Source organism: Haemaphysalis longicornis, unplaced genomic scaffold, assembly GCF_048455015.1.
Source record: "Haemaphysalis longicornis isolate Haplotype H1 unplaced genomic scaffold, Haemaphysalis longicornis Haplotype H1 scaffold_10, whole genome shotgun sequence".
Lineage (NCBI taxonomy): Eukaryota > Metazoa > Arthropoda > Arachnida > Ixodida > Ixodidae > Haemaphysalis > Haemaphysalis longicornis.
Window position 1 is genome coordinate 142,910,315 of NW_027526204.1, and position 144,179 is coordinate 143,054,493.

At 46.6% G+C, this 144,179-nt stretch overlaps 3 protein-coding genes across 4 annotated transcripts in view; 2 read left to right on the top strand and 1 right to left on the bottom strand.

Annotated features, from left to right (window-relative positions):
* LOC144159545 (acetylcholine receptor subunit beta-type unc-29-like) overlaps window positions 1-5,744 on the top strand; it is a 17,139-nt gene extending 11,395 nt beyond the window's left edge. Inside the window, exons 7-8 of the mRNA XM_077691109.1 lie at window positions 3,383-3,609; window positions 4,655-5,744. Coding sequence (XP_077547235.1) covers window positions 3,383-3,609; window positions 4,655-4,977 — 550 coding nt within the window. The 3' untranslated portion in view covers window positions 4,978-5,744. The remainder of the gene's footprint in view (window positions 1-3,382; window positions 3,610-4,654) is intronic.
* Window positions 5,745-22,894: 17,150 nt separating this feature from the next.
* Window positions 22,895-41,877, top strand: LOC144159546 (uncharacterized). Its single transcript, XM_077691110.1, has 3 exons — window positions 22,895-23,548; window positions 35,272-35,449; window positions 37,854-41,877. Exons 1-3 carry the CDS (start codon window positions 23,363-23,365, stop codon window positions 38,552-38,554), a joined length of 1,065 nt encoding a protein of 354 aa, XP_077547236.1. The 5' UTR covers window positions 22,895-23,362; the 3' UTR covers window positions 38,555-41,877.
* A 134-nt stretch (window positions 41,878-42,011) lies between these two features.
* LOC144159547 (monoglyceride lipase-like) lies at window positions 42,012-81,191 on the bottom strand. 2 transcript variants are annotated; one of them, XM_077691111.1, is made up of 8 exons: window positions 80,895-81,189; window positions 80,633-80,814; window positions 63,225-63,337; window positions 53,154-53,290; window positions 45,442-45,552; window positions 44,524-44,697; window positions 43,925-44,056; window positions 42,012-43,010 (listed from the first exon to the last, which is right to left on the bottom strand). In XM_077691111.1, exons 2-8 carry the CDS (start codon window positions 80,779-80,781, stop codon window positions 42,906-42,908), a joined length of 921 nt encoding a protein of 306 aa, XP_077547237.1. In that variant the 5' UTR covers window positions 80,782-80,814; window positions 80,895-81,189; the 3' UTR covers window positions 42,012-42,905. The 2 variants fall into 2 exon arrangements, with proteins under 2 accessions (XP_077547237.1, XP_077547239.1); XM_077691113.1 differs by lacking the exon at window positions 45,442-45,552 and adding an exon at window positions 45,608-45,718 and having other exon boundaries at window positions 80,633-81,191.
* Between the last annotated feature and the right edge of the window lie 62,988 nt (window positions 81,192-144,179).

Consider the following 144,179-nt stretch of genomic DNA (forward strand, 5'->3'; position numbering starts at 1 on the left):
CAGGGTGTTGAAATAACGAACACCCTTTTTGAAGGATGTTGAGGTGGCGGGTAAGACTTGTTTGGTATTTAATAAAATTCTATAAGTTATGGAACACAAAAACTACGTCGTAATTAATAGCTTTTTGCAAATCCGCGCGTTGATTTGTGTATTCTCATAGTAAAATCTATACTTCCAAAATATGCGCTAACATATCTGTTTTTTGAGACAAGCCCACCAACTCGGTTGGGGGGCTTTCCTCTGCTGGATATAAAAGCCAGAACAGCACATGTATTACTAAGTAAGTATGGTCTCCCTGTACCGCTTGCATCCCGTTGGTTTTCCTGCTCAATTCATTTGTGTTCCAACTGTAACGTGTGCGGATTGACCGTTTGTGTTGAATGCTGCCCGCTCCACCGATTCACATTGCCACTGCGCATGCCGGATGCTCAACCCCCCTTTTTTAGGGTGTTGAGCATCCTCAACACCCTTTAAGGGTGTTGAGCTAAACGCCCTTTTTTTGCTAAAACACCTTTTAAGGGTGTTAGCCATGGGACAAGATTTTTACACCCTTTTCGGCCAAAAAGGGTGTAAAAAAGTTTAGTGTGATAGCATGAAACGGAGCTCTAAGAATGCCACACAGAGGTGTTAAGAATCGAATACGCATACACATTGAGGGACTCGGGTCGTGCTGAAAAGCAAATTTTTGAGGCACGATACCTTGGTTGCTGCACGCTGAGGTATTAAATTAAAAGGTTGTTCTCAAGAGCATAGGCCAAGCTCTCACGTGTTCTCTCCAACGGCGGAGCACCCAGTACGAGGTGCACTCAGGTTTTAATACCAAGGGTATATCAGTGTTGAAAAAATGGCTTTTCTTCAAAAACTGTCGTATTTTTGTTCCCTTTAGCACTGAAATCTTCAATGGCATGCCCTTGATGATAACTCACGAAATGCACCATTAGCATAAAGGGCCGCCTCTTTGCGGTTTGGGAAGCTTCCTCATTCTTTGTGAAAATCGCAGCATTCAGATTGGCAGCCCCAAATAAGTAGGTGGCGTGTGTTTGCTTTCTTTTAGGAATTTGAGGTAAATAAATCGCGGTAACTCGGAGCTGCTTTGCAGCACACTAAACTATTTTACACCCTTTTGGGCCGAAAAGGGTGTAAAAATCTTGTCCCATGGCTAACACCCTTAAAAGGTGTTTTGGCAAAAAAAGGGTGTATGGATGAGAAAAGGGTGATGAGCTCAACACCTTTAGAAAAGGGTGTTGAGGATGCTCAACACCCTAAAAAAGGGTGTGGAGTCTCACACCCTTTTTTTGAGGTGATTGCATGCGTAGAGGCAATGTCAAACGGCGGAGCGCGCAGCATTCAACACAAACAGCCAATACGTACAAGTTACAGTTTGAACACGGGATGCAAGCGGTAGAGGGAGTGCATACTTCCTTAGCAACACATGTGCTGTTCTTGCTTTTATACCCAGCAGAGGAAAGCCCCCAGATGGAGTCGGTGGTCTTGTCGCAAAAAACTGATATTTTGGCGCTAATTTTGGAAGTATGAATTTTACTACGAGAATATACAAATCAACACGTGGATTTGCAAAAACTTTTTAATTACGCGGTAGTTTTTCTGATCCGTAACTTAAAGAATTTTATTAAATATCATACAAATCTTCCCTGCCACCTCAACACCCTTCAAAAAGGGTGTTCATTATTTCAACACCCTTTTTCCCAGAAGGGTGTAGAGTTACAAATTATGGTGTTAAAAACTAAGAAACAGGGCGTAAAGAAAAAAAGGGTGTGAGAAAATACCGCCAACGAAGAAAAAAGGTGGAGAGACCTCCAATTTTGGAGGCATTTTGTACCTGTTCACACGGGTGGACTGAACATTCTCTACAAGCGGGCGGGGGGGGGGGGGGTTGTGCCTCAAGATGTTTACAGCATAATGAAATTGGCATAATTTATTACCAGTGAAGTTCTTTAAGCTTCAGGAGGTAGGTTCGGCAACATTAGCAAAAACATACAAAGAATAAACTGGGGCGCCTGTAAAGGGTGCACCACCGCAGATAGGGTATTATGACAGTGAAGTCGGCTTTCGAGCTTGTTAGAGTGTGAGCACAAGGGGCGTATGCGTATCCGCACCTCTTACTGTACCATTTCAAAGGTACTAAAGGTACTAGTCTTTTTTGGATTCTAAAAGGTAAAAAAATTCGGGCAGCTTGCAATAGTGGTGCAAGACTGGAGAAACAGCAACGCTGGGGGCCGACCTACCTTGTTTCCCTCTTGGATCTCCTGGAAATGGGGAGGGGGGGGGGAGGCGGGCACACTGGAACAGCCTTGTAAAATCTGGTTAAATTTGGCCTCATCCCTGAGTGGTCATCCTGGCTTAGCAAGAACATTGTAAACCTTAGCAAACATAACAAAACCTAGCAACACCGGAAGAAACTAGGTCGACCCCCAGCTCCGCTGTTCTTTTTTTGCAACTGAACACCTATTTCACACCGGTTCAACAACCTGCAGAAAGCCAAGCGTGTTGCAGTTCGTAAACATCCTTTTCGCCACACGACTACAGTCTTCTTAATTTTGAAGGTTCAAATTGGTGTTTCACGTGCCAAAGCTAAACTTGGGGCATGAGGTGCACCCAATAAGGAAACGAGCGATCATTGCATAAGAGCAATTATTTTTTTGTTGCGTTTGGGAATTTCTTGCGAGTAGAGGAGTATATGAGGGGATGTCTTCTTCTTTACAGTGCTATTATGCATCCGAACATGGTCTTATTCAATGAACAGCTGAACACCTTTTCCACACCCTTTCAACACCCTAAGAAAAACCAAGGGTGTTGAAGTTGATCAACACCCTTATTTTCAAACAAAAAGGGCGTAGAGCTAGAAAAAGGGTGTTGAGACTCAAGAAAAAGGGTGTAAAGGCCTCCCAACACCCTTTTTCCACCTATGCTACGCCCTTTTTGGCTAAAAGGGTGTAAAAAAGTTTAGTGTGAGTAAAACGAATTTTTTTAGAACTGTTCATTGAAACTATGGTAATGCTGCTGTGCTCGAGGACACGGGTTCGATTCCCGGCCGTGGCGGCCGCTTTTCTGATGGAGGGGAAAAGCAAGACCGCCCCTGTCGAGGTTTCGGTGCACGTTAAGGATCTCCAGGTGGTCAAAATTAATCCGGAACCCTTGACTACGACGCGCCTCATCACCTGTGTAGTGTCGGTACCTTAAGCCCTACAATCAATCAAATCAATTAACGGTAATACTGTCAGTTGATAATTATTTCATTGCGAACACAAGCTGACGCACAGAAAACTGTCGTAGCGCTTGTCGTAGTGTTACTGCTAGCACCATAGGTTGCTTTGAGCCTGAAGGTCTCTACTGCGTTTTTGTATTACGTGCACCATTACAGGTCGTTCGTGGACGTCTCCTTCCACTTGCGGAGGTTGGGTGGATGCCACCACTACACCGTCACCATCCCGTCAATCGCATCCGTCCTTGTGATGCTAGCACTCTACTGGGTGCCGCCGGAGTCTGACCGAAGACTGACCGTCCTATCGCTGAACATCCTGTGCATCATGCTTATATTGCACAGAACTTCGAAGCTGATGGCATCATCTGTGAAGGCACCCAACATGCGTGAGGCTGATTTAAATTTCTGTTACCCTGCATGAGTGTAGACATCCGTGAAGGATAATGAATGCGTTAGACTTGAAAATTTTCTATACTACTGAATGAGCTGACGCACTCATGTCATTCGGTCAAGCAAAGGCCGGGGCTTTTCTAGAATTGGAAACAATTCAACAGTTAGTGAAGTTTCGGAGTGGTATTTGCTCTGAATTTATTGTTTCCGAAATCTGTTTCCAGGCTTTGCAGGACTTCAGCTTCGGACTTTGAATGAGCTAGAGATGATACTTTACCTCGGTTTTCTGGGTGCTATAAGCAGCCTAAAACGACTTTCATGATTTTTTGTAGGAGATTCACACAGAAAGACTAGTTAAAAACTACTTTTATGGAACATGCTTACATTTGTAAGAAAACCAAACAACAAATTAAGGAATGACGCTCTGTAGAGATCCAGAAAACACGGACGAACCTCAGTGTTTGTAGCTGATCACATATGCCCAAAACGAGGTAGACGGGTAGTTTTTTTAACAGGAATTTAAAAATATTCAATTTCTGCTACAAGCTAAATTTTATCTGTATACAAAAGACAAGCTTTAATGATCGCTTGGCTGCATTTGCCTAACAAATACATGTTCTTTACACTAAGAATAAAATGTTCAAAAAAGGATTAGTGCAAATTATGCGACTGGAAGATAGGCAATTTCTGAACTCTAATTTACGCTTGTCTTAGTTTCCAAAGGATGCGTACCGGGAGTCTTAGGCTAAAATGGTCTAGTTACCTTGATTTTGACTACAACTAATGAAGCACAGTTTTTAAAAAGTTTAACAGCATAACGATAACTTGAGTAAAAAAATTGCTTATCCCGTAATGGTGCTTCGGTCAACTATCACTTTGCCACTATTACATGCAGTCATTACACGCAAAATTACTGGTCATAAGAAACAGATTGAAGCTGGGGAAAATGAAAAAAAGGCTCAGAAGCGCTTTTTTGTTTGCAACATAGGGTTTTATTGAAACAGGTATTTAAAATACGATCTGCTCTTTCCTTTTACCCAGTGCTGTTTCTTGGAGTGGCGGCGATCGTGCAAGTGCTCAACGCGGTGGGAAGCATCACCGTCCTGAATCTGGTTGGTTCTTCTAGCATCCGCGTGAAACTTCCCGACGCTTTACACCGAGTGCTCACCGGAACAGTTGGAACGTTTCTCTGCCTGAGTGACCCCGCACCCGTGTCGACAGCGCCGCATGTCGACAACCCGGATCAACTCTCAAGCTTTGACGATGTGCGCGAAAGGAAAGGCCGCTGGCTACTGTTTGCGCAAGCTCAGGACAGACTGTTCTTTTTTGTATTTGGACTCATGACTTTAGGCTTGTTGCTGTGAAATCCTATGTTTTGTGTTTAAGGAAGGAAGGTTGCATTTATTTCAGGGAAGGGAACAGGACCCCGTAATGTTCATTAACTGGTATTAACTGGCGTTAATACAGTGACACTGACCGCATAGGTTAAAACGTTGTATTAACTGGCGTTACTACAACGTTTTAACCTATGCGGTCAGTGTCACTGTTCGCTGTGATCTACCACGTGTGAAATCACTGTGATTATATGGAGTTACAGTTGGTTTATTCGTTGACGCGCGAAACTTCACCGACTCAGCTACGTTATTCGTCGCTGAAGAACTGCACTGTGACCAAGAAAATGCTAAAATAATGCACCGTAATGCAGTCGGTCAACAGTTTTTGGTGTTTTCCAACTCCGACTGCCTTTCTAATCTACCAGCATACGGCGACAAAAGCACCTTAAGAAAACTCCCCTAAATATCAGCTCATTTCTCGTGGTTGGCGCGAGTAAATGAAGGAAAAGCTGGCTGCGCTTTGCGACAGGAGCTCTGGGTATCTGACTTGCTAAGACCATTTAAAAATTATGTCAATACTCCGGCTATGCTCTGTATTCTCGCCACTCTAACTAGTTTGCACTACGAAGGTTCTGCTCCATTTCCACATGGGCTATGGGGGTAGGGCGGGCGAGGATAACCACTTTTATCCCCGCCTCAGGTGCAGAATCAGTTGCTTGGCAACTAAAAGATAAAGTTAACTTGTTTGCACTGCTGTTACGCATGTATCAATAAAACTAAATAAATATTCCCCATGATTGATTACAGAGTTTTGCTAAGCACGTTGTGTTTTTTTTGTTGCCCGTAAACAAAAATTACCGGCAGAAGTCTACTTACATGATTTCAGTACGATATCATTAGGACAATGAAACTTGCCTGAGCGGGCGTGCGGCTGTAACGGAAGCTGTATAGTCACTGACCAAACTCCTTGAGCGGCTATGGGGAGGGGTTTGCTGTCATCGCAGCTAAGTGGGAATTGGTATATCGGTACTGAGCTTCTAACGGTAGCTTACATCGTCATTGGCCAGTCACCTTGTGTGGGGGCATGACGTGCAGTTCGAAGATGATTTTTGTAACGGCGAAACATATGAAATTTTGCTATAGTGTTTCCATGAAACCAGCACGACAGACACGATTTAGTCGCGAGCGTCCTCGCAGGACAGAACAGTGCAAGTTCATTTATGCCGAGGGGCTCATGCGAGAGAGAGAGAGAGAGAGAGAGAGACAGAGAGAGAGATAGAGAGAGAGAGAGAGAGAGAGAGAGAGAGAGAGAGAGAGAGAGAGAGAGAGAGAGAGAGAGATAGAGAGAGAGAGAGAGAGAGAGAAGGCTCTTTAATGTGAACTGGTGAGGTCAGCCCTGCTAGGGACAAGGCTTGCTACACCAGATTGGGGAGGGGGTGACTACGTTGATGAGTGGTGAATATTAGACATTAGGGTTACAGCAGGATGAAGACAAACAAGAAACGTTAAAAAAAGAGAAAGTAAAAACAAGAGAATGCTGCCAGCAGAGTCCGGACATAACAATACAATTCAAAAGAGAATCTTTAATGTAAACACTGAAACAAAATGAAAAGTAAACGACGCGAAAAAAAAAGAGTAACAACACCAACCCAAGAAAAATAAATAGATGAACGCCACTGACACCAACACAAGCAAAGTAAATAGATGGACGCCACAGTGCGAAAGAGTAGATATTGCGACACACTTGCTCTGTCTGTGGTCTAGAGAAATGTGTCTAGTTCAGTGTCTCGTAGGAACTGGAATAGAACTTTTGTACCTAAGGTATTGTCAGCAGTATTGGCCCAGGGCCCAAGAAAATGACAAAGTTCCAGACTGCTTCCATGGCGTACACGAGAGAGGGAGCTCGCTGCAGTTTTCCCCGCAGCAGCGAATCGAGGGCAGACGCACAGCAAGTGATCTACAGTCTCACGCACAGTGCAAGTCCGGCACAGAGGGGAATTGTCCCAACCTATCTTGAACTTAAAACTCCGAGCAAATGCTACATTCAGGCGTAGTCGGTGCAACACTCCTTCACACCGCTTGTTGATGCCGCGTGTACAGCGGAAGTGGCAGTGCTGGTCAATAGCCTGCAGTGGTAGATACCTGCGGTGAGGGTCCTGCCACTCCGACATTTGTGCAGTACATCTACTTGCGAGGATAAGGGCGTTGCTGTCCTCTCGGGAGAAAGGAAGCTGGGTCGTACTGCTCATAAAATGGCCTGCGCTGGCGGCTGCATCAGATCTAATATTTCCTTGTATGCCCGAGTGACCAGGCAGCTCCTGAAGATAGATGGCATGACCTTCGCGCACTGACATTGTGTGAATTTCGTCAGTTTCACATACAAGCTGACTGTGGTTGCTGCGAAGCTTTCGGAGGGCTTGCAAGGCGCTGCGAGAGTCTAGGAATAGTACCCATTGCTGGGCATGATGTCCGCTGATGTAGTGAAGTGCAGTCCTTACAGCTGCCAGTTCGGTAGCAGTCGAGGATGTTTCGTGGCTAAGTTTTCTTTGGATAGTGCACCGGGCTGCTGGGATCCACACGCCCATGGCGGATGAGCCCGGGCGAACCGAGTCATCCTCATAAACATGTGTGTAGCCTTTGTAGTAGTGGAGATATACTCGTGTGTGAAGAATTTGAGCGCGGCCGCGGGCATGGCGGACTTTTTGCTGATTGCGGGTATTGTTGTGCAAATTTTCCATGGCGCCAGTATCCACGGTGCTACTATCGACTTTTGAGGTCTTTGAAAATTCGCTGGAAGCAGGCGTCTAACATGCTGTGCTGAGATGTCTGCCAAAGGATGCATATGACATTGAGTCAAATGGCGCAAAGACGTTCGAAGAACCTCTTGGCGTTGTAGCACTGTGGCGGAAAAGCACCGAGCTTCGCACAGAGTTCCAACCGTCGATGTGCATTTAGGCAGACCCAGGCAGGTGCGCATAGCTATGACCTTCAGGCTTGTAGGTGATAGCTTATGTAGGGCCGGCAGGCTGTAACGCAAGAGGCCGACAAAAAGGGCTTTATATAGGCAAAAAAGGGAGGATACAGGGCAGCCCTACAAATTTCCACCGAGCATACGCAGAATGCGGACAAAACACAGAAACCGCTCCTTCAGCCGCCGAATATGTGGGGCCAATGACATTGAGCGGTCAAACGTCACTCCGAGAAACTTGTGGGACTTGACATAAGGTATTGGAGTACCTTTTACGGTGAGTGTATAACGAGAAACATCGCGCCACGTGAATGCCACCGCTGTACACTTCTCAGGGGAAAAAATGAGAACACAGCATCTGAGATATTTTCTCATCTTCACAATTGCCTTCTGGAGTGCGGCGCGAATGTTTCGATGGTTCCTGCCTGAAGCCCAGATGCAGATGTCTGCGTAGAGTGAAATGTTAACATCTTTGGGCATGACTGTTGGGAGGCGTATGAGACACATGCTAAAAAGCGTCGGGCTCAAGACGCTGCCCTGAGGAACTCCTTGCGTGACGGGATGTTTGGCCTTTTTGGTATTACTGGTGGTCATGTAGACGTACCGGTTTACATAGCCACTAGAACATGCGTCCTCGAAGCCCTATGCATCTCATCTCTCTTCGGATGGCTTCGTGTGCGACGCTGTCGAATGCTGCTTTGATATCAAAGAAGGCAGTTATTTGATGTTTCCGACTGATTTTCGCCGGGTTATATCTGACACCAAGGAAATAATGTTCTCTACGCTACTACGCCCTCTCCTGAATCCAGACATTTGCAATGGATAAATGTCGGGATTCTCCCGGCCCCAAACAAGCCGTTTCAGCACCATCTTCTCCATTACCTTGCCAATACAACTTAGTAGTGCAATTGGCCGATAAGAGTCTATATCCGTTGCCGGTTTCCCTGGTTTGAGGATCGCCATGATCCGGGCAATCTTCCAGCAGGCCTCAAGACGCCCGATCTGCCAGGATTGGTTGTAGAGGGAGAGCAACTGCTGGAGAGCCTTGGGGCCCAAATGGCGTAAAGCCAAATACGTGATTCCATCAGCGCCCGGAGAGGACGACAAGTTGAGCTCATGCGACATCGATATTGTGGCGTGACCAGAACCCGTCCTGCTCACGCTCGGGCTCGACGTGGCGTCTGTTCGCGGTGTCTGATCCATCTCCCCTCCGACTCAGCAAAAGTGCTTTTGCTTGGGTGTGTTTGACTCTGCTTCGAACATGACCACGCTTGTTTTTGCCGTTGCAGGACTATTAATATGCTCGCTTTTTGACTAGCCAGGCAGTGCGTATTTTTGCCTCCTCCAGAGAACGTTACTCTGACCATTCGAGTTGTCATTTTTTAAGCACACCAATGGGCTGCCACCTGTACCATCACTTTTATACACTCGCCATGCAGTAAACAGTTAAGTTTGGCCTGCTCTTAGTGGTCAGAACTGAGGCAACTCTCTCCTGCAGATAGCTTGCCAGCAAAGCTACCTCCGCGGGACGAGGCCGCTCTTGTGCGCCTTCATTTTTAACAAAGTGTACCCTGAAAGCTGTGTAGTCGGAAATAACCAATATACTTGAATGGGCATGTGCCCCTACGAGAATGCTTCTTTACATTCTGCAGACGTTCTGTTGACTTTCTACCAACTTTATTGCTGTCCTACCTACCCTTACATTATATTGGCAGTTGTCTATAAAAAGTCTATTAGGCGCGAAGCCCCTTAAGGGCTGGGGCTCTTGGCATGTGCTGTCGTCATCGTCGTAATCGTCGTCACATATAATCACGGTACTAAAACACCGGGGCACTCGTTTACGCTTCATGCTAGAGAGCTTCGTGCTTCAAAGACGAGACTTTTACAGCAAAACTGTGTATCCCTACCCACGAACGGTTTCATCTCCGTTGACAAAAACGCCAAGGCGCCAAGTCCACACTTACACACTGCATGCTTCGCCCCTCCCCAGGTTTCACGTTAGTGGAAATGGCCTTGCACTACGTACTAGTGCAAGGCGCACCAATATTTATTTTGGTTGACATTTGTGTATTGAAAGTTTTATATAGAAAGTCTACTTAATTTTTGCTGACATTTCTCTATTGAGAAGCTACTGTAGGATGAACACTGAAAGTGTTTTGAGACGCTTCGCCAAAAGCTCAACTGAACGCAAGCACCTGATGCTTTCGTTCTCGAGTCACATTAAAATTAATTACAAATTCGCTTGTCTAAATACCTGCAGAGGTACACACTACTTGGGGGTAAACTATTTACTTGACTTCAACAAGATTATTTAATTTTGTTCTATTCAAGTTCTAAGCTTTGCAAACAATCAGAGGAGCACGACAAAAGAAGTTTCAAAATTAGTGTTAATTCTTTTCTTTACGCAAGAGGAAAGAAGTATTGTTTTTGTGCTGTGAATTTTTTTCGAGGCATGACTCTTTACACTTGAGCACTCTAAGAAAAAGAGGAAGGAAAAGGGAGGAACTTTCACTGTTCGTACATTGAGCAGCGCACTTTCTCCCTCAGGTTAACCAGTTCTCCTCTCAGCCGCACTGGTTGCTCCTTCACGAATAGCTCCTTTTCACTCTCCGCAGTGACAAGCATGGCTGCTCAGCGGTCGCGAACAAGCGCCAGTCAGCGGAATCAATCCCTCGCAACCACTCGTTACTGTGTTTTTATTTACACAAACTGAGTTGTAGATGCTTGAAAGGAGCGAATTTTGTGCGTAAATATTTCACGACAGGCTGCTGTATGCGCATGTAATAATAGCGATAATCGAAAATAGCCCGCTATTCTAACCTAATCCGGCCGAGCGTTTGATCTTGTGCAGAATGCATTTTGAAGGTTCCACAAAGGTCGTTCTTGCAAGAGCTACGCCACCCCCTATCAAAATAAAAAAAAGAAATAAGGGCGCATAAACACTTGTTCTAACCCTGCACCTCTTCGTAAGGCTTCGAGTAATACAATACTACTGAGAGAGAAAAGGAATCGAAAGAGAAGCCGCCACGACATAATGACGCCCCCTCCCCCAACATACGTGGTCACTGGGCTACGTTTTGCTTTTGCCTTGGTTGCGGATTGTTGACTTCGTGAAAGCACACTTTTCAATGGGAGCCTGTTTCTTTCCTCTAGTACTTCTGTGTTTCACAATGTGGTGCATCACTGCCGATGAAAGCGGGGGTAAGTTGCCGTTTTCAAGGCACATTTATACCTGGGCGTTTTATTCAGCAGCACCGATTGCAAGTTTGTTTAATTAAAAGCACAATCTTAAACTGGTGTAGATGGTGTAGACTTACACAGCATCCCTGTCATGAACATAGGAATGTTTGGCGTGCACAAAAATGTTTGCATGTTCGAAACTCTGTAAGTTGGCATAGCGGTGTGCACTTGATATTACTGCAGCTTGCGCCGATTTCAGTATTCCCTACTAATGACGGGAGTTTGTTGCATTTTGATTCCCGGCCGCGGTGGCCACTTTTCTGATGGAGGCGACAAGCGAAAACGCCCGTGTGTACGAGATTTCGGCGCACGATAAAGATCCCCAGGTGCTCAAAATTAATCCGGAGCCCGCCACTACGGCGCGCCTCATCGCCTACGTTGCGTCGGCACGTTAAGCCCAACAATCAATCGAGTTTGCTGCATTTAAGAAAATCCTGGATCAAAGTCGCGTGCATTGTTGTAGCGCCCACCTGTGCGTTCCCTGCTCGTCATTCAAGTCCTGTGTTTGTTTAAACCCGCAAGTCCTATAGCCCACAGCCGTGTGTGAAAAAGGAATTGGAACTAAGTTGCTAAGCGCTATTTTGTACGTGTGTAGTTCTGATGCCATTTATTGTGCTCTTCGATACTCTATTTCGACCCTTTTACTCACGAGGAATAAATTAGCTGGCAATCGCACTAGTAAGTGCATACATGACGTTCAATGGCGGTTAAAAAAACTGTCGTGACTGACGGTGCACTTACGTCACATCGCGTGTCGTATAGTGCGCATCACCAAATGCACTTCACTTACGTACGTATTGTATGTGCGTCTATTATATACGTATTCTATATAGTGAATTCATTCCCGCTTTGCAAGCGGAATTCCCCACCGCATGCTATGGCCCCGCTACGTGCTTCTATTCTTAGCGAGTGTCTTATTTTGGTCTGCCTGTATGTCTGTCTGTCTGTCTGTCTGCCCGTCTGTTTGTCTGTAACTCGATTCAGCCAACCGGCCAAAGTAAAATTGATATTGCGCAATAGTCTTATATACTCACAGCCAAATGTAAACGTCTAAGCCCGATTTATATGTTCATACTTGTCAACTTCGTTGAACAAGAACAAGACATTACGCAAATATAAGACAGGAGATTAGTACACACGGGACATTTACAGTGTTGTTTTAATAAAAAATTCATGGATGCTTGGTTTTTCGATAACAAATGATATTCTACTTCTACTTCAGAAAACCGCCGCCTCCTGGCGGCATATGAAAAATCACGCTGCAACAGCAACGAAAGGTTCCACTAGATAGGTTCCACGTTGTGCTTGGAACGCACGTGGAGCACGGCCATGCGGTTCTATAAATCTTGTAGTCGGCCGCCTCCATTCACACGCGTATCCGCCGTAATGCAGCGGTGGCATCGATGAACCCGGCCTGTAGCACTGGAACGCGGTAAAATCAAATCGCCTTGCGCAAACCTTTAGTGTGTTTACCTTGGGATGAGCGCGACGGTACGCTGCTTCCATACCGCGTTCCCTAACCTCTTTCTGCAATCTGCCGATAGCAAGAAAATATCCTGATAAGCTTACGCTGTAACAATATATGTAACAACTTGATTCTATTGTAGTTGGTTTAAACGTTCTATTGCTGCAGATTTCTCGTTGAAGATGGACGGAGCTTGAAAACGGACCAACCACGACTGGTGCTTGCGGGCTGCCTTTCTGCATTCGTGTTCTACGGCACGGTATCCGCAACTCAAGATTGGGGTTGCGGATATCGCCACAACCTCATACATCTTTTGGCGATGTATTTTCGAACTTGGCGGTGTTCAGAAAATAAAAGTGACAATTCCACACTCACAGTAGTCAGTTCCAAAAGAACAGGAAACGCTGTTGCGTTAAGAATTGCGTAAAAAACGCGAAATGATGCCCTGCCTCACGCTATACAGGTACATGCCCTTATTTTTGCCTGGGTATGCATTAGAGTCACGTCACCGCAGTACGCACTCGACAAAAAATTGCTATGCCTTTGTGATTGAGGCCGTTGACAGCTTCCCCGAAGCGCTATTTTTGTCCTGCTTCCCATCTCACCATGCACGCGATTTTGCAATCCGTGAGCCCGCACACTGTGAACGGGAACGATGGCTTGAAACGTGGCACTCGAGAAATCGAAAATACGAGCGCTGTACGCCCAAACAAACGGTCCCCTTATTCCTAGGAAACATCCAAAACATTGAGAATGCTTTGCCCTCTGTGCAATCTGAGAAATCCATCCATATATGTGTAAACTGTGGTCTGTGCGGTTCCAGGAATCCATTCAGTTTTTTGTGAACTGTGGCCACCATGGCCGGGTGCGATTCGCGGCCGCTTTTTTGAAGGAGGCGTAAAGCGAAAATGCCCGTGTTTTCGAGATTTCGGGGCACGTTAAGATCTTCAGGTTGTCAAAGCTAATCCGGAGGTCTCCACTGCGGCGCGCCTCATCGCCTGTGTAGCGTCGACGCGGTAAACTCGAGACCGAGGATCACGTGGTGGGGGCGTTGCGCTCCTTTTCAAAGAAGGAATGCGCTTTTCTGTTATGCCAGATGCCACCGATGTTGAAGCATTGTGGTGTAATGTGTATCTCAAAGGGAAAACCGCAAAAGTTGGTGCAGTTTATAGGCCACCCTAGTGTCACTAGATAAGGTTACAGAGTATCGGCACTCTTTTCTTTTATTGTTCCGCGCCGCCGCCATGATCATTGGTCAGTTCGCTTCACGTGATACGTTTCTACACTGAGACAGTTCATGGGCGCTGCCCTTTTGTTGCTTGTGCATTTTCAGTCGGCAAACTGTGGAAGACTTAGCTTGTCCTCCCTGCTCTGCAGCTGCGCGCGACTAACGTTGTTCCGAACACGAATCAAAGATAACGCTTGTAGCAGCATTTCAGCAGCTTAAGTGCGTACGAAGATGCCGTTTTGATGTGTCTTTGGCAGTGTTGTTAATAAACATCCCGGTAGAAGTTAGCGGCCAGGGCGTAGAAGAGGCAATCTCGCAACACTGATAAACACCAAAATGGCCGCCGTTGCTGACTTGCGTGCCTGAGGTGCCTGAGTGCCGCTACTCTTATACCTTAGCTAGTGACACTAGGCCACCCAATGCTCACAGTACGTATCTTGATTGATTGATTGTGGGGTTTAACGCGCCGACGCAACGCAGGCGATGAGGCGCGCCGTAGTGGAGGGCTCCGGATTAAGTTTGACCACCTGGAGATCTTTAACGTGCGCCGAAATCTCGTGCACACGGGCGTTTTTGCTTTTCGCCTCCATCAGAAAAGCGGCCGCCGCGGCCGGGAATCGAACCCGCGACCTCGTGCTCAGCAGCGCAACGCCTTAGACAGTACGTATCTTCAGTCATTTTAAGACTACATCCACTCCAATGTTCAAGGGGGGACGATCGTACTCGCCGGTGACTTTAACTCTCCCGAAATCGATTGGTGTTTTCTTAGCACAGGAAGAAAAACGCAAAGTGTTCTAATAGATATAATGCTTACACTTAACCTTGACCAGCTTGTTCGTGCACTAACACGCGTGCAAGGAGCATTGCTTTCAATACTGGATCTAATCTTTGTAAGTAATAATGTTCCAAAAAAAGAAACAAAAGTAGACATATTCGGTGGGTGATCTGGCCACAAAATGGTTTTATGCACACTGCCTTTGATTAAACAAAATAGGCCACAGGGTCTAGTAAAACAACTACCCGCATTTAATAGAGCTAGCGATGCTGGTATAATGACATACCTTGCGCATGACTATGAGTTTTATGATATGAAAGGCATAGCATTGACGAGGTTTGGTTGAAATTGAAGTCTCATGTTGCGTATTATGAAAAACTTTGTTCCTACTCCGCGCAAGACAACAAAAAATGCAACCCTTGGATTACGCGTGAAATATTCCATATTAAACGTAAACTTACACAGCTTAGATAATCTAATAAACACCTGACTGCTCCAGGCTACCGTACCCAAGTAAACGCTCGGGCTAAATCCCTCAAAAAAAAATTTCGTTCCGCTGAGCAACATTTCTGCCAACATACGCTACAGATGTTCATGATACAATCACCGCATACATTTTGGCAATATAATAATTCAATGAGCACTTCAGAAGTTTCATTGGATGGTCTAAAGGACAAAATTGAGGCAGCGGATTTCAATGCTTATTTTCACTCAGTGTTCACCTCCGATAACGCTGTCATCAGGCCATGCATTTTCAGGTACAATGATGATGTAACGCTACCAAACGCGCCTGTCATATCAGAAGCGGTAGTACTTTCACTCCTTCTGAGCCTAAACGGAAGGAAAAGCTGCGGTCCAGATGGTACTCCAAATGGTTTCCTAAAACCATACGCCGAACCAGTTAGTAGATAGTTGTGTCTTACATATTCCAAACCAATCAAGGATTCTTGCCTTACATCTGACTGGAAAATAGCTAAAATAACTGCAATACACAAATCAGGTGATAAATCGAACCCCGCTAATCATCGCCCTATTTCGATTACCTCTACCTGCAGCAAAGTTCTCGAACACGTTGTGCTTTAGTTTCTAACAAATTTTATTGAATGAAACCACATTCTACACCCAAATCAGCGTGGTTTTAGATCCGGGTTATCTACAGTTACTCAGCTTGTAGAAACGGTGCATAATTTAGCCGTAGGAATAAATGAGCGCTTGCCAACTGACGTAATCCTCATTGATTTCTCTAAGGCGTTTGACCGTGTCACTCACGCTTAATTACTTTTCAAACAATAATTTACTGGGGGATGGGCCGGTTCTCTGTTGGATACGTAATTAACCGATCGCAACCAATTTGTACAGTGCGGCAACCATTATTCGCATTTGGCTTCAGTTGTGTCAGGAGTACACCAAGTTTCTGGGTTAGCACCTTTGTTGTTTTTAATTTTCATCAACGACTTATCTTACCAAGTAGTCGTTCCAATACGTCTCTTTGAAGTCGACTGCTACATTCTCTATAACCAAGTAAAGCACCTTGAAGACCAGTTGAAACTAAATAACTCGTTAATAAAGATAGCCCAGGGGTGCGACGACTGGCAAATGAAGATCAACATCGACCAAACAGTGGCCATGTCCATTACTAAGAAAACTTCGAAATTAAATTTCTCGTACAATTTTCACAATGTGGAAATTCGAAGTGTAAACCACTATAAATACCTAGGCGTTACGATATCTTCTGATCTTGGCTGGACGGAGCATGACCGCTACGTCACAAAGAAAGCATTAACTGAATTATAATTTATCAAAGGGGCACTTTATTTTTCCACCCAAGAAACCAAACTTCTCGCATGCGTCACATTTATACGAATATGCAACTGTTGTCTGGTTCCCTCACACCGCGTCTAGCATTACAACTCTGGCGAGGGTTCAACGCAAAGCAGTGCGCTTTATCTACAACAGATATAGGCGCGCGGACTCGCCAACTGAACTATTACGTCGGGCAGGGCTACCCACCCTTTCAAACCATGCACAGCTTTTTCGACTGAAGTTTCTATATCAGATAATCCACAAATCATTGCGAATAAACCCTGATTCCTTCTTGACCTTTCGCGAAGCTAGACCAAGGCAACCCCATTCTTGGGAATTACAAGAGTATTTATTTAATAACAACACATTTAGCTATTCTTTTTTTTTTTCACGCAGCATACAGGAATGCAATGCATTAGGCCCTCTTACCACTCAACAGCCAACCATTGAAAAATTTTTGGAACTTGCTGAAAAAAGTGTGCTAGGTTCTGTATCTTGATGTTCTGATTATACTTACCTTATGTATAATTGGTGCGCGTCATTACTGCGTGAATTGCCTGAATACATTGAAATATAAGCAATGTCATGCTTGTATGCATTTTGGTGTGTGCATTGTTTGAGTATGCATACTTGCTTTTTTTTACTGTATTATTTTGATTATACCTACTGTGAATGTGCACTGTAGTACTGCAATAATCCTGGTGCTTTGCCTGCGCAAGTTGCACATCTTTTCTGTAACTTTGAATGTATATGCTCACTCCTGTACAAATCCCCCTTTGGGATTGACAGTATTGTGTACATAAATAAATAAATAAATAAATAAATAAATAAATAAATAAATAAATAAATAAATAAATAAATAAATAAATAAATAAATAAATACATAAATAAATAAATTATATCATTCGTTCTAGGAAGCACGCAGGGGCGAGGGAGGATAAGGACGAGTTCTGTCAGGCCCGATAATTTAGCGAAACTCTTTGCCACCATTAGCATATACATGTTAACAAAATGCGCCAAAATCTTGTAGCACAGCACAATAACACTTTCCCCGAGTTGTTCCTCCAAGTGAACCCGACCACCATACATGTGGTTAACATCCCCCCACCCCACTCTACAAAGCCATTTTTGCTGTCATCACCTCAACTCGCCTATCAGGTATTGACTGTTCAACCCCCAACCTCTAATTGTTTAATATAGCAAGCTGGACCGACATCTTACCGTGAGTCTTGTTCAACCGCGATGCCGAAATAAACTACATTGCAGAAGCGCCCACCAACTGAACCCTACAACATTAAACACCAAAAAACAATCTATGTCTAGCTCTAGCGATAAATTTGTTCGTCTAGCCTGACCTACGTATGTCAGGATATTCCTCCCTTACACCTATATGTTGCTCGATGTACCCTCCGTGGTTGCGTTGCGGCTGTCTAAAAGCATGGCAGACTCGTGGCGCCTCGATCAGCTGTACAAGCTCCTTGAGAATCTCGCTGTGCCGCAAGTATGCGCGTTCTTGAGGTTGATTATTTTATTAGAGTCATCAAACTATGCGTTTTCACGAAACGTTCCTCAGACGAATTATATTTTCTAGAGCAGGGATCTTTCGCTCAACATTCCAACGCGTTTGACCTACTTCTTTCCTAATTGAGGATCAATAAGATATTTTTTCTAGGGAACGTAATTGGCTCTCATAAACCGCAGGCTTTCAAAATATAATTAGTACGTCTGTTCACCCTGCGTCCATCTAAAATACGATTTCAGCCATGAATTATTATTGTTTTTGACGCAGGCGCGCCACCTCAGCGCAACCCAGGGGCTCGACAATAACAGTGGCTAGCATTGTGTAAGACAGGAATCGTTGCGAAGCAAAGGCACTTATATGATGTCATAGGCCTCTCTTTTTGATCCGTAATATATGCGAAGGGGGGCAGAAAATAGTCGCTGCTTTTCTGTCAGTCATGCGATTTGTTTTTCTTAGAAAACACTTATAGCCTTCAAAGTAGCTCGTCTAGAATGCTTTGCACCACCGAAGATGCTGTTAGTAACAGTAGGGTAGATATTCTACTGGAATGCTTTCAGCTCGTACGTTATGCTCCTGTGAATGTTACCCACAGTACCAAAATCAATTCATTCTTGAATTCTTGTTTGAGCCGCTGGATCTAAAATGAAGTAACACAAGAAGTATACAACACGAGCGCGCTGTTGTATACTTCATACGTCTTTTTGCGCTTTAAATGATGAATCCTGTCCAACTAGCTTATCTTTCCGTTGTTTTAAAATAAAGTCAAGGGGATCGAGATCCGGTTGGTAGGGGCCTTAAGAAACCACTACACTGCCTTCTACAGCCTAAAATCAACAACGACGGAAATTACTGCGCAACTATAATTCCCACTGTCCCGTGTTTTTGAGGTTGCAGGCCTTTCTGCATTATGCTGGTCCTCCACTCCGTCTCGGGCCTCTAAAATGTCTGCTTTCCTCTGAAGACTTGAACCCTTGGGAGTTAAACCTGTTCATACAGTCTTTGTAACTTTGTCAAAGAAGCAGCGTCGTAAAGTTTTACGCAATATTTCAATTCAACCTTGCTCTAAGTTTCGACGGTATTTTTCATAATGCCACACAAACTTGACTTCAGCAGACGCTCTCAACAATCTGTTTGGCACTGCATACACTTTAAACTACAACTCAGGCAATGACAAAAGTGCCCCAAATTACCCCTTAAGGCGGCACTAAGCACCGCTGTTGGTTCCCGCGAAGTGTTGGCAGAGTGATTACTTATGTGCCATGCTTCGTATGTTGGGAACTCAATCATGATGTCTGAAAGTAAGCCGGTGTACATGCTTACAATTAGTGTGATATATGCCTTAACACTTTCTCATCAGTTTTTTGCCTCTGCGCCAATAATTTCCACATTTTTTTGCAGTTTCTCTGTGCACGCAGCAGAGAAAATGGATTCGTAAGAATGAATGAAACATTGAAAAATATTCCCAACTTTTCCTTCAACGTAAAATCTGGTGAAGCTTAATGTTACCTTCACCTTTTGACTGCTTGCAATTTTGGAGCTCTATTGCCAACGTGATCTAATGAATATTGTCCTTATTTTGGGGGTGTGTGGCTTCCACTATAACTCAAGTACTGAATTACGGTTCACCTTTGCTGCCAGATGTTCTGGGCTTTGCTCCATCACTAAAACCTTCAGAGTTTTTTCTACTCCCCCCAGGGGCGTCATTTTGCAAAAAAAAAAAAAACATAAAAACTAGCGTCGGCGTTGTACAGGAGTAAAGAATGGCGATAAAAGAGGTTGATGAGTAGAAAGGGTCGAATTAGGAGGACGGGGTGAGAAAAGGGAATTCTGTTCGTGAACACAGGAATGATCTTTGTCGCAAAAAAACCGAAATTCCTCCGGACGCGCAGTCACCACCGTAGCAGTCGCAGTGATCGCTCGTAATCTTTTTATTTCTCTTCCACAAAACATGCAGCGACCACGGTCGAAAATGCTAGCGGGCACACAGTGCGTATACCCCACAAGGTCTTATTCGTTACGTCTGGGGTAGGAAGAGGCACGTTATGTTTCATTATGTAACTATTTTTATGTCTTTTTCAAAATAACGGAACAAGCAGAGTCTAAGCTTTGTTAAATTTTGCACGGTGCACATATAACATCCATAAAAAGCTCTTTGAGTTGTATTTCGCACTAACGCATTGTACCTTCTTTTCACTGCAGCCTTTGCCACAGTATTGGATTTTTTATTTTCTATCTGTAATAGGAGGTCCCCCTCCAGCCTCGGGCTCTGGGACCTCCTTCTGTATATTTTGTTATGTAAATATATTTTTTTGGCAAATAAATTTCTTCTTATTCTTCTCTTCTTCTTCTTCGTTCGATATTTCCTATTTCGCTGTTGTTAGACATGGGTTGTTGCGAGTGTGCATCCTCCGATTGGGATGACGTGCTAAAAGGCAATGTATATATCTATATTAGTGTCAACACGTAACCTAACTGCTGTAGTTATGCTGCTGCGGTTTTGTTCTTGTGTTCTTGCCTTCTTTTCACTTGTATTATGCCTTCAATGGGCTACAGACTGGTTACATTCGCTTGTATCCTTTGTGAGGATCGATGGGACGGGAAGCCTATTTCCAGTTTTTGCGGACTCATTGTTTCCTCGCAGCGAGAATCATTTCTTTGTAAATTGGCCGCAACTTTCGCTCGCTTAGAACTTTCACCCTTTTATGACGAGAGAACATCTGATCCCCGGTAAACAATAGCTTGAGCTCATGTGTGGAAGTGGCAGGCCATGTGGACGCAGCGTTCTCTACACTATGCGTTCTCTACACGTAAATCTCGGTCCCGTGAGGCAAAACGAACGCACGTTGTTGTCAATGGAGGGTCAATGAGCGTTGCGTAGTTACATATGGCCCTACCACCTTCCTTCAAATGTGGTCGTTCATTTGCAGGTGTTCCAAGTTCAGGACTGTGGCATCCGTGGTCCACGTGGGCCCAAAGAAATCTTCTAACTACTTACCTCAATCGTTCACTCACATTTCCGGCACCTCTTTGCTATCTCTGCGTTTTTTGGCATTTCTTTGCTGCTCATACATTTGACGGTATTTTACTGTGTGCATGACTTGTCCTATCCACCTTCTCTTGTTTGGCAGGGCTCTCGTGTAGTTATACAACTAATTGCAAGAAAAATTCAGACAAAAAATGGAGACCAGTGGACGACATCAGCACTCGGCGTCTCAATCGCTATTTTCGCGGGATATTTTTCTTGGTAAAATGACAAGAATGACCACATTAACAATCATATAAATTTAATGATTTAGGAATTGACCCTAAGAAGCCTCTGGTCCTCCTTCGTGAACTGTATACGTTGCGCGACGGAACGTCCGCAGCCGTGCTATTTGTTGTCTCACGTGCTCAAATTGTTCGCGAAGTAAATAAGAAGAAAACAGTTGCTTTGAGTTGGGGTCGGAAGGCAGAACGGAAACTGCAAAGACAATGCGTCCATTGCCCCCCTATCTGTAGAGGAAAATACTGCTTTGTTTCGTCGTAGACAAAGTCGAAGATCAGGACAAAAACCCCCGCGAAAAGGCAGTGCATAGTCCTTGCGTACGTGGGATTGAACTTAAAACAGCTGTTATTACAAAGGAAACCCACAGAAGTCACTGAAAATCAAAGAAAAAAAAATCTTTTGTATCACGTGTCGTGTGCGCCGATGGTACGGAAGAGTGCTGCTTTTGTCAGCCGAAAACATGAATTTCCCGCTGAGGACGAACATTTCCTGAATAGCCGTAACCTCAATGGCATCATTGCTCTAAATCCACAAACTGCCGACGAGCCAGTGATGCTTTCTGGAAGCACTTCGGCCACTATTGTTACTGAAAAGTCTGCTGTTATCACAACAGCGCCAAATATTTTCAGGAATAATAAATAAATGTGCGACAGGTGACAGGAGCTATATGCGTTAGAGGTGGAGAACCAAATGTCAGCAGCACTGTATGGTATACAGAGGCCTCCATTGCTGAACCCACCATTACAAGCAGTACGAATCGCAAGATTTCTTAAATTAGGAGTTTTTTTAACATTTCGTTCTACAGGTCGCTTTGTGACAGTTCTGGCAATTAGTAACGGCATCATCTCAAGGTTATAAAGAAATTTGAGGTCATCACTCGGTAATTCCATCTATAGGGTGCATGAAAAGCAGTTGCACAATCCGGTCGCGTACATCATTTTCATAAATTTACTTTCATCCTCGTATATCAGGTAATAACATTGTAAATGACGCATTAATTTTCAGGGCAACCAATGCGTCAGAAAGATGATCGCGGTGGTTCATTTTGATCACTCTGACGTACTTTCGTTAATGCGGCTGACAGGACGAGTGGCGCCGACTAGTTTCGTTTTCAAAACAAAGACTGAACTGGGCGCCTACATCACGTGCATATTTCACTGCGCTAAAGGAATGTTACAACTTTTTAACGCGAACGTGTTTACAGATTTTTATTACCATCTTGCTTGTTATTTTCTGTAACTACCGCCACCCGAATTTTCAGGAGCAGAGCAGTTTCCAATATAACGCGCCTTGTGCGCACAATAGACAATGCTTGCATGTGGTCACAGCAGGCAAGGCCGCGTCGTAGGCCCGTTTTTTATACTTGCAAAACATATTTATACTTTTTCTGGATTAGCTTGCAGTCACAGTGAATCGTAGATCTTTATGCGATCAGAGAAAAAGGAACGGTTCGCGTCTGGGAACAATATGCTGGCTATAGCTTAGTTTTTTCTTTGTGCTTCTTTTCGCCTAGGTTCGTTTAAACACAAAGGACCTACCTTTTTCAAGCTCATGCTCGTGACGTAGTCAGCCACGCAAAATGCTCCGCTTGCGTCGCTTCGCGGACTGCACCGCGAGCACTTGTCCGTTTCGGAATATTCTCTTTTCACGAACAACGCCAGGATGAGCCGGGAATGTGTGCAGATCCTATTGCGTCCGGACAAGCTCCTGAGTGACCTCTAAGCTGGCTGACGGTTTGACAACAGCTGAGCCATGACAAGATGTATTGAAACTGAAGCAGTGCCGAGCTTTTCAAGTAACCATTGTCTTTCAGTGCCCCGGGGCTCTTGGTGATCCGACGAAGAGTGGGGGGAGGCAATACTGCGGTGAACGAAGTTGCTTAACGACGAGGCAGAAGGCTAATCTGGAAGACACCTTTCCTAACTAATTGGAAAACGCGCGCATTTTCAAACGTGCCCCGCAAGAACTAGGCACACAAACCAAGCTCTTCATTTACTGCGGAGTCATCAGGACGCCAGGACTACTGTTGATGGACGGCAGTCTTCAAGCGTCAAAGTGCTAAGCATTCATTTCGGTGGAACTTAAAATATTAGTTATGCGTTAAGAGCTTCTCGTGGACTTCTCTCGCTTTGTGCTTACTCAAAAAAATATGGCGATGGGCGTGGCCACGCTTCTTCGAGTGTCTCTTTTAATGGTTACCTGTGCGGTGTGGGTCATAGCGGAAGCGCCGGCAGAGGAGGACGTCATACCGGAGTGGTTGTTCGCTAATTCCGGCGAAGATGAAGAGGAGGCCACCAATATATTGATATCCACTCCAAAGCCGAAGCCTGGATGGGTGAGTATTGTTTTGCTTTATGTGCGTTGCTGTTACGACACAGGTTTAGGTAGGTGAATGTCACGTTAAAAAAAAAGCCTGCCTACAGTGCTACCTGTCGTACGCATGTCCAGTCTTTGTCAAAATTTTCTAGGTGACGCGAAACGTTTGTGGCCCTTAAAGACTTCAAAGCATAACATTAACATTTAAATGTGACCAAAATGTTTTGAGACCGTAAGAAAAAAGGTGTTTTATCTAGCTTTCGGCACAAAACGTTTCAATCTCGCCAGACAGGTAAACTTCCGTTTTGAAATTTGCGACCTATGCACTTTCGGCATGGCAGAGAAAATTTTGACAAAGATGCACGCCCCACTTGCATGGTGAGTGGGTGGGGCTGAGGGAACACTATATCGTAACAAGCTAGACACTGTCCCGCTCTTCAAGCTCTGTCATTTGACCTATATGCTTACCTTACCTTAGCCCCGATTTTCAAATAGCGGTAATGTCAGTGCAAGCGCCACTTACGCGAGTTACAAAACATTAACAAATTGCTTTATTCGGTGTAAGTTCCCAAAACTTCAGCCATGTTCTTAGGACTTTATGGCCCCTGTTGCTAGTATTGTTTGAGAAAAAACGGTAAAAAATGATGGTGTTTAACGCGCCGAAGTTGCACTTGGTCTAAAGCAGAAGCCCCATATGAGGAGCGGCGTAGTGGAGGGCTCAGCATTAATTTTGACCAATTGGGGATCTTTAATGTGAACCGAAATCTTGACACACGGGTGTTCTGCTTATCTCTTCCGTCTGAAAAGATCTGCCAAGACCCCCCACTCTTGTCTCAATTCCCCTCTTCCTTCCTTCCTCGTTCTTTCTTTTTTATGTGTGTGTGTGTGAGTGTGTGTTAACGCTTGCACTAGGCGTCCGTAATTAACTCTGGTCTCCCCTACCCTTTTCTCCTAACCAGTCAATGCTTAAGAAACGAGCAGGAAACGAGCCCCTCTTAGTCCCTCATTTTCTTGCTTTCCCGTGGTGACTTCAATGCCAGGCAACGCCTTCCTCTTATCCTATAGCCTGGCCTGCCTTGATTACGCCCCCCTCTCCTCTCTGTTCCCCGGCACCACCCAGCCCAGAACGCCCCTTGCGTTCTGGGGCTTCACACACTTCGTGTTGCGTAGAGCGTACGTTTTTCTTGATACATCTTCTTGCCCCGCCCACAACTGAAATGTATTTGAACTGAAATCTGCACTATTTGTATCTTTGAAAAAGACTGGTCCCCGGTCGAAACTTTAGAATAGATGTTATGTTTTTCAGTTTGACTTCTCTATCGTACAGCTAACCTCATAGCCAGGAACCTTTTCTCTTAAATATATATATATATATATATATATATATATAATATATATAAAGATAAGTCGGCAGTCTACAACGCCAAAGGAGGCATAGGGGTGTGGTTAGGCTCTTTTTTTTTAGTACGGTTAATGAAGTCAATATTTTTTTTTAATATACGGAAGAAGGAAAGAAAGAAAAACACGCGCCCAGAGTGGGGACCGAACCCACGCCTTTCGATTAGATCTCGAATGCCTTACCAATTCGGCTATCTGGGCGACTGTGTTCTCCTTCACTTTCTGGGCTATTTATATTTACTAGAAGTGTATCTGACGCTTGAGCGTGGTAGCCAGCGCCACTCAGACTACACGGGGAGCAGGGGACCTTCTTTTCAACCCCCGGGGCGTGACTAGAACGTCTACAGCCTGTCATGAGCGGGTAACTGGCGGGAAGCCCTCTTATGCTACCTAGGCATCAAGGCTGCCAGAATCGAGACCCTCGCTAGGCTTTCGCAGAATAATATAGTAAGGAAATGAGGGGCTCGTTGGGGAAATACAGAAAGATAAGTCGGCATTCTACAACGCCAAAGGAGGCATAGGGGTGTGGTTAGGCTCTTTTTTTTTAGTACGGTTAATGAAGTTAATATTTTTTTTAAAATATACGGAAGAAAGAAAGAATATATATATATATATATATATATATATATATATATATATATATATAACACAGAAATAAGGGTTGGCAGTCGAGAAAACCTCGGAAAGCAAAGGGGAGGATGTGGTAGATCATTGAAACAGATTAAGAATTTGGAAAGAAAGAAAGAAAGTGAAGAAAAAATGCCCGCCAGGTGGGATCCGAACCCACGACCTCCAGAATACCGGTCTGGTGCGATAACCACTACGCTACCGGCGGGGCGATTTTCCCATTCACTTTCTGGGGTATTTATGTTAGGTATGTTTGTTTCCTGTGCTTGGGGGTGGTAGCCAGCGCCATTCGGACTAATCGGGGTGAAGGGGACCTTCTTTTTAACCCCCGGGTCGTGACTCGAGTGTCTACGACATGTCCAGAGTGGTCGACCAGCTTTGAACCCTCTTAAGCTCCCTTTGGCAACAAGACTGCCAGAACAGAGGCCCTCGCTATGCATGTAGCGAATCAGAATAGGAAATGAGGGGCTCGTTGAAAATAACACAGAAATAAGGGTTGGCAGTCGAGAAAACCTCGGAAAGCAAAGGGGAGGATGTGGTAGATCATTGAAACAGATTAAGAATTTGGAAAGAAAGAAAGAAAGTGAAGAAAAAATGCCCGCCAGGTGGGATCCGAACCCACGACCTCCAGAATACCGGTCTGGTGCGATAACCACTACGCTACCGGCGGGGCGATTTTCCCATTCACTTTCTGGGGTATTTATGTTAGGTATGTTTGTTTCCTGTGCTTGGGGGTGGTAGCCAGCGCCATTCGGACTAATCGGGGTGAAGGGGACCTTCTTTTTAACCCCCGGGTCGTGACTCGAGTGTCTACGACATGTCCAGAGTGGTCGACCAGCTTTGAACCCTCTTAAGCTCCTTTTGGCAACAAGACTGCCAGAACAGAGGCCCTCGCTATGCATGTAGCGAATCAGAATAGGAAATGAGGGGCTCGTTGAAAATAACACAGAAATAAGGGTTGGCAGTCGAGAAAACCTCGGAAAGCAAAGGGGAGGATGTGGTAGATCATTGAAACAGATTAAGAATTTGGAAAGAAAGAAAGAAAGTGAAGAAAAAATGCCCGCCAGGTGGGATCCGAACCCACGACCTCCAGAATACCGGTCTGGTGCGATAACCACTACGCTACCGGCGGGGCGATTTTCCCATTCACTTTCTGGGGTATTTATGTTAGGTATGTTTGTTTCCTGTGCTTGGGGGTGGTAGCCAGCGCCATTCGGACTAATCGGGGTGAAGGGGACCTTCTTTTTAACCCCCGGGTCGTGACTCGAGTGTCTACGACATGTCCAGAGTGGTCGACCAGCTTTGAACCCTCTTAAGCTCCCTTTGGCAACAAGGCTGCCAGAACAGAGGCCCTCGCTATGCATGTAGCGAATCAGAATAGGAAATGAGGGGCTCGTTGAAAATAACACAGAAATAAGGGTTGGCAGTCGAGAAAACCTCGGAAAGCAAAGGGGAGGATGTGGTAGATCATTGAAACAGATTAAGAATTTGGAAAGAAAGAAAGAAAGTGAAGAAAAAATGCCCGCCAGGTGGGATCCGAACCCACGACCTCCAGAATACCGGTCTGGTGCGATAACCACTACGCTACCGGCGGGGCGATTTTCCCATTCACTTTCTGGGGTATTTATGTTAGGTATGTTTGTTTCCTGTGCTTGGGGGTGGTAGCCAGCGCCATTCGGACTAATCGGGGTGAAGGGGACCTTCTTTTTAACCCCCGGGTCGTGACTCGAGTGTCTACGACATGTCCAGAGTGGTCGACCAGCTTTGAACCCTCTTAAGCTCCCTTTGGCAACAAGACTGCCAGAACAGAGGCCCTCGCTATGCATGTAGCGAATCAGAATAGGAAATGAGGGGCTCGTTGAAAATAACACAGAAATAAGGGTTGGCAGTCGAGAAAACCTCGGAAAGCAAAGGGGAGGATGTGGTAGATCATTGAAACAGATTAAGAATTTGGAAAGAAAGAAAGAAAGTGAAGAAAAAATGCCCGCCAGGTGGGATCCGAACCCACGACCTCCAGAATACCGGTCTGGTGCGATAACCACTACGCTACCGGCGGGGCGATTTTCCCATTCACTTTCTGGGGTATTTATGTTAGGTATGTTTGTTTCCTGTGCTTGGGGGTGGTAGCCAGCGCCATTCGGACTAATCGGGGTGAAGGGGACCTTCTTTTTAACCCCCGGGTCGTGACTCGAGTGTCTACGACATGTCCAGAGTGGTCGACCAGCTTTGAACCCTCTTAAGCTCCTTTTGGCAACAAGACTGCCAGAACAGAGGCCCTCGCTATGCATGTAGCGAATCAGAATAGGAAATGAGGGGCTCGTTGAAAATAACACAGAAATAAGGGTTGGCAGTCGAGAAAACCTCGGAAAGCAAAGGGGAGGATGTGGTAGATCATTGAAACAGATTAAGAATTTGGAAAGAAAGAAAGAAAGTGAAGAAAAAATGCCCGCCAGGTGGGATCCGAACCCACGACCTCCAGAATACCGGTCTGGTGCGATAACCACTACGCTACCGGCGGGGCGATTTTCCCATTCACTTTCTGGGGTATTTATGTTAGGTATGTTTGTTTCCTGTGCTTGGGGGTGGTAGCCAGCGCCATTCGGACTAATCGGGGTGAAGGGGACCTTCTTTTTAACCCCCGGGTCGTGACTCGAGTGTCTACGACATGTCCAGAGTGGTCGACCAGCTTTGAACCCTCTTAAGCTCCCTTTGGCAACAAGGCTGCCAGAACAGAGGCCCTCGCTATGCATGTAGCGAATCAGAATAGGAAATGAGGGGCTCGTTGAAAATAACACAGAAATAAGGGTTGGCAGTCGAGAAAACCTCGGAAAGCAAAGGGGAGGATGTGGTAGATCATTGAAACAGATTAAGAATTTGGAAAGAAAGAAAGAAAGTGAAGAAAAAATGCCCGCCAGGTGGGATCCGAACCCACGACCTCCAGAATACCGGTCTGGTGCGATAACCACTACGCTACCGGCGGGGCGATTTTCCCATTCACTTTCTGGGGTATTTATGTTAGGTATGTTTGTTTCCTGTGCTTGGGGGTGGTAGCCAGCGCCATTCGGACTAATCGGGGTGAAGGGGACCTTCTTTTTAACCCCCGGGTCGTGACTCGAGTGTCTACGACATGTCCAGAGTGGTCGACCAGCTTTGAACCCTCTTAAGCTCCCTTTGGCAACAAGACTGCCAGAACAGAGGCCCTCGCTATGCATGTAGCGAATCAGAATAGGAAATGAGGGGCTCGTTGAAAATAACACAGAAATAAGGGTTGGCAGTCGAGAAAACCTCGGAAAGCAAAGGGGAGGATGTGGTAGATCATTGAAACAGATTAAGAATTTGGAAAGAAAGAACATACCTAACATAAATACCTAACACCTAAATACAAACATACCTAACATAAATACCCCAGAAAGTGAATGGGAAAATCGCCCCGCCGGTAGCGTAGTGGTTATCGCACCAGACCGGTATTCTGGAGGTCGTGGGTTCGGATCCCACCTGGCGGGCATTTTTTCTTCACTTTCTTTCTTTCTTTCCAAATTCTTAATCTGTTTCAATGATCTACCACATCCTCCCCTTTGCTTTCCGAGGTTTTCTCGACTGCCAACCCTTATTTCTGTGTTATTTTCAACGAGCCCCTCATTTCCTATTCTGATTCGCTACATGCATAGCGAGGGCCTCTGTTCTGGCAGTCTTGTTGCCAAAGGGAGCTTAAGAGGGTTCAAAGCTGGTCGACCACTCTGGACATGTCGTAGACACTCGAGTCACGACCCGGGGGTTAAAAAGAAGGTCCCCTTCACCCCGATTAGTCCGAATGGCGCTGGCTACCACCCCCAAGCACAGGAAACAAACATACCTAACATAAATACCCCAGAAAGTGAATGGGAAAATCGCCCCGCCGGTAGCGTAGTGGTTATCGCACCAGACCGGTATTCTGGAGGTCGTGGGTTCGGATCCCACCTGGCGGGCATTTTTTCTTCACTTTCTTTCTTTCTTTCCAAATTCTTAATCTGTTTCAATGATCTACCACATCCTCCCCTTTGCTTTCCGAGGTTTTCTCGACTGCCAACCCTTATTTCTGTGTTATTTTCAACGAGCCCCTCATTTCCTATTCTGATTCGCTATATATATATATATATATATATATATATATATATATATATATATATATATATATATATAGATATATATATATATATATATATATATATATATGTTGGGCCACAGAGTTACTGTTCACGGGCAGCCGCTTTTCTGATGAAGGCGAAACGCAGTGTCTAGAGTGCCGACCGCCGGCACTCTAGCTGATCGTTGCAGGCATGGCTAGAGTGCCGTCCAACGACATTCGAATGTTTAACACTAGGCTAGCAGCTGCCGAAGAGTCCGTCGTTGTAGTGTTGAAGATCCGTCTTACCTTATTGATCCCAGAGTCGGTCGTTCGAGACCGCCTCTTGCCTGGGTTGTTATTTTTTTCATTATTTAATTGAAGTGTAATTTTTGTGCCTCACGTTATTTTTGGTGTTTGAAATGATTTCTTTGTGTGCGTTAGGTTAGCTTATGTTATGTTTAGGTTAGGTGGCCTAGCTTTACGTTATCTAGAGCGATGTACTGCCGGACGCGCCAATTTCGTCATAAAACGGCGGTGGATGTCGATATAGTGGAGTGCTTATAAAACCGTTGGATGGCACCCTAGACACGGCCAAGGCAAAAAACGAAAACACCCGTCTGCTCCAGATTTCGGCGCACGTTAAAGATTTCCAGGTGCTCCAAATTAATCTGGAGCCCTCCACTACAGCGCGCCTCATTGCCTGTGTAGCGTCGGCGCGTTAAACCTCATAATCAACAGCCGCAAGGGATTGGTGTATATATTGTAGGTTTGTCTGAGCCTGTATGTGTGCGTCCGTTTGCGTTCATGCAAGGGTGTGTGCGTGTGTGTACATACATGCTTGCATATGAGCACACGTGTGCTGCGTGCATGTGCATGCGTGCACGTGTTTTGTGTAAGAGAGAGAGAGAGAGAGAGAGAGAGAGAGAGAGAGAGAGAGAGAGAGAGAGAGAGAGAGAGAGAGAGAGAGAGAGAGAGAGAGAGAGAGAGAGAGAGAGAGCTCGTTAATTTAAAGTGGAAGGGTCAGCCGTGCTAGCGTCAGAGCTGGGGTGAATGTGGGAAGTTGTGGAGACAACCGTGAGACGGAAAAGAAATACAATATCAAGAACGAGACCCAATGAAATGCTAGAAACAAAACTTCAAGGCAAAAGTCTTGACAGAAACGTTTACTGAAAACAAAGAAAACCGTGCATTGAAAGCAGACAGTGGCAAACCAATCAAAAGAAAAAGATATGTACATGACAACGCGAAATGGTATAGATATATCTAGGCATGAGCATGGTTTAATATTTATAGGATATTTTCCCAGTACAGAGTCCCACAGGAAACGCAGCGAAATGGTCGTCCCTAAGGAAGCGTCGTCACTGTTGGCCCACGGTACAAGAAAGTGACACAATTGAAACCTGCCTCCACGTTGTACACGAGACACAGAGCTAGCTGCTGTTGCTCCCGCATCGGCAACTCTGGAGCAGATGCATAATAAGTGTTCGGTAGTCTCGTGAGCAGTAGTCATCGGGTACAGCGGGGAATCCTGCGAGTGTATTCTACACTAGAAATTCGAAATATACACCACGTTGAAACGCAGACGCTGCAGCACTCCTTAAATCCGTTCTTGAGGCCACACGGGAAAGACGTAATTCACAATGAGGCGCAACATTACGTGGAGGTAAATATCTGCGGTGAAGGTCCAGCCACTTCGACACTTTCTCCCTTTATCCAGTTAAAGAGATAAGGATATTAACGTCCGTCTCGAGATTCGTGTATGTGTGTGCGTTGCGCGTGGGTTGTTTGTGGGTTTGTGTGCTGTTGGGGATGTGTTGTGTTGTTGTTGATGGTGTATATTTTGTGTATGTTTTCGTATGCGTTGTGCGTGAGTGCGTGTGCGTGTGCGTTGGTTAGTGTCGTGCTAATGTGCATGCGTGTTTTTTACGTGTGCGTGCGTTTCGCGTATAGCGTGCATGCGCGTGCGCGCGTGTGTGTGTGCGTGCGTGTGTGTGTGTGTGCGTGCGTGCGTGCGTGTGTGCGTGTGTACGTGCGTGTGTCTGTGTGCGTGTGTGTAATGGATGGGCTCTAAGGGATAATGCAGTCTAGTATAGTTCAATCGCGAATAATAAACTAGATAGCCCAAGAGTTATGTATCGCTTATCTGCCACAGAAGACCTCATAGCGAATTAAAGTAATGCATTTCGCTTTTTTAGCATGCATCTCGCGTGTGTTTGACACTGAAGAGCCCGTATTAAAAACCCGTTTCACGTAAGCTCATTTGTAAAATGAAACCAAGAAGGAGTCGTTCCGCGTCTTCGCTTTGGGTGTAAATGCTATTTATTTGTCGTCTCGTTTATATTTTGGCGCTCACGGTATGCGTGAGCGTGTGTCTGCACGTGCGTGGGTTCATGCGCACTTGTGCATGCATGTCTGTGTCGGTTTGAATGCGTACACGTGCGTCCTGTGCACGTGTGTGCATGCGCAACCGTGTGCGTGTTCTGGCGTGTGCATGTGAAGGAATTCGTCCACTGAAGACGACTCCGTTACTGCAAGGTGATGCATTTAGCAGGCGACGAGCGAACCTTCCGATTTGCTGCTGCTGTTGTTTCCTCACATATGGCACTAATGAACGTGGAGGATTTGACAATAAACGAGGTAGCTTGTATAGCTAATACGCCCATCTCATAATGCTAGAAAATGAGTGTATACTTGAAGTGAAGAAACAACCACGCAATTACACAATACAATTGGATAAACATTTTATAATGATGTCACTGGTTCGAAGCATAGACATGAAACAAGATTTTGTATTAGCTTACAAATTAAACTCTTGGTCTCCGAAATGTACGCATGAATGACTGCAATCAGCCCTCTCTGAGAGCTGCCTGGGGTCAGGCAGGTCACAGTTTTTAGACCACAATAGTGTCGTCGTTCCCCAGTTTGTCGATCCAAAACATGCGGGATTCTACGTAAGAATGTAGCAGAAAGAGGCATATTTTGTATTTTTTAACAGTATGCGCCATTACCTACGTTACGGAATAGAAATACCGACACCGCAGTGCTGCCCAGCAATGTAGAATAGAATATGAATGCCTCATGCATCAATTCATCATACCGAGATTTTGTACACTACACTTTTATGGGGATTGTTACAGTGTGTATTCTTGTGCGTTTTGTAGGCACTGTAAAACAGCCTGCTCTGCGTGCATGGTCGTGTGTAACTTAAAAGAATATTCGGCTTGCAAATACACGTAACTCCAGTAGACCAGCAATTTATACATCAACTTGCTCAGACTATTCAAACGTAACTATATACTTGTGGTTTTACTATTTGTATTGTGTACTACCCTGGCCCGGAGTAGGGGTGAGGCTGGAAAACAGTAGGAACGCAGTCTTTCGTCGATTCCTTCAGATTTTCAAACTTCTCTCAGAAGGATCTAAAATACGAACAGCTAAGACTGATATCCCTCACAGATCTAGCATTTCCCCACAGATAGTCCGGGCATTCGTTGGAGCTGTTACCTAAGAGTAACATAAATTATCCAACTACTCCATCAAAAAGGCGATAAAGGCAAGCTCCTTTCTTCATTTAGCGCTTTTCAATTGCAATTATTACGGCGAGAAACATAACTTTACATTACGCAGTCATGTGGCAATACGCGCGTTTTTATTTATTGGGACTTGGGCCCCTCGCCACATCTTTTCCAATACAAACACTTGTTGGTGGCAAATAGACCACATCTTTTTATTTGGCTGCTACGTATATGACCACCTATTGCGCAACCAAAGGCGTATAAGGTCAAACCTAGCCATGTTTTCCGAGCTGTTCCCGAATACCACGCCGAACCGGTGGCGGATCCGCTGCCTCCTAAAATAGCATCATTAAGCTTAAAAAAATTCCCCGCATTTCCCCGAGGGGAAGAATGTGAAAGTGCGAATGCACGAGTTGAATTTGCGCGGTTCGGTAATGTTCGCGAAAGAGAGATCACACACACACACACAACTACAAAGAAAGAAAGATGCATTTATTCACAGACACCTATTTGTGTCGTCGTCGTACTTGATTGCTAGAGCGGATCTCAGCTTTGAAATTTCGTGTCAGTACTCCTTTAAGCGGGTGCATTAGCCCTTCTCACGCCCGATTCTTGGCATATCCCCCACGTGGGTATGTGCCATGTCAGCGGCCAGGCAGCGCGCGCCCATCTCCCCCCGTTGCCAAGGAAGACGAGGAGATTCCTGGCCAATCCTCCACGTGGGTATGTGCCATGTCAGCGGCCAGGCAGCGCGCGCCCATCTCCTCCCGTTGCCAAGGAAGACGAGGAGCGCGCGCACCCGCAGCTGTTGCTATGCGGACGGCGGCGGACGCTTCAGGCTCGCTTAAGAAGTGCATTCGCACTTAAAAGCGCGTCGTCCCCTTTATCCTACTGTATCCATACTACGTGGTATCCGCCCCGGATGCCCCCCACTTCCTTCCAGGGTTCACGTACACTGAATCTGGAGATGAGCTATATTCACGGACATCCCAAACGTTTTGCCTGGTGGAAGTTTGTTGTATCATAGCGGCATGTCCTCTACAGCCGGCAACAAGTGGGTTCTGGTATTTAGAGCACTATGGTGGACGCAGTGACGAACGATAGGTTCAAAAACTAAACCTTCTGTATGTACCGCCCTAGACCAAGAAACACGAACAGGAAATTATGAACTTGAACACACATAGCGCAATTTCTTCCTGTACAAGTGAAATAGTCGCATGACTTCTTTACAAGTTAGAAAGATTGAAAATTTGCCTTTCGAAATATACCATTAGTGAGGTATTATTTTATCTCAACCATCAATATTTTTTTTTTATTTTGCGTGTTCTGGTTCACATTTTCATGTTCTCCTTTCATGTTTCTATGATTGCACACGTGCATGGCAACTTCTGCATTGCCTCAAGTTGGCCAACGGGCAGCACACATGAAATTGTACTTAAGGACGATCGTATTTCTTGGGCCACTTGAACGCATAAATTTTGGTCTGTCCCTCTTTGCAACCGCCCGGCCAAACATAAACAGGCGTTGACCAAGACGTCTATATACCCACAACCACTCTGAAGCATCTAGATCTGGTGGCAGTGTTCATACTTGTCCACATTGTTGAGCAAAAACGAAACATTACGCAGATCTCAGGCAAAAAATCAGTATATAGATAATATGTGGAGTGTTCCATTATTAAAAAATACACGGGTACTCGATTTTTGCCACAGCAGAAGAAAATCTACATCCACTGTAAAAAAAAATCACGCCGTCGCCTGCTGTCACCCGTGACACGATATCTCCTGGGGGCATTCCAAGTTGTTCAACAGCAATGAAAAATTCCAGTAGATGGCGCTGGACAGCATGTGAAGAAGAGCCTCATAGTGGGGCAGTGGAACGAGGTAAATTTGAATTGATTTACGAGCCAGGGGCGCGAGACGACTATCGTCTCGATACGACATTTACAACGAAGTGAGCAGATGCGCGGCGAATTTTTTGCTGCATTTTTGTATGTGATTAGTGAGATTCGAATTAGTGTGCTTTTCTAACTGAATTTTATAAAGAATTCGCAGCCTTTGTGATTCTGGGATCTTTAGAAAGTATTTGTGACTGCAGGTGAAGGGTGGAACCAGCTGCCTGAACACCGACGAGTGCGGCCAAGGCAAGTGCTGCCTGCGACGCTACAAGAGTCCGCGGCGGCGGTGCAGGCGGTTACAACGCGTCGGAGAGCCGTGCACCGAAGAGCAGATGATGGGAGGATACTACTATGGCCACTGCCCCTGCAACAAGAACGGTTTGTTGTGAAAATGCGTCACTTGCTTAGATGTAGCGCTGACACTAGTATCACTAGATAAGGGAGCAGAGTACCGCCCCTGAGGCACACACGTTAGCAGCAGAGTTACTGGATATAGACAGTTGCGAAACTCCCCATAGGCCCCATGTATCTAAAGCCGGTCTTCGGTTGCCCCCCTGCGCCGGGGCAAGCACGGGGCAAGTTGACTAGCCTGTCGTCTGTCGGCAGGACGTTGAAGCAGCACTCAAGTGCTTGCGGCTGCTGCCGTAAGTCACAAAAAGAAAAGCCGCAAAAACACGAGTAAATTTTACGTAATTATTGTGTTTTAATTTAAAAAGCCATCTTTATTTTACAGAAGAATTTTGAATAATAATAATTTAGCGAAGTTCCGTTTTTATCTCCTAGGTGCCGCGCGCGTCGACTTGCCCCTTAGCTTCCACGGAGTGGGGGGGCTAGCGCCGCCCGGATTCTGAAGTGGAGTTTCGCAACTGTCTATATTGAGTAACTCTGGTTAGCAGTAGCGGCCATTTTGGTGTTTATCAATGTTGCGAGATTGCCGCATCTACGGCCTCGCCGCTAATTTCGACCGCATCGTTTGTTAGCAACACCGCTGAAGATGCAGCAAAATGGCATCTTGGCACATACTTCTGCTGCTGAAATGCTGTACCACGCGTTATCTTTGATTCGCGTTCGGAACGACGTCAGTCACGCGCAGCCGCACAGCAGGGGGGACAAGCTAAGTCTATTAGTGTTGACTGGCTGAAACGCATAAACAACAAAATGGCGGCGCCCATGAGTAATCGCAGTGTAACCAAATGTCACGTGATGCCAACGAGCAAATGATCATGGCGGCGGCACAGAAAAATAGGAGAAAAGAGTTCCGATACAATGTAACCTTATCTAGTGACACTAGGTGACACTATACACAGCGCACGACCTCACCGCACAAAAAATCTGGAGCCACGTATATTGCTCACTGCACAGGCGCATCCTCATACACTTTGGCACAATGTTCGCTGACTTATTTATGTATAATTTATGTATAGTGTACGCCTTTTCGAGGCTCACACATTGGTGGACATGGGCATATGCGGCCATGCGTAAAGTAAAAAATTACGCACACATCGCTCACAATACCACGATTATTCGTCGATTGAGGGGAGCACTAGGTTTACCTGCATTATTTAAATGGTGGCACCACTCTTAACTCCGTTAGGTGTATATTGATTCATCATATTTTTGTGTCATAGGTCATCACAACAAGTAAGTGCATATATGACAAGATAGTTCGCTGGAAGAAAAGCGCAAAAACAGTTGGGTATACTACGTACTGGAAAGCATTATTTACTGCTTTGTAGATAAATTTCAGCCGTAATAATGGTCTTATCTCCACATCTGTATGACGAAAACATCAAGAAAACTTTACTCAACATGTGTGAAAGCCAGCTATTCGCGGCTTGCAGGGCTATTATCGTCGCTGACAGGAGACCCTTACTCCCTGTTTTCCTTAGACATCTGTGCATTAATCATACAAAGGTTGAATTCAGCTTTTAATTGTTCCGGAACCAATCTTCGCATTCATCCGAATGCATTTCAAGTGAAATAACACCTGCGACATTTAAATGTGTAGGGTTATCGCCAGCTTATTACACCCGGTTAAGCACAGCCTATTCAACGCTTTTATGACGTCCTTTCGTATCGTAGGAAAGTGTGGTGCAGGCTTTGTCTTTTTGTGATACACTCTTGTCTGCCTCGGCGTTTGAGATGGCTGGTCGTAAAAAGCAGTGTTGTCCATCTGAACCATGCTCCATTGCTACCAGTAACGCGTCGTCTAGCACACGCTTTGTACATGGGGACCTCTACTTTTTTTGGGGTGAAGAACCACGCGCCTCTAGCCAGCACAGGAAGCCTTTAACAGGAAAAAAAGTCAGGATTTTGGGCCTGTGTGCAGCAGCGTGGATATCTTTGGCCTGAGTATCAAAAAATGAAATGGGCTTGCCTGTACTAAAGATAGGATCCACAACCTTCGAAGCGGAACTCAACTCCTTTTCTCCTCAAGTATTTTTTTTCTGACAGTATTAGTTCAAAGAAGGTAATGACCACTGCATTGCACATGCTTCATAAATGTTGAATTTTTTTTGTTTTACCCACCGAAGCTGACTATGAGGCGTGCCACAGTGAAGGGCTAACTACGAACTTAGACCCCCTGGAGGCATTGTGCCTAAGACGTTTTCACACTGTTATCGGCAGATAATCCGATAAAGATATGGACTAGCCCAACAACCATCTTATCTGCTAAAGACAGTAAACATGCCGCACCTGTCGTTATTCGCTGTTTAGAACACATGCTTGAGAATTCCCAATTAAGCTAATTTGCGTCGCAATATTTTTCTATTTTATTCAGGAGTCTGCACGTACACGGCGAAGGGACTGAGATGTGTTCGAAAAAAGAAGGAACAGAAGCCAGAACAACCGCCGCCACAGGTTCCGACACAGTCTCCTTCACTGCCCCCCAGATTGCCGCCAAAGCAAGAAAGCCAGGAGAGCGAGGAAGTGCAAGGAAAACGTCCTGGCCAAGCCAAACCATCTGAAGGAGAAAACGAACTTCCAGAGCTTGCTTTTGAAAATTTGAGAGGTCCCGGTGAAAATAACGCTATTTCTCCCTTCCTTCCCTCACGTACCGGGAATCGCCCTACCAGTCCCTCGACGAAACCAGATGCTAGTTCTCTCCTAGGCCTTGGTCAAGGAGGTAACGAGATAACTCCTGAGGGTGGCACGCCTACCCAAGGCGGTATCGGCGTGCCAGAACAGCTTGCGCATGCACCGAATACGCCTCAGGGCAGTAATCCATTGCCTTCCATAAACAGGGCATCCGTGCCTTCCTCTGCTTCATCCCCTGCTATTCCTGGCAACTTCTTGCAACCTGGCAACCCTCCTCAGTCACACTTGCCGCAAGTTCCAGACCAACAACCCTTACCGACCCCTCCTTCTCCACTACCTACCCAAACTGACAACGGTCTTCCCCCAATTGCAGAAGAAGGACCCCCTCCACCTCCTCTTCCCCCGTCACCCCTTGAAGCAGGTCTTCCTACCGCTTCAAAATAAGGTCCACAGCCTGTCCTTTACCATCCGCCGCCTACTACACCTGGTACCCTCAAATCAGAAACCAGTGGCACAGCAAGGGCCTCAGCCTCCTCTTTACTCTGTACTGCCTACTACAAGTGGCAATAGTCGTTTCCTGCGCTTATATCTTCAAAAGGGACAAGGTTTATGCGTGTTGGTACATTATTTTCACAAAGAATACCCAGCGCAGAAAAGACAAAGGGCAAGACAAAGACGTAGCGCTCGTCCCATTTTCGCCTTGTCCTTCGTCATTTCTGCACTACGTGAAAACCATTTATCATAGAGCCTGCCTTTTCCGGCCTCCCCCTTTTGCCTAACCTCCACTTGGATTTCTGAAGACGAGCAGGCAGAAGCTGAGTGCAGGGGGAGGACAGCCACTTATCCTGCGGCTTCAACAACTCGTTGGCCACTAGGAAGTGTTTTCTGTCAACTCTGTGTGGTAACCGCCATGCTAGAGCTCCTCCTGCCTCGCTCGTTTTAATTGCGCTCTAAGTGTAAATGCCTAGCTGTATAGGCATTTCTCCTAAGCCTATTTCCCAGGCTGCATGCAGCAGGGCCAAAGCTAGACGGAATCCCGAGGCGCCTACACCCGCAGATTGGTGGAACGGATATCGTCTTCCAAAGAGCCAGCACCCATTGTCGCTTTCGTTTGGCCGGGTTCTGTAAATTGCCACGGTGAATTACGCGCGCCCATTGGGTGGATTGTTTGAGAGCCGCATAGGCTCCGAAGTAATGCACGCAGTGTGTGAAATGGTATATAGATGCAGGGCTTGCGCCTTTAGAGGCACTCGTATTTCTTCACGTCTTTCTTCCGCCGCTATGTGACTGCTGGTCATTACCCGTTGAAAACAATGACGACAGTAACGAGTGTAATCGAATTAAGGACGGAAAGTTGGACTAGTTGGTTAGACGATAATGGGTACATTTACTAGTGCAAAAGACGCACCACACGTTTAAGAAAAACACAGGGTGAGCGCTAGCGTTTGTCCTGGGTTTTTTAGTCATGTGGTCCGTCTTTTGCGCTAGTAAAATGTACCCATTAGAGTGTAATCGGCTCATAATTAGTATTGTTGCCTGCTTTGATCGCGCTGTCACAACACTTCAACGAGACTGTTTACCACATGTTAGCACGGATTTGAAGTCTTCAAAAGTAGTTCTTTTTTTTCTCACATACGGAGTTATCCCGTCAGAATTTGCTATTTTAGGAAGTGAAGGTGCGTAAAGGAGCGAAGAGACTCCGCATGGTTTAGCGCAAGCTTTAAAATTTTTGACGCGGATGGTGTTTTTGCGCACTTTTCACACAAATCAAAGAAATTGCTTTTCGCCTGCTTGGACAGTAAAGCAAACCGTATTTATAGTATGTAGTAGTTGGTAGTCATATTTAAACTGACCAACAGTTTATGTGAAAAACATGGTCCGCACTTCGGGCATTTCGTTTTTTGAATTCTGTGTGTAATAACCAAAAAAGAAGTACCAAATTTTGAATACAACTTCATGCTGCTGAAAAATAGGTGGGCCGCTAAGGACAATATTAAACGTCATAATAAATTCGGTAGTAGAAAAAGCGTACTTGAAACTGTCGTTTGAATTTATAGTTAAAAGGCTGCAAATTAAACTTGTCGGGGCTACGAGAAAACACGCATACACATAGGCAGATAAAAACAGAAACGTCATTGTGTAATAAATTATACATTGATTGACTGAATGGCTGATTGATTTTTGATTGATTGATTGACTGGAGTACCATTGTTCGCCATCAACTTGAGTATTGATTCACGTTGAGTGAGCGCTGAGTGGTGAACGCGAGAGAAACCGGGGAACGGGAAGTTAATTTATGTGGGACAGTGCATCGGAAGCCATCTGGGATGCGCTGAAGTGCATTTAGTCTTTATTTAAGCAGTTCAGCTGGGGAAACAATAAAGATAAACCAACTGTAGTCACCCCTGAAAGCGAGCACCATTCCATGACTGGTTGACGAAGTTAATCACCAGCTGGCTTCACCCAGAAATAGTTCTGGATGGTAAACCCGACTTGCACACACATTACACGGCATATGCAGGAAAGATAGCGTCTAATACTCCCCGCAATGCCTTCTTCGGCTATACCGAAAAGGTAACAAACTTCCGCGGTTTCTCATGCAGTGGCTAAAGCGTTGTAGAGCTAGACACACTGTGGAAATGGGCGGCTACCATTCAAGGCACCGCCGACCATTTCCCAATGGAAGGCTGAAAACAAAAAAAAATTAAAGCCGTTCCACTAAATGTGAAAGCTGCCGGAAGTGCAGAGCAGTGATTCTCCATAATACGCTGCAGCGCCGTTATCCACTCACTGCTGCCACTCAATGCATTTCAAATTTCCGCCATTCGCAGTGCTCGCACGACCCCTGCCTGAAACTGCGCAAGAGGGAGTTCTGCACGTTTTTCGCTTGCTTTAATTTGGTATTCTGGAAGTGTTTTGCGTGATTTCGAGTGCGTAATTTTTTCTTGTGCGGCTGGAGCCTTTCTGCGTCATTTCGAACGCGCCATTTCCCTCTTTAGCGGCCGTTTTTTTTCTTACTGTCACAAAAACAAGCCCAACGAGCGTTCCCAACTAAATGAACGCGGGGTGTGTCGGTTATATAAACAGATTTCGCCTGAAATGTACCTACAGTTTTCTTTGCGCTAAGTAACGGGGAGATGTATTACAAGCACCAGCGGTTCGTGAGGTTTGAATGGTTGTGACTATTTAAACCACGAGGTTTTCGAAGCCTCAGTGTGAATCCTGACACCGGTACAGAAGGCCCTACTTGGGTGCGTTATCTCGCTGCGCCGCCTGATTCCGGCAGTCGCATGGACAGTTAGCGAGCTGAGACGACAAGACGAGCCCATTAAGTGCTCTGAACTTAAGACGCCGCCGTGTACAGGTATCTGCGCGTGTTAAACCCGCGTAGTCTAAATTAAGTATAGGTGCTTACAGCTTGTGTGAAGTATGGAGTTGTGAAGAATAGCTTCAGTAGTTTACAACAAAATTATGACTTTTTAAACCTGGCATTTCGAGCTATCTCTGGTTTACGTATGGACTGAACGAAGGTTCGCTTTAATTTTTTTGCAATGTATTAAGTTTACTTTGTTTGAAGGTCAGTGGATTGAAAAGTGAGCTAAAGACACGTAGCTCGTACTATTGAAACACCATATGTTCGCATCTGAAAATTCGAAGCGCAAACAGAATTATCAAAAGTTGCCATAACGATGCAGTATATGGCATGTTTGCAAATTTTACTTAGAAAGGAAAGTAGATGTAATCAGTTGTAAGGGAAAAACATTCCAACTGTTTTTCGAGACCACACTTTCCGCAGACAAGGCCACCTTATAGCCTCACGGTTTCTGTTGAACCACTCACCTCTGAGAACTCCTCATCTCCCTCATACATCTTTCATTGTAAAACAGACAGTCAATAAAAATTGTGGCAAAATTGTCTAGGCCGAGTTTATTTGCATCCGTTCCATACCCGACAACATACATACGTTCTTGCACTGCTGCAAAAATATGGAGCGAAGCACGAGAAAAGCGCAGAGTTTACTGAAGTAATTTCCGGCCCCAATTACTGGTAATGTTCTTGAAAGGAAGTTTCTTGACGCAAGGAAAGCAATCGAGCACCGAAATTCAAGCGGTATTCATGGAATTTTTACAGTTTAAAAATGGGTTTAATACCCCAGTTTTGTTTATCTTGGATGTAGTACAATAGAAAAGTGTTGATGGTTCGTTTTCACTCGGCTCACTCTTTTTATTTCGAGTTTGTTTGTTGTTGTTGAAGTTCAGGGCCGAGCTAGAACAAAAGGGAAGTAGTAAATAATTTGCAGCAGGCTTTGTAGGTACTTATCTTCTTGCGTTGCTGAGTACGGGTTAATACACAGTAAGTTCCTTCAGATACCTTCCCTTTGCAAGAATATGAATTGTATAGATACAAGAAAATCGGACTATATCAATGTGACAAGACGTTGTATTGCTAACAATAAGGGACGGTTGTTGCATAATGCGACTTACGTAACCACAGGCAGTTCCAAGCAAGGCCCAGCTGCAAACGTCACCCCCATATAATGCTGTAATTGTAACTTCGCTCTAACACGAAGACGGGACCGCTTGGGCTTGAAAATAATGCGTATGATTACCACAAATACGTTTAACTCTTGTTAAGGTAACGTTTTGGATTGCTGGCAATGTGTTTTCAGGAAAAATGCTTGCTAAAAGGACGCAACTGCTTCCCTAAGGCTATCTGCCTGTAGCAATACTGACTCTAAGCTGGCCCCTTCTCTTCGTTTAGCAGACGTTATCACAGCTTTCTTGACCCCGCTGCCTCACGACGGGAACCGTGCCGTGTACCAGTCCGCAATGTCTTGAAGAACTTGGCTCCCCACGCCTCTTGGTTCTGTGAGAAGGTTGTGGTACGATTCCTTGTAGACCTGCAGCGCACAGGAAAGATTTTGGCATTGAATGTGATATACTTCAAGCGTTACTTTTGCAATGGTTTATATTAGAAGGGACAGGTAGCACAAAGTTAAAGGGGCGATTGTTCACTGTTTTTTTTTTGTTCATACATGACAGAAGTGGAGCAAGAGAACAAAAGCTAGATATAAAAGCACAGACGTAAATACATCGTTTTACTTCTCTGCCATGAGTATGGCGCGACTGCGAATTTTCAACATATCGCCACCCTGTTTTGGGAGTTTACTGCCGAAATATCGACACATGGCCGTTTTTGTTCACACCATTTATTAGGAACCAAAGACGTGACCTCGTGCTACATAGTTCAGTGTCTTAGCTACTCAGATAGGATGAGCCAGAACTGTCCCTTAAGGACAGGAAAGGAAGTGGGCAGGCTGTTCTAGTGCCATCCATTTTTATGTTTTTTGAGCTGTTTGCTCGAAGGGTATGTAAGTGTTAGATTTCATGTTTATTTTGTGAGGTCGCGTACGAGAATCTTAAGCACACACGATTTGACTAGAACTTTCGACGAATGCAGGTGGGAGCAGTCATGCTGGGGTATTGTGACTGTAGCTTTAAGCATAACATGTATCGAATAAGTGGTACATACGAATAATGCATTTCTACTGCCACGTACTCCATTTTGTATTGACCCTTCCACACCTTCGTATCTGTGATCGCACGGCAATGGCTGTCGAGCAGTCCGCCGCCATGGCGGACCCCTTGGCCAGTGGTGTCAATAAAAGTTTCTCTCTCTCTCTCTCTCTCTTTATCGAGCAGTTCGAAACAGCAGTAGTAGCCGGCTCCTATGTGATATTTGATGGCTGAGAACAGTGTACTACTGCAGTCAAACCACGGATTCTGATGGTTAGAAATTGACATGAGGACGCACCTTCATGCTCTTGTCTTTGCTCGGGGCTTTTTTGAAGAAATCTTCCGAGCCGGCTAGGTCACAAAGCTTGTCAGCGGAACCATGCTGAATGAGGAAGGGCACTTCGACCGCGTCCATTTTAGCCTGGAGGTCCTGCAGGGGTGAAGGGACGAAAAGACCGCGTAATATTTTCGTTTAACCGTGGTCGATCCATCGCTATCCTTCATTATGTTAATGCGGATACAAGGGGCCTTTGGTGGCTAGAAATTTTATTGTGTAACATGATAGCCTTTCCTATACTCCTTCATACTACTTTTGGGTAACCGTAAGTCATAAATTAGTATTTTTTCTTTGTTTTACCCAGGGTGTGCCGAGTTTTAAAAGTGACCACGACAATTGTTCTTACACACTCAGGTAACACCATCGTTCAAAATGAATATCAAAATGAATAAGTTTGCATGCTAGTTCCAGACTTCTGCGAACATGTGCGAAAGGCTTCGGCCACCATCCATTTTACATTTTTTTACATCGCCGAACTATAGCCGAGGAACAGCTCATTCCAGATGGATCATGACCCACAGGCCACACCCTTGATCCCGGGGAAGTTGAAATGCACGAACCTCTAGAGCATTCAGAATGGCTGCGGCCCAACCAATGCGAACGCTTCCGTGGTATCGCAAGGGGTCGTTGGTCATCCAATTCACCGTTTCAGGGTCCTGAGACACCAGGGAGAGGTCCAGGTTCCCGATGGGCAGGTTAGGCACCACACGACCAAGGACGCGTGCCGCGGTCATCTGGGTAGCAGCCGTGGAGTAGTGAGAAAAATTTTACAATAACAATAAGAAATGCTCCTCGACACCGAATATTTCAACACAGCCACATGCCTGCAACAGCGAGTTAATTTTTCACCCATGCATCCGAAGGCCTTGACGTACTAAAAATATCCTGGATGTTTTCCAGCCAGAAAATAAAGGCGCTTCAATTCGGAGGAGCTTCCACCCCGCACTCTGAAAGCAGCACTGACCTACCCGGCTCCGAGTAAGGGGGAAATTGTTTGAAGCAAGTACCCTACCCATTATGCAGGACCACGTACTTGCTGACCATTCGAAATGTACAAGAGGAAACACTGCATGGTACATTCATTTTATCTTCGTTGTGGTATAAAAGGATGGCGAAGAGTATAAAGCGCTGTTTGATAATACGCAGTTCCACTCAACTTTCTTTCAGTGAAAAAGCAGAGACATTTCCTCAGAAGCCATCATGGGGATCATCCGAAATCAGCACTGTCAACTCGCATGCCTTCAGCGCGGACCCAGTTCCACCTCAAGCATGCACCGGCGGTACATTGAAACACGAGCACGTTTTGTAACAGCCGTAGTAGTTCCTCTACCACCTCATTCCAGAGTTCTACTGACGATTTCCACTAATTATCGCCCATAACCATCACCACCACCTTTTTGTCACCGCCACCACCACCACCACCACCAGCACAGCCACCACCACCGGCAGAGCACCTGTACTGGGCATGCCGAACGCACCTTGATCCAGGTACCCTGCTCCTTGTCGACTGCTAACAGCGGTGCCATCAATATCAGGCCAGCGAAATCCTTCGGCCTCTTTTCAGCCGCCATGGCCACTAGCAGGCCTCCCTGTTGGAGAGAGAAGGACGCGCAATGGAAGAGGGGCAGTTCCCGAATGGGTTACCTTGGTCCACGTGTACTGCACTGGCGAGGGCCGCAAGCAGGGGCCGTTGATCACCATGCCGGCAAACTCGTGGGGCCTCTCCTGGACGGCCCTAACGCACATTGTGCCACCCTTGCATTGTTTTCGCACATTGAGCGGCGTCAGTGTGCGGTTAGAGGTGCAGCCGGGAGGTGGCGTTCGTTGTTAGTGGGGCAAGAAGAGGAAATGGGAGTTAGGCAAACTGACAAAAGATGGACGTAGCAAGAAGCATGTTAAAGCGTCCACAGTGTGAACGGTGAAAGAAATTGAAAGATGTAGCTCGTACATACGCGAAAGGTACTGAAGATTATCCTGTGAAAATCGGGAGTTTTCCACACTAAGTAAAACCGCTCTGCCTTATGTCATTTCGCGTTGTTGTATACATATCGCAAACATTTCTTTTTTTTCTCTTTTGCGACCGTAAGCACACCTTTAGTCCAAAAAAGTTACGTTGTCTGAATATTTAGAAGTCCACAGCGACACAAAAAGGGGCGCTTAATACGTCAAGAATCTAAGGGCTGTACTCGCGTTCAGCGCAACGTACAACTGCTTGCACATTTAAAATTACACACCGAGTCACGAAAAGGATGCTGCAGCAGAAGCTCCCCGAAAAGAACACAAGAAACAGACTGTAAGAAAGAAATACCCAAAGGCGTCCTTTTGCGCTCACAAGATAAACGGGCAAAACAAAGATCAAATTTACGAGTGATTGTCTCCAACCTGGCTGCTCGGATGTTTACTTACGTTTTTCATGCCTTCTCTAAAACGCACTGCCACTTCTTGCTTGATAACATTTCGGGTGGCCAAAATGTAAAAAGGCCAACTGTTAGCAAGCTTCGGCATTGCAGAGATGACCAGTATTGTGCATCTTCTCAATACCATAACGTCTTAGCAATGAAGCATGCTAGATAGTAAATCAAATTAATCAGCGCAGATTACTCCAATCTGAGCTCCATTAAGAACACAACTGGTAGTTGAAATATAGGCAAGGCTGCAATGGTCTAAAATGAGTGACATAATAAAGTCAGGTAAAAGCAAACCACATCATCATGATCATTCATAAATTTTTTCGAGCGTTATAAAGTTGCGTCTAAAATATTCACGTAGAAATAGAAAAACGGTAAACCAAAGTTGAGCTGATCTTCATCCAATAGAAACAACCATGCAAGAACGATCTCGACTCTCACAAACGCTCCCACAAAATGCCAAAACGTGAGCAGCGCACAAACCACCTGGAAAGCAGGGGCGAGACAGAAAAAGAGGTGCAGTTGTTCAGCCAGAACAGCATTTCGCGTAATCCGAAAACTGTACATCAAATCACGTTGAGCGCCTTGCCACTGGCTATAGGTCAACAAACGGGGCTGTCGAAATGAAACAAGAAACACCAAGAATAAAAACAAACGAAGCGAATGCGACAGCTTCGATCTGTCACGCAGTTTAATAACGAGTTGAAGAGCCCCAGACTGCCTTGCCGTTCCGGCGAGTAAACACCTCTTGCTGCTTTCGCGTCCTTTGGTGTTGGTACACAGGAAGAGACGCTTTCGTCGTTGCCTGTCCGTTGCAGTGGCTTGACATACCTTCATGGGCCCTGACGCCCGCAGGAAACACTTACGACAGGTTACGAAACACCTCACAAAGCGAATGCCTTAGTGTGCCGTTACGGCTGGACTCGCGTTTGCCCCAACTTGTGTGATAGAGTGAGATGAGAATACGCCTTAAGTGGAGGGAATACGTCACTTATAACCTGGTAGAAACGAACTACCGTAGCTGTGAGGGTAGAGCTCGCGGCCTTTTCATCTGGGTGGCGTTGCGCAATTCATCCAAAGAGGGGAAACGCGGCTGAGCGCTAGCACAGCTGTTTCCCTCTAGGACTGTCGGTGAAGCAGCTGACGTGGACAAAAAACTGTGAGGATGGAATTTTCCTGAGGACGATGAAACAGCGATGGCTGCAGCGACGCGGATGCTTTTGAAAGATACCGTCGTGGGAAGAATTTTTGTCCGTTTTTTATCACAAATCGCTCCCGTACCTGCAAGTTGGCGTATGTGATTTACGGCTGAAGGCCGCCGTCGGCAGAAGAAAATATAAGTTGCTCCACAGGCTAGCGTTGACAGATAAGGACAATTTTCTTTATTATATGCCACCAAAAATATTTGTGTTGTGAACGTGAGATAATGTAAAAAATGGCAAAAGAATAATTCAGGTGGCGTAAACTTGTTAAAATAAAAGGCAGGGACTGAACAGTGATTCAGATCTCCCATTTGTGCCTTTTTTCTCTCCAGTTATTATCCTCTCACCATTCTGTTCACGAGGTGTTCGTAAAAACAATTTTTCTACAGGGCTGCGAATTTTTTACTAGTGGCAAGTTATCTTTTGGAAGCAATGGATCAGTTTTGGCGCTTTCCAGTTTAAAGGTCATATGACCACTAAACGGCCGTTCTCATCACCATCATGATAATAAATCCCCACTGAATAGTTACACATTTGCTTCCGGTTGGTGATGTCTCCCATTCCCATTCTTTGCTTTCGAACAATGTTAGTTCAATTCCATACGATCCTTTTTCTAAGTCTATGTTTGGTACTACTGACCCTAATTTCTAAGTCTCTGTTTGCTAGTACCGATACTTAACACCGATTTTGCTAGTGTTACAGGTCACGAGTTATCTTAATTCTCTCCTCCTATATCTGGCGTCTTCAAGTCCTGCCAGTTGTACAATCCGTTACCAGAGATTTAAAGAAAGAAGAAAAACATTGGTGGGTCTAACAAATATGTGGAAATTAAGGTCAAGCGAATGTTTTAATGATTATCGCCACTATTGTCATTGTTCCGAACTGCACAATGGAGGTCAAATAGCACCGCTTGAAATTAGTGCAGTCGCCACTAAAATTATAACGCATGCCACCATGCTAAGCTTCGAGCATTCTGATGCATTGCACGGAATGGAGAGCGTCGGAACGCGTTACGGGACATTCGGTTCAATGCGTATAGAGCTCTAAAAACTACGAACTAAAACGTGAATGGCATGAGCGGCTTGAACTGTTTTCTCCAGTACCCGCGAATAACAAACTTGCAAAAAAACTCTGTCTCACTAAGATACCAGTTCACGATAAACTAAAGTGTCCAAGAATCTCAAGTGAATTGGGTGTAGCCAGTAATTTTTCGATGCTTGTGGTTTTTAAGCGTTCTTCAGAAGGGAAGCGTGTGATGTTCGTCTAAAAACAAAATCAGGCAAATCTCAACATCAAATCCTCGTTTTAGAAAACCTCTCCTTTCGCATGCGGAAGAGAAAGTTTGCTTCCGAGCCACCCTGTTTGCAATTTCCGGTCTATCTGGTGCAGTTAGCACGAAGATCCCCGAGGCGTTGCCAGTACCACACAAGAATAACACTAGCCTTTCTGAAGCGACATTGCCTCTGATGCTGGTACTTCCTTCATTCTCGGATCTGCTTGTTTGTTTCTTCGGCTTGCAATGGTGAAAAAAAAAACCCGTGATGTGCAGAAGTGTGAGATTGGACGAAAAAAATTGCACACACTGTGATGGAGACCACCTTTTCTGTGTTTCTTGCTTCTTAGCTACCGCAGTCTTAACCCAGAAGCACACACTTTCTGCTGCGTGCGGCGGGAGATCTGCACACATGTAATAAGAGGAAATAAGCCTTCAGTAAGGGTTTTACTTCTTCCCACAATTGATAAAACGAAAAGCCCGCGCGGAAAGAAAGACGAATGCATCTACGTTGCGGTAAACGGTCCTAAGCAAAATCTGAAGGGTATGGGAAGATCTCAAAGAATGCAACAGATCATGCCACAAACCGGCTCAGTGTATACAAACGCGTTGTTGCTATCACAGCCTTAGTTTTCTTAGTTCAGAAAGAAAGGGGACCTGCTGCTGTACACGCAATTGGAGCATACTGGATAGAATGTCCTTGTGTAGCGACCGAATTCGCTCGTTGTTGAACAGACCGAATTTTTTATATTAAGGCGACAAAAAATGCGCTTGCGTGACGTTGTGTGAGAATTGAACCAACCTTGGTGGTTTCGAAAAGTTCACTGCCTATCACTAATGCACTCGCTGTAGCGAACGTGTCGCTTGGGCGCGTTGCATTTCGCCTTGAATATTTCCTCAAAATGACGGCGCCATCATCAGTCTTTATAAGGGCTGTGTACACAGCTGCCCCGAGGGGAATGTTTAGACGCTACTACATTCGAGTTCTGGCCTTTTATGGAGTACCTGGAACTAACGCCTGCCTATGACTGTTCTTCTGCTGCCCCCAAAACGCCGTATATTCTGACAAAAAACTGCCGCTATGACAAGTAACTAAAATTTCTTGAATATTTAAATGCTTTTCCCATCAACTTCCACGAGGTTCATGGTCACATTTTATTGCTTGCGGTTTACCAAGAGGTACGTGTTAGAACTGATACTGCCTGTTAGCACGTATGTGCTTCCTGTGCACGTGCTTCCGGTTGTATAGTTTAAAATAGTAGTCGTAAATAAAATTTGTAAGCTACCATTCCTGTTTTCAGAGTGAAATCTATATAGCCCTCACCAGTTTGGCTCATCGTTTTTGGCTATCATTTGTGAAGTGTGTATCAAAACTCTAGGCATCTGGGAAGGGAAGGAAAACAAACAATTGTGCACATTTGGCACTTAAAAAAGTCTATTTTCGGTGACAAGTAAAATCAGCCCTCAAGAAGTATTTTTTTTGTATGCTCACATCAGGACATGAGGAACGATACAAATTTCGGCGTTTACTATAGTCTTTCGAACTAAATGCGCTGGGTTAACTCAAAACAAATAAATCCTTATAATTTATTTGGCCGTTTGGCAGCCCATTACACTAAGACATAAAACAAGAACCGGCGGGGCGAAATTCTCTTGCGTATGCTGAGTTGCCTGTACAGTAAATAAACTATAGGATAAATTAAAAGATTGCTACTATCGCTTTCATGCATTTGTTGCGCTTGGTATATTCTGCCGAGCTTTGGTTCCTAGGGTTCCGTAAGTGCTCCGCTCACTGGCAAATGAACCGTTCATGTATAAAGTGCTACATATGCACTACAGAGAAATTTTTCTGTGTCTCCGGCGTTGCATCGCGCCAGATTTGATCTCGCAAGAGCCTACCACAGGAAATGATCGAATCTCACGTTCCATGCCCTCATAAATTTATTTACCCTCCGGCCTGGAAGAAAAGGGTTTGACGAAAATGTCGCCATCATCTCGTTGCCGCCGAAGCATAGCTCTTTGCAGACCAAGCGAAATGCATAGAGTCACTTGTGATCTAGGGGGTCAGAGTTCTACTTATTTGCAATTTGTCGCTGTCATTGCATGTCCCCCCTTTAGAACCGGCAATTGAACGTGAGGTATATTGGGAAGAAAAGCAGAAAAAAATCTTGCTGACGACGCTCTCAATCACAGCCCTAACCCACGTACTTTTTCTTTCCTCCTGTTTCAGTTAAGGTATACCTCTCGAGAACAATATAAGAGATAAAAAATAAGGGAACTGCACAAAATCCAATAATACTTTTTCCATGTTGATTCACCCCCGGGATCTTTGCTCTGCTTTTTATCGTATAGGTTTGCCGCATTCATCCTATTCCTCCTCCTTTGATCACCGAGGACATCAAGATATATACGCATTTTTAGAGTATTTTTGAAGTCCCTAATGTCTTTGTCCTTCCACTATGATTTCTGATTCATTTCCTCTTTGCGTATTTTTGATGGCCTACTCATTGTGTTCCTTCGACGAGATTCTGCGTAATGACAGCGAAAGGCGATGCGTGAACAAACGGAACAAACCGAAATTCGAGCTGCGTTGATTCCTCTCTGCCACGTCTTTTTGTTTTTTAAGTTTATTGTTTCGCATTCTCCCTTATGGTCGTTCCGATATTTCTGTCACATTTTCCCAGCGTAGTTTTCAGAAGGTAGAAGCGAGGTTTGATGACATGTCACGTCCACCAGAATTGACGTTATAAATAGCTTCACTGGAAGCTGATTACAATCTCTTCTTTGGCGCTTTTCTTCACAAAGAGCTCTAGATAGAATTAGGTTTGTGTAGCTGCTCGTCTCTGCGTGAACATTTCATTCGTGACAACTACATTAATACGGAAAGAAGTTCATGCTTATGCCGAAAAGAGCATCAGGGCATATGGTCTGTTTGCCAAGTTCCCTTTTTAGTAGCAGTAAGGACAGTAATTTAAACAGTGCAATCCCCATGCCCGGATAATCGAGCTACATGGAGTTCCTTTGCCCTTCAATTGATTCGTTACACATCGTTCGGAAGTAACGTTTTAATAAATGCAGCGAAGACCAACGCATTCCACCTGTGAGGATATTGGTGAAAAAGGTCTATATAAGAGCAAAGATAATACATCAATAAAGGGGTAACTACAGTAAACCGTTGAAGGAAAGATGCACAGACCGATGCCCTACGCGTGCACCCATACCTAACATAAATGCTGGGAATTCACGTAAATAGCAAAAACGTAGAAGGATCGTTGAGTCGTAAAGTTGAAATAAAGTAATCTTGATTTCCGTGAGGAAGATGATAGATTGTAAATACTGATTTGATTGATTGTAGGATTTACGCGCCGACGCAACGCAGGCGATGAGGCGCGCAATAGTGGAGGGCTCTGGATTAATTTTGACCACCTGGGGATGTTTAACGTGCGCCGAAATCTCTTACACACGGGCGTTTTCCCTTTTCGCCTCCACCAGAAAAGCTTGGAAATACTAATAAATAAATGAAATAACGAAAACACAGAACCATCACAGGAACGCAAAATAGTATCAATCGATAAGCGATCCGTTGGCACTCAAATAAATTATTGGGCAAAAACAGTACACCGCAGGCATGCTGCGAATTTCAGCTTAATATTTCGTTATGATCGATTACTTGATTGAGCGGGTATATTGTTAGCAAATGATTTATCTCAACATTTACGGGGGGTTTGATTTAGCGTTGGGGCATATGCTACTGAGTGGGCCCATGCGGGGGGCATCCACACATTGAGTTAGTAGTGCCGGTTCCAGGGCAAGTCATTGTTGGTTCAGGTTATCGGTTAAACATGGTTTCTTTATTTATTGATTTATTCGAACTGATTGATACGTTCATATATTTACTATTTTCATTTGAGTAGGTACTTTATCTACCCTTGGCCATATCTTCTGTGTAATTATGATGGAACTTTTTTATGTATATGCCTGTACTCAAGTGTATCCGTGTGGACCATACGGACTATGTGCATACCGAATGCAGCAGTGCAAGACAATATAAATGACAGGTAAATTGTTTTAATGCGCTTTTCCACCATTCCCTACAACATGGCTCCGCAGCGCCTTGTGGGCTAAGCCTACCCAGAGGGAAATTTACCAACGGTAAGACTCCGCGGCGATTTCAAAAGAAAAAAAAAACACATCGATTCATTCCCACAAGCACAGGATATGCCAAAAAAGAAACAAGAGTTTTTACCAGCGCACATTGTGACAATATCTAAAAAAGTTACACGTTGGTATGTATGTATATTACGTACCATGGAGTGGCCAAAAAGAAAGACAGGTTTGCCAGGGAACTTCTGCTTGACGAGGTCAACATGCGTCAAGATGTCGTCCACGTACGTGTCTGCTGACTTGACAATGGCGCGGGGTCCTTCGCTCTTGCCATGGCCCACTGCGAACCATAGAAGAAAAAAATAAGAATGCGACATTCGAATCAACATCTGGTCGGAAAGCTTTTCCTCAAGCCGTAGAAGCAATAGCAGCGACATCATAGGTTTCCTTTTGATAGCACTTTTCGAGCAGCGCATCGCATTTTTGATGCTCTCCGTCTTATAATTACACTGAGGTTTATAGCATAATTTACAGAATTTATTGCACGGCTTACTTTGGCAATAAAAGTAACCGCTGTAGCGTTTATCAGCGAGTGAAACAAGAGCGTATTTGAATGCAGCAGCACCCCTTCCAATAAAAAATTACGAGAAGATGCGAAGATCCGCATACTGGTCTGCATGCTTAGTACAAAGCTTCTCCAGACATTTATCGTACTGGGGAAGTTAGAAATGCTACTGCCTTCCCACATCAAACCTGAACCAACAGAACAGGTAATTGTCCAGGCTACAACCAAATTTTTATTAATGAGAGATTTTCTGTCCAATCAGCCAAAATCCACGATGACACCCTGGCTGAATAAGGATATGTCCATAGTTACTTTATATAGGCATTTGGTGGTGTAATATCTGTGTTGTAATGGGTTGGTCGTTAGGGGAGCTAACTGGAGTCCACTACATTTTGACACCTGCCGCCGGGTTTCTTGTATGCGCAAGCTACTGCAGGTATTTATTACGTGGTCACTGAACCCCGACCAACGCTCACAAATGTGGAACCTAAGAGCTTAGATATATGCGGTGCATGAAGCGCATTTTTTACTTCATGGAATAGATTGGGCACCGGGGAAAGACCCAGGAATATAATACTACTTCAGCGGTTCAACGTGACCTAAATGTTCGGTTTGAATGAAGGCGGGCGCTGTGTGTGTTAGTCGAAAGGAATGTGAGGCCCCCGAAAATGGGCAACTGCAAGGGACGACACATTTGTCTTTGGCCAGCGAGACAATTTCTATAAGGATGTAATAAACTAGTTCATGCGAATTACTTCTGCTTCAGCCATTGCATCAAACAACACAATTGAGACGTCCAACCATAAACATTTGTTTGGATGATCAGCTGGTCTTACAAAAAGAGGCACAACAAAAGAACCTCCCGGCCTCTGTACACAATTTGTTATGCTCTGTGTAGCTTACAGTCAGTTTCTGTTTTTAAAGAACTGTGGAAATAAGCGCAGCGTTTTCATTATTGCCAGCGCTACTGTCAAAAAACCCTCAAAGTCATTTATTCACTGAAGATCAAGATAAAGTAGCCTCGGGAGTGGCGTGCGATAATTCTAACGAATTTCAAATCAGCCCTGTAGCTTTCGCAGCTTGGATTTCTCATAGATAGAAATTGTCAATGCTCTCTACGTCTTCTTCAGCAGCTAAATGAAAACGACCTTCGCGTTCGCTTCCAGGGGGTTCCTTCCCACGTAGGAGTGCTTGGATATGAAGCCGCGGACAAGTTGCCCTGTGAATCGACATCGTGTATCGTGTACTCGTTTTGTGAAAGGGTCTCCCAACGAAGGGCACATTCTGAAAACCAGCATAAAGAACTTTCCGATCTCTTTGGCGACCACAACACCCAACTTGTGTTACCAAAGGTATGAAAAGGACAGAGGCATCCTGACTGTTCCGTTTCCGGACTCAGCGCGGAAACCGGTGGGGCTTCATAAGATGAACCTTATCTCCTCACCACTGTGCTCAGCGTGTGGCGTAACAGGTGGTGTCGGAGACTTTTTATCGACTGCCGAGAGCATGCGACGGAGCGGTCAGCTTTGTTTAATAAACTTCTAAGGAGAGCTGCTCCGCATGGCTCTTTGGGCGATGTAACTTTCCCTAAAGGACATTGGATCACAAAGAGAGACACTTTTGTCCTGGCCCTCCGTTTTTTGAAGGACACAAGCTTCAGTGACCCCTAGTGATTTCCAGCGCATAGCGGTAAAAAGCTGCTAATCGGGGAAGCTATTGCCGGCATACCAAGCAAGGCTAGGTCAGCCCGTTAATAAACGTCCCCACCACCAGCACCCTAAAACCACAACAAAAGCGGCTGAACCCCCTGCTTTCTCCGCTGACGATCATCCTGCAATGACAGTCCTCTACTCTGCGGCCACAAAACGAGTGGTTGCATATCATGCGAAAAAGAAACAATGGGCCACAAAACGTGGACAGTTGATGTCATGTACAAAGAATACGTTGCAGCTTTTATCCTTAATTTTGCCGTGCAAACGGGAAGGCTGTATCCGCCCCTAAAAGAGTCCACCCTCATGAAATGACACGTGCCGAGACAAATCGTTTCGACGACGGTGTTTACGTTATTAGGTCCGTACGGCAACCTTGAGGCAGTAACATGCCATGTCTACGTGCTTTGAACATCGCGTACAGCAAGTCAAGAAAGAAGGCTCTTTTGCAGAAGCGTGCAACTCCAACGTGTTGCGCTCCCGACTGGCGCAAGCAGTGCAGAAAACATATGGCCAGTGTCATCGCTTTCGTCACCTCACCGTGCACGCGTCGGCAGATAACCTCCAAGGCCACGCGGAACCAACCGTGTAGTCTGGCGCGCTGCCAAGCAAGCAGGAAACTTTGAAGTAGCCATTGTTACTCTTGGCGCAGTCTGCAGAAATGTCGACTACGTGATGTCCCTCCAAAACGTACGCTCGTGTTGCTGCAGGTCATGGCCTGAGAACAGAGCCTCCTGTTTATTATCAGGGAACCAACCTCTGAAGCAGCAGCGGTTGACGACACACGGCGGACTTTCGGTGTGTGTTCTGGCCATCCAAGCTATACATGTTCAAGCCATCCAAGTGTCTTCCGGAGTGTTTTACGGAGTTACCCATACGGTGACCGTATTTGTAACGGCAAAACTGCATATGCCAGGTTGGGCACTGAATGTGCATGGAAGCAGTCCTGATGGTTTCTCCCCGGTAGCCATTAGCACGGTCCGCGGGACTGAAACGCTGTAATGTGAGACGAACGGGAATGGGCCAGCTCTGAGACAGCCAAAGGATCAAGGCAACGAAAGAAGTGAGCGAGGTCAAGTGCATTCGTCGTGACCACATGCGATCTCTGAAGTCGTCTCAAAGTCTCTCGTGTCAAGCCATGCGAAATCGGTCGATGAAATCAGTTTTCCAAGTGAAGCTAATACCGCCGGCGAGGCATGCAACATGGAAGGTACGACACACTGTGGCATGGGTATTCAGCGAGGAGAACGACCGAGCAACTAACGACAGACGTTGCCATTACTGCAATATTCAGTCACTGACCGGAGGTTTAACCGCATAGTTATCAGTAGGAAGAAGCTCCGGATGACTATTTTTCGTGTGGAATTCTGTTTTTATAAGACTCTGCTAGCAGAAAATATTGGCGCGAACTGTTAACTATAGGGGTTCTGCTGGTTGTGCTGCCTGTCTGTGTGCAAAAGCGCGGGGGAAAAATGCGGTCGGTTCTCCCATAGGGTAGTTTGCTACTGTGAGGTTTAAATCGGAGAATTTGTAAAACAAATGCCAGCTGTTATGAGGAAGGGCCTAATAAATATAGGCGGGGGCTTCGTCGTGCAGTGAACACAATTTGGCTGCTGCTGGTGCTGCTGTTGGTGATCGTGCACGCCGGTCTCTACAGTCAGATAGTAAAGAAAATAATGATGAATAGATCAACTTGCTATAAGGCGCTAAAAAACACGTCGTGTCTAGTGCTGCAAATGTTTATAAGAGTGCTTGATTGTGAATAATACGCTTTCAGTGGGGACTCGTAACTGCTAGTATATGCCAGACAAGACTGCACTTACCTTCCGAAGCCGTATTCTTAGCACTAGCTCAACACAGACGTTGTCACAAAGACTTCCATTCCGTGCATTTTGAGCAACCATGGAGACAAGATTAGGCGCTGCTCTAACACGCACTACAAACTTCCGCAATGCAATTGACTGGCGATATCAACCCTTGTGCAGAATTAATCAGCAGGCAACGGCACGCTTTTAGTCACAAGTGCTGCAAACTTTTATGTGGTCGATCTTAATGCGAATTTCATAAACATCCGCCACGTACCGGCTGCCTTACTTTCCGATGGAGCTCTTTCGAAAAAAGATATGCCTATTTGGTAATCCTTGCCAGCGCGGAACGGGGGGGACCAATTAACGGAGTGCGCAAGACTAGCGCTGGACGGAAACTGGCTTTTACCTAGTCATGACGCACACACGGTGTAGACACCACCGAAAAGGAAAAGTTATCCCAAGGCTGTCCCGCCTTGATCCTGACAAGGATAAGAAATCTTGTGGCGACGGGCCTCCATGTGGACGATTCCTGCTCTTACGGTGCGTGGACCCAAGGTTGCGACCACCGTTCGCTTTGTAGCTTCATTTCAGAAGGCAATCGTCTCATGCTCATCCGATTGGCCTTTCCTTCTTATCGCGATCTGTGCACCACTTTCTCTTTATGCCCTGGCGCAAAATGAGCGCCTAAAAAGACAAGAGACGCGGGTTATACTTGGCAGAATTCCAGATACACTCCTTTAAATCGCGTACACGTGTTCAAATACGCAATTTAAGTTATTGGCCATCACCTTTATTATTCATTATCGCCTATATTATGAATGCGTGGTGCTTCCAACATTTCCTGTTTAGAGCATGCGCGGATTTAAATTCTGCATGGCGCAAGAAGCGATGGCAGTTAAACCCTGAAGAGCCCTGTCTTACTGATAACGCGTGAAAGTTTGCCGTCTATACAGTGCCCCTTCTGTCCGATGTACTTTTTTTCACATCAAGGGGATATCTGATACACTCCACAGCCAACCAACTGCGTTGTATATTGATTTGCACGGGTGGTTTTCGTTCTCATCCTGTTTGCGCCATACCCCCCATGGCCACATGCGCCCCACCCTGCACTGGCCGGGAAACGCATCTCTGGCTCTACACTTTGCTGCACGCTTCTTAAAGGGATGAGAAAGACACTGTACACATGGCGCAACCGCAGGCTTCTTGTAATGGCGACTTCTGTGCTCGTGTTAAGCCCTTTCTACACTGTGTGAATTTCGCCTGCGAAATCGCAACTGCGGCGCCACCCGTCCGGTAAAACGATCTGGGGCGGTATTCTCGAGTTTTGTCCCTTTTGCGTCCCTTTCATAAGTGTCCCTTTTGGCGAGCCCTGATTGGCTAAAAGCCAACAACCGGAAGTGACGTAACGCAAGCGCGTCAAACCTACTGTTAACCTTGCTCCATGCTGCCAACATCCACTTCTTAACCGGAAGTACGTGATGATGAAAGGGACGCAAAAGGGACGTTTTCTAAAGGGACAGTTACGAGAATACCGCCCCTGTTCTTATTGCAGTGGCAAGTTGCCTAATGTTTGGAACAATCGAGCGCCACCCGTGAACGCCGCCACTTGGCATTTGGCAATGTGTCGCAACAGTGAAAATATGAAAAGTATATCGTTTTGCCGCACGAGGTACGCCGTAGCTGCGAACTCTCTAGCAAACATTACCTGACTCATGATGTTTTCGGCTACTGACGTTTCAGCGCCTCTCAAGCCACGGAACCTGTATTTATACACTGTTGTAAAGTTCATGTTTGCACGATCTCTGAAGAGAAGAGCGAAGAAAACTCGTTTAGATGCAGCGGCAGAGGCAGACGATCGAACTTTCACAGGTTGCGTCACTCGTTATTCGAAAAGAAATGGCTGAGGGTACTTTGGATTATAATTAGGAATAACGCTGTAATTGGTGTGGCTGATGTGCGCGATGTGCTGTGTGACACATTAACAACTTAGCGGAGCATGGCGCTGCTGCCTCGCTTTTCGCGATATCGAAGGAGGGGAATACGTCACGGATGCGTTCGCGCTTTTCGCAGCAGTGTAACCGCAGACAGACCTGACGCCATCTCTTAGCGGGTCACCGCTTCTTAGCATGTCTCGTGCACTAATCCACTTTCTTCCTCACTGTTTCGCAATACTATCCTACTCCGCCGTCGTCTTCATGCTTCCGCTGTACCTGACTTCGCTTTCCTCCTCGCGCTCTATTTTCTATCACCGTCATTAATTCTCTGCCGTGCTCCGCACGCACTCTCTTTCATCCTCTCTTCTGCCTTCCGTTCGCTCAGTTACGACGCCATTCGCTCAACCACGCAAAGGGTGCTCAAGTGCTGTGCTTTAAAATGTAGTTGAGAGAACCAGTCTCCGTATTGTATGAGGAACAGGAAGCATCTATTAAAAAGGCATTTTGAAGAATTACCTCAATGAAAATAATGACTGCTTCTTCGTCCCAGTCATTTCGTACGTATTTTAGAAAGCGTGTGGCGATACCGAGCACGCAAGCTTTGTAACCCACCGTTAGCGCAAGAAACCGTCTCCAGTTTTGTGTCCTGCTCGCTACGAGCGCACATGCCACGACAATGGTCGACACCCCTGCGTTAAGCTCGTTCTACATGACGCGAATTTCGCGTGCGAATTCGCAGCTGTGGCGCCGCTCGCGCGTCAACACCATCTATTCATGTTTCTGTGTCAAACTGCCAAATGTTTGGAACAGCCCAACTTCTCCTGTGAACGCTCCTTGGCATTTGGCAATTTGTCACAGCAGTGAAAATACGAAAATAGATTATTTTGCCTCACGAGCTGCGAATTCGCAACCGAAATTTGCATCATGTAGAACGGGCTTTAGCCTCGGCATTCGCTCTATATGAACTAACGTAGCCAAAAAATTCTTCGCTTCCAATTGTTCCGTTTGCACGAAAGGATACGTAGCATTTCACGACTGTATCCAGCTTCTTGTACGTCCAAACATGTGCAAGGCATTTTTTTTTGCGGTTTGCGACAATTGGGTGCGGTATTTGGTTTCCCTGAAAAATATTTTTCTGGGAACTTCCCCAACCAAGTTGGCCAGAAAAAAAAAGAACAACTGTTTATTGTTGTCGCGAAGCGCTCAACTGCTTCGATTTCAAATCCCAACATGACCGTTCGCGGCCTGAAATTACCTTAGCAGGGAAAATGCCTGCGTATATGAAGGCGGCGTGAAAACGCCATAAAGTCGCCCACAGCCAGCGCTCTTTCAGGAAGGCGCTTTATTGCTCTTACACGCTTTCCCGGAGTTCATGCGGACCCAGTAAGCAAAACCAACAAACAAACAAGCAAACACATCGACACATCAATAAAAATACCCGCGGATGTCATTGCTTTTAAGGAAACGACTAAGCGAGCCGCCCTGTTCCAAACCCTCGCATTCATGTGGTATCCTTCTTCAAATGGTGTCCCCTTTAGGCGAGCGACTTGTTCAACAAACTTGTAGACAGAGAAGGATCTGTGTATTAATAGTAAACAGATCCTGCTCTTTGTACAGGTTTGTTCAACAACGCGAGAACCCTACAGATGCCAGCATGCACTTTCATTCCTTGATTTGCCAAGCGATTAGTATCAACGAATGTTTGCAGCGCGGATGTTGCCGATGAGTCCCTGCTTTCTTGTTCGCCTGTCAGATCCAGGAGCATGATTTCGAAGGTACTGCTGAGGTTGCTTGTAATTCTTTGAAAATGACAACCTTATGTTTCTCTGAACAATTGAACTAAGGCAGGACAGTCACTACGTAGGAGTACCTGCACTTACGATCGCTCTTTTACACGTGCTCTTTTGTCATCGTCGCAGTCAACTTTTCCCCTTTTTTCCAAGACTTGTGCACGTGCGTTGTTTTCAAAACAAAAATCAACTGGCAGTCAGAGCCGTTTATGTCTCACCTCCCTTTGTTCACCTCATTCTTTAATGCTGCTTTTCCAAGTATCTACATTTTTCTGCCCTCCCATATTGCCGTATCTCACTTGTATCCTAAATATGTAATGTCGCAGCGTTCGCAGGTTAACTAATTAACTAACCATCTAATTATGTAGTTAACTAATTATTTTATTATCTAGTTAACTAATTACTGATTAACTAAAAACTAATCAATCAAATATCTAATTATCTAATTATGTGATTAACAAATCAAATCATTATCAAAATACATAATTACGTATTACCTAACTAACTAATTATCTATTTAACTAACTAATTAACCAGCAAACTAATCAACTAACTAATTACCTGATCCGCTAATTCAATAATTAATTAATCAATCAATCAACCAATTAAATAACTAATATAACTAACTGCCTTAATAATTAACTAAGTTACTCTCCACCAGCACAGTTTCTGCCGCAGATGTCACGCGACATTTAGTGCCATTTGTGTTGACGACCACGACAACGGTAACTTATCGCGTTTGCTAAGATATGTAAGCATTTCGCGTTAATAAATAAATAAAGCATTACCAACATTCATAGGTGAATATATTTATTGGGAAGTGGGGTAGCACGTGAATTTGACCGACTATTTACAGTCGTAGTACGTGCTGCTAGCTGCAATGTTTTTGGTTAGCGTGAGCCTGTAATTATTTGGTAGGAACTAAAGTAGCGGTTGTTCATGACTGCTGTTATTTCAATGCCTCCGTCCGTCACCTGACGTTGGGCCACAAGGAATATTAAACCGAGGCAATTATCGTAGCACTTTTTTTTCCTCGCGGTTTCTGTTTTTGACTAATGGGGATACGGCTGTCATGTCGGCGTGAACAACTTGTCCAGGTGCGGAGCTAAAACTTACACCTTGCAAAAACGATTCGCAGAGAATTTTCTAGCACATAATTAATCGCGCTCTCGTTTTTGTATTCCAGGCCATGATTTCTCCACGGTTTAAAGAATGTCTTTAGCGTGCTTTTGATTGCCCAGTTTTAAGCGGTCATCCAAGCTAAAAAAAAAAAAAACTGCACTCCGCCTCCTGCTGAAAACAATAAAAAGAGAATGCAACGGCTCATCTGGTTTCGCAACCCCACCTCAATTACTGAGTAAACCGCTGATACGGTGAACCGCAGAGTAAATGACAACTCAAAAGACATCGCATCGTTGCTCACATGTGTTGCAAACAAAAGTGTTTTCCTCGCCGCCGTGAGAATGGGCGACCATCTGTGACGTCACACACACACACAGCCCTATTAACCCGCCTTAGCACTGATTCAAGCAGTTCCCCCCCAAGCACCGACGGAACACCCTCAGCAATTACTCATGATAATCGCCACTCCCAAGGCCTATTTATATCTCGCAGCAACATAGTATTTGTCTTCATTAACATTTACTGAACGAGGCGAGCTTCTCAGCGTACAGAGGGCTCAAGAATATGACTGGGTTGCAACAATTCCCATGGGGAAGTGTCTGTAGGCTCAGAAGTCACGTCACAACCGTCCGGTTATTTCTGTGCGGGCCTGGTACAAAGGCTCGCACGAGCCATTGGCGAGCGCAAAGTAAGAGATGGGGGCAAGGGGGCGCTTCCTCCTCTCCTGGTGACATTTTTATGCTCATGCCTCCAAATTATTAAGGATTCCAAATATTCGTTATTTGGCGCAAACAACGGTTAGCTTTGCGTGGCTACAAAGTGCACTCACACACCATGGCAAAGTCATCCATTTTGTACCGCCTATGCAGGAAAATTAAAAATAATAATAAAACAAAATAAAGCAGACGGGAAACTACATAGCGCGCACACTATATTTAGTGTGTTGTTTTTAGTTTAGTTTTAATTTTTTTTAGTGTCTTATCTCTTTATGCCATGTTCCAAGCATATTATGGCAATAGCCCGCTCATGCGCGAGTGGTGGGTTTCGCAATAATTGCACTGGTTCATAGGTTGGCGCATAATTTCCGAAGAGCAAACAGCAGCATTGGTACCAGGGGCTCCAGGTCACGACGGCGTTCTCGACATCGCTACGCAACGTCAAAGAAGCGAAACAAGACATTTAAGGTTTTATCAGCGCCAATCAGAGCAATGTTTTTTTTTGGTGCGGCCCAATTGTTAAAAGTATTAAAGCCTGAACTCAACTAAAAATTTCAACTTACGTTCTCTTTAACGCATTTCTTAAATGTTGCGATTTAGATTCAATTACGAAATTTGGGCCTCGCTTACCGTGGTCGTGCGAGAAGACGTAGCATCCCAGGTCAACCAGCGCCCGGGCCAAGGTGTCGTAGCAGGGGGCGTGGCAGTGCTCGGCGTAGCCATGAGCCAGGAACACCAGCGCCCTGCAGTAAGACACCGACGGCGCGAGAATTGTTAGCAAGGGTATCGTGTTCTGGTATTTATTCAACGACTACAGTATTCCTTCGCATAGGTTGTTCGACTGGCTGCTGCCGTTTACACAGATGCCACCAAATAGTTAAGAGGTAAACGAAAGTATTTTCACAATGACACCTTTATTTGGATGTACTCATAGGTTAAGGGCACTTCCTCAGCACAACGCCAAATTACCATGAAGATTTCTGTATCATGCTTGCCGTACACCCAAACAGCTGTGGACATAATCAGGTTTGCTAGATGCTACGCACTCCACGTAACACAGAGACAACTAATTGAAGCAACGAAATCCAGTGAAAGAAAACCAAGTAAAAATCTATAAAAGGAATTGTGAAAGAGCAATTCCTGTGATGCAAAAAGGTGAACTTAGCTTACGACAAGAGAAGACAGTTCTACCCATGCACATTTCCGTAGACAGAAAATAAGACAGGAGCAGAGGAGAAGAATGCGGACGGCATAAGCGCTAGGCATCAGTTGTTATTTGTCAAAACAAAACATAGAACCATAAATTTGTTGGGATAAAATGAGAAGAAAAAAAAAACACGCTATTGCGCACGTCAATTTAGTATGCACCATTCTTGTTGAGATGAGGGAGTTCCTTGTTTCGACAGAGCCAGTTAAGGGGCGCTCACGCTTCATCCTCCCCGTTAATTTGGTAATATACGAATATTTCTTTATCTGTTTGCGCACGGAATATAGTCGCCGAAGTCGGCAGATAATTTTCCCCATATACATTGCCGAGACAAATACATAACCTCTACTTGCTTGCCTGGTCTCTCATATTGCTCTCGCATTGTTTCACCCATCTATTGTATCCTGCTTTGTTCGCTTCTCCAAACTCTTCATGCATATGCCAGTTCGTAACCAGGATCCCGAAATACAACTTCTCGTTACGAAGCGGACAGACGGCTCATGCAGTACGAGTAAAAGTGGAATAGACGGTAGTATGCATTTTTGGGAGGAACATTTTTACCTAAACAACAGCATCAAATGGAGTTGTCTGGTAAAGTGGTCAATGCCCTTTTTGTTGAATAAATGATTAAAATCTTGATCGCTTTAACCGATCTATAACATATATCAGCTGCGACGAGAAGAATAGCATTAGGACGGGCAAAAGAAAAACAAAAAAAAAACGAATTATTCCACTTTTAAGACCGCTTCTTAGGTTTTTTTTGCTATTGTATTGAACAGCAGCCTGTTGTTAGCACAGTTTCATATCCGCTAAAAGAGTAATGTCGTCAGCATCAAAGTTTGACGCGTTTTCCTGTGAGGACTCATCGCAGCCACTTCCGTGAATTGAAATGCTTCACTGAACCACGCCCCAGACATCAGTGGAGAGCACCCTCGCAGCTCTTGTACCCCATGAGACGAACCTGCTTACGTATTCACGCACGCGACAGTTTTCCGGGAAGCTGCACTCGGGCCGCAAACGTCTCGAACACGCCATATTTCACTCCAACTCCCTCCGAGCAGCAAAAATTCTGCCTCACTAAATTTGTGCAACGCTGCTGATGCTTCAGCTTACCGCTCCTTGTCTCTAGAGCTACCGTGATATCGAAGCTGCTTAGCTGCTGTGAGCGAAGAACAAAATATGACTAGGCGCATCATAAAGTACAAACGTCGAAGTATTTCTAACCGCAGCTTGGTCAGGATAGATATCAATTGTAATGATCGTCCATAGACGCGGCGCTAGGCCTATGATTGTGTCACTCAATCTCTAAGGGACTAGTCCCTGAAGATGCGTAGTTAAATGTACATTTTGCGTTCCTTTACAAACTTTCCTTTACAGAAAAAAAATTCGTCTAGCTACAAAGGCAGGTCGAACTATCGCTGATACACAGCCGTACCCTGAATTCGCGCAATATGACTGCAAGAATACGAGCACAGATGTCTGTTTTTTGCAGGCTAAAAATATTGTAAAGGCATTGCTGAAAATTCTCTATTCATTGTTTGATTGACACTCTTAGTTTCTACACGTGCATACCTGTTGCTAGTTTTATAATGGCGAGGGACATTGGGTTCACTGACACTAAAGAGGAATGAAACCCTTTGCTGGAAGGGAATCAATGCATGAGTGATAGTCGTAATTACAGGGATTTGTGGCTGAGATAGCGGCCGGAAGTCCTAGCCGAGGTGGACCGCGTACTTTTCTACCTGTCCCATTGGTGTCGTTTGCCGCAAATACCTTCTGAATTCAGAACAGATTAAGCAATCAAGTAAACGCGTACATGTCCGTAGAACGGCACTAACTAGGAGCTAGGTTGCCCCACGTGCGAAGGCCCGGGGTAATTGCAGCATTCATCACTCGAAGCACGATACCATCTCCAGCAAAGAGTGTTAAGAACTCTACGCGTTTTAATGTATGATCGCCTTGGGCTGTACTGATTTCTTTCCCAGCAAAGAATTACCGATGCCCTGATGAGTCCGTTCGTGGCGTAAAATTCATTCCGGAAGGTTCTGCTGGGCAGCTACTGCACGCAAGTATAGACTGAGAATGAGGGTGGAGACACAGTACGCGGAAAAAGTTGCTCAAGCAGAAACACGCAACAAGCTCAGACTGCTTTGTCATCCGTGAAGCTTGCTACGTGGATAGATTTTGTTGGCTGCATTTCTTACCGCGCACGCAGTGAGGGTTAATAATAAGTATAGCCGTGTGCCTAAGCATGCGGCATAAATTATACGCTGACTGAACACCATGATAGCGGAGGGAAGTCTCGAAGCATTGAGGAGAACATTGCATGTAAGCTGTCGTGATGTTGGACGGCTAAATTTGTGCCGGCAACGAAGGCCACGGGACTGATACACGACCAGCAATTTCTGTTTATAATAATGGTACAGAACCACACGAGGGTCTGAGCGATAATTGATGTTATTTTTTTAATTTCTGGACATCTTTGCTGCAGGACGAGCAATTATGATATGCTCTGTGGGGAAGGGCTGTTGCGAAAGAATAGGTTGTTGGGAAGGTTGGTACTCGGCTAAATACTTCGCTCTGTTTTGTCTTTAGACATACACCTCTTGTTAATAATATTTTCATTTATGTTGATTATTGGCCACTCAGTCGCCTTGTCATTATAGGTAATTGGGTCATTGCTTGAGTAATTTATTGGCAACGATTTCATCGGTTGACTGCACCGGTAAAGTCAATTGCGAACTTAACAGCTAAAGCATACAATTATACAGCACTTTCGCAACAAATATGACTGTACCATTTTAGCGTAGAAACTTTGGTCACAAGATAATTCAACACACTTTTTCTTGCTTGCTAAATCACCTCTGCCACTTATACATTACCACTGAGTGTGCAAACAATGTAGTGATGAAAACATTTTTGTTTCACAAGAGTGATTCCTGACAAAATATGTAGAATTATGACATAACAGCAATTTCCTATTAAACTATGTCCGCTGTGATTCCCGTTGCTGCCTGTAACCGGGGATCAGTTTTTCTCAAGTGGACTATTTTTTCCGAGACTTCCCGCAGGGTCAGAAGTAAACGTTTATTCTATTCCTTTATCCTATACGGCTCGCTAGTGGGGATGCTTAGAAAATTTTACGTGCCATGATGATTTGAGAACAGCATGTTTGTGAGGTTTGGAAGTTATCAATACATCGTTAGTAAGCAAAGCTGCCTTATCATTCCGGTGTCAAGAAGCAATATTTCTGCGTCAGTCGTCAACTATGTTTCAAGCGCAGTTGCAGCAGTTACCCATTGCACTCTTTCGCCGTTCTGAGTCTTTCAAGTGTCGTCATATCTTGCTCAAACTATATTGCACAATGGTTGACTCTGTGACAACGCGAACATTATATTTAAAGTGCCACGCCATAGCGGTCACCAAGCGAGGAGTTCAGATTCTGCCACCAGGCTACGCCACCGATACACGAACACAAGAGCTATCTACCCATCTCGCCCTCTAGCGACCCGAGTTGGGACGCAGTTGAGGTGCGGAGATGCGCAGCCTGAAGGCTTTTATTTGTAGCGTGAGCTACACTGGCCGAGGTTGAGCAGTTTCGCGTGGCTCCTGGAGAGCCGTGCTGCGCATGCGCGAGGAGCAGTGACGACTCGCTGCGCACAGCTAGCGCGCCGGAGCCGCCACCGCCGCGACTAAATTGGATTGGATTGGACTGGATTGGAAATAGTTTTAGCAGCAGTAAGCATGATAATCAGCTAATCCTAGACAACCAGGAAACCTAAAAATAACCAGCTGAACCTTAGCTCACGCTACGTATATCTTGGCATAGCCGAGCTGAGACACCGCTGAGACACCGCTAACTTCTTAAGCGACCCTGAACCTGCGTCCACCGGCGATGTCCGCGCACGTGGAGATGGGCGCGCGCAGCCTGGCCGCTGACACGGCACATACCCACGTGGGGGATTGGCCAGGAATCTCCTCGTCTTCCTTGGCAACGGGGGGAGATGGGCGTGCGCTGCCTGGCCGCTGACATGGCACATACCCACGTGGGGGATTGGCCAAGAATCGGGCGTGAGAAGGGCTAATGCACCTGCTTAAAGGAGTACTGACACGAAATTTCAAAGCTGAGATCCGCTCTAGCAATCAAGTACAACGACAACACAAATAGGTGTCTGTGAATAAATGCATCTTTCTTTCTTTGTAGTTGTGTGTGTGTGTGTGATCTCTCTTTCGCGAACATTACCGAACCGCGCAAATTCAACTCGTGCATTCGCACTTTCACATTCTTCCCCTCGGGGAAATGCGGGGAATTTTTTGTTGCTGCCAGAACTGGAACAAGAATGGGATTGCTGCCCACCATCGTGCGTGGAGAAGCTTTCATTGAGGGGTGCTTCTCTTCCCGCGCTGTCATACTATTGTGGCCTAGAGTACTCACTGTTAGAGATGTGATCACTTGTGACGCATATAAGGTTTAAGGCTGAACTAATGCGTGCACCATTTGATGTGTGTTTTTATTGAGCACCGTAAAAGTATTCTCCGAGTTTCGGGTGCGTTATACGCAACAAAAATTCCCACACAGAAGAGACCGACACACTCATCAGTTGTTTGCTCCACCTCGCGCCGCCTGTGGTGCAATTGCAGCTGTTGAAGGCCTCTGGTTACCATTGTTCTCTGCTTAATTGCGTCACGTCGCTCAGAGGATGAGACCGAAAACAAAGAACGGAGGAGCCCGACAAACAGAAACTGAGGCGCAGCCACGTTATCTTACTCGTCCAGAAACTTCACCGGAGGCGAGCAGCGCCTCCTTTGTGCTCGTGTACAGTTGCCGAGCGGTTTTCCTGACATGCCAGCAGCGTTGCGTGTTGAAGGAGACATAGGTCTGGCACGGCCACGTATTCCACTTCAATGTGGGCTGATTGCACAATCGCTGGTTATGCGCCGTGCACTGCGCATTTAGCTGAAACCGCGTGCACTGCGCTCGACAATTGGCTGCTCTTCTTCACATTGGGAACTAGTGGTATTATATTCCAAGCTTCGTTAGGGGCAGATTCCTGTAGCCGCTGTTTCAAACCAAAAGGCAGGGCCATCTCCACTAACGTGAAACCTGGGGAGGGGCGAAGCATGCAGTGTATGAGTCGATGATGCGGTTTCGATGATGCGGTTTTGATGTATGATGAGGTTTCGAAGTTATGATTAAGTGTAGAATACGGTTTCTATGCTGAGCGCCGGGAGTCTTAGGCCTTGGCGTTTTTGCCCATGGAGATGAAACCATTGGGGGGTAGAGGTATACAGCTTTGCTGTAACAGTCTCGTGTCGTTGAAGCACGAAGCATTCTAGTGCGAGGCGTTGGAAAACGAGTGTCCGGGGGTTTTAGTACGGTGACTACATGAGAAGCCGACAGCCCGACCCCCTAAGGTGATTCGTCCTGGATAAAATAACGACATCGGTGGGGATGCCCCTAAGACATTTCGGAAGTCGCGTGAAATTCAATAGCTTTCAGCAGCAAGCACAGTGAAGAAGGGAATAAAAGTTTATATTTTCATTGCGCGCATAATGATCTCTTTCGCACCTTTAATTCTGACTATTCGGCTTGGGCGGAAAAAGGCTTGAATTCCGTCGTTTTGCTAATTACATGAAGCCACGCGCTGCGTCCCGAGCCAGTGGACATGTACTTCGGCTGGTATTGCAAGAACGCTTAAATACGCCGATTACGGTTGTTAGTATTTTTGGCACTTCGAGGCCACGCCACAAACAAGCGCACAGCCTACCGCCGACCAAGCGGTCACAGCAGGCCGGCAATATGCGCAGCAGGTTTAGAACGAACCACTAAGAGACGACGGAGGTAACAGAGCGAGCAGTTCTCTAACCAAATTAAAAAAGAAAGAAATCATTTTAAAATTTCTCTCAATGGTTGCTCACTCACAAAAATTTAGTAGCACTGATGCTGGGAAAAAAATTACAACAGGTTAATTTTTGAAGTCACAACTGGACCAGTTGCGATCGCTAAGCGTAGTAGTATATAGCTAGAACAAATAACTTTCGCTGAGCGTCGCGCATAGAGGTTTTATATGTTACCATTTAAAACAGTAACTTCATAATAGGAATGAGTTTTGAGACCTCGTAGCATCAAAAATCACGCACACTCCACAACTGTACATTCAGTGCCAGACGACCGAGGCTGTGACTTGTTTGTGTGCTGGATAATTGCGGTACTTTCCTTTTCCCTGTTCGTAAGCGCGTGGCTGTAATGATGCAAGATATGTTATTTATAGACACGCAATCGAACAAAGCGGTGTTAGTCCGGTACGGGAGACACGTACCAAGTCAAGGAAATTGTGAGTCAAGGAAATTGCTCGTTGCGGCTGCCATTCCCGTTTTTTTCTGTGTTTGGCGTCCAGGAAATCTCACGCCTCCTCAAACATGTGCCCGTAACTGATCGTCGGGATGAAATGAATTATTATTCTGTAATTTTCGAGTTTTTGGCACTACTGACAGTGACATACGGCCTTTTTGAGACGGCGCCTGGTAGCAATTGCTTCCTGCATATTGACGTCCGCAACACACACTGCTAATATGAATATCAGTTAGAAAAGCAAATGTAATTGAGTAACATTGGTAAACTATGAGGTAAAGGGGATGTCTGAAAAGCCCCTCGAATTTAATGAAGCCAACATGTTCCATTCGCTTAAAACGAAAAGGTAGATTCAACAAGGTACGCAAACAATCAATCACCGGCTGAAGCTCGCTGCCTTAGTGAAAATCTCTAAGCTAGCTTGAGTAGAGTGAAAGAATCAGGGAAAGAATAGAGAAGTAGCAGCGTGAATCTGTGTGCCTTATGCAGCACAATCAGGGAAACAAACTGCGAACATGAAAAAAAAACCCCTAAGTCTTCCATTCAACAACCTCCAAAGAATATCGCTAATAAAGGGCGTTTCCACACAACGTTCTTGTGCAGATACGGCAGCTTTCATTTATTCCAGGTGACTAAGTTGCACTTCTTGGTATTCGGATTTATACCTTTATGCTTGTGCATCGCTTGCCATTATTATGTAATAGCGCAGTAACAAATCAAGAAAGCTTCGCTGTCAGTAAGAGTACTTTGACCACGAAGCGTACGTAGTGTAATCTCGCTTCCTGTCTAGACCCATTTTTGGCTATTCGTGTACCATCCAGGTCGGTCGGTGTAATCACAAATATTCAGTTGAAAGTCAACCTCACAGAATACAAAGAGTAAAACAAATGTCGTTGATGATTATTAAACGCGAACCCAGAAAATGGAGAAAGGGTTAAGAAAGCAGAGTCGGCTATAGTATTAAAGGCAGTCCACAAACGAAATAATATTCACAATGACCACAGAGACCGCAAACACATTTACAAGGCCCAATACGAATATAACGTGTATCGCAACACTTACAAATCCAGAAAAAATTAAGGGCAAATAACAACGCACACAGAAGCGAGTGACCACAGTCTTCACTTGATAATTATTCGGAACTCGACAAATGTTCGTAACAACAGACAAAAAAAGGTCATCTCCGTAACTCGGAGGCGATAGCACGACGGATAGCGTTGCACAGCTAAGTTTATTATTCGAGAAGCTAAATAAAAAGGAATATATGTGTCATCCATGCTCCCTTTAGGCACATGAAATAAACACCCGCGGTCAGAGTACCTTCCACTTCTCCAACAGAGTAATGGGGCATGTCTGCACGCTTGAATGTTGCCGACAAAAGCCGATTAAGGCAAGTACACGGGGCATAACAACCGCCATATACCATTCTCTTGCTAACTTATCTGCAACTCAAAGTCGAAGGAAAACAGTGTGGATTTCTTCCACGTGCGGTACGGCAGAAAAAAAGCTGTAATTTCCAATGTTGGGGTATCCCGCATCTGCAGTGTGCTGAGAAGCAGCCGACTCAGGACGAGGGAAATGCTGCGGCAACTTTTGCCGGAAGTCTGAAAAAGAAGCAGGAAGGGCGGCCCCTCCTGCGAGCAGGAAGGGGTCTTCGGTTCCAAGCTCGTGACGCATTGTCTGCGAATGAGACGCGCTGGCGCATTTTGACCGAGTCTCCAACGCTGCCGTGCTTCCAAAGAGACCCGAATGCCTGGATTCCTGCAGACGTGTGTTATGCGAATACATGCTGTTAGGCGGCGGCAGGACAACAGCGACGCGAACCTGGGCAGATGGTGAAGCGATTTATTTACAAGGCGATGCGATCTATCTACAAGTGTCCATGACAGTCCTAGCAATGTCCCCGCGTCACCCATGGTCGTACAAAGTGGATGACCATGGCACTACACGTCACTGCCTACTTCTGCTTCTCCTAACAATATGAACCAGCTGAAGCTTAACGATATAAAATTTCAAGTGGCTATCTCACTGCTCAAGGGGGAAATTATATGTGCATCCTTATCTATCGTCTGCGTTGTGTTCACTTCAGCTTTTTCCCCAGTCGCAGGTACCGAAGGCGATTTATCAGAATATATTCAGTCGCTGTTACTGCAAAGTGCTATTTATTTATATATTTTATTTATAACACTCTGCTAGCCTCGTAGTTGAGGCTTTTGCAGGAATTATAAATTCAGAACAATGACATAGCAACACGTCCATTAAACTTTCGTAGCACGCTTCGCGTTTAAAACAGAGCAACGACAGCACTCACCAGAAAGAAATTCACAGCACACTTCAAGTTTACAATAATGTATTTGAAGAAGGGAAGCGTAAAGCATGAAAAATATATGAACGATGTAGGATAGCTTCGACAGTACACGAATCAAGATTACACAATATAACGTTTTTGTGAACCAAAATTCGTCATGCGGGATAAAGATGACAGCGGGTTAACGGGATAATGAACACGCGCATGGCCTTACTATGCTCGTACTAGCGATGTGCGGACGTCTTCTCCCATTTTGGCATGCCGTGCGTTATTAGCAAATTCGCCATTAGGACCCAGAAGCTTCGAATTATTCTTGATGCTTATAAACACGTGTCTTTCATGCTTGGCAGCGCTTACCTTTCACTTCTGAAAAGCTACATAATGGCTTGCTTCAATTAACCTTCTAGTACCATTCCAGAGGGGTATGTATCTAGCACATTTACGTGCCATTGTCGGTACACAAAACCCTCGCCGTACCTGCAATGGGTGTTTCTCAGAATCCTGAAAAAACACGGTAGAGTTGGGTCAGTTCAGGAAGTTTTAGTTAGCGTTAAGGCGTCCTTTGAAAAAAGACGTCCGTTCTAATCATAACAAACATGCGCGCAAACGCAGTCGTGTAAGCTGGCGTTTACACTTACAACCATCTTCTGTCATCATATTCAGACCTGCCAATTCCTTCACAGGCACAATTACTTCCGCTTTTTTTCGTATATCCCTGGGTAGTGAACACAAACAAAAAAGATGTTTATTTTGGAATGCAAAGCAACTTTATATCGAGCTGGGGGTCATGAAAACTCTGAAACAAGCCTGTCTGCTGCAATTGAACCTTGAAAACCCCTGTGGCTGCTTGTAGTCCTGAGTGTCTGGTATTCCGGCCATTACTTGCCGTGAAAAGTTATACTTGGCTCAAAACATCAGATTTGTATAACTCACAACCGGACATTTTAAACTCTCCGAATTCGCGCGCCCCAAGAATTCTATTACCACCTCCATTTTCATTAGTTCGTTAGCTAATTGGGCCCATCGAAACAACAGCTTGTTTAAATTCACCGGGAAATTTTGAAACCCAAAGCTACCAATTCTGACGGCGGTTTCTCTGTACGTCGTACCGCACATGCTGCTTACTAATTCATTTTTTAGATCATTTATTATCATTTGATAGTTGTTTTAGTAATAATTTTGTTTCCTAATGTTTCTTGCGCAGTGTTCGCTGTCCAACCCGACCGAAGGCGGAAAAACAGACTATGCCTTCATTGATACCCGATGGCGCTGAGCTGAGTGTCATTCGTGGCATTCGTAGCGGGCAGCTTCATAAATGGCCTCGTATGCATGAATTAGAGGGCCGTGAACATATTGTCCTTGTTCCAGCGACTTGTTCCATTGTCCAGCGACTCCCGATTCCTCGGCCGCATGGCGGTGCTTTTTTATTACATTCTCTTTTCCAGCCTAAGCCGCCCCGCGGCATTCCTTTCACTTGTACCCTGTGGAGGTACGCCGCAACAACCGGTTACACTTCCCCAACCGAATGACCGGTAAAAACATGCCTGTTTTGTCTTTGTTTACTTGATTTGTATGTCTCTTTATGCACTGCTTCGCCGCAACAGCCGAGCAGGCCATGAATGATAAGAAGCAGGCGGTGAAGTCTTGCTTTCGATAGTCGCAGAAACTTTGACCTCCTTTATGGCAGCCAAACTTGCGGGTTAGCCGGCATAGCTCGTCTGACCAGATGCACCTGTCTTAGTTAGTAGTATGTATGACCTCGACAAATTGCCATTGGGAGCGATGTCCCCCCAAAATCTAAAAAAAAAAACTTGCAATGGTTAAGGCTTGGGCAAGTTGGTGCATAATTGCAAAGAGGGGAACATCGCAACACAAACAAAACACAAGAAGAAAGTGACAACCATAAGCGCTGCACTTACAACTGAAATTTATTTTTCGGCATGTCACATAAATACGCTGACAGTAAAAAAAATACAAGAAAGCAGAAATAACATGAATGCTAGGGATAACCCAGGCAATGGTCACACTGCAAACACGTGCGGAACTGTCTGTGGGACAGAGAGAGAGAAAAAAAATTATTTGAGCCCCATGGGGCTAGTCTAAGTGGCGGGTGATCGGCGGTGGTAACCAGCCGGTGACCATTGCAGCTCGCTGGATGACCTTAGCCTGGACCTCTCGGTCTGAGCTACACAACGCCTTCGCCCAGTACTCTCCGTCTGTAAAAGGGGGGAATGGGTTTTGGGTGCACTGCCACATGTAGCGGTCTTCAAGGCGATATCATTCCTTTGGTGAAATTTTGAATGGCCGTTTTGGAATCGGAGATTACGAAGGATGAGGGCGGCCTTCGGGTGAAGGCTGGTGATACTGCCGCCTCTTCCGCGGTCACCGGGGAGTGAGTGTGCAGAGCCAGGGAAGCAAGCGGAGGGGCGTCAGGGCCATTAATGACCGCTACCGCATAAGCTTCACGGCTCCTGTATCTTGCAGCGTCAACGTAGGCAGTTGAGGGGTGATTGGGTACCGCTTGGTTAACGTCCTCGCCATGTGCTCCCTGCGCGCTCGATGAAACGTCTGGTGCATATTGCGCGCTATCGGTCTCACCGTTAGTGTGGCTGGGAAGGGGATTGGGCGCGTCGATCAGGAATGGGCTGTCAAGGCGCAGCCGTCGGAAAAGCATTCTGCCTCAGATAGTGGCTGTGAGACGAGTGAGCTAACTCAACAGATGCGCCTCAATCAACTCTTCGGCGGTGTTAAAGGCCCCCAAGTGATTCAAGGCGGGCAGTGGATGTGCTCTGAGGTATGTGCAGCGCCGTTTTACAAATTTTCCTAATTATACAATTAATTTTAGCTAATTCAGTGGACAAAGAAAGCAAGTAGGGAAGAGATTAAGTGATGCGACTAATAATGGAAGCCTGTATCAGCCGAAGGCGCTATGCCTTTTTGAGCCCCTGATGTCGGGTAGCTATACGACGTATGAGATTTATAGTTTGATTGACCTAGGAAGTGAGGCGTGCTAGGAACGTGGTGTTAGCACGGTTGCTCTCTATGTATAGGCCTAAGATGTTCAGGCATTGCACCTGGGGAACGGGCTGTTCGTGAACTGGGATTGTAATGTTGTAGTGTTTGCAATGTTTGTAATCTGTTTTTGGGAGAGGGACAACGAGGGTACGCTCAGACAGTTTTCTTTTCGGCACTCTATTTCTGCAGCCTCAATTATTTTTCTGGTTATTTTATCTTTGTGCTTTGCAATGACATGTGTTGCGTAAAAGATCGGGGCACAGCCTCGGCCATCTCTATAGTGGACACCAAAGTGGTCGGTAATCCCCTTATGTACATTATGGTTACGTTCTTTTAATCTTTAGTTATGTTCCCTCGTTGTACCTCTCCCAAAAAACAGATTAATTTTTTTCCCACAGATAGTTCAGCACGTGTTTGTGGCACATGGCGTTGGTGCAGTGTGTCGATTGCCTGGGTTATCACCAGCATTCATGTTATTTCTGCTTTCTTGTATTTTTTGACTGTTAGCGTTTTGTACGTGACATGCCGAAAACTTAATTTCAGTTGTAAGTCATCGCTCGTGGTTTTCACTTTCTTCTTCTGTTTTGTCTGTGTTGTTCTGTTCCTCTCTTTCTAAATGAAACACCACGGCGTGTTTAATAACTTTATTCTCGTGCTTTGCCTAGCTTCCTTTGGTATTTTTAATTGTGCACAGGGGAGACTGCATAGTGCATAGTGGAGTGGGGCAAAGTGGGGGCTGATTTAATTGCGCAGAAGAGAGGAAATCAGTGAGAACTTTGCGATGGAAGGAGAGAAATGAGGATTGCAGGCGTATTAGGGTTTCAGACGCTGTACTTTTTCTTCTTAAACATTAAAGTTATGTTATTTGTATAAAACTACGACAGTCTGGCGAAAGGAAATAGATGGTTAATTTTCGGCTACGCACAATTTAATGCATTAGGAATATCTTCGAAGTGGAGACAAAGTCGCAAATGAGAAAGGTTTCCGCGAAACATGGTTGAGTAGCGCGGTATAGACGCGATAATGCAGAAGAGACCACACAGGACCAGTGCTAGTCCTGTGTGGTCTCTTCTGTATTGTCCAGTATAGACCGTGCTATACTTCACCATGTTTCACAGTTAGAACCAACTAGCCCCCATTTATGCGTTAAAAGGTTGCCGTAATAAGAATGGCACCCGATAATTTGTTGCACCACAGCTATGCTTTAAGGGTGCGGGGATGGCAATAAATAGAATCGCGAGTTCAAACTGCAAGTTTCACATTCTCTTTGCGGCAGTTTTGCATATAATTAACTAAGAAGGTGTTGTATACCTGGCCGTAATGTGGGCTCGTAACGCGTTTAAAACACCAATAAAGTGCCAAATGTTCGTGAGCGCGTGCCTTGCGGCGACCGCCGATCGTCCCCGGCACGCGCAGTGGCTTTAGCAAAAAAAAAATTAAAATAACAGGCGAAAACTTTCAGGAGAGCCTCGCGTTGCCTAGCAACCTACAACAACGCCACATCTGGCGCAACACCTGCTCGGCGGAACCTCGCAGAGACTCCAGGAATGACGCGCATGCGTCCTGCAAGTATACGCGCAACCGCTGCGCCCCAGCTGTCGTCAAGCGCTTCCGAGCATGTATTGTTTGGCACGAGGAACACGACGAAACGGATGCATATGACGATGACTAGTATACTAGCACAGTGCAAAGCGCCGAACATGTATGTATACAAATGCACGGCGATGTGTGCTTCAATGCTGACGTAGAAAGAAATCCTGCATCTTCGCTATGGTTCCAGCCTTGCGCCAATTTGTGCTTCGCCAGTTTTTTTGAAGACTAGTGTTAGGCAGAATAAATGTCAGTTAATCGACTCTAATGGAAGATGAAGTAACTAGCCAATTAAAGTTCAATGACAAGTAACACAACGAGACACTGGATGTTAATGCCAATGACCACTGTGGCGTTAATGACGTCGAATGACGTCGAAGAAGCTTTTTGTCAGAGCCGCTTATCGCGCGAAAACGTGATCTGAAACGCAATTGACGCACGCTGCTTCTACCTGGCTTATCGTCCATCAGCGCCCTGTTTGTTGTTTGGCGCAGCTTTCGTTGTGGGGCGGCTTCAGCCGTGTTACATTATTTATCAGGTCGGAGAAAAAGGTAGGCGCTTTTAGAGGCGTAAAATCACTGGGGGCAACCACTGAGACAAGGCGGCTTTTGAACCTCGAACAGTGCACGTGCGAGTGACCGCACTCTCCCACCTACATCATTGCAGTTATGACGTAATCACGCTGACAAAATAAATTATATATAAGGACTAGGAACCTTTTAACCTTGGAACATAAACGATGGCAAGAGAAACTGACCTTGGTGAAGGCAACGGGGTAGCTTTGTTCCCATACGAAGGTGTCTCAGAATAACAAAAGGGGGAAAAATGGCGGGGAATTTATGAAAATTCAGCTACCTACTCATAATTTGCTCTTAGATTGTATGCAGATAACATATTTTACGCACCTCGAGGCTTTCCTCTCTCGGCCTTCACAATGCAGTTTTATGCGAAAGTACTTTTAGCCCACCTTCGGAAGGATTTACTTCTATGACCTTGATTGAGTGTCTTAACACCACGACGGAACGACATTGCCTACAACGCCCCTTCATAGCTTCGGTCGCCAGGAGGTCTGTATACTGCTATGGAGGCTTTTGTACGCTTTATACTTTTGTAGTATTCTCTGTGAGCTCTGGACTGGTTTGCATTGGCTGTTCAAGAAGAAGTGCGAACAATGAGGTACTCTGCAGCAAATATCACAGGTCATACTTCATCTCAAGGCGTATAAACTGATATCAGGCCTTTGATGAGAAAGCTGGCTCACAAGAAAATTTTCTGCATACCACGCAACCTTAAAGCAGCACGCGTAATGTGTGAGGACATTTTATTCACTTACGATATTTGAAGAGAAAGGACAATCGAATGGGATGGCTATCGGTATCTGCATTTCGGCTATTGTTACCGGCATTATTCAAGCATAATCTATTGCCTCATTGCTGGCGTAACATAGAAACGAACGCGCGTTCTCCCGTGTCATGTGCGTGGTTTCTAAAACCGAGTTTCGAACTGTTATACGGCGACCATGATCGCGCCCAATAGGGCAAGAGCACTCACTCGTGCAAAACGATAACTTGCGCCCCTTTTCTTTTCGTTTAGAGGGTCGGCATAGAGAGAATAGAAACGGAGAGAGAGAGATAGATAGAGAGAGAGAGAGAGAGAGAGAGAGAGAGAGAGAGAGAGAGAGAGAGAGAGAGAGAGAGAGAGAGAGAGAGAGAGAGAGAGAGAGAGAGAGAGAGAGAGAGAGAGAGAGAGAGAGAGAGAGAGAGAGCATTGACGGAAAAGAGCAAACTTTCTAAATAGAGAGGTCGAACATTCAGTACACGCTGACGCACCCAATGTCGCGTAATCTTTTGTTCCAGCTCCATTAGCACCGGTTGTATAGGATGACCCCCGTGGTGCCCGATACCTCCCTGGCTAGCTTAAGCTGCTCTAGTAGAAGGAACAGGCAATCAAGCGAGCGTTGCGCTGTCTTCGCGCTATTTCCTCCGTGTCTGTAAGGTCTCTTCGCCAAAGCCAGGCAGACGCACCAGGCACTGTCCCACAGCCGACCTTCTTTTCCTCGTTCCCAGCGGCCACAACGCGCCACCACAAAAGCGTGGGACAACGTCGAGTCCGCGCGGCTATCAAACCTTGCCGTGACCTTGCTCAATGGGTGAGCGCACAAATGGCCGTTTCTTTTCTGATCTTTAGGCTTTTTTCTCCCTCTGCCCCGGAGGCCCTTTTTGTCGGACGACGAGCGCCGAAGCTGTGACCATCAAAACCGTAATGGTTCTCCGCGATGTCAAAACTTCGCCCGCGTGGCGGTTCTTGCTTTGGCGGCGCTCCAAAAGGGTGGATGGCGAAGTGTTGCTGTTCGTTTAGTTCAATTTCGCTCAAAACCTTGAATGGATCGGTTTGGTCTTGCTGCGCGCCGATGAGACACGCCGACGTTGCGTTATGCCGGTTCTTTGCTAAGTTCATCGGCTTCATCGGAACACATTGCGCAAATTAGTTTTTCGTCACCTCCCCGAGGCGACCATAGGCTTCTTTCTTGCTAGATTGCCATTTTATAGTATATCCTTCGTTTCCAATAAACTTAAAACGCGATGTGTAGTTGTTCGGTGACGCTGGAAACAGGGGATCCGTCAATATTCCTTAAAACATCAGAAAGCAAAGGATAAATTGCCTGCAATGTTTTCGAGAAATTGATCAGTTGTATCCTATTAATAGGCTTCGGAGCCGGTTGCAGTTCACCAGCGAGCGCGTACAGCTTCGCTGCGGAGCTCGTCCGTGTAAGAGAAAAAGACACACAAACAAGTGTCAAGGCCACGTAGAGGAAGCTCTAATTGCCTTAAGTGCCTCTAAGTCATTTTTTCATGGGGCTAGGGCAGCGTCCTTCGCTTACAGGAGGAGGGATTGCGTGTTACTCGTTTTAAGTACTCCGGCCTTAAAGGTCCACGTGTTTGTAGACACGAACGAGGTAACGCGCAGAATCAGGGACATCTTTAGCGGCACGAGGCTGGGAACCGGATACTATTGCTCCGAAGGCTGTCTTGCTTTAGCAATGAACGAATTGTAAGGACTTTTATAAGACGGTTGCCTCAGATCGCGCTTTGTTGTTTTGGGTTCTATATGGTGTCATTTAAAAAAAACGCACTCCGTCTTTACCTAACTAGTTAGTTTAGTAAGTTACTTACAAAAATAAAGGCTGAGGAAGAAAACGGGTAAGTATCAGAAGCGTTGATATCTCGGGGAGCAAGCAGCACATTTCCCAAGCAATCGGGAAGAGCAAAGGGAGTAGGTTGTTCTTGATGCCACATAATAAAACAAGAGCAAGCTATCTGGCAAGCTTGTTCGCTTCTTCAGTGGTAAAGCATTTGGAAGTTACGAGAAACAGTGGGTTCCAATACTTACAAACGCTAAACTGACACTATAGAGAGCCTGCATTGACTTCACAGCAGCTGCCATGCTAACGAATTACGGGACATTAAAAGACTGTGACCTTCGAGAAGCGCCTGGCGATTTCATGTGCAAAACATGTATAGAATAAACTGTGCCAAGATGTGATGTGAGCTCAATAAGCAGCGTACCTGGGCTGAACGTCCGGGCTCCAGGTTGTGCAGGCGATTTTGTAGCCGTCCCTGTTCCGGAACGAGCCGCTGTCGTCTGCTAGCACTCCGATGGTAGACGACATGGTGGACCAACTTTTCCTGTGGCGACCTCCAATTCGCGGGAACATGGAAACGTCACGTCGTGGTTGTTCCGACACTTCCTGGCAGATTTCACCAAGAATTCTTTTTCTTACCGCACAACACTTGCACACGCAAAGCGCGAAAAAGAAAGTACACCCACGTTGAGCAGACGATGCTGAAGTCACCGAGTGGGTCGTCTGCTACAACTTCTGGTCACAGGCGAAAGCATTCGGTGCGGTGCCTTCTTCCTAACTCCAGCGAAAAAAATGCGTCAACCGAGAATAAAAGGATAATAGAAATGATAATCGTCAGTTTGCACTTTGCTAGTGACTACGCTGGATACGAGGAGAAACGAAGGAGGCAGTTCCGCGCCTCACTCAAAATTGTGGCGTCGCTTGCGGAGAGCGGTGCCAAGTGTTCCGCTCACCCAGCGCGCTCTGGCTTTGAAGGAAGGTTGTTGGCGCGCCGCGCTCGATTTTTCCTCTTTGTTTCGCCACGCTTCCTTGCGACCGGTGGTGACGTAGCGGAAGTCGTATTTTTTATTCGTCTTTCCGGCGTCCTTTTCCTCCGCTTCGTTGAGGAGGGAAGTGCGTGCGGGCCGGTTTCTTTGCGGCACGCTGGTTTCTCGGTGTGCGCGCGTGTCTGATGTGTTAAGCGAGAGGAATTGCGAATAGCGAACTTTGCCCGTATTGAACACACTTTTTTCGCAGTTTGCGTAGATTATTTGGCACTTTGAATGTACCGGTTAACTTTTTCCGTAACCATTCACATGGGCTAAAAAAAAACGCAGAGTACCATTGAGGTACCATTGAGGTAAACAACGCTTTCTTAATTGAAAAAAAAAAAATCCTCAAGAGGGCGAACTTAGTCGTGAATGAAACAACTGTATCTTCCGGAGCTAAAATGGTTATTCGCGCATTGAGAACAACTCCCGTGAGTTTCTCACCAAGCCTAACTCAAGGAACTGCACGACGATATGTATCTAGAAGCCTGCGTCTCAATCAGAATAGGTGGTAGTTGCAATGTTTGTTAAAAATCTGTCATTGTGCCTGCGTGTGCGTGTGGCGGCTTTCGGGCCGGCGTGTGTGGGTGTGCGTGGAAGCGATCAAAGGTCAAAAAACGGTACCACTGTTTCGTAAGCCCGCTTTGTGACTTGATAAAACGTTTCTCAAATCAATTGTTGACATCCTTTATGTAGCAAAAGTGGCAAATTAAGATAAAACGTTAAGTATTATGCCTTGTTTACCATGCCACTACGGAGAAAAGCAGAAAAAAAAACCGACAAATCGCGTACCTTGAGCGAAATGGACATGCAGTGAAAGCTATGCGCACTGCTGGCGACTGTCCTTTGTGGATGAAGGCGGCAGCAACAATTTTATCACGCTACGCTAAATTTTTATGTTTATCTAGCTCAATGCCGATACCCTTTGCGGTTTTTCTGGCTTGGGGACAAAAAAAAAGATAGCTAAACTAAGGAGCTAACGGAGCGTACCCGGAGCGGCAATAAAAACTTCCACGTTCGCGCCCAGGATGACTTAAAGTCCATTTCGAATTGTCTTGCTGCTTTTGCGCTGTTGTCAATAATTGCATCGTAAACATTTTATAAGGACCTTGAGTCTCGACTCTAGTAATCAACAATGAAGACTACAGGAACTTCGATAGCATGCGTAAACAAAGTATTTGCTCAAAATTTGCGTCGGAGTTTCGATTTACGGAAAAATAACGGTTACATCACCCATCTTACAGCACAGAAGACAAACTCGGGGGCATAGGAGAGCAAAGTTTTCTCAGTATCAAAAAAAGTCGAAAGTCAAAGCACGAATATTTTGCATGCCGTAGACAACCAATGTAAAAGATTCAGGAACTTTTACAGTCATGCTGTCTATGGCAACGATACAGCAGATTGTCTGCGGCGGAAGCATGAGCGACGTGCGTAGAACAAGTTTGAACGTATTAAAAAATCATAAACTAAAAAATTGGCTCCAATCCACGCTGTGAAGGTGGTTGGAAAGCAAAGCTTTAAACGACACCCACAACAACAGCGCATGCGACTTCACTTGAATTCACACACGCGGCTCTACAAAGAGTGAAACCAGAGATTCGCCCAGTCATTAATTGGAATTCGTGGGGGCGGCGTGTCGAACGCAGCAGCGTCGCCCACGGCCAGGCTAGAGCGGTGGATGCCGCCGCCGCATCTGCAGAAAGAAAACGGAGAGGAGCGTCTTTCGAAGGGTGAGACAGCGGAATCTAGCCATCGTGATTCGCTAGCTCGGAGCTACACCACCGCGCTACATGAGCGTAGGCACCAAAACAATTCGGCATGTGACCTTAGTGATTCCCATTTATGCTGATTAAAACTAGTTAGTTTAGTAAGTTTGAGAATTGCGAGAAAGCTGACGGAACTTTTATTCTGATTGTGGTGTTTTAACGCGCCGACGCAACGCAGGCGATGAGGCGCGCCGTAGTGGAGGGCTCCGGATTAATTTTGACCACCTGGGGATCTTTATCGTGCGCCGAAATCTCGTACACACGGGCGTTTTTGCTTTTCGCCTCCATCAGAAAAGCGGCCGCCGCGGCTGGGAATCAAACCCGCGACCTCGTGCTCAGCAGCGCAAGACGGAACTTTTATAATCGCTATTTATCAGGACCAGTTGCTCCTTCCGCCTTTTGTAATACCTCTCAAAGCACAACCCAATTGGTATTCATCAATTTATAAAAGGGAGTCCCATTCGTGGCAACCAGTGCACAAAAGTCAGTGTTTGTTTAGCGGCCAGATGTCTGTATGTAGTCTCTACATTTTGTTTTCCCGCCCTTCAAACCAATCCTTAACGTATATTTGCCGTACGACTATTTAATTCCGTTGGACTATTTAATTCCGTTGGGTCCAGGTTGTGGTCTCTCTACCACGCAATATGCATAATCCTATCATTGCACAAGGCAGGCATTCATGCACACCGCGAGGAACCACCGTGGGTTCGGGCAGAGTCCTTCAATGCTTTAAAGCATTGAAGGACTCTGGTTCGGGCTAGTTGAGCACGCTCACGATACTGAAACGCCGTCGCGCCAAAGGGCGACAAAGGAATATGCCCAGGATACGGAGGGAAGACGTTTATTTTACACTACGTTCTAGTCACATATATTACAGTTCCAATTACACAATTTACAGCACAGGTACGTACTTCCCGTTAGGTGAAAGGGGCGATGGGGCGCCACGCGCAAGTGCGCACGTTTCGTCGGCGCAGAGCCAGTGGGCTCTTCTGTCAGGGCAAATTCCTGGGTGCGCGCACGTTGTGCGCGCGCGCATCGCCGTGCTGGCCAGATCGGCTCGCAGCAGCGAGGGAGACGGGGCCCATTCGCTCACAGGCGCGTACTGCACGGCGTGATCGTCGAGTGGTCGGTACGGCCTTACTATATGCAAGCGTAGGGGCGACAGGAGCAGCCTTAGGCACGGGCCGCAGCCGGAAGGGCTGGTGGGCTTTCGCCGGCGCAACAGAGTTGCCGCCGGCTGGTAAAGAAAGCGTCACATACCTTCGGCCAACGCCTTCGGCGTCCTGGAAGCGTCTCCCCGAACGGACCCCCGCGCAGGGCGCGCGTTCGCTTCCCGGCGAGAGTCGGGTTCGGGCCTCGTTCAAACGGACCAATGAGGTGAGGTTAGCTCCGCTACCAGGGCGGAGCGCCCGCTGCGTGACAGTGTTTTATCGCCGCAACGGTCTCTGCAGGCTTCACCTCACGCAAGAGTTTGAGAGACGGCTCGGCTCTACACAGAGGCGCCAAGACGAGCCGGAATTTCGGAGGAGAGAGGGGAAAAGCGCCGCGTGATGGCACAAACCCAGTGATCGCGCAATGGCTTGGGCGTCAGGATCCCCACACTCCCTTCTCCTTAAATGCCCTCGCCGGTCTGAGAAGAGTTGACCGGCCATCGCCCAGGCATGCAAAAGACGGCGAAGAGTAGAAAAGTATGCATGCACAGGGCAGTCTCAGTCCCCAGCCCATACAAAATATTTACAAACTACACTACCAACACTACCCCCCTCCAGCACGAATGATACACACAGGAAAACTACACGCGACACTGAGCTACATATTACATAGTAATGGGTTACACATGCAAACACAAAATGAAGCTATTGATATTTACAATGATTACAGTTATCGCGATACTATAATAAGAACAATAATGCTAATAATATATACATGCAGTGCGATACTATGCTACATAGGGTTACAAAAAGAGAGTACACTACGACTATAAAGAATCAGGGCTAAAGAAAAGACACAGGCATGCTAGAAACTACGAAAATTACATCATGTGCAAAAATGCCGACGAGTCCGTTTCGTGGGTCTCGCCAATGTCCGGCAATTGGGAGCGCAAAAGGTTCTCGGCGAAACGTCTGTTGTGGCCCAGAAGGCGTGATAATGGCTCAGAGTGCCGGAACAAGCTCACCTCCATGTCGACACAGCAGCGGGCCCGCACCGACACACGGGTAAGCAGGCTTGTGAGAACCGCGTCCCGACGCAAGGGGGAAGCGCCTACCCTCTCGGGCCAGTGACTTCTTGTGACCAAAGGGGTACCGGCCATGAGGGGATGCAGCTGAACCGTACGCCGCCAGGTATAATGACCAAGATGGCGCTGCTCAGGTGTAGACCTCGCGTGGCACTCGATGGGTGCCCCGCCAAGGAGCGACGAGCGGCGCTGGTGGTGGCCGCAGCCCAGCGCGAGCGAGGCAGCTGCCGGACGACAGTTGTTGAGCCCTGGTGCCCATGACGCATGGTGCAGTTCCGATGACACCACCACATTGTCCGCATCTGGAGAGGGCACCTATGCCGCAACTCGCAACTGGCCGCCAGTCCCGCCCTCGTCGGTGCAGGGTAGCCCGGCCACGTTCGCCTGCTGAAGGCGGTGCGCAGGGGGTACATGCCGTTGACCGCCGAGTCAGCACAGCTGTTCAGGGCCCGGTCAAGTTCACGGCGCGGGAAACCCCCTCCCCATCGGACCTTTAACCACACCGGCGAGGCACCACATAACTGAGGGCGCAGCGGACGAAGCAGAAGCCACTCGCGGAATGCACCGATGGGTTCGCTGAAGCCGGCAGAAGCACACACCACACGCACTCACGAATACCCGCACGTGAGGTGCCGTGTCATTACCGCGCAGAGCCACTGTGCTCAAGCGCCAAATAGTCAGCCCGTGACACCATATAAGTAAAGCTCTGCTTGCTTCTCGGCAAAGGTCCCTTCAAGTCGCAAAGAACTACCTGCCAAGGACGCATACTGTCAAATGGCTTCACAATTCCAGGCGGCTTCCCACCGTGCGCCCTCGCCGTTTGACAGACATGGCAGGACCGGCAACAGCGAAAATGTCTTGCCTCGTCCCGGGCCAGGTCACGGAGCGACTCAGTTTACCAAAACTTTGGAGCCGCCTAAATGCCCGGCGAATGGTTCATCATGAGCTTAGCGCAGCAGTGCGCAACTCAGACTTAGGGGGTTACCACATTGAATGGTTCAATTGCCTCATCATCGGCGGCTACGTACTTCAGCACGAGTCTTTCACCGTCCAGCAGAAATGAGTCCTCCGGGGCGTCGGCGACACACGCTGACTTCAGCCCCCCTCCCGCGCCTGCTACAAGACAAGTAGCATCTCGGCGCACGCCCGCAGCAGGACAAGCTACGTCTCGGCGTCAAAAAAAAATCAAACTAAAAAAAAATCGTCTCCCAGAGACCGTCGCACATACGTCGACAAAAACGGGTCATTCTGCTGGCCGGCTACTAGCTCTTTTCGGCTCAATACAACCGCCTTGCAACGGGCATCGCTTCCCCCTCCTGATTTCATAGCCGAGGCCCGTCCGCTTTCCGGCGGCATGGAGTTCGCGAAAAGCGCCTGCCCCTCTCTGCGGGGTGTCCGCGCGCTCTTTCTCAACTCTGGGCCCTCTTCCTCTACTGAACGGCTGTCAATTTTGCCTCCTTTACTGGCACACGCTTTTGCGCCGCCGGCTAAAGTCACACTTGGACAATAAATCTCGATGGATTACGAAGCACGAGATAGCGCGTCGACTACCATGTTCGTGCTCTACTCTCAGGGGACGGCAACAAGCATATATCTCGCGTGCACTACTCCGAGTGGCGGTTGTGGCCTTTCTCCCGGAATACGTATACCGCCGCTCCAGTGGGGCGCGGTTGCACCGTCGCACTGCCCCGTGGGGCTGCGTTAACGAGGGGTGCACGCACACTCGCGTACGGAGGGGCAGTCGCCTCGTCCCCGTAGCAGCTACCGCCAGCGGATAAGCGTTAAGACTGATTCCGGTTGCGTACTCAGCTTAATTAGCGGCCAAAGGCTAATGAGCCAATGGCCCCACGTTGGGCGCCAGTTTGTGGTCTCTCTACCACGCAATATGCATAATCCTATCATTGCACAAGGCAGGCATTCATGCACACCGCGAGGAACCACCGTGGGTTCGGGCTAGTTGAGCACGCTCACGATACTGAAACGCCGTCGCGCCAAAGGGCGACAAAGGAATATGCCCAGGATACGGAGGGAAGACGTTTATTTTACACTACGTTCTAGTCACATATATTACAGTTCCAATTACACAATTTACAGCACAGGTACGTACTTCCCGTTAGGTGAAAGGGGCGATGGGGCGCCACGCGCAAGTGCGCACGTTTCGTCGGCGCAAAGCCAGTGGGCTCTTCTGTCAGGGCAAATTCCTGGGTGCGCGCACGTTGTGCGCGCGCGCATCGCCGTGCTGGCCAGATCGGCTCGCAGCAGCGAGGGAGACGGGGCCCATTCGCTCACAGGCGCGTACTGCACGGCGTGATCGTCGAGTGGTCGGTACGGCCTTACTATATGCAAGCGTAGGGGCGACAGGAGCAGCCTTAGGCACGGGCCGCAGCCGGAAGGGCTGGTGGGCTTTCGCCGGCGCAACAGAGTTGCCGCCGGCTGGTAAAGAAAGCGTCACATACCTTCGGCCAACGCCTTCGGCGTCCTGGAAGCGTCTCCCCGAACGGACCCCCGCGCAGGGCGCGCGTTCGCTTCCCGGCGAGAGTCGGGTTCGGGCCTCGTTCAAACGGACCAATGAGGTGAGGTTAGCTCCGCTACCAGGGCGGAGCGCCCGCTGCGTGACAGTGTTTTATCGCCGCAACGGTCTCTGCAGGCTTCACCTCACGCAAGAGTTTGAGAGACGGCTCGGCTCTACACAGAGGCGCCAAGACGAGCCGGAATTTCGGAGGAGAGAGGGGAAAAGCGCCGCGTGATGGCACAAACCCAGTGATCGCGCAATGGCTTGGGCGTCAGGATCCCCACAAGGTTGCCGAGGAGGTGCTGTCGAACAAGTTAATCAAGCCGTGCAAAGGAAGCGCGCAATGGACGCGAAGCTGCGCCATAACAGGTCCAAAACAACCGTCGCTAAAGCAGACGAAAAAACCGTACCGCCGATGCGCCCGCTGGCGAGCAGGCGCCTCCGCGCGGGGAACGCTGGGTAAATTTCGCCGCGCCATCTACAGTGTTGGATAAAACCAGCGCGAACTCAAAGACGAAGGAAGGGCAACACAAGGACAGCCGCTGGTTCCAACGTTCCAGCGTTGGTTCCAACTAGCCCAGCTCGCAGCCCTCCTGCAGTTCATTTCAGTTACATCGGGCTCTTTTCAGTGTTTAAACTTTCAAGCAACTAATCCAGCAACGTTGGAACCAGCGGCTGTCCTAGTGTTGCACTTCCTTCGTCTTTGCCTGAGTTCGCACTGGTTTTATTGAAGAATGTCTTTCCAAGTAGCCCAGCTTGCAACCCATCTACAGTGTGCTCCGTGATTGAAATCCTCCCCCCCCCCCCCCCCCCCCCCGCGCTGCTGCCTCCACCGCGTTGGGAGTTTATTGTCCCGCACGCCGCGAAAGAACACGTGGCTGGTAGAGGTAGAAACCTTTGCTTTAAAAAAAGGTTCTATGGCTTTCATATTTTCAAATGACAGGGGTGATGGTGCCTTCCCCCCCCCCTGTCTTTCGAGCAATGCAGTTGCGTGTAGAGGTGAAGCCAACTTTAAGGTAATTCGTGTAAGCTTTGCTTCAGGGTGTCGAACCGGAACCGGAACCGAACCGCAAACCGGAACCGAACCAGAATTTTTGCCCGGAACCGGAACTGAACCGGAACTGTATTCTTTCCGCCATTTTGGAACTGAACCCGAACCGGAACGAAACGAAGGAACCGTTCCGAACCGGTTCCGGGGCCTCAGAAATGTGACTCGTAGTTTTTCATTTCGGTATCCTACCTTGCGTCTGAAGATATTTTGCACTCTCCAGACAGCACTCTCCCTCAATTTAATGCAACGTTGTCCGTATATACTATCAGTTTGCGTTAGGTACTGCCCATCTCTCCCAATTATCTTTTACCTTTAGCATAAGTTAAGTTAGAATGCATATTCCGAGGTAACATATTATAGAATATTCTTCATGGTTTCTATCTGCATGGTGCTTAGAATCGTGTAAAGTTTTCATTGCGTTATTATTTCGAATGCATCATTGTCCGCTTGTGAAGGCCTTCAGGGGCACCATCAACAATAAATACATATCTTCACCTTATTTTAGTTCAAATGGGCAGCTATATACAAACAGCACTGAGACACAAGCACTCCCGCTTCTCCACGTCCCCGTGACTTTTTCTTGTACAGTGCCGTTGTATCCTTCGGTCACTGCTCCAAGAGAACATGAGAATTGAAAAAAAAATTTGGGAACTTCTCATTTCCACTTTTAAAGTAGACGCGATAGCATTTTTATGTTATCTTGAATCTGCTCAACGTTAAAATTAAGAGGCGCATGGATTGAAGTCGATTAATGCGGGTTAGCGGGTAGACTGGGGTGGATTAGTGAGATGAGTGAATGAGTTAATGTGAATTAGTGGGACTGGTGTGTTGAATAATTTGGATTACAGGAATTAGCAGGTCAGTTAAAGCGGATTATACGGTCGGACCAAACATGATATCTATGGGGTCCTTGGCATTTGGAAATTTTGTCAAGCACAAAGTAGCTGAAAAGTTATGTGACGACCCCCTGAATGCTATAAAAGGTCTTTCTTTATGGCCGTATTGGGCTGTTATGTTGTTTCTATAGTAAGATTGATATCTCTCACTACAGTTAACTAATTGCCTAATGCATATTTTATATTCATCAAATGGTTTTCAAAACGTGAATATATTTATGAGGGGACACTGTGGGAAGAAACTAAACTTAAAGAAAAAAAGGAGGAACGATCAACTGGTTTGATTCAAAAGACGCTTGATAGCATTCTTCAATAGCTTCTCTTTCTTTGAGCTACTGTTCGGCAGCCTTCCACAGGTGTAGCATCTCAACCCCCGAACATATCCCCCTTCAAGCTGAGGAAGCGGCGATAGCACGTGCTCTTAGCCAAAGTGGCGTCAAAACTCTGATAAAAGACTCTTAGTAGGCGTGGCCCAACTTTGACAACGGTCTATTGCATGTTACAACAGTTCGAACGATCAATCAGGGACCACAAACGAGACCAGTCACGATTGTATGGGCACCAGCTCATACTGGCATCCCCGGCAAAAAGATCCCCAACCTCGTGGCTCGAGATCTGACCCGCTTAGCCAGCGCTGATGAAGCCAAGTCCGAGTGCATGCATCCTGCAGTCACAGACCAGGCAGTTACTCATCACTATTGACTCTCCCGTAGAACGTAGATTGACATCTCTCACTAAAGTTATTAACTAATTGCCTAATGCATATTTTACATTCATCAAAGGGTTTTCAAAACGTGTATATATCGCACAAATCGCTACCGATTAACCAGGAAAGATTACTCCGCGCCCTGCGGGCATACACCTTCCCACACACACCCAGACTTCACCTTTTTGACCGGACACAATTCTCTCCATTTCGTCGCTTTTGTGGAGAGCCTGGGAACCTCATACACATAGTAGGCGGAAGCGACAAGTCCGCCCTAGATCCACCCAACCTGCACGTCTCCACGGAGATTTGGAAGACAGCCTTGGCCACCTCCGGCCTGGAAGTTTAGCTGCTCTTGATGGAAACGGCTGTCGATTCGGCCCCCTCGAATGAGGACGCCATTCTGAAACTTTGCCTCTATTTATTTAAAGTTCATTTTCGCTCTCTCTCTCTCTCTCTCTCTCTCTCTCTCTCTCTCTCTCTCTCTCTCTCTCTCTCTCTCTCTCTCTCTCTCTCTACAAGCCATCATTAATGCTGCTTTTGACTTCATTAGGCTATTATCTTTCCTAGAGCCCAATCGTTGTCACCTGTCGCTGAAGTGCCATTAGCAAGTTCCTATCTCCGGTGGTTCCCTATCCAATGCCGTCATATACACGCCATTCATATATCTAAGTAGTGGACCCCGGATCTTAACCATGAGGCAGAGATAATTGGAAGGGTAAGATTAGGGTGGAGTGCATTCGGCAGACACTCCCAGATAATGAATGACAGCCTACCATTGCCCCTAAAAAAGAAAGTGTATGACAGCTGCATCTTACCGGTACTCACCTACAGAGCAGAAACTTGGAGGCTTACGAAGAGGGTTCAACTTAAATTGAGGACGACTCAGCGAGCAATGGAACGGAACATGATAGGTATAACATTAAGGGACAAGAAGAGAGCGGAGTGGGTCAGGGAACAAACGCGTGTTAAGGACATATTAGTAGAAATTAAAAAGAAGAAATGGACTGGGGCATGGCATGTAATGCGAAGGCAAGATAACAGTTGGTCATTAAGGGTAACAGAGTGGATCCTTAGAGAAGGCAAGCGTAGCAGGAGGCTGCAGAAAGTTAGATAGGGTGATGAGATCAAGGAGTCTGAAGTGATAAATTGGGCGTAGCTAGCACAGGACAAGTGTAATTGGAGATTAATGGGAGACGCCTTTGCCCTGCAGTGGGCGTAGATAGGCTTGTGATGATGATAATGATGACACTCCATCCAATTAGTCATTATGGCCGTTCTTTCTTTCTAACAGGTCTGTTAGCAGAGAAAAGATGAGCAGAAGGAAATCGCTCGAAATGCCACCTGCCGGAAATTGACTTAGCAGTCGGAAATTGACGCCGACGCCGGCCTGTTTTCAACTTCTAGCACTGTAATGATTACGTGTTAAAGCTAAACCCCCGTTGAAACTTGGGGTAGATGAAAAGCGTTGCAGACCAACCGATTTATTTACAATGCAAATTTTTTTGCCTCTGTGTGCGAAAATAGGGGTGCGTGCGTGCGTAACATTTGATGGATCTAAAAAAATGATAGCGGGCGCGTAGGCTCTCCTTCCCGCCAAAGAGACCGCTCGCTTGCAAGAAACCTACCTGCCCTCCTGCCTGCCTGCCAGCCAGGCAGAAGATTCTGGGGAGGATGCGTGATTTGGGGACGAGGGGCGGCCCGTCACGAGCCGCCCGGGGGGGGGGGGGGGGGTGGAGGGGGAGACGAAAAATGCCCCACCACGGCGATACTCAAGGGTACCAAAAAATGATTGTGGACGGACGGGTCGTCTGCTTAGTAGGATGAGGCAAAAGGCAGCAGCCTGCAGGGAGGCTGCCCATTGCCAGCAGATTCTGGTTAGGATGCACCGATAAGGCAGGCGCCGGAGGCACCGGGGCGCTACCCACTGGCCAGGAGGCTAAATGTTTGCCTTCCAGAAGACTGGCGAGGACGCATTATTTGGAGACGACGTTGCTGCCCGTCACTGGTCGGCGAAGGGAGTGGATCACAGGGAGGCACAAAGGCGGCTACGTAGAGCCATGCGTCACCCGCTCCTGTGGTTTCGCGTAGTTTCCCAGCGTCGGCCTTGTTGTCCCCGAGAGAACCAAGACACCACCGAAGATTGAGCGGGCAGAAAAGCGGAGGACGCAAGTATGGCGAAAGTGGTAGGGAAGGGCGAAATTTCGAGACCACGCAAGACATGCTCCACGGCAGCGCCGCCTTACGAGATAACGACAGAGTATACCGCGTGCCGTCGTGCGCTTGTTGAGGACGCGATCACTTCCTAAGACACAGCAGCTATGCACCGTCGCCGAGAAGACTACAGTTCGTGCTGCACTCAAATTTCGCATTAGCGACTATCGTAATCGTCTGCCATATTTTCTTGTTTCCTCAAGAAAACAACTGCGGTGCATAAAATTACAGTGGTATGAGACAAGAACAAAATAAAATTAAATCATAAAAATGAACGAACCTAATTTAATACAGGTAAATTTGCGGCCATAAAGAGTAATGCTTTCACATTCATACAAATACGCAGAGCCTTAAGTGTCCCAGCGTGCCATTTATTTCGCTTCAGTTAGTGTTGTAATCGTTGACGTACCTGTCACTATTTGGCCCGCATTCGTGAACGTGAGAGGGTCGTAGTACAATCCACCCGAAGGACGACCCGCAGCGTGCTGGTGGTGACGGTGACGGAGCGCGAGCGGCTGTGCTCGTCGGTGTTTATTCGCCAGCCGTGCACAATGTTTCCCACCGAGCCAGGCAGGGCCACCGAACTTAGCGGCCAACGACGATTAGGTCATGGGGGGGGGGGGGGGGGGGGGGCACATACTCGTCACACTACCATAGAAAACATTTTGCAGTAACTTGTACAGTTAAAGGAACTCTTAACACTTTCGATAAACGCGCCGCGGTGGCTCAGTGGCTAAGGCACAAAGACGCGTGTTCTATTCCCGGCCGCGGCGGCCGCCTTTCTCATGGAAGCGGAAAGCGAAAACGCCCGTGTGTACGAGATTTCGGCGCACGTTAAAGATCCCCACGTGGAAAATTAATCGGGAGCCCTCCACTACGGCGCGCCTCATCGCCGGCGTTGCGTCGGTGCGTTAAACCCGAGAATAAATAAATAAATAAATAAATAAATAAATAAATAAATAAATAAATAAATAAATAAATAAATAAATAAAAAAATAAATAAACACTTTTGATAAACCCTCACTCTTCTTCGCATCTGTAAGCACTGCGAAAGCTATAGGTATTGCAGTACAGAGCAACAGTGCGTGATTTGCTCGTCGTTGTGGATACACCTTCCATTTCTGCTTCGCTTTTGTGGCTTTCTTTTAACAAATGCGTTTTATTCTGCAACTTAAAAGCCGGCAAATGGCCGCTTCACCGCTGTAATGACGTCATTTCAGCGGTCGAAGAACGCCAAGACCGGGAAGGAGAGAAAAATATTTTAAGCAAGTTTCTAAGGCATCTGATGAGGACAGAGCAGTAATTTTTGGCTGAGGCACTTTGCGACCCCCTAATCTAAGTACGGGATGTGTTGGTTGACTACTTTCTGCAAGCACTGAAGATTTAGAAAAAAGTTGATCAAAATGTTGCAGGGTTGCTTTAGTTTTGCCAAGACAAAATATTTGCCCAAAGAAGCCTTCATTCACTTTGTTTTTGTACCGACTTGTCAAGGAAACGAAAACCAAGCACAAAAAAATTAACAGAAAAAAACACGCCTGCTTTCTTCTTCGAACCCGTTTGAACCCGTTTGAACCGGTTCAAACCGGTTCGAACCGGAACGGAATGGTGCTCCGGAACCGAACCCGAACCGAACCCAAAAGGCTTGAACCCGAACCCGAACCGAACCCGAAAAGATTCCGGTTCGACACCCTGCTTTGCTTTTGCAAGCTGGCTTTCCCACATTGTTAGTTGCTCGGTGCGACATTGGCATCTACGGAGGGAGTGAGGTTACAGCCCCATTTTATACTCCTCTCAATCGTCCTTTTCATTGCGCTGTCGCGGCCTCTGGTGGCACCGCTGAGAAGCAATTGGGTGCAAGTGGGCCGCCACTGCTGCGGAAGGGGATTGTTTATTTGTTTTACTTCAATTGTATAGCCAGCCTAAAGCTTCAAAATGAATAACTTTGCTGCAAGACGTACGTTTTCGACGTGGGAAACATCTGAACAAGCGTGCGACGCTCTTTTCTTTTTGCAGCAATTTCGCAAGCGTCAGTACCCGAGGGTGGCTATCTAAGGCTGTGGAAGCGATGTTCTCCCTCCGTTTCTTTTTTTTTTCTTTTCTAGATCTAAAAGGGAGGGGAGGGGGACACCGCCATCTCTCAGGTAGCAGCATAAACGCACGCACTTAATGTGACCTTTATGAAAATCATTGCTTGGTGATGGTATGTGTATTTCAGCGAAGTAAAAAAAAATTATACGTTGCTGCAGATTTGTTCGACTCCGCCGTTCATTTTCTTTCTCTGTTTTGTATCATAATGAGCATAAATGCATGTGCAGATTACTTCTGTGAGCGTTTTGACTGAAGCAAGCGGAGTCTAAAGCAGCCGAAGTACTAACGTATTTCTGAAAATTGCTTTTTGTTGTGCATTTTTATTTGTACCCGTGTTGTTCATCCCAGTCGCACTATTACACTTTCTTCTTTAGAAGAACTGTAAGTTTTAGTATTGGTTCATTCCTTTGAAACAGTGGCAATATCGCAGGTGAGAAAAAAGTGGTGCACAGCAACTACAGTACTACTGAAATCGCAAGCTCCTCGTCGTTTGGATCCATACATTTCCCAGCAGTGGAGGTCTATATGCAGATTACAACGAAACAAAAAATTGCGTCACCTTCCGCAAGCATGCCAGTACAAAAAATGGAGGTGCCCAAGAGGATTCGAACCATCACCTCGGAGCGGTGCGGTGTTTCTGACGCTCTAGACCACTCTGCCACGGCGCAGCAGGAGAGCCCACTCGAATGCCGCTGACACAAAGCTGAGGCTTAGCTTATGTTTTGAACTTATCTGAAAAAGTTTTCTTTATAGTATTGCTGGCCCAGAAACCGATCATTCTGTGAATAGCTCTTGTCAACTAATTAGCGTCTCTTGACCTGATACCCATAGATTGCGTTAACTTAATTATTAAGCCAGGAAATACGATCGCATATTTCAGCTCGCAATCTGCTCGCGAGTCCACCCGTCGAAAAAAATGGGCCCTTCGTACTTTTGTGTCGCGCTTTACGATAGAAACATTGGTTGATTTTGATTCTTTGTTTGGTAGATTCAGTTGATTAACTCTGCTCCTGGACTTAACGTACCTTACATTTTCTACAAGCGTGCCAGCCGTGTACGCATATGGAGCTTCGGAGTCAGCAAAGTCAGCGAAGCGTCGCCATCCACGAAATATGGATTGCATACATAGTGAGAACGTACGGTCGCTGCGTTGACCTCACGAATTTTATTACGCTATACGAACTAATAAAGAGAGGCACATTCATTGCGGCCCAAATCTTGTCGGGGCCGACTAGCCGCCTTGGTCAACGAGCCTGCAACGAGCCTTGGTCAACGAGCCTACGGCAATACTCGTTCGGCCGGTGTGTTCGTATCGTCGTCGGAGTAATATGACCAGGCGATCTCTGGATTCGGCGTGGCGGCTGGTTGTCGTCACCGATGGTGCGAATGCCTGGTGTGACACGCGACAGGACGCAAAATGGGCGTTTGTGCATGGTGCCGTGGCGGACAGCTCCTGATTTGTTCACTCCCGTTTCAAGCTTGGCGTGTGCCGACAGAAACAAAAATTTCACCGTTCGTGTTATGGTTTGCCCGACAGTTGCGTTTTGCCTTTTGTTTTCTCTGTGGGGGCCGAACCCGGTCTCATGCTTTCACTACACGGGCTCAGTTACAGCAGCAGACAGCAGTGGGGTCGCCGCGGAGCAGACCGGCCGACCCCTGCCATACTCTTTCTGGCCTTCTCCGCCAGGGCCATGCGCATGCGCAGTGGCGTTGTGAAAGAGGCGGATTGGCACACCCTCCTCCCCCAGCCGTGTGCACTCCTCGCCACGCGCGGCGCCTGCCTCTTCCCGGTAATCGCGCTATGCCGCGATTTCAGGGGGGAATCGGTGGCCAGTAGGGCGACGCAGCAGAGAGGTTATTGTCTCTACCCAACACAGCAAACACCTAATAGAGTAAAAGCTCGTTTATTCAAACTCGAAGGGGACCATAAAATTGTTCGAATTAGGCGGAGTTCGAATTAGCAGGTGGCTCTTAGAATGAATGGAAATCGCGCCGCACTCCGCTGCCAGAACACAAAGAGGCCATCTCTGGAATGTTATCGCGAACTAGGCGCTACTACACGTTTGTTGCGCACGCCACATGATCGCAGGCCCAGACTAGGGACCACGCCACAAAGAAAACCTGCAACGGCTTGGGCCGGAGCATTCGCGCCCACTGCGGAAGCGAAATAAGCTGTCGCAGAAGTGTAGGGCGTGCGCTACGCTGTTGTTTTTCCGTTTTGTTGTATTTCATATCTAGTAAATTTGGTTTGTTTTGGATTTGCAACCCATTCTAATCATGTTGGGCAGACTTCTGCAACGAGCGATGAAATCCAATTAATCCCAGTTGGAATTAACCGTTCCGGATACCGACGCGTTCGAATTATCGGGAGTTTTGCCCCATTGCAATATACACGGCTGTGCCGGGACCAGGGTGTCAGTTCGAATTAACTGAGTTTGGATTAACGAGCTTTTACTGCATAGCTAAACCATATCAAAGCAATCAAACCAGAACGCCATGTTCGCTGTTCTTCTCTCTTCACAGGTTGAAAAGGCTCTGATATATACGGCGAAGGCGGTCGTTATTTTCTTCATGTCATCACTGCGTGATCTGCAAAAACTCGTACAGAGTCACTTATCCACAAAATAGCACACAGTCGCAATGACATCTTTACCAACGCTCTGACGTTGGGCTTAACGTTCCACCTTTAGGCCGACTTGATAAGACGCCCAGAGTTACTGGATATAGACAGTTGCGAAACTCCCCATAGGCCCCATGTATCGAAAGCCGGTCTTCGGTTGCCCCCCTGCGCCGGGGCAAGCGTGCACGGGGCAAGTTGACTAGCCTGTCGTCTGTCGGCAGGACGTTGAAGCAGTACTCAAGTGCTTGCAGCTGCTGCCGTAAGTCATAAAAAGAAAAGCCGCAAAAACACAAGTAAATTTTACGCAATTATTGTGTTGTAATTTAAAAAGAAATCTTTATTGTACAGAAGAAATTTGAATAATAATAGTTTAGTGAAGTTCCGTTTTTATCTCCTAGGTGCGGCGCGCGTCGACTTGCCCCTCAGCTTCCACGCAGTAGGGGGGGGGGGGGGGGGGGCGGGGGGGGGGGGCTAGCGCCGCCGCGATTCTGAAGCGGAGTTTCGCAACTGTCTATATTGAGTAACTCTGAAGACGCCCACAGCTTGACTCACAAGAGTCTGACGTTCCTGGCGCCTCGTTAAGCTCAACGTTACAGATACCCAGCATTAAGCCTAACTCTCACCACCGGCATTTATTACTTGTGCGCTCTCCAATACATACACAGTGTTGCATACCCGCACAGCAGCGTACATTGGCCCGTATTTTGCAAACCTGGCAGCCGAGACGCATCCCACGTTCGCGCCTTTTTTCATTTAACTGCGAATCGGAGAAGTGATCAGCACGTTGGTAGGCTATGCTGGCCTAAAGCTTACCAAACTATCTTTATTTTGGACAAGAATGCATTGAATTGGCCCAAGACGGCATTTTGCTGCAAAAAGGGGTTCTTACAAAAACAAACAATATCCCCACTGGGACTCGAATTCAAGCCTTCGGCAGGGAAACGAAAGACTCCATCCCTAAGCCACTGGAGCTGAACAGAGAAGCCTGTTTAGTAGTTGCTAAGAGAATAGAGAGAGTGCTTCAAAGCAAACCAGTAGATGGCGTTAGTGGGGTGCGTCTAGGCGTCCAGGTTTCTCAATCGTGATCACTCGCAGAGTTGTATTAGCACAAGCTTTCCCCGAAATTTACCCTTCAGTGTGAGTCCCGAACGTCACGCAACGTGACGAACATAACTCCAACGCAAATACTCTACGTGCTGGATTGAAGGCAGCGATCAATTACGTCTACTGGGGGGGGGGGGATGAATGTAACTGTGGTGACAGAATGATAATCTTCAGAGTCTACAACACCCATCAGTAATCCGAAACATATATCGACAACTTCATGCAAAGCCACTTTGAGAGGCTGAGGCAAGAGTAAGACGCACTAGCGGGTATACACTGTGGAGTTCTTCATTTCACACACTAGTTATGCACCACACCGCAGCCATCCGCGCTCAACCAACAGGCCTTGCGAGCGCTGGCTGTGGACGCGTCCGTTGTTTGCGGAGACAGACAAAGGCAGGAGGCGACAAGGGCAAAACGCCAATGGCAGCATTTATTGCAGCGTGCAAACCAAATATACTCCATACAGACTAATCGTAGGCCATTTCGGTAACATTGGAAGCGAGGCATTAAATAGCGCGCTAGAGATCGGGATGGTTCGACTCACCGATGAAATACCGGGGCAGCGGGGCGCCGCGCGTGCGAACGCAGGTGCAGTTTCCGAGCTCGCCCGGACGCGTCCCTTTGTGGCGCGTTCTCCAGGCCCATACCAGTGCGCCGAAACGTCCTAGCGCTACCGCACCCACATGACAAGAGGCCGTCCTCTCGTCATGCTACATCCCAACAGACCTCGCGAAACGGTGGCGCTAGTGCTAAAGAAGTACTGGTTCTCCGGTGAGGCAGAGGGGAAAAGGGTCCACTCCACGCCGGCGACAACAAACCCTCCGGTTGTGGCGGGCTCCCGTCGCGCGAGCGAGGTGCGCTGTGCAACGCCGGCCGCAATGGAAAGCTATAGGCAGAAAGGGGTTCACGTGGAAGTCGCGATCCCTACAACACATGCGTGGTGACTGTTATTTTAGCATCGACAAACACAGTAAGGCGCGGTTCCTGTCTTCTGCCTTGGATAGCCATGAACCCGAAAGCTAAAACGACGTGAAGAAACCAGCCAACCGGTACAAGCCGAGTTTGAAGTTGGTCTTGCTAACAAAGCTATTAATACGATTACTCAAAGGAAATAATGCACTACATATCCCATCAGCAGGGGTAGTAGTTTTGTAAAAGGTGCGCTGGACATCAAATTTTACAGGGAGAGATGGCGCATCATTTTGTTAAGAGCGAAGCTCATTAGAAAATTGTAATATTTTGCTAATGCTAGCCTTACCCCTGAGACCTTCCGGAAATGGTACACCCCGTCTCTACCGCCTCGATGTCCCTTCTGCGCCTCCCCCACTCCCGCCAATCTCCAGCACCTAATTTGGCACTGCCCGAAGTTCGTGCGCTACAGAACCTTCAAGCCTCCTCCAAATACAGCCTCTCTTTACATCGACCCTCGTACACTGGAACCCTCCATGCTGGCTATAATTGCACACTTTTCCCTAAAAAGCGGTCTAGCGCGAGCAGTCTAGAGTCGTGAGCCTGCTCTCCTCACCCCACGCGGCCTCTTCAGCATTCTTAAGGAGCCCACCTGTTTTGGGTCGGGGTCGAACTGTACGCATTTAAGATGTCCCAAGTTACAACCCCCCCCCCCCTTCTATTTACCCTTCCCCCACTTGACGTAGAGTCTTCCTGCCACAATAAAGGCTACCTCCTCCTCCTCCAATATTTCGTGTCCGCAGTTAAAAATACCAAGAAATTACTAAGAGCGCGCACGTGAGCGCGGGCCTCGCGCCGACCGCCTGGGAGTTAACAAAACCAAGAAAATGCCTAACGCTCGCGTGTGCGTGCCTCGCGACCCCGCCAAGCGTACCCACTTAGGGAAACTGTCCAAGATCAACCAAAAAACCAAAACTGCAGCGTTTGCCGTAATCGTGGCAACACTTCCTCGGAACGAGGAAGACACGTCATAGCGTTCACTCGTCTGAGGTGATGTCCAATGACTATCAATGCCAAAAAAGTAACGGAAGCTCACTCTTCTAGCAACAATAATGGAGTTAAGATCGTTGCGGCAGCGAAGAAGAATCAAATCGGTCGCAATCGTGGACTTAAACCTACCCGCTGGTCGTGAATGTTGCGTACAGCTTCGCTACATTCAAGTCTTACACGTTAGTGTGAGCTACCTTCATTTTTTTTTGTTTCTGCTTAGACAACATTCCTTCCAATGTCATTTCATTTCAGTTGCTTGTGCGACTCTGCCGTACAGGATTTGAATGTGCATTATCTCAAGTGAACCTGCCAACGACTGCATTGAGTCCGCTTGCGGCACCTTCATGTAACCGGTCTCCTCTCTGGCCACCTTCCGGACCGACAGCGCTGGGTGCACGGACCGTTTCACCAGGAACTCCTGAACCTCCCACGGAAAACTAATTTTTTCGTGTATATGTCAACGTGTTCCCGTGTCAGGCCGCAGGAAAAACTGGCAAATATAAACATTTCCACCGCTGATGGGCCATCCCCGCTGTTGGTGCGCGCACATTTTTTCTGGGGTCGGGGTAACAACAAACCAACCCCCCCATTGGCGCACCAAAAAAAAGTGGGGAGAAGGGTTGAGAAGACATGAACTTTTAACATTCGCAAAACCTATTCCGTGGACAAAACGAGAAAATAATGTTTAGCTTTATTTTGTGGTCTAGATCACAAGGTTATGTTCTGTTTTGTTTTGAGCTAAAAGGCTCCGCTTGTCGGCTTTCGTGGAGAAGTGGTAGAGTCGTGAGTTTATTGGCGCTAACATCCTGCGTTCATGCACCAACAATTGCGAAGTCTTCTTTCTTTTTTCCACTAACCTGTTCTTTTAAGTCAATTCCAGGCCTTATTTATGTAAGTGTGGCTTGGTGCCTTTTATGTTGCTTTAGATGAATAAGGATCAACTATAACGCGGTACGGTCACAGAATAACCCTGAACATTACCCCGTGGTCTGGTCCACAGCATAATGCCTCAAATTATGCTCTGCTCATGATGATCCTCATTTACTGGTCCACAGAATAGGTACTGCCTTTAACATTATTCCCCGGAAGTTTCAAATATCTGACTCTGTCACTGTGCACAAAGGCTACCAATCATTATTTGCTTGTCGCAGGTGACGCAATAATTCTACGCTGCTTAGACGTCTTCTATCGCCACGATTACCACCCTTTGTGCGATGCCCTCAGAGAAAAGCACAAATTAAGATAAAAACGTAATAATGATGAAGATAGTGCGTAGTGCAATTTGATGGTGTTTTTTCACTTTGTATGGTTTTGGTCGGCCGTTTTTTTTTGTTGTGTTTGTTTCCTACGAAGCGCGGTTTTTTGTTTTGGGTGAAGGTCCACCTTCCTCAAAATAAATCGCGTGCGCCAGCATGCCAGCCAATCAAATTACAGCAGTGACCACAGCGCTGGGTATGAAAGGTACGAGGAAGAGAAAAAAGAGGTGCACACATCGAGGCCCGCAGTGGCAGGGTCGCCCGGAAGAGCAGAAAGTCCACCCGAAGCGGCCGTCACCTCCAGGACGTCCTCCCGGCCTGCATTCGGCAGTGGTCGTCATGGCGCCGAGAGAGTCCGCCGGGACGTCTGGCGCGCCCAGGAAGAAGAAGAAAGCCAGTAGCTCAGAGAGTAGTCTTAGCAGTTCTGCCAGCAAACGTAAGGCGAAAAGGCCGCGCAAGTCAACAGCGAGTGGATCCAAAGGTCAAGCGAAGGGTCGTGGTAAGACCTCAACGCGTCATTCCAAGAGCACATCCGGGTCTGCCAGATCCCTGTCCAAAAGCCGTGCCACAAAGCGCAGACACGTCACGAAAGCCGCCGCTTCCAAGAGAAAGAAGGCCAGCGGTAAAAACTCGCCTCAACCGGCGGTGTCCCTCAGCCTACAGATCTCCCTCAATATTGAATCGGAAGGGATGCCCCTCACTGACGGAAGCGACGCCAACGCGACCCTGAAAGAATTCAAGCACAAGTTACAAATTAAATGCGATTCCATTGAGATCGCCAATCCTGACGGTGGCCTCCTCATCAGCGTGGACAACAATGACAATGACGGCGCGGGCGGCAAAGGCAACAACGATGCGGGCGACGACAACGGCGACGATGCAGGCGCTGAAGACAAGGCCGATGACAAGGCTGACGATACTGAGACGGCGAAAGGAGGTATGGCTTGTAGACGTTGAGACGCGAAAGTGGCCAGTTTCATGCCACTCGCTTTTACCCGATATCTTTACAGACGTGGAGAACAAAGCGTTTTATTGAATGTTGTTGTTTCTCCGAAATATGTTTAAAATTGACATGATGGAACTAAGGTAAAGCTTTAACTTTTCACTCGCCGCTATCATATATACGGTGATCAAGGCTTAAAATGATGTAATTATCACGTTGAAGGCTGCATTTGAATTTTTTTAGACGAGGGACAATATAAACTTCCATGAGTAAGGCACGTCTGCGAATGCTAGAGTAAGGCGAAAAGTTGAAATAAACGAACCACATTGTTCAGTAGCCCTCGCAGACACTGCTATTAATCTCGTAAAAGGCCAGATCTCAATATTTTAACGTTTTATTTTCTAGTATTGCGCAAGATTAAATGCCTTAGAAATAACGAACGAAAACCGTTGTAATTGTATAACTTTAATCTGAACGCAAAGTTGAAACTGTCGCCTTATTTTGTTTGTGAACTGTAGATAAGAGTAAGATCTTGCCTCTGAGCAGAGGTTTGACTTTTTAATAACCTAGTGAGCTTTTATTACAGATGCAGGCCGCCTCGGCCTTTGTCATCTATTTAGCTCCTTGACTCTCTTGTTCGGATAAACGTTCCAGGTTGTTTAAACAGCTCTCTGAACGAGGATACATGGTTTGGGAGTGCGGAACGAACGCGGGAACTTACCCCCAAAGTTTCCCTGTTAAATATCAGTTTTGGAACTAATAATGCGACAAAAAACGTTACCGAGCCGTACCTGCCTATTTTGGCATCCACCGCAAAAGCTAGGTGTATGGAAGCTTTAAGTTGCACTGATTTCATCTTTCAAAACATTTAATTAGCTTCCCTCTCATCTTCTTCAGAAGCATCTAAAATTTACTTGAAGAGTTTGTAACGTCCCGAATGCCACTATGGTTGTCTAGCTTGGGCGGAAGCTTTCGTTTTTACGCACCCTTAATCCTCACCCCATCAAGAAGGGTTGCCTTCGAAAGGGTGTAGTTGTTAACGAAGCAGGTTCGTCTATCCAATTCCTTGAAGTTCAGTTTTAATCTTTGCCCAATTTTCTTTTTTACCAAAACGGCAGCCCGCATAAGTTGTACCCCATATTTTTATTCCGGACAAGCTCATAAATGGTAGTTTTTCTTCCCTCTGCTTAACTGCTACGGCAATCTCTTCATTAGCGTAGCCCTATTCTACTTTAGCCTGGGATCTAAAGACCCCTCCCCTTTTTCTCCTACGGTGGTGAGATATGCTTTGATGGTACGCGCATTCACACCAAAACGTAAATTTCAAATGTTTTCGTTGATAAAAGTGCTAGGGTGCTGAGAATCGAGATCACAGAGAGTAGTAGTTCGTGCAGTGATTCAAAGCTTACACATTGTGCATTTTGAGTGTATTTCTTGAAAATTAAGGAACGAAGGACAAGGACGGACAAAATAAAATTGTGAAGTTCTCATGCCGAGTTCTAAACACGTTGTTGCCCACACACACATGAGACCGCATACACATGCGCAAGCGATTGATTGTAAGGTTTAACGCACCGGCACAACGCAGGCGATGATACGCGCCGTAGTGAGGGACTCCGGATTAATTTTGACCACCTGGGGATCTGTGACGTGCGCCGACATCTCGTACACAAGGGCGTTTTTGCTTTTCGCCTCCAACCGAAAAGCGGCCGCTGCTGCCGGGATTCGAACCCGCGTCCTCGTTCTCAACGCCTTAGCCACTGAGCCACCGTGGTGGGTTCACATGCGGAAGCACACACACGCACATGCGCGCAGAGAGAGAGAGAGAGAGAGAGAGAGAGAGAGAGAGAGAGAGAGAGAGAGAGAGAGAGAGAGAGACAGACAGACAGACAGACAGACAGACCGGCACCAGCACATGGGGTGGTGGTGCAGCCATAAAGGTGATGTAAGCTTAATTTTGGGAGCAATGCATGTTTCTCGTGTCAAGGGCTGAAACCGGGAGCGGGTAATAAAAAAAAGACTCAAGGCTTCATTTTCACTAACAAAGCGATGCCACAGATTGAAAATACTTGAACAATTACAGAACGTCAACTTAACGTTAAGCGTCGCTTTACGTCGAATTGGCCTATTTTAGGCAACTGGAAGGGGGGGATTCCTTGAAAGAAGCCCGTACAAATTTCATCAATGTTTAACCACGTCGTTTTAAAATCTTGCTTTTAGTTGGGAAACTTTTCGCCTACAACTTAACTTCTTTAGCGTTCATTAAAATGTTCGAGATGTTCTCTTGTGAAACTAGGCCCTCTCCCACAAATCGCATGCGTATTCCAAATTTCTCCTGTTTGAATCGCAATTCAATTCGAGTTTTAGCAACACATTTTGCATTAGCTTTATGAACGTCACACTTACATGATTCTTGAAACCTGGATAAATTGTCAGAAGGTAGGCAATGCTCCGCAGAATCACGGTTCCAACCTCCCGAGATTAAAGATAGGGCTGTACTTCGGCCGTATAGCTTAGTTTTGGTGTTATCTTCGCTCGTGACAATTGTGAATAAGCTCCGTGTCGCTTCATTGCGCTTCCCCACGTGGACTTCTTGGTTAGCGAAAAACTGTCTAATCGTTTGTGGTTCCTGCACACGACACAAGTGCCCGGTTTCACAATCCTGGTGGGAGGCTATAGCTGTCCCGGAGACAAAATGCAGAAACGCTTGAAGCGTATCCTTAATGAGGGGGTGGTAGGAGTTGGGGGGGGGGAGGGGGGGGGGCACTTAAGGAGCTTAAGCCTACCCGAAAATGTCGTCACGAAATTCTCGGGCGGGGAAGTTCAAAACAAACTGGAGGACGTCTAATCTTCGCCGTTCAGCGCGGAACGTCGTACCGTCGTGGTACTCGGCGACGAGGAGGCTGTTATGCGTCCGGCAGACGTATCCAGCGCGCGCTACGGCATACTACGCTGACGTCAGTGCGGACGTCATCGTACCTCCTAGCGGTGCCTGCGAGCAGTGAAAACTTTCCTCTCCTGCTCACACGCCATCTGTTGGGGAAGCTCCTTACGATCCCGGAGATTTCAGAAGGCTCCGCAAGATGGCGCTACGGAATTTTTCTCTACCGGTCAACGGTGTCGACGACGCCGGTTTTTCTGCGACACAGGACCCTTAAAGTTACGCGTTAAGATTTTTATATAGGTCTACTGGTTTATCGACCTTACTGTTATAGTGGTGAAGCGAACGCGCCCGGAAAGCCGCAGTGGCCGGCCAGTTTATTCGGCCTCGAGCCCAAACGAAACCAAATAAAGCGATGATTATGATGAGCAGCAGAAGGGGACGAAGGAAACGCGCTCCATGAAGCTTATTAGAGAGGTAATTCGATGATCTAATAACCTAATATGTTCTAATAACGACTATCTAATAATCGCAGCTGGATGCTCAACCTGATTGCAACCCCCAGAGAGAGCATCCGCCTAGCCGCACTCACATTGAGAGGGGCGATGAAACCACTGCACGCTACACACATGCACAATCTCTCGTTGCCTCGGTAGCGGAAGTCCATAGGTGCAGTAAGGGGGTTACGCGATTATTAATTGGAGATGTCTCTTCTAGGACGGTGTGCGATCGTATAAAACGGTGAAGGAACTGTTCACAAAAATCCAAGAACACGGATGGAAGTCCGTAGCAAGACTTCTTCATCGGGAGGAAAATGAACGGTGCGGTGAGAAGCGTCGTAATGTTATTTTGCGGACCTGTTGGCATGTGGTCTCTTGTTTCTGGCCACGTTTGAGGCATTTCTTTGGCTAGAGATGAGCTGTTCAGAATTCTATGTAGATTAGGACAGCGGTACGAAAAGAAGCAGTTGTCGAGGACAGAAGACGTTTGTCGGCCGCTTAAGGAAACTGTGCAATGGCAAAAAGAAAAAAAACCGAACGGAAGATCGTGGTTCCAACTACTGTGACATGCGGAATGTACATGGAAATCATAGTCGAAAGCGTACGACAAAATTTAATAAGGAAGCCGTTCGATTGTGGGTAATATCCGTTAATCAGTATGCGAATGATTCGTGAGGCATTAAAGGCCTCCGCTACGATATTCTGTATTGTCATTGGAGGGAAGACGAAGTGGGCCTTGCCGCAGGAGTATGGCATGCCAGAAGTGTCTGTCTACCTTTTCAGCGCATCTAGAGCGCGTCTAGATAAACTTCGGTCCCATTCCAGCTTTAATTGGTAGGCGTCGCAAGTAACGGTTCGTACAAATAAATGCCAACGACATCCTATGTCTACAGGACACGGTATTGGCTGTATCTGTCCAACGAAAGAGGGGTGTAGGGCGCTTCCGACACGGACAAGGGATGCACAATGTGGCGCATTTAGAGACATCTGCATACATGCAAGGGCGGTAGAAGGGTTCCTGAATACGGTTTAAGGTTGACTTTTGCCGGCGTGCGGCGTAAGCCGCTATTTGGGGGCTCTGTTGTGCCATCAAGTCGGTCGACTGAACGGCACGATAACTTAATTACGAACAGTCGTGTTTTATTAATTGCACTCGTTTGCACTGCGCCAAAATCAATGAAGTTAGCTGTTGCATTCGTTTTAATTCCCTGTGCAGCCCCGTCCACACCATGCATTGGGGGTGATTCTTTATTAGAGCTTAGACTTTCCCTGCTAGTCTATCTTCTTCCTTGCATGCGCCGCAAACTGATCGTGACTTGTTTCTTCTTTTTGCTTTTCTATTACAGTAACGGTTGTTAACGTGATTCAGAAGCAAGTAATACACGCCTTCAAGCCAAATTTCTCGGGGAGCTCCAGTCTTTTTACATATTTGGAAGGCGAAAGACCGGTGCACTGTTCTTACGGGCACCATTTATTTACAGGTCGGCGCAGCAGTCCCGCTATTGTACAGCCTTAAGCCCTAATAATCGGCCTAAATTTATTATAGTGCACCCTATCTTGCTTAATCCATCTCAGTCGATTTTTTTTTCATGTTAATCTACCACAACCCATCTTTCTCTGACCCTAATCCACGTTAGCCTATCTTAATTCACGTTGATTCATTTCAATCCATCTTTATCCGCTTTATTGTATACCTTAATCAATGTTAGTCTTTACCTTTATCTACCTTAACTCGTCCTAATTCATATTAAGTTATGTTAACCCATCTTCCTTCCTTTTAATCTTACCTTACTGATCAGTTTCAATCACTAATGTATAATTATTTATTTGGTTAGCTTCTGCCCTTGCTCGGTTCCATTCGGTTTTTGCATCATTCACGTCGACGCCGGGGTCATGTAGGGTCAACCTCCCAATGAGACATATAAGGATTCGTTCTTATTATGTTAATGAGACAGCTCTTCAACCGATAAACTACTCAATAAATTTTGCTTGTGAATGCTAAAGTATCAGAAAAACGTCAGTGGTTGAATGATCCTCATAGGTGGGCGTATGCTACGGCACCATTTAAGCTTTTTTTAAGTGGTTGTCCCGGTGCCGTCTAAAAATGTAATTCATTCTTTTCCATTTCAGAGCCGGCCAATGTAAACACCAGCATGTACTCCTAGGAGAGCAACGCATTCATACCGGAGTTCCGGGACAGTATGCCGGATTTTAAATCGTGCACCGTATGCATCGCGGCGCGCCCTAAATTATCTTCGTCAGCTGGACCGCGTCCAGTGTAAATTCTTCCTGCGTCCAGCTGGAACATTGCGAATACCAAATTTTCTTCGGGAGTCTACCCTAAAATACGGCTCTACAAAATAAAATTTTGGACCAGGTACGCCGAACTGAATAAATTTACTTCGTCATTCTGCCCAGCTTCGTGCTATGACACTGTACAGTATCCAGTTTGCTTGCGTACCAGCGAAACGGAGGAGTTGTGCTGATTTCGAAAAGCATTCGCGACGGTCAGAGTATGTGCTTAACGGAATTTACACAACGCTGTACGGAAACACAGCCGACTCCAATGGATTTTCAACTAGGAGTCGATACACCTACACATGGAATAAACGGGTTCCGTGGGCCAACCGCACTGCTACGCGCAACGCTCAACGTTACAGGTCACTTATAAACAACAGACGACGAAGCGGGCCTCGCACTTGGGCCGCCAATGGCTGTTAAGGTAGCTGTCGTCTTGCTTCATTTTACAGCGGAACCTCTTCGCTTCCGGAGTTCCTATCTTGGGGAGATAATACGCTATCTCACCGAAAATGTCGTCCCGTCAACAAATTAGAGTTTAGAAGTGAAGCCGACTTTTCAAAAATTGGTGTAAGCTTGATCTTTGTAAGCTGGCTTTCTCTCACTCGGTATTGCATAGTCAAGCGTACTCACACATCCCTACTTCGCCCCCCCCCCCCCCCTCTCCCTTGGGCCACCTGTTCATTTCCCGAGTTTTATATTTTGATTAACGTATACTGCTCCTAAAAATGTCTCCGCAACAATTTATCTGTGTTTACAAGTGAAGCAGACGTTAAAAAAATTGCCGCGTATCTGCCCCTTTCGTTGCAAAGGTCGCCGAAACACGATAGTCGACTCGCGCTTCTGCCAAGTAAAGGCCTCCCTTCTCTTTCCCGCTCACTTCTCATGCTGTCCCTCTCCCGTCTCGCTCCTCCCAAGATACTATACGCCTCGAGATTCGCGATCGCTGCGCCGCCTGCCGCCACTTCTCCGCGGCGTTTGCGGGATTAGCGCTGCGTGGCTGATAGGTGGTCATGCAGTGTTTTGGTTCTCTTTCGCTTCTCTTTGCCTTTCCGCGTACTAAACAACTTGTTAAGGTGACGTCTGTAAGCTAACTGCACGTGTAGGGCGCTTAAAAAAAACAGCGGCGTCTTGGTAGAGCGCTCGAACGCCAACAAGAGCTACCCGGGGAGGCGGTTCTGCGCGCTTCTTGGCCGCTCTTGCGGGCGTCGGCGACGGCAGCGGCATATCACCGCTGTCACCTTCGAACACGTCAGCACAAGTGAATTTTATTTATTGTCACCTCGTTTAGACCTGATATTGGCACCGTAAGAGGTAGGTTCGTTTTGCAGCGCAGACAACAAATGCGGCTTTGCTTCGAATATGTACGTCGTAGAAAAATATGTTTCGGGGATGTGATAACCCAACAGCGTACAAAAACTTGTACCTTTTATGGGAATATAAGCCACGCGAAAATGTTAAGTACACTCAAAGGCTGTGCATTGTCAGATACGTGCCCACTCATGCATGCCTAATGGTAAGAACCAAGGTATATGTTAATGACCACGGGAAAATGAATGGTTTGCAAGCCAGGAGCAATAAATAGAATAGTCGTACGGGAATAAAAAAAAAACTCGAGTGCAGCTTCTGAAATGCTAAGGACGTTTGTTTGAGCAAGGTAGTATTCACCAGACCAACTAGATGCGAAATGCACTGATATTTCGCTAGACATGGGGGGGGGGGGGGGGGTGAGGAGGAGGACGCTCAACTGTCGTTGTTTACAAATGCGGAGCGTAATCAACAAATGAACGTTTTATTAATCACACACACAACTGCGTGTTCACTTTTCGTTTGTTTTTCGCCTTCAACGAACGGCTGATCATTCGGCGGACGCATTTTTTGAAGAATATAGGGTAAGCAGTTCACAAGAAATACGAGGTGTCGTTGAAAGAGTTGGTTGATTGATTGCAGGGTTTAACGCGCCGACGCAACGGAGACGATGAGGCACGCCGTAGTGGACGGCTCCGGATTAATTTTGACCACCTGGAGATCCTTAACGTGCGCCGAAATCTCGTACACACGGGCTCGTTGGAAGAGTGTCGTATCTGATAAGGGTCTCTGATTTCGGTTTATGCTAGATTCTGCAGTCTCCCAGTGTCATACGACGATGTTTCGAAGAAGAGTTTGGTCGCGGACGCGGATTACTCTATAAGCCCATCTTCGCGCTTCTCGTGGAGGATAAATGTAACAGATGAATTCTTAGCGAGCGCTCACCTACGTACGACCCAGCGTTAAATTTGCCGTCGTGTGCTGACCCCGGAGTGTAATTTTGCATTATCCATCGTACTTCTTTGGTACAATGTTTGCGAAATTTACGCCGCATTGGCTTGTTCAGGGTACTGACCAATATCTGATACGTGATATTGGCAGGCGTAACTTGCGTGCTGTCAGGTGCTCCGAGTGCTCAGCTGGATTTTGTAGTGCACAAAGTCGATTTACATCATAGTGTGTATGGCCGCAACATGACCATCGGAGGAAACACTGCTTACGGAGACACTGCCACTAAATTTCAGGGCAGCGGAATTGCAATCAGCTGCATGCAAATGCTGGCTTCGGGACGCCGGCCTGTGACACACGCCCGGCGCTCATATAGATCTTTCTAAGATCGCGTCATAAACGTTTATACTCTCGTGAACACACCAGGCTTGCAAACAGAGTGCCTGCTCCACGTTATTCGGTATTTCGAACGCGGACAAACGGTAAATCGATGTCTTGAACGAGCCCCAAAAGCAACGGCGACAGGGGGGAGCGGGCCGGGGACTCCCGCGCCTGCTTTCGAAACGGGCCGCTAGGGGGATTTCAGTGGCGCCCCTACAGGCCGCGCTCGAGGCGTATACGCTAGAAGTTTGCTCAAGTAAATTTAAATTTACCGCGTTCCACTGCTCCAGCTCGGGTGCCTCGATGCCAGCGCTGCCGTACGGCGGAGACGCAGCGTGAATTGAGGCACCCTACTACAACGTTTCTAGAACCACGTTGCCCTACTCGACGAGGGTCTAAGCGAAACGTGGATCCTATCCAGTGGAACCTTTCTTTGCAGTTGCTGTCTGATTTCTTAAATGCAGCCAGGAGGCACGGACAACGGCTGGCGACGGTTTTCTACCGTTGATGTAGTATTTCATTTGCTATCGCAAACACCAAGCGTCTATAAATATTTTAAAAAAGGAACACTGCAAATATCACTTATGTATTGATTCTCTGCCTTATATTTGCGTAATGTCTTGTTCTTGTTCAACAATGTTGACAGATATGAGCATATGAACCGGACTTAAACGTTTAGATTTGGCTGTAGATATATGACTATTGCGCTGCATTTGTGTCGCTTTGGTCGGGCAGCTGAATCGAGTCACAGACAGACAGACAGACACAGACAGACAGACAGACAGACAGACAGACAGACAGACAGACAGACAGACAGACAGACAGACAGACAGACAGACACAGACAGAAAGACAGACAGAAAGACAGACAGACACAGACAGAGAGACAGACAGACAGACACAGACAAACAAACAGACAGACAGACAGACAGACATTCAGACAGTGGCCCAAGAAAGACTCTCGTCTTTAAAAAATCGGGAAAGCGTGGTTTTGTAAGCTGGCTTCCCCACATCGTCGCGTCCTCACTGAAGCTTACTCGAGATCCCGTCGAACGCTTCCCCCGCATGACAGCGTCGTTTCAGCAGGAGTTTGTGGCCAACCAAGAACACAGACAGCTCCTTTGGTCATCTACCTTGATAGTGTCAGCGCACTGAATTTTTAACGCGCGAGCAGCACTTAGAAATTACTTGGCTCACTTGGAGGAAAAAGCGCCGTCCCTATAGATCACCATAACATGCCTACTTAAGCAAAATTACCATTCGCTAAAATGGACGATTGGAGGAGCCAGTGCATTTTATAAAAATAAACAGCGCAAAAACGACGGAACAAAAAAAAAAAAACGGAATCGACAGACACAGCTCTGTTTATTATTCTTTTAAAATAAGGCTCAAAATCCTCCGTCAAAACTCCCATCGGTTGCGTCGGTGTAACAACATAATCACTATGGATGATTCGCTAGTGATGACGGGAGCAGCCGTCAGAGGCCAGCGCGAGTTTAACTATCCGAGCCACGTGGGCCTGCTCACATCCCTGGGCAGGGGCCGAACAGCAAAAGGACCCACCACTGACTTTACGTGAATCATGGGATGCCGCCCTCGTCAGGCCCGGCTTCCAGATCTAAAAGGACCTAATCAGCCGGGCGAAGACGGGAGCAGAAGCCACAGGAGCCCTGAACAAACGGTTACACCTGTGATTCTCCCATAATTTTCTCCCCTTGCCCCTTTGTTCCATCTTTACTTCAATAAAGTTTATTCAGTCAGTTATTATCTATACGTCCACAATGAAGGAGTAATTGTAGGAGAAGACGATCCGGGGTTGGTTGGTTGGTGCCGGAAGTTCGCCTCGTACCCACTTAGGGGGATCGGACGGGAAGTGGGCGCTGAGAGAAAGAAACTTGATCGGGATTTTAAAAAATATACAAAAAATATGCATTTGAATTAGGCGTTTAGCGGAAAAGGTTACTATAAACATAAATAAAAATAATAAATAGACTGCCTTCGCCTTCGTCTTCCTTGCTTTCATTCGCCTCCTAAAACGCGTCATCTGAAAGAAGTACGGGGAGGCGTATTTTTTTTTTCCTAGACAACACACGCAGCCGTCATCTGAGCTTGCTATAGGGGTAATATCCCAGCGGAAATATACCTAAAGCACACAAGACCGGCCGAGCTGAAATAAATAACAGGCAAAAGGGACCTAAAAATGAATGAAACAACGTAATTTTAAAATATGGCGTACGTAAATGCTTACTGCAGCTAACTCAGCCAGCCCTTTGCTGACCTATATAGAGAGGCGAAATCGACCTAAGCCCGAGGAAATCACCCAAATTGTAAACAGTCTTAACCAAGAACTACACAATAGGTGTTTAGGCAACTAAGGTGTTTAAAATTATTCAACAAAAATAGCCGGAACCGACGTAAAAGAAGCCATAAATTACAAAAGCGTACCAAAAACACTAGCTCGAACTGACTAATTCTAAGGAAACTACCCGAAATACAATTAAAATGCCTAAGAGTGTAATAAATAGATGATATGCGTGAGAAAAAAAAATATTAATATTCAAGTATGACAATCCATTGAACAAATGAAAAAAAAAAAAGATCGCGGGCCACCTGCACTAATGCAAAATCTGGGGAGGGGCGAAGCGTGCAGTGCATGAGTGCATTCTAGGTGCCTTGGCGTTTTCGCCAATGAACATGAAACCGTTGGGGGGTAGAAGTATACAGCTTTGTTGCAAAAAATGGCTACGGCTAAGCTCAGCTAACCTTGGATTTGCAAAGCAGAAGCTTGGCTTAGTCTGGTTGAGTCTTGCTTCCACTTGGTTAATATTTGATTTAGCTGTATAGCCGACCATGTCTCAAAGCCGTTCGGTTCCGTGCAACGCTCACAGAGGGAGGCCAGGTGAACGTGGCGTTCGCCGGGGCGAACGCACCGTTTCGTTTCGCCGGGCGCGAGACGAGTCACGTTGCCCGAAACGACCCAGCGCCGCATGCATGGGAGGCTACGGGGGTGGTTCGCTGCCTCGGCCGCAGCGGCGGTGGCGACCGCTGTCGGCGCCCGCAGGCACCAACAGCGGGCCTGGCGAATCACGCGATGCGCTTCGAGGGGTGTGTCTCCGGTCAAAAGGTGATCTTGCACATTCTCCACGAAATCGCTGGACGAATGTAGTAGAGCTTTGCTTTAAAAGTCTCTTAGAAGCACGAAGCGCTCCCGCGCGAGGCGTAAACGAGTGTCCCGGTGTATTTTGTGCATATTTTAGTACGGGTTAGGTTCTAGCACAAGGCGCAAACGAGTTCCCCGGTGTTTTAGTACCGTGACTACATGAGATGGCGATTACGGCGACAGGAGGAGACGCCAAGAGCATCAGCCCCTAAGGGACTTCGCCCCTAAAAAAACACAGCGCTAACGGGATTCGAACTCGTCGGGCTCAGAGAGTGCTACGCAGGAGCGGAACCACTACACTGCTAGACCAAAAGATCTGAGCGATTAAACTGAGTGCCACATGCACGTGGACATAGCTTCAAAAATGCCCCTAGATGGCTCCTTATGTCATTTGGCTGTGCTGACTAGGAAACGCCTATACGCGACCCAGAGAGAGAGAGAGAGAGAGAGAGAGAGAGAGAGAGAGAGAGAGAGAGAGAGAGAGAGAGAGAGAGAGAGAGAGAGAGAGAGAGAGAGAGAGAGAGAGAGAGAGAGAGAGAGAGAGAGAGAGAGAGAGAGAGAGAGAGAGAGAGAATAAACGTTTATTTATCTCAACAGGGGGGATTGTGCTGAAGCTTGAAGGAGGGGTCCTCAGTCCAGGATGCCTTGAGCGCGGGCAGCATCGACAGCCCTTTGAGCCAATCAAAGCTAATCGTACAGGCCGCTGCTCACCAAGGCGCTCTCCCAAAGTTCGACAGTAGAAAGTTGCAGGCTGGGAGGAATCAGTGGGGATTGGTCACACCCTCCGGCAATATGGCGTAGCGTTCCGGGTTCTCCGCAAAATCGGCAAAGCGGGGAGTTCTGGCGGTTGAAAAGGTGAAGCCGGATAGAATGGGGGAATGTATTCGTCTGGAGAGCACGTAAATGACGTTCGTGCTCTCGGGGTAAAGATCTGTTGGGGGGGGGGGGGGGAGCAAGTTTCTGACGCGAAAGCCTGTAGTGCTGCGTGATCTCTGCGTAAGAGGTCAAGGGCTGCACGCGCTCTGGTTCGGCAACGCTGCTCTCGGCGCCCGCTCGGTGGGTCAATTCTCGAGCGATGGCGTCACCGGGAGGCATGTTTGATAAACCTGGCCGCCTAGACGTATCCCCACTAGCACCATCTACTGGTCCACTTGCAAAACCCCTTCTAGTTTCTTGAGCAACTTCTTTGACGGTCACGCTGTTCGACCTCAGTGGCCTATGTGTGTGTGTGTGTGTTCCTTTATTGAAAGAGAAAGGAGAAGTTGACGCAGGCGATGACTGGCTATCGGGTTGAGGGCACCTTTTTCAAGACTGTGTCTATGTGGAGGATAGATTGAAAACAGGATAGAAACAGAGAAGAAGGGAAATGATGGTTCACAAGCGGAGCAGCATGGACAACGCTGGCAGCATCACAGCTGTTCTTTTTAAAAGTCCAGCAGGGCACGGAACGCCTTTTCGCTATTTCAAAGGTAGCAGCCCGGGAACAACGAACTCGAAGGGGTGCATGACGGCAGTCCGATTTTCTCGTACGACGCTGTAAGCACTGATCGAGCGTGCGAATGTTTCGGGCATTCGCAGTGTGCATGCACGAGCGTTTCTATTGCAGGAAAGTAAGGCCAGGGGAGTGGATTAGTGATATCGAGTCAGTGCCTCCTTTTTGCGTAGCGGTGACAGCCGATTCGCAGGCGAAGGAGGGCAGCGTGATCCAAAGGTAGAGTTTGAAGGTTTTCACGCTAGCGGACAGGGTTGGAGCCCAAGTAGACGAACGCGATATAGACTGTCCCCCGCTCACCTCCTTGTTCCCCCGCTCTCTCTTCCTACCCTTTGAAAACCCCACTTCCCTTCCCTTGACTGGGTTGTATGAGGGGAAACTTTCCATTGAGTTTAACGATATCCCCAGTTCTTTTATCTTCCCGGCTTTCTTAATAAATCAGCACTACCACCACCAGTGATCACTTTACTTAAGCGCCCGCTCGTGCAGTTTCACGGCGCCGTCGTCCCTCGTTGTAAACGAGCGAACGAAGGGGACACCGACGACGAACGAGATAGAACGAGCAGAAAAGCGTAGAAATAAACAATGGCGAAAATGTGAGGGGAAGGGGGGTATTCACAAACCACGCGAGACATTCTGTCCGGTGGCGACGCGCTACGAGATAACCGAGAGATTGAAGAGGCCACTGAAGATAGAGCGAGCGAAAAGCGGAGGATGAAAGTATGGCGAAAGGCGGACATTGTTCCCCGCGGCGACTCGCTACGAGTCAGAGGCAGAGTATATCGCGCGCCTTGGTGCGTCCACTCAGTGTTGCGGAATGGGCATCGCCATTCCATTCCAATTCCATTCCGAGGAATTAGAATTTGTCGTGATTCCATTCCTTTCAATTCCTCGGAATGACATATGTTAGCCCATTCCCACCCCTAGAATGGATGGGAAGCTCAATTCCATTCCTTTAATTCCGCATCGTAAAAATTGCCTCAGGTGTTTTATGGAGTTGCCGAGAAACGCAACGTGTATCTTACGTTATCGTACGGGTTTAAAAATGCACAAGTAAGAAAAATGTTCCACTTGTCACCCAAGTTGGCAGGTGTTACAGGTTGTTTACATATATCGTGCAGAACAACTACCCAACGCAAAAAATTACCGTCCCGTCCTATCGAAAGTAGAAAGAAGCGCGAAAGCTAAAAGTGCGTCCAGCTTTCGTTGAAAGTGCTTCTAACCGGTCGTCAAACCTTCAAGCACCCAAATCGCAAGCGAAGAACGAACCCATGAGACAATTTTTCGCAAGTAAACGCGACTACGAACGATCTAAATGTATGTACAAAGTTACGTGGTTTATGAGATAAGGGTAAAGGTTCATTATTGTACTCCTTTTTCATGATCGAAGTGTGTGTTGTCTCATTTAGACCCGTTCGTTTTTTGCGATTTTGAAGTAAGCGTTTTGACGCAATGGAAGTCCAGTTTCAGAGAGACAGAGAAAAAGAGAGACTTCATTTGCGGTCCCCGGCTTTACGCACGCGCCGTGTGTAGAGACTTTATCAGAACTTTTCGTTCGAGCAACCGGTATAAAAGGTAATGTAATAAATTTTTGAGAGAATGTGCTCGGTCCTACTAAGAAAGCATTCGCTTTAAAAAGGTTCAGTGTCGCACTACCCCTTTTTGCATAATAAGTAACGGATCGAGTATATATTATAGTATTTGCATGTTAGTAGGTTTTAACGGTTTGTTATTGAACGATGCGAGATGAAACAGGTATTACGCTCTTACGTTGATGTAGGCTTTTTCCGTTTCATTGCGCAGTCCGTCGCATGCTATCTTGCTATCTGCTTTGCGTACCGTCGTATCAACGCCATTAGTATGCTGTGGATGACTAAGAGACAATCCGCGCGGAGCTTGCTCACATGTACACGTATTCTAAATGCTTACTTGAATGATTTCAAGAGAATATACAGCATCGAGCACTACACTAATACTACTGTACCAATGCGAGAGACGGGAGGGCAGCGGCACAGAACACCTTTAACAGTTTTAATGCGTAGCGTTCTTTGCCGAGTACTCCTACACCAGAGCCGTGTAACGCCCTGAATTTCCACAAAAGTGCAGATATCGCGAAAGTTCCACCTGTAATTGCCGTAATGGCGTAAACCGGCATATAACTGGTCGCACAAAATAACAGAAATATTAAAAAAATTACGGAAAATGGCGAAACGTGTAACGCCCTCATTTCCACAAAAATGCAGATTTCGTAAAAGCTCCAAATGTATCCGTTGTAATAACCTAAATGGAGATGATTGGCCGGACTAAATTTTGGAAAACTAAAAAATAAGAAATATATTGAAAAAATACGGACAATGTCAAATGGTATACCGCATGCTGTTTCCACAATAATGCATCATTCGCGAAAGTTCCACCTACAATCCTTGTAATAGCGTAAATAGACATAATTGTTCGAACGAAATTTTGAAGAAAAAAAAATGAAGACAAATATAAAATAATTTGAGAAAATGATGAACCATGTAACGCCCTGCATTTCCAAAATAATTCAGATTTCGGAAAAGTCCCAAATTTAATCGTTGTAATAACATAAATGAAGATCATTGGTGGGACAGCATTTAACAAAAATGTTGCTGAAAAAAAAACCACACTCACAATAGGCGGCGTAAGAATGCTACGCATTAATAGATAAGTCTCTGAATTATCTACTCGTTGTTTCATGTTTCATGAGCTAACGCTTTATATTGTTAGCTGCAAGACTTCGCAGCATCATCTTGCGGTGAGAAACACCGCGGCTTCGGATGCGCGCCGTTCGTATCCCCTCTGCTTCTCCACGCTATTCCCCACTTGCTGGCCTGCCTGCACGGCGCTTGCCAGTGCGAGAGACACCGGTCTACCATCGGCGCCACGGACAGTTTTACAGAGAAGCTATGCCTCAATATTGCATATTTCATTATTTCCTCCCTCCCTCTGTACCCGCAGCCTGCCGAAGCTTGAATAGCCGACCTAACAGCACCACCGCACAGACGTGCTTGCGACGGTCGAAGTTCACTTTGACACACGTTGCGGCAGGTTGCGCGGATTCAGTCACTCGAGATAGCGGGTATGCGTTCTCGTTTTCATCACCTTTGAGGTATACCGACGCAGTCGTCGCCACAGACTAATTAAGTAGCTGGAAGGCGCCAGCAATGGTGACACCGTCGTCTAAAAAATCCCCATTCCATTCCGGGCAAAAGGCCCTTAATTCCATTCCCATTCCATTCCTACAAGCGTTGTCGTCATTCCATTCCCATTCCATTCCGGCATCTCCAAAAGGTGGAATGAATCCGGAATCATTCCAATTCCGGAGTGGCAACTCCGCAACACTGGCGGCAATCACTTCGTGAGACGCAGCAGGTATGCGCTTTCACCCAGAAGTCTGCAGTTCGCCCTGTGGAGAAATTTCGCATTAAGGAGTATGGTAATCGTCAGCCAATTTCTCTTTCGCGAAAAACATCAGGGTTTCTTTCCCTGAAGCAAGCTCTCTTAAGTTATTTCTGAGTGTTATTAGCAAAAATAAAGATAACTTGGTATGCTATGGGCTGGTTTACCCTACGAACGCGTTTAGTAAATGTGCGGCTCTTCTAGTACGACGCGAAAAAAAAAGAAAGACGCCACCGGGAGGCGTGTTTCCAAACGCTTCGCCCCCCCCCCCCCCCCTCTTCCCGGTGACATATCTGATATCCCCACGCGCTATTCTATTCAGCTCCTTCTAAAAGGCACCCGCCCCTCGGGCTCTGTAGCGTCCAGGTAGAGTTTTGGGCACTGACGTTGAGGGCCTGGGTTCGAGCCTCAACTTGTCCACTATTTAAATTTTGAACGCTAATTTATTCTATGTTTTTAGAGAATGGTGGTTTTGCATGTTTTAGGTCGCTTTAGGTTCAGGGAGCACCCTATATGACCACGTTTAATGAACGTTCTGCATCGTTCGGAGACACTGCGCATGGGGCGCTGTGCAGCGAAGCGTTTGGAAATACGCGGCCGGAAGCGTGGCCATGGCATTTCCTCGGAACATACCTCCGTGGCATTCCTTGCTGTCCCCGTTAGGGCTGGCCTCGTCTTCTTCATCACTTGCCTCCAATCCCAACGTACTTACCACTCCGATGGATTGGCTAGTGACAATGGCAGCAGCCGTCAGAAGCTGACAAAGTGATTTAACCGGGAAGCGATACTTCCGTTTACTGGGACATGTGCTGTGCATGAGCAATAATGTTAACTCACCTAATGTTCGCGGATACAAGTCGTCAGCCACAACCACGGCTGCATCAGCTGTATCAACTGCTGTCTCAGCGGGGCCTTCGACGTCGTTGTCGCCGCACGAGCAATGAACTATGCATGAAGAGGCAACCGACGCCCGACTGACACCACGCACACATTAAACAACACTACTTAATTAAAATGCTAAGTCAAAGCCTGAAATAATCTGGAAAATCACCCTGCAGACGCTCAGTATTGCTGCACAATACTGCGGTGTCCTTCAATGTTTTGTGTGTTTTGAAAAAGAAGATATTAATAACTTAGGTTTAATACAAATTGCATGCGTAGGTATGTTTGGTATGTCTCGCTTTTAAAGATACCCGTGAACCGCGCAGCCAATGAGCCAACCGATCGCGGAAATTAGAGCTCATGGCGTTGTGAAAGAAGACGGAGAAGAAGGGGAGGCACCGGCCGGGCGAATCATCGAGGTCCGTTGTGGCAGTGTCGCCTAAGAGGCAAGACAGGCCACCTGAAGCGGCCACCTCCTCCTGAACTACTGCAGGATCAACTATCCCGGCCAGGACTTGTCCTGGTGAGGAAAACCGTGCTAACGCGCACCTAAGTTGCTGTAGAGTAATCATTGGAAAACTCAAGGCTGAGCGCATAACGACACTACACCCTACTGCTTCACTGTCTGAGAATTGCAGCCCTATAAACTCTATAACCCTATTTGGACTTAGCTAGAAGCATGACGAAAAAAGTAAAGATAGCGGCCGTGAAAATCGCGCCTTCGAATTCCGATGAAGACGATAAAGGGCGGAAGAAACGCTCCGGGAAGAAGGCCACCGGTCGCAAGAGAACGAGGCCGACCAGTTCGAGTGACTCGGCAAGTACGAGTGCGGCATCAATAAAATCTGGAACGACGGACGACGCACCCGCGACGAAGAAGGCAGCCAAAAGGCCCCACGATGAAGAAGTCCCTGGTACGTCTTCAGGTGAGGTAAAGGCGAAGAAAGGTCAAAGGCGGGTCAGGGCAAGGTCGACCATCAGCCACTCCAAGAGCAAGCCTAAGCTGAAAAGACAACGAAAGTCCGCCGTGAGCGAACCGAAAGGTCGGAAAAAGAATCCTGGAAAAAAATCCACCAAGAATGACAAATCTAAACGCACAGTACGTGGTCGTGCTAAATTTATAGCGCGGCCTGCGAAGAGCAAATCCGCCTCTACGAGGCCACGATCCCGAACCCACGCCTCTAACGGGCGGACCGGGAAGGTGAGCACTAGTAGTGGCAAGAAAAGCACCCTGGAGAAAAAAAGTGTGTCAAAGGCAGCTACTTCTAAAGTCAAGACAAACCGCGGCCAGGGCACATCGCAACCTCCGGTGTCTCTCAAGTTGCAGATTTCGCTCAGTATTGAAGGGAAGGGGCAGCCCACGGGTCAGAAACCCGCAGTCGAATATGACGCCAAGGGGCCTGTCCAGGAAGTGAAACAGCTACCCAAGGAGTCAGACAAGGATTCACCCAAGGAGTCAGCCAAGGAAATGAGTCCCGCAGTCGCATTGGAATGCGCTTCCGTCCAGATCGACAACCCCGCTGGTCGTCTCATGAAGAGCGGGGACAACGCTGTTAATGACAACGACACCGTCGATAAGGACATTAAAGGCAACACAGGCGATAAGGACCGCAAGGACCTCGACAGCGCTGATAGGTACCCTACTAATTCCAGGGAGGATGACGACGACGACTCAGGCGCTGACGGCGATACTGATGGTGACGAGCGGCCTGTCGGCTCTACTGTGGCCGAGTGACACACGGGCGTGTGGCTGCAAAGGTAACTATTTTTTTTATTTGAGGTAGAAATGCAAAGGAGGCTAGCTTTATGCTCTAAGGTATCCTGTATTAACTTTAAAAGAGCAGAACCTGTTGATGGGTTGGTGGAATATTGTTATTGTATGACTAGATATTGAATGTGATTTAATAAATATGTTTTAGCGTCACAGTTGTCCTCAAGCAACGCCCGTAAGAGGCAATTTTACGTGTCAGGAATCTGCAACTAACCGAATTCACATTACATATTTTTAATTTCATTCCAGAAGTCGCGATATAAAATTTATGAACACTTGTTGCAAACTTTCTAGGGGTGTACTTTGAACTGGGATTCTCTATCGCAAATGGCATGCGGGCTTAGATTTCTTTAGTAGAAAATGATGTTTTAATTGGTCGTCAAACTTCTTTGTCCTTTGATGGTTGCTGTTTCCGACGTGGACTCCGCACGCTTGGGAAAAGTATTCCACGTGTTGTTGCTACGGGTTATGTCGCAGACGTATACAGATCTCCTGGAGTGAAAAATGGCCGCGTATCTGCTCCTATCGTTGCAAATGTCGACGGAAGACGATAGTCGACTGGCGCCCCTGCCAAGTAAATGCCACCCTTCTCTTTCCCACTCCCCTATAATGCTGCTCCTCTTCCGTCTCGTTCCTCCCAGGATAACACGCTAGAGGTTTTCTCAAGACAATTTAAATTTACCACGTTCCACTGCTCCAAGTCGGGTGCCTCGACGCCAGCGCTTTTGTACGGTGGAGACACGCGTAAATCGGTGCGCCCTACTACAACGTTTATAGAACCACGTTACCCGGATACATGAGCGTTTCAAACGGAACGTGGAACCTATCTAGTGGAACCTTTGGTTGCTGTTGCCGTTTGATTTCGTTAACGCCGCCAGGAGCACGGGCAACAACAGGCGACGGTTTTCTGCAGTCTATGTTGTATTTCATTTGCTATCGCAAAAACCAAGCATCTATAAATTTTTAATAAAGGAACACTGCAAATATCCCTTAACGTATTGATTTTCTGTCTTATATTTGCGCAATGTCCTGTTCTTGTTCAACGACGTTGACAAGTATTGACACCGGGCTTAGACATTTAGATTTGGCTTTGGGTATTTATGTCTATTGCGGGGCTTCTATTTCACTTTGGCCGGATTGCTGAAACGAGTGACTGGCAGGAAGACAGGCAGACAGGCAGACAGACAGACATACAGAAAGATAAAATTTCTGCTTGTAAGTAGCCCAAGAAAGTCAATCGTCTTTAATAAACGTACCCAAACGTTGGCGTGCGTGACGTTATGGTGCACCCCAGCGACCCGAATTGATGACATTATTACTGTGCTGCTAGTGAGGGTGTTGCGCTCAAGAAGCGATGAAATTCTTAATGAATTGGGGTAGGTTTGGTGCGTGTCTTTTCGGCTGGAGGCCGTGCCGATTAACTTACTTTATGCATTTATTCTGTATGATGGATGGAGAACATGCGCACTTTATCTTGTCGCGTTTTTATTCAGAAGCCAGCATTGTCAAACTGCAAATGAGTTGGTAAAGAACATATATAAAGCACGATTGTTCACCAACGAGCGTTGCCAACCAATTTTGAACTCATGCTGTCATTTTACGTACGTGTTATCTGTGACGGTCACTCATCATGCTGCATGACGATGTTTAGTACGCGCGGGTTTTCGATACTTCGTTGTCTTCCTGACAAAAAGCTGTCTCTGGCACTGGAACGCTGGGAATGGGGGACCAGAAGAGCAGGTGTTTTGCACGCAGTCTGTAGTTTCGAATTATATCAGCAATAACAATAAACGTCCAATTCATTCGATAATCAATGCAAGCGTTGCCGCCACCTTAACGATAATACGTAGATTATTTCTGTAGATCATACGCCATTTCTGCAACAAAATTAAGACATTGAATACTGCAGAAAAAAGATGACCGCATGTTTCCGCGCTATTGAAATAGTTGAGTTGTGCGGAACAGTGATAGATTACACTATATTTACGAACAACAACAACAAAAATACGTCTGCAGCCCATTGGGGTCTGTAAATCAGTGCCCGCTCTCTAAAAGCAAATACTACAAAGAATTGGAAGGAGGTCATTGCAATGGTTTTTACTTGGCAATGACCTTCGAAAGTGGGCGCGTGTATTGCGAGCGTATTGAAGCTCAATTTATCTTCTATGACTTTACTCTGTAAACATATAATATTTGTTTTTGCTTTTCAGAGTGGGGCTTCAACTTACGCACAAAGACCCTGGCTGCCGAGAGGGGATTTACACGCTTCGGAAGTGTTCTCTATCCGGACGTGTCATGAAGCATGCGCCGCATGGACAGTTGAAATCTCTTTCGTTGTCTTTCAACTTAACGTAGTAATACTCAAGTCTTCGTACGATATTTTATGTTGAAATTTTAAATTTTCCTTTTAGATCTAGATGTAATAAATAATATTAGTTAGATCTAATAAATCTAATCTAATAATAAATCTTAGTTAGATATAATAAACGTAACTGTGCGCGAATTAATAAATTTGGGGCATCACTTTGCCCATGATCTTTCTCTTGAATTACACCGTCTGCACTTACTTTTAGCCGGACACTTTGTACCTTCAGCTACAGACCCAGAAATAACCTTGATCCGCCATTGTGACCTTGAAGTTCAGCCAAGTTAAGCCAGCGCCTCGTGCGGTGACCGAGTGAAAGCGTCTAATCGCTCGTTCACAGAAGTAATTATTTGGGAACGATGCGACTGCTAACTTCATTACTTTTCGCGCCTTTTTGTAGGGTACACAGCGCACTTTAGCGGGCCTCCAATAAAGTGAAGGTTGTTGGAAAACCTGTTTCGCGTCTATTCAAATCCTTCCTTGACCCCATGAACGCGCAGCGCCCAGGAAAAGGATTTATCTGTTGTAGAATATGTTTGCGTTCTTGGCTTTTCGAGGGTTCGAGAAGCTGTACGCGACAATTGATTAAAAATTGAATGGGGCACTGGCAGCTGCTCCGTTTTGCTCCTTGGTACAAAAAATTCAGGGAAGCTCGCACTCACGCAAAGATTTGAATGACGAAGCTGTTGTAGGTGATCGTTTCCGGACACACAGTTAAGTTTCAGTATCATTGTTTGTTCGCATAGTTGTGGTGCTACTAATCGTCATATGCATCGAAGAGGTCGTCGTCTTCTTTCCGGCGAGCGGTGGATGCAGAGTCATCCACAGCCTTGTAGACGCCCACCAGCTCTTCGTCATCGACTTGAGGCGGCGGTGGCGAGATCTGCAAGTCGTCTAGAGAAGGATAGGCACGTTCGTAGCCATGTCTCCAATTATCCATAATGGAAGAATGCGGCCGCCGCGGTGACCTCTCCCAAGCAGGGTCATACCCAGCTTTCTCGCCCAAAATTCCGACCCCTCAGGAACCTAGAAAAACCACTTCAAGAAAGTGATATTTGGCACAAAGCAAGAAGTGAACGGGAAGATCAAAGCACTTAAGGAATTTTCCAGGAGTTCAAAACTTTTTTATTTCATTCGCTGTCAAATCGTACTCACCATGTATTTCGAGGGGATAGTTTCCATGTCACAGGAACTTAGTCGCCCAACGTGGGAGACTTGAAACTGTGCACGAAGCAAGTTTTCGCCCCCAATATTAGCTGCGCAAAAAAGGTTACATTTCGCTAAATAAGTACACAGTAATCACTGTTGAAAGGACTGCCATGAGCGGGGAAGCTGCACATGGTCTCTTCATCTTTAGTATTAGCGCCGGATGTTGTTGTTTTTTTTCATATGCGCGGTAGCGCAGACGACAGCGCTGGAGCTTGTTTTTTAACAGCGAAGGTGTTTAGTAAATCGCAATATTTCGGGTCAGCAGGTAAAAATATCAAGAAATTGCTGAGTGCGAGCCTCGCGGTGACCTCCCGGCAGTTAACAAAACCAAGAAAATCCCTAGCACTCGTGTGTGCGCGCCTCGCGACGACCGCACAACGTCCGTAGCGCACGTTTGTCAAGAACATGCCCACTTGGAGAGATTGACCATGACTGCGCAAAAAAAAAAAAAAAAAAACCTCCAGCGTTCGCCGCATTGGAGGAAAACATTCTCGGACCGCAAAATACACGTCATAGTGTACGCCTCTCCAATGTGATGTCCTATGATTATGACTTCTCAAAAAAGAGAGAGAGAGAAACTTACACTTACATCAACAACGAATCGATGGAAGTAAAGGTTATTGCGGCAGTGAAGAAGAAGCAAATCAGCAGCGATCGTTGACCTAAACCTCCCTGATGGTCGTGAAGATTGCGTGCTGATTCGCTACCTTCAAGCCTTACAGGTTAGTGGAACTCTCTCCGTTTTTTTTAGGGCCACTGCGCGAGCCGGGGCCTCGGTGGTTGCTGCGACACACGCAATAACGGACGCTAGGCATTTTCTTGATATTTTTTTCTGCAACGGCGAACGACGGCTTGTGCAACAGCTCCGCAGTTAAAACACAGCAACCAACACCTTCGTAGAGATATCTATGCGTTTAGAATGCCAACATAGGGGTTGCACGCTGGATGAATTGCGTGTGTGGTGATATCCCTTATCTATTGACGTACAAGCCCGACACTTCTGGTGCGGTACAGAACTCCCCGCACCTAAACCTGCATACAACTTATGAAAACACATGTATTTACAAAAACACTGTGCATAATTGAGCTAAAAAAGACATTTCACTCTAAACAAAAAATTATGCGTTTGAAAAGTTAGCATTGCAGGTGCGAGAACCCAGGCCGTTAGCTTCAGAATTCATGACTCAACAATTTTGCTGCTGTGGTCGAACAGCGGAGATCTCTTAGCAATTGAACAATGAAACGTGTTCGAAGCGAAGCAGTTGGTGGCGCTGTATGCGTAGAGGAAGTACCGGAATTGTACCCACAGGGGAGTGGAATGTCGCTTCGAAGTCGTATGTACGCGTAGCAGTCAATGGGGACGTTAGGCTGTGTATAACCCACACACTCAACCGATGAGGCCTTCGCGCCCACTTTGTGGTTTCGCATATCTGGGTACCAGGGGCGTAGCAGGGAGGGGGGGGGGGCGGGGGGGGGGACTTATGAGGCTAAAGATACCCCCACCCACCCACTTACACACACACAAAATTAAAGCCGTTACACTCAATGAGAAAGCTGTCGTTAGTGCAGAGCAGTGGTTCGCCGTAATGGGCTGTAAGGCCGGTATCCGATCACTGCTACCACCCAATGCAATTCAAATTTCACGCCTTCGCAGCGCTCGCGCGCCCCCTGCCTGAAACTGCGCCAGCGGGAGTTCTGTTCTTTCTGTGCTTGCTTTTTCTCCCGCACGCGCCGGCCTTGCAGTGCCAGTTTTTTTTTTTTTTCGCTTACTATCGTAAAAACCTACCCAACCAGCGTTCCTAACTAAATGAACCCGGGCGCTGCCGGTTAATTACGTATATTTTGCCTCAAATGTGCCTACAGTTTTCTTTGCGCTACACAACGGGGAGCTGTATGACAAGCGTCAGCGGTTGACGAGTTTTTAACGCTCATGACAATATAAACCGCTTGGCTTTCGAAGCCGCTACGGAGAGTCGCCGCTCAGAGCGAACTAGGGGAGATTCGCGGGCGAAACTGCAGGCCTGGCGGCTTCAGTACCTGCATGCAACCAGGGCAGCCGCCGGAAACCATGTGGGTTAACGACTTAATATTTTGTCCCCCCACCCCTCCCCTTGTGAATTTACCTGCGAATTCGCCCCGTACGTGCGGCAAAACGATCTATTGCCACTGCTACAAAAATAGGTCGTTTTGCCGCACTAGCGGCGCCGCAGCAGTGAATTCTCACGTAAATTCGCACCACGTCGAACGTGTGGAGATGGATACTTTGTTGCCAGTGACACTTTTGTTGCCCTGATCAAAATATAATCTTCTCGCTGACTCCAAAGCAACTGCACATTTTGAAGTGTTTTTTGTGATGCAATTCTGTTGCAATTACCTGCAGTACGCGACGGGTAACAAGCTGCAACTACGAAATATATTGGCAATAATGACAGAGGTGTTAAGATTTGTCCTTAATCGTCGCTAGTGTGCAAAAAACGAAAAAAAAAGGAAAGATTGTTTAGTGATTTGCATGATTATTACGTCCGCTCGGGAACGATAGCCAAGGAAGCAGCGCGAATCATTAACAACAGAAGCGAGGACGACTACCACTACATTACCTGGTTCCCTGCTAACATGGGGCACAAAATAGACGAGCACATCCCCAACGCCAACGAGATGGCCCACGACTGCGCGCGTGAAATCACCCGCCGCGGCAGCGTAGGACGCTTGACGACCAGTGACTGGGAAGCGTACAGAGATCCACTACTAACTTTCAGCGAAATCACGGCCCATCACAAGCTAGAGAGAAGAAATACCCAGCCCCGCAATCTAAGCTTCAGCGATCACAATCTACTGCCTTTAGAATGCTCCAAACGGGTGCATTCCCCTCGAGAAGCGTATTAAGTGCGAATGCACTTTATAAGCGACCCTGAATTCCGGTGACCGCCGTCCGTCCACATAGCAACAGCTGCGGGTGCGCGCGCTCCTCGTCTTCCTTGGCAACGGGGGGAGATGGGCGCGCGCTGCCTGGCCGCTGACATGACACATACCCACGTGGGGGATTGGCCAGGAATCTCCTCGTCTTCCTTGGCAACGGGGGGAGATGGGCGCGCGCTGCCTGGCCGCTGACATGGCACATACCCACGTGGGGATTGGCCAGGAATCGGGCGTGAGAAGGGCTAATGCACCCGCTTAAAGGAGTACTGACACGAAATTTCAAAGCTGAGATCCGCTCTAGCAATCAAGTACAACGACAACAAAAATAGGTGTCTGTGCATGGAACATACCCACGTGGGGGATTGGCCAGGAATCGGGCGTGAGAAGGGCTAATGCACCCGCTTAAAGGAGTACTGACACGAAATTTCAAAGCTGAGATCCGCTCTAGCAATCAAGTACAAATGCATCTTTCTTTCTTTGTAGTTGTGTGTGTGTGTGTGATCTCTCTTTCGCGAACATTACCGGACCGCGCAAATTCAACTCATGCATTCGCACTTTCCCATTCTTCCCCTCTGGGAAATGCTGGGAAACTTTTTAGCCACTTCGCGTCCAACCACACTGCACAAAATGAAATGCACCACATGCTCTGGCAATGCCCTGTGTTACCGCCAGGTTGCTTTATGAGAGAAGAAGAGTGGGAAGAAGCCCTCCAAAGTGTAGAGTACATGACTCAACTCCAGATTGCTTGCGAGATAGCGAAGGAACAAGGACTTCCGCCCCCTGCGCAAGTGCAGCCCGCGTCCGCATGACGCAGTCACTAAGACTGCCACGGATTTTCTGGACCTTAATAAAGTTCTGTGTCTGTCTGTCAGGCTGTCTGTGCTTGGTTAGTTTTAGATTAATTAATTCTTTGCTTCCGTGATTTTTTATTCCATTTTCGTTAAGCATACGTATATGATTATATTTCCTGTAAATTTCTATATTTCTTCTCAGTGCTAATTCTTCTTATGTAGACAAAACAGAAAATTGTAAGCAGTGATAGCAATTCTGCTGGAATTCCAGAACATGCCAATAAATTTTGTTATGAAATATTTTATTTTCCTGTTTCTTGGCAGTTAGTAGTTTTGTATTTTCAGAAATTAGTTATAAATTTCCGTTAATGGTTTTGTATGTTATCAGTTATTAGTTACCGTAATGCTCAAAAACAACGTCCACTCAAATTTCAGAGATATCAAGTGAAAAATACGGGGTGAAAAATATCAAGTGAAAAATATCTTTCCGGTCAGGTGCGAAAAACTACAAGGAAATTGTGGTTGATTCCTCTGTCATAGGAATCGGTAAAGCACGAAAGTAAATTGTGCAGCGAAATCTGCAGCGACGTCCTTCTAGCGGGTCGCTTCAGGAAAGGCGCGACCCGTTCGGTCCTTGCTCGGTGGCGTAACGGCGGATGGTTGCGTTCCGACGAGCTCAGTATATGGAACGCGAGAGGTAGAATTTGTAGCTTGAAACGTGCACACGCGAACGCGTTCTGCTGCTCTCTGGCGTTTCTCTTCGCATCAAATCAGTCGGCGTTCGCGCCATTCGCCCATCGGCGTCGCTACGACGCAGCTTACGCCAACTGTCGGCGCTTGTTAGCATCATGATGCGCCAGTTCGCTTCAACTTTCCTAGACGGCAGCACCATCCGGGTCAATGAAACTTTTTTTTTGCGCCGTGTTCTGGCATATCGCCTGTGTTCGTTGTGCTGGCGTCATTTCTGTGACGGATGTGACGCCATCGAAATTTTGGTGTAACCGTGAATACAACACTTTCGTGCTAAAAAAAAAAAAGAGGCGGCACCGCCAACAAAAATAGCATAGATATCAAGAAAAAATGCGAGATGGGCGAACTTTCAGCTGTAGTGCAGAATGGGCAAATTAGTAACCACATAAACCCATGAATACATGATTCGCTTTTATTTTGTTCCCTCATCGGCACTGAAGGCATCAATGTTAGGGGTGGGCGACATTTGGGGTCTCTAAGCAAATTGAATATTTAGCTCCTAACGGGCGGTGAATGATGCTTCGCTGGAGGGCGTTCTCTCAGAAATTTACGGTATGTGTTCATTATAGGTATTTTCAATTCCTCTTAAAATCACATCGAGGAGTTCAAGGTATAATCTAAGCCCCCCCCCCCCCTTTGAGAAATATCTCTGGCCACGCCCCTGCTTAATACGATGCTTTCAAGTGTGGCCGTTAATGCTTTAGGTATGCTCACACCATAAGACTTGCAAGAAATGTGTGAGACATGTATGCCAGTATTCGTTCGGGCCATTTCACCTCACTACTTGTTTAGAAGGCTTTGGGGTTCATTTGGGTTTACTCATTTATTCCCATCCGTTCTTGTCGTCTTTGTCGGGCAACAAGCAAGGATCCAAATAACCGCTGCCAGGTAAGCAGAGGAGGATAAACTGCCCCATGGCAAGGAACATTAAGATTTGCTTGACACCGGGGCATCATAGCGATGTAGGGGCCCTGGTGTCGCTAGATACCGCGGCTACAACAACCAAAGCGCATATAAAAGGATTAAAAAGGAATATCACAACAAGTCAGAGCCTATGTGTTAAGAGAAAGAACATTAAAACATGCAGCTTTCTTCCATGCAATAACCCAAACAACTTCTGCCTTGTAATTGTGGCGTAGTGGGATAGACGTCCACTTCAGGACGCGGTGGACCCAGGTTCGACTCCGACCTTGGGAGGCGTTTTTGTTCTTTCGAGGCGCGTGATGTGCTTTTGAGGAAACCCATTGCGTAAGTTGGCCTTGATGCATTGCGTTTTGGGGAAGACGGTTGATATTTTGTTTTCGATTTTGGGGTTTGACTACATTGGCTTTCGAACAGAGAAGTTTTCGCTTTTCGGTCATCTTTTACTTCACTCACGATCATTATAATCGTCAAAAAAATGTTGGCTTTCCTGCAGTGCGTTTTGCCGTGCCCCGAACGCCATCCGTGAGGCATAGAAAGGTAAGGTAACAGAATTTACGGAGTGTAATTTGCGATACGAGATACTTCAATGGCTACGCCTTTACAATGATGTGCGTTCCAGAGAAGAATACCTGCACTTTGTCCCTAGTGTTTCCGTTTACAAACATTGAGTAGGTCTATAAGGCGGTGCTCCAAGTGTCTGCTTCAAGTACGACGCACGGCAGTGACGCTACGATGCATTTCACTGTTAAATGGCTCGAGATTCGCTCAATTTCTTCGGTTTCAAACGTTCAGATCAAGGGAAACTACCAGGTGCGCCTTGATTGATTGTGGTGTTTAACGCGCCGACGCAACGCAGGCGATGAGGCGCGCCGTAGTGGAGGGCTCCGGATTAATTTTGACCACCTGGGGATCTTTAACGTGCGCCGAAATCTCGAGCACACGGGCGTTTTTGCGTTTCGCCTTCAACAGAAAAGCGGCCGCCGCGGCCGGGAACCAGGTGCGCCTTGCAGGTAGCCCACGTGGCACCCGCCTGGATGCAAGTATCAGGTGGGCTTGCGAGTAGTGTCACCTTTGAAGGTGCGCTGACCTCGCATTGATGGCTCAGTTTGTGTAAAAACAAAAACTACTACCAACAGTGGAAACTCTGGAAGCAAGCAATAGCTCTATATGCGAACTGATGGTGCTTCACAGCACGTTTCGCGGTTCATTGCGCCAGAATGTGGGGCAAGCTCACTATGTCGACAGTTGTAATGATCCAATCGGTAAACGAGAAAGCTTGTTGATTCCTCATTTAACTCTCAATGAATGTGTTGGCGACGGCCGAAATGGTGTGTTTTCTAGTAACGTATGCAAATGTTTGGGACAGGGTTACAGGGGGGATTAAAAGAAATATGAACAACGGAGATCACAGCCTCCGACGCATGCTGCACCCATTGACTTTCTAAATATATATACACTAGAGGGGAATATGCACGCGAGCGTCTATGCGGCCCACATCAAGGCCGTCTGTGTTGTGATGACCCGCCATTATATCATGCGCTCGCCTTAGCTTCATCATTGGCTTGGATTGAAACGTTTTAGTGACCGCAAATTTAACAAAGTGCCGGAAACACGCGACGAATAGGGTGCAATTATGTAAGTGGAAAATAAAAATAGGATGTTTTAAAACTAAGGAAAAAGGAAGTAAAAAGTATTTTTGTCGGAACAGTTGTGCCTGCTATTCCGTAGGCCAAGGTTGTAGTTACAATATCAATATTTGGGGGAGGGGGGGACTCATTAGAGCCTCTGATTGTATTAATTTTACCATTATTTCAAATAATAAGTTGTTTGAAGAGTTCGGAAAGTTTTTTTAGCGTGCCTATGTAAACGTTGCCTCTGTGGTGAACCGGTGCACCGACCGCCAGCTAGTTTAACAAGAAAAAAGAAAACGTGGCATACAAGCGCCCGTATCGGTCGTATCTTGTCTTCGTCGAACACACATGAGGAACACAAGAGGAACACACAAGAGGAACACACAAGAGGAACACACATGATTTTGACTATTTACAAAGGTTGACCAAGGCTGGTGGCTTTTAGATAGGCCAATAAAGCTTTTGTAGCCCGACAGGCACATTTGGAAGAATATCAGGGACCTAATACTTCCCTCAGTTCTAGTCCTGCTGAGAGCGGCCGGCCCAGAGACAGTGAGAGCATACTCTTTGTAAAGATGACAGCGCCGATAGACCCCGTCGGGACGATCACCTCCTCCCTTCTCCTGGTTTTGTTGTCCCCCATCCGTCGTCCGAGTGGCAGCCCTTTGGGACGGCCTTTCCGGCGACCTTCGTCGCAGCTGGCTTTCGTTTCCTCCCGACCTTCGGGGTCGGCGGACAGGGGGAGAAGGGGGGTCAAAACCCCAATTGGCGGATGCGCTGGTATGGGCAGGCGGCTTTGCTTGCGCCCTGCTCGCGCATCCCTTGATGAGTTGGTCGAGAGCTGCGACTGCGAGCGGTGGCATGAAGACTCGCTCCCGCGGTGGTTTCTGGGTGCCAGGACCCCACGCACCTTTAAGCCAACCGTGCGGCGGTTTGGCACTATTTTGGTCTCCGGGCCCCCACCAGGGATCGTGCCGCGATACCCCCCGTTGTGCGCTGCGGTGCCTCTTAATTGTAATCCAGTTTTCCTTTTTGTCTTATGTATGCTTAATCGTCTGTGTAAATAAGTGTAAATAGACTTGTTTTTCTTCATCGTCTACTTGCCTCGTCTCGTCATAGGGTCCTTCACCACCCTACATGACGACACCATTCACCTCAACAACGAAACAAACGTTACTCTCTTTTCGTGCGAAATCGCACAGTAAGAGATTTGGTGTTTTGGATCTTCACGCACATCACACTGTGGGCACAGTGACGAGGTGGAATGGTTCAGTTTGTAACAGTAGTATCGCGTGTAGGCGACGTTAAACCGTATACGGTCAGTACTGCTTCACCATGCTACGATATTCCAGGTGGCATGCTAAAATTTCAATGTTGGTCCATAGAGTAGAGGGGCGGGTAATAATAAGAAGCGTCTACCCAAATCCTTCGTTGCGCACTCCATGCCACACTTGATGCAAGCGCTGAAGCATCTTTTTGAGAAAATGGTACTGTATCGTGTCTGATAGCCGCGGCTATTTCGCGGACCATGTTGCCGCCCACACCTACGGCACCGGAAGGTCGAACGCTGCTCCTCATGAGTTTTCTTGACCCGTTCGACCTGTCGTTGCTCCCGTCGCCACACTTCGTGCTGCGCCGCCGACAATTCTGCCGCCTTGCATACTGGCTCGGCTTTTGCTAGCGTTAATTCGTTATCACGCTGCAGTTTCTCGCGGACTTTCTCGCTGTTTGTTTCGTAAACGACCTGGTCCCTAATCATTGAGTCTTCCAATACACCAAAGTTGCAGGACCAGGCCAGCTTCCTCAGGTCCCCAATGAACTGCTCCGAAGGTTCACCGTCAGGTTGGACTCGTTGTCGGAACAGGTAACACTCATGCACTTCGTTCTGCTGGGCTGGGCAGTATTCATGAAACTTCTTCAGCACCCTGTCGTAATCCTCTTTGCTCTCACCTTCGAGGAAATTGAAGTTGTTGAAAACCTCCAAGGCGGCGTCGCCAGCCAGGCTCAGCAGTAGGGGCGTCTTCGTTGCGCTTCCGCGGGGCTTGGGGCCGGTTTCTGATGCTGTCAGGAAGTATTGAAACTTCTGTTTAAACAGCTGCCAAGGCTTACTGATGTCGCCGTCGAAGTGTATAGGTTCGGGGGGCTTCGAAAATTCCGTACTGCTGATCGCTGCTTCTTGCCGTTCAGCTCGACGTAGCTTCGTACCCCACTTCTGGCAAACATAGCACTAAGCTTCTCAATGACTGTTGCTGCGCATGTGTCACGGAGCAAGTCTAAAAGAAGCAAGTGTTCAATTGATTTATTTCTGGACAGAGGTGGCGCAGTGGAGAGGTCTTCAGACCTGCCGGATATAGGTACTGATTAAGATTTGGAACACCGCAGCAAAAAATGGTCAAGCAAATTTGCATATGCCAGTTTGGCAGAAACTCTCTTTCCATTTAGATCTGAGCTGTTGAAGCTCAGCAGGCTCGTGTAAGTCGTGGTTCAAGTGATCTTGGGCAACCAACCAGACAGGGACGAAAGCGGGTCACAATGTTGCGTCCAGCGATGACTTTTGCTTCTACGGTGTCTTCTTACTCTTACCCTAATCCCAGCCCTACCTATGAGCAGTGGGTGGAGCAACTGTCCTACTCCGAGCCATCGGATAAGCAACGACTAGTGCGGCGGGCCCAAACGCGTATTTCCAAACGCTTCGCTGCACAGAGAACCCACGTGATCTGTTCGCGCGATGGAGAACGGTAATTCAACGTGGTCATTGGCTGCGCCCCCAACCTGAAGCGACCTAAAACATACCGCATCACCATTATTAACGAAAACAGCGGGTAGATTTGAGTTTACGGAAAAACATTAAATATAGAAAAAAAATTAGGCAATGAAAGAAAAAAGAAAAACTGCGAGGTAGACCTGCTGGGGCTCGAACTCAAGCCCTCAGCGCCAGTACTCAGTAATCTGCATCGATGCTACAGAGCCCGAACAGTACCCTCGTTTTAGCAGGCACTCAAAAGAATAAAGAGAGGGAGTCTCTCTCTCTCTCTCTCAAAAGAATAGCGCACACAGTGACATCACGCATGTCATGTGGGTGCTCTGTGCAGCGAAGCGTTTGGAAACACGTGGCCCGGATGGCCAGCCAGCACCAAGGAATCTCGGACAAAGGACGCTTTTCAGGGTGTGGAGGACCTAACAACATCCTTCTGCTCACGAGTACATAAAATGTTCTCCTCCCTTTTGCTCTGCCAAAACTGTGGCCACCGAAAGGGCCCCTTCCTAAGCTATGGATTCGCCAAGTTGCGGCAATGTAAACAAGAATACAAAAATGATGCAGAAAATCCAGGGTCACAGAAAAATGAAGGGGGGGGGGGGGAGAGGGAGGTGTCAGGTGGCACTATTTTCTGTTTGTTGCCCTGGTCATGACTGCCACATTTCCTGCTTTCGCTTTCGGCATTTTAGTGTAAAATATTCTTTGCCTTATTTGAGCCTTCTCATTTTGTAGGTTTCCCGCACAAATCGGCGTCAAGGCGTCAGAGAGCGCAACCGGTCTCATATTTTTTTAAAACATTTATCTCACTAACACAAAGACTGAAATAAACACCCTCACTCCCTAAGTATTCTGTTATCTCAGTTACCTCGCACAGACGTACTTGTTATGTAAATTTGCCTAAGAAACGCGCAATTAAGCGCGGGCGCACCGTAACGGTTTTTTTAGTTGTGAGAGTCTAGCAACGAAAAGGATATGTGGCAATATTTCGACGTGCGTTAACGATATCGGCGTGGAAAAATTGCGCATACCGCCCCAGCGCTCTTTATAGTTGAAACAGGCACGTAGTCCGAGGGGGGGGGGGGGGGGCTGTATCAGAACACTTCCGTGATACGTTACTGAGCCAAAGCGTAGCTTTCCTGCGAAGAGGAGGTGGAGTAAACTGCATTAAAATCAACAGTTAATCTGTATTCATGGTGGTGGGGGAGAGAGAAATGAAAATTGTGATCTCTTTCACGGGTATTTTGTTGCAAAGCTTTTTTTTAAATAATGTTAATTGGTTAGGACGCCTTTGTCCATATTAAATTTGTAGATATAAAAACAGTGTTTCCGCATCCAAGTTGCATCTTGGTTAAGGTGTCCGTACTAATTCAAGCATACGTCGTTATTTAGAGTTCGCGTGTTGATATCTGTGCTTGCTTAGTTTTATTTCGCCGGTTTACTATCAGGAAGAGATAACTTCCTCTCAGAGAAGATAACGAGGCTGGTTAAATAAATGTCGGTTATAATTTTTCCCGTGCAGTATCACGCATAGTAGTTCATCTACGGAGTTTGCATGGGAGAGTGAGGGAAGTAGTGCGTCTACAACATTGAGTCCCAAAATGTTAAACAAAGGAGATATATAGGGTTGAGCGCTGGAAGTGCATGGCTTTACGTTTCACGTCTCTTGACGAATAAGCTTCCCGCTACAAAATGAAACCACCCGTACGCGTGTTTTTTTAAAGGCGATAGTCTTTCTTAGGCTACTTAAACCCAGAAATTTTGGTCTGTCTGTATGTCTGTCCGTCTGTCTGCCTGTGACTCGATTCAGCCACCCGGCCAAAGTAAAATCGATATTGCGCAATAGTCTTATATACGCACAGCCACATGTAAACGTCTAAGCCCGGTTTATATGTTCATACTTGTCAACTTTGTTGAACAAGAACAAGACATTACGCAAATATAAAACAGGAAATTAGTACACAAGGGATATTTACAGTATTGTTTTATTAAAAAAATCATGGATGCTTGGTTTTTCGATAGCAAATGATATTCTACATCTACTGCAGAAAACCGCCGCCTCCTGGCGGCATATGAAAAATCATGCGGCAACAGCAACGAAAGGTTCCACTAGCTAGATTCCACGTTCTGCTTGGAACGCACGTGGAGCACGGCCACGCGGCTCTATAAACCTTCTAGTCGGCCGCCTCCATTCACGCACGTCTCCGCCATACTGTAGCGAGCGCTGGCCTCGAGGAACCCGACCTGCAGCAGTGGAACGCGGTAAATTCAAATCGCCTTGCGCAAACCTTTAGTGTGTCTACCTTGGAATGAGCGTGACGACACAGGAACAGCATGAGAGGTGAGCGGGAAAGCAAAGGGGGGCATTTCCTTGGCAAATGTCTACAAAGACTATCGTCTTTTGACGACATTTGCAACGAAAGTAGCAGATTCACGGCCCACTTTTTTTTTGCTGGTGCTGCTATACATTCTAGAACCGCCATTAAGAGTTGGCATTTGCCATCACGACGCGTGTTTTTGTATGACCTCTCCCTACATTCTAGTAAAACAGGAGGAATAAACATTTAATGGAGAAGTCAAAGTTATTTGGTCCAAAAAGCCCTAAGTCCAGAAAGAATCGAGGCGCTCGATCATTCAGCGTTGGCGTGTCTGGATGCACGCCCATCTGCGCCGTACTCCGGCATTGAGGAACCCTACATTCTTCAAGTACGGCGCGCCATCCAGCGATGCCCGGTGTAAATAACTCCTAAGCTTGCCGCTGCAGCAGGCAGGTGGCAGAACGGGATGTGTTGGGAGCAGGGTCGGCAGAGGCACGGATGAAGGAATAAATGTTTTCTTTTTTTCCGTGGGCACCCGCGGATTTTCCCAATTTCCGGCACTTGCCCTTAAAGACTGCGATCAAGTCACTTAGCGGATGCATGCTTATTTATACGTTCTCACATGTCTATTCACAAGGAGAACCCAGCCCCGATGTTTGAAGGCAAATTGTAACCTCATTATTTTATAATGCAAAGTCTATAGACAGTTATAAGACCTGGTAATTTAACGCCGTGTTTTTTTGTCGTCAAGCTTTTCTACAGGGCATCGAGAAGTGAATGAATTTCCTGTCGTATTTTGATAAGTAACGCATGTTTTGAGCTTAAGTGGCCCACACCGGACACTACCCTTTGGCTATTGGCCCAAACACCTGTAACAATTCGCGGAAACATTTAATAAAGTTGCCTTATTGTGATGATGATGAATAACGTCCTGGGATAAATCATATGTGCGGCTCTTAAATAAAGTAGGTGCCATGCTACGCGCCGAAACTTCACCTGGTGAAATGAGGCTCATCAAAGCAGACTCCGACGGAATAATTAACATCACAAAACTATCGTTGACGCCTGTTGAAATTTTTGCTCACACGGAAGATTTTTTTTATCTTCATGAGAAACAAAGCCCGCCAAGAGTTCCGGCACCCCTCGACCCCCGTGCTCAGTGGGGAAGCGCCTTAGCTGCTGAGCCATCGCCCCTGGCACCACCGACCCTGGTGGCCACGGATACAGGAGTTCGGCCACAGATAATGGCCGCATGTCTGGCCAGAAACTTTTTTTCTTTGGGCTATCGGGTATCATTCACAAGGTACTAAATAGCATCGAAACCTTCTGCCTTCATAGGAAGGGACGAATAATGTAGCACGTCTTATACCCGTGCCAAACGTACACAAAAAATCACATTAAGTGTTTAGGGCCTTAACCTACCGAATGACATTATTTGGGCAAGCCGTCTGCACGCGAAAACTCAAAGGCATTAAATGTGTTAGGCATAATGGTGATAATGACCAAAAAAGGGTAATGCACTCATACTTTACAAGATTTTAACGCAGAGAAAAACGTCTTATGAGGGCTAAAAATGTTTTTATGTGTGTGAAAGAAAACGTTAAGAGAAATAGTGTTTTCTAAAAAATGGTGTCAGCTGTTTCTAAAAGTGGCCTCAGCAGTTGCCGTCGCCTGCAAGCTGTAGCCAAATCCAAAAATTCAAAACGACGAGTCACACGATGTTTTGCCTTTTGCCACTGTTTTTGCGAAACGTCGTCTTTTTCAGAACTGCGCCGCCAGAAAGAAGTGCCCAAAAAGTCACCTTATTTCGAAGTTCAGCTACGGTTCGCGTCCACACTATGGGGCTGAGAGTTTCGTTGATTTCATTTGGTGCCCATCGCGTTTGAAAGAAGGGAGATTTAAGGAGTTGGTGAAGGAGAATTAGTTGTGCGGAAGTCTTTTGACTGAAAATGACGTTAGAGCGAATGACAGTAGATTTTTGCATGTAACAGCAAATTAATGGCGTTAATACATACTACATTAAACACTTACTGTCATTTTTTGTGCACGTGGGGCACGGGTATTAGAATACAAATTTTCTGTATTAAGACGAAAGCACTGCATGCCTCGTGAATCAGAAAATTCGGTGCGTTCAAGATTGATTGGTTGGGAGAATCTGCGGGTCTCTCGCTTTCGCCTAACTAAAAGAGCAACAAGATAAATATCCTTGGGGAGCTTGAGTCTGCTTTAGGGGAACTCAGCTGATCACATTCCTATGGGACTTAAGACCCACTGGCCGAAAAATCACCGTGCACGAATACAAAAATTTTACACATGCATACAAATGTTCATAACGACCTTGTTTGCTTATTTTGGAAATATGTGACGTCTCTACTGAAAGAAACACACAAGCCTCTCACTTGATATACAGGTAGCGGCATCAAGTGAAAACTAGATAAACCAAAATGTGCTTCTTTTTTATCTTTCAATTCATTACATATCTGATATATTTCTGAAAGAAGAACCCACGCCGTTAGGAATATTTCTATGGATAGGTACACCTGTTCGTATCGGTACACGATGCTTTTTATGCACTTGGGTCATGAACTAGTAAGTCCCCTAGGAACCATATCAGGTGAGCCCCTCTGAAGTGCTTTGAATGCGAAAACATCCTGGCTTTCAATGGCGCTTCTTAACAGAGACCTCTTTACTGCTGCATCGCGGGTACATCATGGCGGTGTCATGAATCTGCCATAATACAGATTAGCAGTTTCTCAGTACGGAGTTCAGAACAATCCGCGATCTGGTATGCCATGAAGGTGTTAAAAAATACCCATCAGCCATTCCAGCTGTTGAGTGTGGATGCCCAGTGAAGCTGAGTTGATACAGAATTCTGAACAAAGGTATGACCTCTTGACGGAAGTTTTGCTGATACTAGCCGCTCATCGACGCCATTGAATCTCGGTAGCTGCAAACGGGCGTAGGGGTATCCCTTCGTGGTGGAGTATCGGGGCCCATCACCTTTAAGATAAAAGCCCACCCGACTCGCTGACATAAAAATTTGCGGCTTCTCCGGCGTCTAGAGTCTGCGACACTACGCGGCCTCCCAATTACGACGAAAGAAAAGAAGTGAAATTCAAAATTAAAAGCGTGTCTTTATCGTTTTCTGTCGCGTGTTCGTCCGCACGCGTTAAAGTAGCTACCCCGGCGGATGACCCCTTCTACAGGAGCCACCTACAGGCATGCAAGCAAGAAAAAAAAAAACGCACATGCACGAACGCATTACGCTATGTAATGCGTCGCTCTTCAAAAACTGGTGAATAAAGTTAACTGCCACAAGGTGTTTTTCCGGATGTAGAACAGAAATGCACGAAATCCGAGCTATAAACAGATGTGCTGTAAAAACTGAAACGACGATAGGGACGCAGACATGGCGAAGCAGTTTCCTGAACCATGCTCTACGGAACCAAGGAGGGCGAGCGCTCGTTTTGTGTTACTGTAATGGTTTGTTATTTCGCAGAAGTATTAGAACGCCCCCGTAGCATACAATTCATCACCTGGTGTCTGTATCTGTCAGTCAAATCGCTTGCAAAATGGCAGACGGCGCTAATAAATTTAAAGTGTAGCAGTGGAAGTGAACATAAACGTAAAATTGAGGACAGGATAGGAATCCAACGCAGGGCCTCCGGAATACAATTAGAGCACCCACACTTGTTTCCACTTATGCTCCTCGTCTCTGATTAAGAGTGGACCTCTTCAATGCGCTGTGACCTCCGATTTAGAAAAAGTCGATGAGCGGTACGCTCAGCTTATTGTTCAATGCGTTTGACACTATACTTATCACGTCATTAGTTTCGGCATTAAGGTTGAACACAGAATAAGAAGACGCGCAGACACGGAAAACTGCTATGTCCATGTGAAAAGAAGCGGAGGATATTTCTGGGGTGCGGTTTTATTAGAACGTATCACTGAATTCAAACGATGCTGTTCTACTTCTCCTGTTAGATTAGATTGCGTGACCGCGTTTTACGTTCGTATTACACGGGCCAGCTGGTTAGGTGCTCAGTGTAACCTATTTGCGGGAAAAAGCGTAATGAAAATCTCGGTTGAAGAAGAGCTCCAGACAAGCCCGTGTAAAAACTACAACAGCAATGGTACGACAGAGGAAGATAGCGCTGCCATTTACTTGCTGGCTTGCTAAATTTAAGAGCCCACCGGCTTGAGTAGCCGATGAGGACTGAAAGCGAGCAGCCATTGGGCTTCTGTCAAAACAGGTGCACTTCAGCACCTGGAACCAATTGAACGGTTTACAGCGAAGACAGACTGCTAAGGGTCACAATGCGGTTGAGAGGCGATGTAAGGAATTGTGGCCTTTCACAACAACTTCAGTGCCTACAAGTTAGGGTGCAGGCATTTGACAACACGTCCAGACACCTAGATGTGGAATGGCATCAAGACGCGTCCCAACAACTGCAAAGCTTAGATGCGCTTGAGGGCAAAGACATGGTGCTCCTACGGATTGTTCTTTGCAAAATTACACTTTTTTGAAAAAGTTTATGGACGGCGCACTCTAGCCGTTACTTCACTCAGAATGTGCGTTTTTTGTTGTAGGGTACACTCATGGAAGCGAGTGATGCATAGTGCATCAGAGCGGTAAGTGTTTATTATCTCTTTTTATTTATTCTTAATGTTTCTCTATTAATAATAAGTTGTTTTTGTTTTGCTGATGCGCAGAGACTTAACTGCATGCGCAACTTAATTTATGGGCTTAGTACTCTCTTGTGCAAGACTGCGCTGTTGAATCACACTAAGAATACATGAATATAAAACAAACAGATGATACTTTAAAGCATTACGTTACTGTATTATTGGCTAAAAAAAGGCGCAGCCAAAGCCACAGATGACATTCCTTATTTGTGATAAAAAGGTCGCAAGAAGCGGTGCCTTCTGCGGGTGTCGACGAGCTCAATATCAGCAAGTCAGTACAGCAAGAAAATAGAAAAGAAAGGCAGAACATACAAGTCATAAATCTTTCTTGTGACATGTGCCGTCCCCGGCTGTGTATGTGGAGGTACCGGTAGACATTACTAGGGACAGGGTGCTTCCACCGAAAGGTTCTACGTTATTTTGCCACTGTAAATTGGTCGCTAATGTACACAAGACGGTGGATAGAAAGTGATTGTAGATGAACGTTAACAAATGTGATAATGGTTGACGAGTTTTTGCCGTTGCAGTAACTGTAGGTAGAGGGTAAAGTTAACATTTAATAATTGCCTTCTCAGATAAACATCAACTTGCTTTTCGGGCGGGCTTGTTTGTCGAGATGAAGGCAAATGTGATTCCTACATAACAAGTGAAATCTATTCTTAAAACCTCCACAGTGCAATGAAGCATGAATGCAAAACTCTTGTATTGAACCAGCATATGGCAATGCACACAGAATACTTCGAACATATTTCTTTTTGCCGCCACAGAAATCCTTCCTTCTGCTTGATTTGTGCGTGTCTAGGGCACAACTAAAAATACCACGTCCTTTGCTTCATTGTACAGCGTTGACCTTCGCACACACCCAATGTTCTTAAAACCTTTTATTCCACCACCATGGTCTTGAACGCACGCAGTAGCTTGCACCATTGCTGTATCGACGGCATTCCTCTGAAAAAAAAAATAGAAAGGAAATAATTTACCACTAATATTGAGAAAGTAAACAAAGGTTGTGAGTCGGCGGGTGGTTGCACTCACATACTTACGACTAAACGACTTGCGAAACACAAGAACCAAGATTTGCAATGAACTGTACAACTAGTTAACACTATGGTGTACATGCGCACACCTTGGCGAGAAAATGGGGGTGTTTATTTTTTAGAAGGCCAAAACGTCAGAACAGAATTCATGCTGAAATTTTGCGCAGCGTAAGACAAGGACAGATACAACAAGGGACACGAAGACCAGCGCATTCTGAGTACCAACTAGCCCGCCTAACGGTGTTATTACAGTCAGAACAGACTCAAAACACAGCGATGCTCGAGGTGTTCTGTGGTAACATGGTCATGATCATAAGCTGCTGATACCCCTCACTGTAGTGCTAGCGCTGTTACTATGGTGCTGGTTCTCGTGGTAGCACTGAGAACGCTTACAATACGTTATGAGCACGTTTTTCATGTGTATAATGTTATGGCATAACATTACTTTCACTACGAAGTGTTCAAACTTGGGTCCAATTTGCCTTACAGCGCATTCTAGCGTAGTCTGTACACAAATTTTGGGGGTTATACAAACGCGCTCAAGTAACACCTCGGCTATGCATCCGTATACTGTTGGGCTTCGGGTTTATTTTGACCACCTGAGTATTTTTCGCGTTCGCTAAAATGTCGACACACGGGAATTTCGGCTTTTTTCCACCATCTTAGAAGCAATCACTACGGCCGGAAAGGGACTCACGTCCTGGGGCTGAGCAGCACAATGCATTAGCTTTTGAATACTGAGAGGCTAGCCCATTCTGTGCTCTAGGATATAGCTTGCTGCGTGTACAATATCTTGTTATAAAATTAGTTTGGATCCGATAACACATTTGAATTGCAGCCATAGCAACTTACAGAAGGGTATAAGCCAACAGACAGACATAATTCATTGGCAGTGCCTTTTGGCGTTGAATAACAAAAAAATATTATGGAGTGCGTTACAAAATATTTTTTGAGTGGTAGTGGTAAGCTTCCTGTATGGAGAATAATGCCGGTTTTAAGCAGTCCTACTGGAGCTTCCTGTAAGGTGCACATTCAGATGTCTGCAATGTTTGAGCATGTCGAACTGTCGCGCCCTGAAGTTGCAGCAACGACCGTACCTCCCCACGTGTGGAGCCAAATTTTTCTATAGTGGAGATGCGTGCTCCCGTAAACTGCTCTCTCTCAAGA

What these genes read in the sequence shown, in the direction of transcription:
- LOC144159546 (XM_077691110.1), top strand. Translation starts at nt 23,363, where the DNA reads ATGGCGATGGGCGTGGCCACGCTTCTTCGAGTGTCTCTTTTAATGGTT. An exon ending in CAAAGCCGAAGCCTGGATGG is followed by an intron (nt 23,549 to 35,271) that starts GTGAGTATTGTT and finishes TTGTGACTGCAG; the next exon opens with GTGAAGGGTGGAACCAGCTG. An exon ending in CTGCCCCTGCAACAAGAACG is followed by an intron (nt 35,450 to 37,853) that starts GTTTGTTGTGAA and finishes TATTTTATTCAG; the next exon opens with GAGTCTGCACGTACACGGCG.
- LOC144159547 (XM_077691113.1), bottom strand. Translation starts at nt 80,781, where the DNA reads ATGTTCCCGCGAATTGGAGGTCGCCACAGGAAAAGTTGGTCCACCATG. An exon ending in CGTCTTCTCGCACGACCACG is followed by an intron (nt 53,291 to 63,224) that starts GTAAGCGAGGCC and finishes TATGGTTCGCAG; the next exon opens with TGGGCCATGGCAAGAGCGAA. An exon ending in GCAAAGACAAGAGCATGAAG is followed by an intron (nt 43,011 to 43,924) that starts GTGCGTCCTCAT and finishes TGTGCGCTGCAG; the next exon opens with GTCTACAAGGAATCGTACCA.